The 144,179-nt window shown below is 35.4% G+C and overlaps 1 protein-coding gene across 3 annotated transcripts; it reads left to right on the plus strand.

Annotated features, from left to right (window-relative positions):
* Positions 1-27,917: 27,917 nt before the first annotated feature.
* On the plus strand, positions 27,918-74,578 carry CRISPLD1 (cysteine rich secretory protein LCCL domain containing 1). 3 transcript variants are annotated; one of them, XM_010388016.2, is made up of 16 exons: positions 27,918-27,965; positions 28,392-28,583; positions 29,580-29,899; positions 52,659-52,777; positions 53,104-53,236; positions 54,242-54,357; positions 55,074-55,174; positions 56,870-57,010; positions 57,182-57,242; positions 57,352-57,418; positions 57,614-57,744; positions 60,144-60,187; positions 60,281-60,353; positions 65,462-65,537; positions 69,313-69,443; positions 72,225-74,578. In XM_010388016.2, the coding sequence occupies exons 3-16, from the start codon at positions 29,642-29,644 to the stop codon at positions 72,274-72,276; spliced, it is 1,503 nt and encodes a 500-aa protein (XP_010386318.1). In that variant the 5' UTR covers positions 27,918-27,965; positions 28,392-28,583; positions 29,580-29,641; the 3' UTR covers positions 72,277-74,578. The 3 variants fall into 3 exon arrangements, with proteins under 3 accessions (XP_010386318.1, XP_010386332.1, XP_010386325.1); XM_010388030.2 differs by lacking the exons at positions 27,918-27,965; positions 28,392-28,583; positions 29,580-29,899 and adding an exon at positions 42,900-43,151; XM_010388023.2 differs by lacking the exons at positions 27,918-27,965; positions 28,392-28,583; positions 29,580-29,899; positions 54,242-54,357 and adding an exon at positions 42,900-43,151.
* Positions 74,579-144,179: the final 69,601 nt, after the last annotated feature.

Below are 144,179 nucleotides of genomic sequence, written 5' to 3' on the forward strand. Positions count from 1 at the left end.
ATTTAACAGTTATGTTAGTGTTCATATTTTAAAAACATTTTTGTTCTGTTCTCTGGTGCCCATAATACATCACTTGGAATATTACAGCTTTAGAATATATTCTAATGTCTGATACAGCAAACTTATACTCATTTGTCAACTTTTTTCAGTATTTTCACATATTCATGCTTCCACATAAAATTCTAAAACCATATCATAAAATTTAAAATTATGAGAATTTTCTGAATGTTGCATTTAAATTTATAGTTTAATTTAAGGGATATAGTTCTGTTTAGTATATAAAATATTCATGTAGAGAAACATATCTCTTCACTGATTCAAGGTTTCGCTCATGCTTTTGTGTAATTTTGAAGGCTTACTGTTGTAAGCCTTAAATATTTATTTTATTTTAGTTTTTTATTTTAAAGAGACAGAGTTTCACCATGTTGTCCAGACCATTCTTGAACTCCTGGACCCAAGCAATCTGCCTTCCATGGCCTCCCAAAGTGCTGGGATTACAGATGTGAACCACCATATCTGGCCTAAGGATTTCTTTTCATGTGTGTTCCTAAATGTTTGCCATTATACTATTAAATTATTATTGTTATATCAGAAAATGATTGGATTTTCTACAATTATTTTTGGACTAGTAAACTTACTGAACTCCCATAATTTCTAACAGCATTTCAGTTGATTATTTTCTCTTTGTAATATGGAATCATCAGTAAATAGTTACAATTTTTCCTACCTTTTACCAATATTTTTACCACCTGTGACTATATCATATGTTGTATTAGCTGTCATTTCTGGAATGATGATACACAGTCATGAAAGGAGGCAGCCTTTCTCATTAGAGAAGAGACTTCTAGGCACCTCCCAAACCCTAGTTTCTTTACCTTCTCGGTATGCCGCTAGACTACATTTTCCATTCCCTTTTGCACAAATGTGAGACCATAGAAGTGGACGAAATGTGGGCAGAAGTGATGTACATGACTCCCAAGCCTTTTCCCTAGAAACTTCCCAAGTAATCTTCCTTACTTTCTCTGCTCCCATCTGAAGTTAGAGGCCAAAATTTCTGATTCCTTGGTGAATTTTGAGGCCAAAATAAAAAAGAGACTGAATCTTGAATCAACACTTAGAGGAGAACTGCCCAACAGCACTGCCAGAACAAGAACTCTCATGTAGAAAAGTAGTGTGAGCAACTTTTATCGAATAAACCACTAAGATTTGGTGACTATGACAGCATTGACTATATATATCCCAATTATTTCACCATTTTAATCAAAATGACACTAATTTAAACTCTTAAACAAAATCTCGACCGTTTGAAATAGATAGGATTTTCTAAACCACTCTAATTCTTATTCCATCAATAACTTTATAACTCTAAAATTAACCTGAAGATCTATGAAATAACTTTTTGAAATATATCAAGATTATCATACAATTTTTTAACTGTCTTATTTTGTAATAAATTATATCCATAGATTGTCCAATGTCCAATCATACCAGGCTTTTAAAATAAAACTTTCCTGGTCATTCTGAACAATTACTTTAATATATTGCTGAATTCAGTTTTCCAAATATCATTTTTGATTTTGATTTTCAAATTTTCAATGATATTGACCTATTATTCTTAATTTTTCCATGTTTCTTTTCCTTACTTTATATGTTTTTAAGGCATTTCTATGAGGGTTTCTCTGCATTATATATGCTCTGTACACTTTTTCAGAAAAACTTTTTTTCTACTTTCTGCAGATCATTTAAAATAGGATATAAACATGAATTCCTTGAGGTTTTGAAATAATTTTACATTAAAGTCATCTTGATCCAATATTTTATGTGGGCATGGAGTGGTAGGAATTTGGCAACATCCTCAGTTTCTCCTATAGTCACTTTGCTATTAAAATACTCTACCTTTTCAGCCAATTTTAGACATTCATGATTCATCTAAAATTGTCTACTTTGTAATTGATTCATTTACAAATTCTACTGTTTTTCCTTTTCTTCAATTTCTGAATTTATGACCAGAAAGCAAAGCAATTCCATTGCCAGGTCTCTAAGGTGTACAAAAAATTATTAAAAACAGCACATTCTGAACTAAATCATGTTTAGACTTCTTCCTAAATGAGACAATTATAAATAGTATTTATCTGGGCATTATTCATAACAACTTGACTCCCACTCTCCCTTTCTCATTCCTTAAGGTAAGGCAATAATAAACAGAACATGAAAATTTTCCTAATCACTGTGGAAGCAGAAAACAACTCATTACATTTCATATGAATATGCGAGAATTGGTGCCAACATAGCAGTACCAAATCTGAAAGCCAAATACTCATCAGTTGAGGAGATGCTCAGTAAATATTTGCTGAAGAAGTAGATGAATCGGGGCCAAAATCGCTATTCCTGTAGTCTCTTGAATATATTTCTAGAGGCTATTTGAAAATTAGCAAAAAAAAAAAAAAAAAAAGTAGTTTTAGTTTGATAAATTTCAAAATATATTTAAAAGTGACAATGCATGATTACTTATATAACATGCAAGTTCTATAACAGAAGATCAGTTCACGTGGCGAAGTCCACTCTAACTCTATCCCAAACCTAGGATTTATTAAACAAAAATTTATTTGCTTAAAAATTCTGTAAAATCTGAAGCTAGAGATCTCTTTATATAATTTGGGAAAACAATACCTTATTTAAACATAGCTTGGAAAATTAAATGATTAGAGATATCAACATGAAAAATGAAGCACAAGTCTTCAAAGCTCTTCAGGAATGCAAGCTTTTCAATCACACCATCCCATCATTTAATGCCTGTGAGGTAAGCAGATGGTGACGATTTTATGTAAGAAAATGTCACATTTGTAGCACAAAGAAGCTCATTGTTTCCATATTTTCTGCCAAGGGCATGCCTTTGTAATACTTCAAACGTGTACTTACTCTGATTGGGATCACAGCAGTGAAAAGATAGTGGTTCTATGGCTGCCTGTTAATTTACCACGTGGCCCTATTACAATTGCTCTCATTATCATCTCTCAGCCTAAAAGCAAGAGGTGCCTTGTACTGACCAAGGAGAGTGGACTGATACTGACTTTTCTTCCATGGATTGAAGCAAACCAAGGCAACCTTATTGTCTCTATGTAAGGCAGGCAATTCTCAATCTAACAGGTTCCAAGTGTTCTAATTTCTTTCTTCACAGAGAAAACGAGAAGGAGAGAATTTGCCAGATATATATATATATATATACAAGTTAATGGCAAATTTTAATATATGGTGCTGCGATAGCAAGATCACACCTGGTCCCTGTCTTTTTGAAAAAAAGTGTGCAACACATTTTCTGTTGTAAATTTCTTGCTTCCTCTGTTGAAAAGGTAAAGAATTACTCCAGTGCCTACCTAGTAAATGTATAGGTCTAGTTCTTTTTGTCAAAACTCTGAAGTTTTTCCTAAATGCACATGTTGTCAAAACAATTCCCTAAATTTGATGAGTAATTTAGGAAAGAACAACAAATAGGCTTTGGAAATATGTGTACATGAAAAGCAATGATGAGAACAGTTATGCTAGACAGCATATGATTTTGGCTTGAATCTGTGGATGTTTGTGCAGTTGGTAAAAGATACTGCAATCTGTATTTCTATTGGTCATGAGTGAAAAGGATAGTTTCCAGATTCTTTGTTAGTGTTCATTGCTGGGTAAGTGCATCTATGTGCAGGATTCATTAGTTTAATTAAAAATTAAAATAATTCTTATGTGACAATTTTCTTGAGGTAGAGTTCTAAAAATCATTGACTTTTTTTTTTTCCTTCTGAAGAACTGGAGTAAATTCCTGCAGAAGTTTTTATATGAGTAATTCTTAGATAAAGTTACACTTCAAAAAAATCTCATGAGAATTGACCAACTAAATAAATCTGGAGTCTACCATAGTAGCTACATTTTTGACTTGTTCTGAGTAAACATTTGAACTCTTAATTTCATCCATTAATAACAAAACCACATGTGTGTGGACAATTGTTTTGAATATTTCTTTATCTACTTTTCTAAGATCTTGCTGACATTTCAGAAAGCAAGTGTCATTTTGGAAATTTTCTTTTCTGTGAATAGATAGTTTTGAGGCAAAAAGCAAAGCCACTGCACCTCTTTTTATTGATTTCTTCATGTCTGAATTCAAAATGTCAGTAGTTTCATTGATATGTGTGATTATTTTGAAAAGATGGCCATTATGTAACAGTTTAAGATTTACAGACAGGTTTCAAAGATGGTATGTGGAATTCTTATATAACTCTTCACATATCTCATATAGCACTGATTTTCCCCTAATGTAGACATTTTACATATCTGCAGTACATTTCTCAAAACTATGAAAATATCATTGATACAATACTATTGGTTAAATTACAGACTGCATTTGGATTTCATCAGTTTTCCTGTAATGTCCCTTTTCTGTTTCAGGATCTTATCCAGGAGATCACATTGCATTTCACTCAGCATATCTCCTTTTTCTTCTTTGAATTGTAACCTTTCAGCCTTTTCTTTTTTTGTGTGATTTTGGAGTGTTTTGAAGAGTACTAGTCAGGTATTTTGTAGGATGTCTCTGTATTTGAGTTTGTCTGATGTTTTCTTATGATTACATAGTATTATGGTTTAGGGGAAAAACACCACAGGAGTAAAGTGCCCCTCTCTACATCATATTAGTTACCTGGGTACCTAATATCAACACGACTCAGTGCTGGTGGTGTTAACACTGATCACTTAGGTGTTAAGGTGATGTCTGTCAAGTTTCTCCACTGTTAAATTAGTATTTCTCCCTTTCCATATTCTATTATTTGGAAGTAAGTTGTTAATTCCAACTCACACTCAGGAAGAGGGGAATTAAGCTTTATCACCCAGAAATGAAAATTATTGAAACGTATTATTTGAAATTTTTCCCCTCCCCACCCCATTTATTTACTTATTCAATAATTTACTTATAACAATTGTGTAATTGTGCATATTGATTTTAATTTTTAATTATTTGGATCCAATACTATTATTATTCATTGGTTGCTGAAATCATCCTAGCTTTGGCCATTAGAAGCTCTTTCAGGTTGGTTCCTGTGTTCTGACATGTTCCTGTCCATATTTTGTGTGGTGGTGGTTGTTTTGTAACTTCCTGTCAAACAAATGCTTCAAGTTAATCATACATTTAATATTTTCTGGTCTTTGATATGTCATTTCTCCAAGATGCTCTGGTTCGTTTCATTGGATTATGTCATTAAAAAAAAAAAAAAACAAAAAAAACAAAAAACTCTAATTTAAGACATTTTAAAATAAACATTTTACTTCACAACAGTGTTAGATTTATAAGAAGAAAATGTGATGATAGCACAAAGAGTTCCCATATACCCCATACATAGTTTCCTGTATTATTAACAAATTACATTTGTTATAATTAATGAACAAATATTGATACATTAGGATTGACTAAAGTCTGTACTGAATCAGATTTCCTGAGTTATCTAGTGTTCTTTTTCAGTTCCAGGGTCACATCTGAGATAATTACTTTACATTTAGCATCATGTCTTCGTAGTCTTCTATGTAGGCTGCAACAATTTTTCAGACTTTGTTATTTTTCACGACCTTGACAAGTTTTAGGAGTACTGGGTCAGATGTTTTGTGGAATGTCCTTTTTAAAGATTTGTCTGATATTTTTCTCTTGATTATCCTGGGGTGATATGATTTTGAAAAGAAGACCACAGAGGTGGGGTGCCATTTTATCACATCTTATCAAGGGCAAATGGGTTCAGTGTGATTTGTAATTGTTGATGTTGACCTAGATTACATGGCTGAGGCAGTATTTGTCAGGTTTCTCCAGGTTAAAGCTACTCTTCCTATACTTCTTTCCATACTGTTGTCTTTGGAAGATAGTTACTCTCTGCAGTCCACACTTAAGAAGTGGGACGTTGTGCTCTATCTCCCTGAGGGCAGAGTATCTAAATGAATTATCTTTAATTTTTCTGCATGTGATATTTGTAGAATATAATCTAATTTGTCTAATATAATCTAATTTATCTAACACAATAAATGTATCCCTTATTTATTCAAACACTTATATCAGTATGGACGCATGAATATTTATTTTATAAGTTGAGTCTATTCACATCTACATTATTTATTTTCTTGCTCAAATTATTCTGGCTTTGGATAAGAAAAAAATGATTTTTACTATATTTCAGGAATAACTTCATATACATTCTGAGTTTAAATATGCCTCCTGAAACAAATTATCTTCAGTAATAATTTACTGCTTTATAGTGCCTTTTTATAAGTCAGGCACAGTAGTAAATACTTTAGATATATTTTTAATCCCTGAAATCTCAAAGATGTGTAAACAGGGGCCCAGCTTACTTATCTCTAACATTTTATAGACATGTCTAGTTGCACCCAGTTGTCTGAGACATGTTCCCAAACTAGATTTGAAAAGTAAAATAATTTAATTAGGTGTCATAGATTCCTGTGTCTGAAACTAAACTAATAGTTGGGAAATTTCACATCAATTGTCTTGTTAATGTTGTTAATTTTTAAATTTGAAGTAGTAACTAAAATTTTACATAAATTACTGTGTCATGATTGTCTATATCAGATATAGGTATTAAACTTAAATATCAAGAGTATGAAAATCAGCTTCAAAAGTGGAAAAGAAATTTGATATAAAGTCACAAAGGTTCGCCATCCTTCATAGTGAATAATTTTTCCAGATCATGCATATGTTTCAAACCTCTTGTTAAGCTTTCACGCAAGTGAAAACTATGCTCATAATTATGTGAACTAGAATCTTTCTCTTTGATAAAAACAGAATATTTTTATACAGTTTTAATATACACTGAATTTTTCCAGGGATACAACTACTACATAAAATGAGGGAAAGTTTTGATTAAAACTTAAAGCATTGGTTACGTTTTTAATAATGCTTTTGTGTGAATCGATAGTATGTTTCTTTTAGCTGCTGATTAGTATCCCAAACCACTGAATTTTAACTTGAATATCTAATAGTTAATCGATATGGCATCCTCATTATAACAGCAAGAAAAAGGAAAGGAAAGTAATTTATGATAAAACTGCATTTCTGAGCCTGGGCATGGTGGCTCATGCCTGTAATCCCAGCACTTTGGGAGGCCGAGGCGGGCGGATCACGAGGTCAGGAGATGGAGGCCACGGTGAAACCTCATCTCAACTAAAAACACAAAAAATTAGCCGGGCTTGGTGGCAGGAGCCTGTAGTCCTAGCTACTCGGGAAGCTGAGGCAGGAGAATGGCGTAAACCCGGGAGGCGGAGCTTGCAGTGAGCTGAGATCCGGCCACTGCACTCCAGCCCGGGTGACAGAGCGAGACTCCGTCTTAAAAAAAAAAAAAAAAAAAAAAAAAAAATTAATACTCTGAATTGACTTCACTAGGAGAAAAAATGAGGTGTTTCGATGATTGTTGAACATATTTATAATAAGACATTTGGGATGAAGAGAATAACAATAATCAGAAGAAAAGTATAAGTTTCAGAAAAAATATTAACAAAGTAAAGTAATTTGTATGTAATAAGATAAAAATGAAAATAATTGGGGTAAGACTATTGTTCCAAGAAAATTAATAGCTGCTGAAGGGGAGAAAAAAGGAAGTATAATATTCTTGCAAATATGCTGGACTTTATTTTCAAATTTAAGCATCGAATTCTTGACATTATGTTATGAGACAAGCTTTTGATAGCAAGTATTTTTCTGTCTAAAATCACACCATGTGTCAAGGCAATCATTGAGTCTTTAGTTCTTAAAAATATCCTAAACACTGTATATTCAATATTTGATAGGAAACAGACATTAGGGTGGAACAAAGATAAAATGATAAAAGAGTCTATGTTCTAAACCTCTAGGGACCATATTAGGGAAAGATTAAAAAATAATACACAATACAAAAATGTGTCTTAAATATATAGTTGTAACAAAATATATTACTTACCATTGTGCTATAATACATGTCAGGTATTTAGTATGATAATGATACGAAACATTTTAAAACTTTTATTAGCCTCATGAACGAAATTTTATGAGATCCCTGGATTTAATATTTCATTCACATGATGGAAAGAGTCTCCAGTCACCTCTGTTATTCATATTTAGTTGGTTACATCTGTTTTGCCGTAGCTGCAATACATCTGTGAAAAACTTTTCAGGTACTATAAAAATAAAAATGCTATTTTTTTTCCCCAAAAATGTGTATATGAAAGCCTTCACTAGATTCAAATGTTTGATAATTCAACCTTGCTTTCAAGGTTATCTTTTAGCTCAATTAACGCTTTCTGTGAAAGTTGGCTAGTATGTTCCATCTCTATTTCAAATTAATTAATATCCTAACCTCCTATTTAAGTTCATATGGATTTTTAAGTCCAAAGATCATAGTTTTTAATAGCCTCCACATGAGAACACATGATTTACTAACCAGCATTTATAAATTTATCACATCTAATTTTCTAAAAAAAAACTATAAAAATTCTCAGTCAGACAGACATTTTTAAACTAACAACTTTATTGATAAACCAGTGGTAATTTTATTCACTTTAAGAAAATCTACTGCATATCATTACACATTTAAAAAGAAACTATTGATATATTTTAATACATAAAAATCTTTATCAAACAATTTCATATATTCATTCTGTGTTTTAATTAAATCAAAAATCTATAATATCAAATATTGAACAAACTATCATAAAAGAGCCACAGAGATTACATAATTTGTATTTCCCTCCATCCTAAGATGTCCTAATAATGTCTTGGATAATTATAATATTAAATTTTCTCCAGCAATATGGGGCTCACTACAATTTATTTGTGCTGTTCTTTCAGTGTCAACTAGAACTTTCTTCTTTTAAAGAGATTTTTCAAAATACTCCACTCAATGTGTTTACAATTTTCAAAATTTTCATTAAAAATCTTAAAAGTGCAATATTTTTTTTTGCCAACTTTAAAACTGTTTCTTTGTAGAATGTTTAAGCTTGACAGGTTTCTTTGTCAAGATTAAAAAGTAACAGAAAAAAGTAACGATTTTAAAACTTAGCTCACAATGAACTGTGAACCTCCATTTGTGAGCTAAGTTTTAAAGTCTACTCTCAAACATTCAATTAAATATTTTTATCACATTTTTATATTTAACAATTGAAAATAATGGCCAAAGACGTATTTTAGGCATATATACACACATACACACACAGAGAGAATCTGCATTTCTTTCTTCTTGCTTCTTTATCTCTCTTTTTTGTTTGGTTTTGGTTTTTAGAAACAAAGTCACAAATAGTAAGGTTCTTAAATCAGATTTAAAAGATGAATCAACATGCAAATATAGTAAATGTAGCTGTTTGAAGAAAATGTTTTTACATCTGAAAGGAAGAGCATGTTTTGTTTAGGAAAATACCTCAGGAGCTCAGTTGGAATACGGGCGTTCACTGCTTGTCTGGCATCCTTGGCCACTAGCCACACTAGGCCAAGAGCATCTTCCCCACCTCGCAACCAAACCATGAAGGTAAGTAATAGGTTCCCCCCGCCCCCGCCACACACACACCACAAACCCTAACAAATTTCAAAAATGGTCCTCCAGGGGGCGCCAGCTCTCCTGCTATTTTAGATCAAGGCTGGGGGAAAATAAAGGGGTTTTACAAAATGATACATCATTGTTCTTAGAAGTTCTTTATTTCTTTGACTCTGGGGCAATCACTTTGCCCATCTTTCCTCCAGCTTCTGGTCTTCTGCTATAATGCACGGGCCTTCTATTATCACTCTTCCAGTTCCTTACCTATTATGCAACACACTGCACACTTCTAATCTGGCAGTTCAGGTTTCTTTGTGGACTAAATCCTCACAGCTCCTGCAATACCTCCTCCAAAGTAGTCTGTCAAAGCTTTTCCCTAACTGACTATACAAAGCATCAAAGTGATCATTTTTCTTTTCTGGTACATGTTTATTAGACTTTTTAAGAACTAGCAAAGACACGCACCACCACTTACAATCTTAATTCTCTGAAAAACACACACACACAAATTCTAAATCAATGATTTACAAATTTACTTTAGACCATCATTCCTTCATAAATGAATGGCCCTCAGTAATAACTAACAGTCAATACAAGATAGAGGAGAAAAAATAACAAAAAATCAATTTTCATCATTTCTTCCAAAGTGCCTGGTTTCTTTCCTTTGGTTATAACATGTTACGTCAGGTTATCTTCATTCCTAATCTGTCTTGCTGAGCAAGAGGCAAAGTTAAATAAACAAAACTTCAGGGGAAAGTGAGTCGTGGTAATATCTTTCTTTCAACTTCTTTATAAATGAGTAGAAAAGCATATTTTTACTTCAGTAGTTTACTCCCTTTCCCCCCGCTCTCCCCACAGCTCACGTCTACTGCTTCCCAAGTATCTTGAATTTTAATCTGAATCATAATTATGTGCAAGAATAGTAGTCAAGGGAATGCTTCTTGTGTTCTTTGGGTAAAAAATGTTCACTACTTACCAAAGGCAAGAAAACTTACCTTTAGCCCTCAAAGATCCTATTTTGAAGCTATTCTCTAAGCTCCCACTTTGGGGGCTCTGTTAATAACTATAGTCTATTTTAAATAGTTTATAGTGACATTTATATCCTTTTATGATTAAATCTACTGTGAACTAAATGCTTCATTTTTAAATGCTTTTTGTTTTAAAATATGTAGATTTACCAGAAGAGGGAGCAATCTATCTAGTCTCTGTTCACTTGATCTGTTTATCTTTTAAAAAATTGTATAAACATAAAATGTTTGAAAACTACCTACAGTTTTATGTGAATGTGTTTTTGGCATTTCAAAGTTTTACTTTATATTTATATAAATAAAGGTAAGAAATATTAAGATTTCTAAATTGCATTAAGTAAGGGAAATAAATATTTCAGGACCAAATAGCTTTTTAAATTACCTTCCTTTCCTGAAGAAATTAAGTGAACTGTTGATGTAGTTGGGATAAAACCATAGAAGAAAGAGAATGTTAGTTAGAAGGTAGCTTAATGGCCTCAAGTTAGTTATTGTTACTAATTGCTTTTTTTTTTCCATTGCACTGATGCCATTTTGACCATTTAACCATTAAAAAGATTAAGTGTTATTGAGTGATGTTTATGAACGTTTCCCTCTGGCTTTTACAATATCTTAATAAATATAACACGTGTAAATCCACTTATGGCCAATATGCAAATATTTTGGAGTTGTCACCTGAATGGAGGAAAGAGAAAATGTGGCATATACATTTTTCTGATTTTTTTCCAGTTTTATTACCAATTATACACCATGTTATCTTAAATAACACATCCAAAAATGTGTCAGTGATTATTCTTCAATTTAAACCGTGAAGAAAATGTTTGTTTCAGCCTGGTCTGTCTCATGTTTGGACTCGTTTCCATGTTAGATATGATGCTTATTGAGGTTGTTGCATTTCTCTATGTCATTTAAATAATGAATTGCCTGACTACATTAAATATAGAATTATGGAAAATATATGAAATATGGAATCATAAATATACAGGTGTAACTTAGAATGCACCTGTTATATTTAAATATAGAACATTTTTTGTTTTTTTTTTCAGAGACTATATTGGGAGAAGGCAAATTTTGGTGACTCTGTGGTATGGTATCCCATCAATCTGAGGCCAGTTAATTAGTGAATTAGAAAGAACTAGTCTGCTCATCGGAGCTGTTTGCTTGGCTCATCTGCCTGCAAGAACCACGTTGCTGAATGCTGTTCTTCAGCTTCCCTTTTGAGCAAAAAGGCACTCCTCAGCTCGTTCCGTCTTGGGAGACAGCCTTGGGAAGAGTGGATGCAATCCAAGGGTGTTACTGGAATTAGGGCTCCACAGGGCCAGGTTAGTGTGAGGATGGTTGTGGTTTGGTTTTAAGGGCTTTTTTTTTTTTTTTAAGTTGCTTTCTCTGTGAAGCTGTCCCTATGTGAACCTCCAGTTCCCTCTTCTTTGTGGCACAGATGGAAAGGCAAAGGAGAGCTGGATTTCACATTGAGCCCTATTTCTCTCTGTGCCAAATATACTCACTGGTTATAATAACATATATGTTATTTTGCTCTAGGCATGCCGTGATTTTTTAAGCTGCCAGGTTCCGTGTAGCACATGGAAGGATCTGTTCATGGAGACTCAACAGGAAAGCAAATTCACCTGTGTTGCATCCATACCTTCCATTTAGTGCCCAGGGTAGTAGCACACAGCTTTACTAGTGCCAGCAGGACCGCTCTAGCCTCAGAGTGTTGAAGCATCTTCCGAAATACCTAATGCATTGTCACAGAGTCATGAAATTCTCTTCAAAAAATAATAGAAGCCATTTCTGTCAGGCTAATTTACTTTAAACATCAATGAGACGGCATTTGGATTTTAATTTCTTTAACAGTGGAAGAGCATGAGCTTTGGCAGGAAGGGAGTGTTCTCTTCTACAGTTTCCACTGGAGAGGAGAGTTGAAATTCTCGCCAGTTTTCAGGCAGGCTTGTCAACCAAAATTATTACTAGGCCAATAGGAACTCACCTGTGGCACAGGGAGGGATGCTCCTCCTCTCCCTAACCCTTTATTACCAGCTACTTTGCCTCTCCCTTGGAGTATCTCGGCACTTAGGGGACACACAATGGAGAGCGCTGCTCGGAAGAGAGACAGAGGCAGATTAACCCTGAGGCTGATAAAGATGAAGCTTCAGGGCCCATCATCTGCACAAGCCCTTTCCAGGACCCCAGCAAAGGAATTAACAATATGTTCATCTGGTCTTATGTTTTTACAAACTTTGCAAAATACCATATTTTGATAACAGTCTTAGTTAAGAACTCTGACTCTTTGTGTGCTGTTTTCCCATTCCTCATACTTTCCCTCTCATCCAGTGATACTGAAGTAGCCCTAGAGATTACTGGGTAAAGAGGAATGGAGCTGGGCAGCTAACTGTCAAGTTTAGAATTAGAGAAATATGTTTAGTTCACAATCTCTTCTAAACGTAGTTATTGCTAGCTGTCTGCCTTAGGAATGGCTTCTTGATGCTGAAGGACAAACATTATCTTTCATCTTTTTAGAAAATATTACAATGTTGTTGTCATATAAGGAGGCATACTCATCCAAAGACTAAAAGATCAGGTGTCATAGAAGAGTTTCATGCAGTGACAGATTAATGCATTATATTACTTTTCTGTACTAGCCTGGGATCTTTCACTCCTTTGTAGGGTAATGTATTTGTATGGGATTTTGACAGAGCGCTGCCAGATCTGGTTGACTTCTAGTGTTCTGTGTGGACAAGGTCAACATCACCATCAACAAATATTTATTGAATGCTTATTAGGTGCAAGGTACTGTGCTAGGCAATGGGGATTTTAGGATTGCTAATTCCTAATCAGAAGAGATCACTTCATCTTTTCGACTGTTAATTTTAGGTGTCAACTTGATTGGATTGGAGGATGCCTGGATAGCTGATAAAGTATTGTTTCTGGGTGTGTTTGTGAGGGTGTTTTAGTCAGTGGACTGGGAGAGGAAGACTCACCCTCAATGTGCGTGGGCACCATCAAATTGGCTGCCAGTGTGGCTATTACAAAGTAGTTGGAAGAAAGAGGGCTAAGTCTTACTGAGTCTTCTGGCTTTCATCTGTCTCCTGCTGGATGTTTCCTTCTGTTCCTCCTGCCCTTGGACATCAAACTCCAGATTCTTCAGCCTTTGGACTACTGGACTTATACCAGTAGTTTGCCGGGGGCTTTCCGGGCTTCAGTCATAGACAAAAGGCTGCACTGTTGGTTTGCCTGTGTTTGAGACTTTTGGACTGGGGCTGAGCTTGCAGACAGCCTATCGTGGGACTTCGTCTTGTGATCGTATGAGCCAATTCTCTCTAATAAACTCCCATTTTATTTTTTATTTTCTGAGACAGAGTTTCCCTCTGTCACTCAGGCTGGAGTGAAGTGGTGCAATCTCCGCTCACTGCAACCTATGCTTCTTGGGTTCAAGCAATTCTTGTGCCTCAGTCTCCCGAGTAGCTGGGATTACAGACACTCACAAACACACCTGGTTAAGTTTTGTATTTTTGGTAGAGATGGTGTTTCACCATGTTGGGCAGGCTGGTTTCAAACTCCTGACCTCAACCTGTCCCCCCAACTCAGTCCTCCAAAGTGCTGGGATTACAAGCGTGAGCCACTGTGCTGGGCCCCTAATAAACACCCTTTCATGTGTACAAACATCCTAATAGTTCTGTCCCTCTGGAGAACCAGTCTGTAATTCATCTGTAGTCAAGTATTGGTAAAGTACATTATATTTAGCATCACATTTGACCCTTACAACACCACTCTGCAGGTGTTACTGGATCTCTTTTAGAGATGGGTAAACTAAGACTCAGAGAGCTCATGTAACTTTTTGAGTCCATAAGAGTATATATGGCAAAGCTTGGACTGGACTTCTTGTCTGAATGCACACCACTGCCTTCCCTCTGCACCACAGATGCTGCTTGCTAGTCCTTCCCTAGGTTCATCATTAGATGTAGCTGATAGGATGCCTTGACAGAAAATGTTCTTGTGACATATCAAGTCTAGGTTCTAATTCCGACTGCCTCTATTGCTAGCTTTGAGCAAGTCAATTAATGGCTCCCACTTTGTTTCATTGTATGATAAATGGAATAATAATCATTACCCCAATTTGGTTTGAGTATTTATAGATATACTAGGACATGAGTTTTCGGAGGAGACTACTAAAGGGTAGTGGTAAGAAGGCTGAAGAGGATGCGCAATCTAACAGTTATACTCATGGTTTAGATCTCTCTGTCTCTCTGTGTCTGTCTCTCAATTTAAAAGGTATCTGATGCAGACAAAGCTTCTTTGTCACTGTCTCCACTGTTTATATTCCTCTGTCACTCTATTATCCTTCCTAAAGGCAACCTCCAGTTTATGCTGATGTATATTTGTCTCTTCCATGTGTTATAGTTCATTTACTCGTATACAACTGTCTATAAGTAATGGGATGTGCTTTGCAGATTCCCAGCATATGGCAAGTCCCAGTAATGTCAGAATGGGAGTCTATATTTCTATACATCCTGGCCAGAAACTGATATTGCTATTCATTATTTTAATTTTAATTTCTCTCATTACTAACGAAGTAGTACATTTCATAAGTTTGTTGCCATTCAATTTTCTCCTTCTATTCTTTGACCAATTTCACCTGTTGGGTCATTTGTGTTTTGCTTAATGATTTTTGAGGTACCTTGCTGATTGTGAATACAAACCTGTCATTGATATGTTATCTTTTGATCTTTTATTATTTTAATCTGTGGTTTGTCTTTCAATTTTGTTTTTGATTTCTTTTATTATACCAAAGCTATTTATTTTTATCATTGCTAAATGTATCATTTTATTTGGAGTATTGTGGTTTTTTCATCTTGTTTAAGAAATTATTTTGTTTCCTAATAGTAAAAAGATAATTCTTCCTACATTAATCCTACAAGTTTTCAGCACTCTTTAATGGAATTGGTATTATTTTTACTTGTGGTATGAAATAAATCTGCAAATCTGTTTTTCCACAATGAAGGCAATTACTCGTAGCACCGTTTAAGAATGGATTAGTCTACTACTTTAAAAAAAATGCCACATCTATTATATGCCAAGCAGGTAGAGAGAATATTGTTAATAAAATGCAGCCAACCACATGAGACAGTATTGGCTATTTTTTCTTCAGGTCACACTGTAAGCACCTTTAGCTACCATCTTTAATTGTGCAGAAATCATCATGGGATGCTATCTACAGAGTGGCTTCCTGCCAACTTACTGGTGCATTCTTAACTTGTTGAACACTTCAAAGGGCAATAAACTTCTCTAAAAAGACACATGAAAATGATCTGGTTGATCATGGTGCTCAGTTATGGATTTGATTCCTTTAAAAAGCTGATCTTGGAGAAATAGAGTCTTAGAAAACCTGCTGGAAGTGTCCCTTAATAAAAGAAATTCCACCAAACTTTGTCAACCATGGTACAATCTGTGGTATAGGCACTCTTTTCCTAATAACTTATCATTCTGTGTCTTGACCAAAGGAGAAGACCTCATTCAAGTGACCTACTTTTGTTAATGACTTTGTTTTCTACTTTTTCCAAAATCAAAAATTCAAAAATCTTCTGAATGTGCAACTAGAATCCTTTCATTTCTTCAAAGTTTGTCCAGGTCAATCATAGAAAGGATGAGAGTTGGTGTCTTTCTAGAAGGACTTTGTCCTGTTTTGGCCTCAGAGGTTGTAAAGAATATGACTTTGATATATGGAAAGAATTGAAATCAGATCATACATTATAAAAATTTTACCTCCATAAACTAGAATCAATAAAAAACAATTAAAATATATGTGGCAATCTTCCACCTAGATAGAGCAATGGGGTGGAAGCCATTGGGTCCAGTTTTATAATCAGACAGTTGAATCATTCATCTCATCAAAAGCTGCATTTCCCTGGTGATTTTTTCCTTCTTTCCCTTTGTTCTATTAGCATCTGTGGCAGGGGAAGCAGTTGGTCTTGATAGTGGTCAAAAGACCATCACTCTGTCAAGACTCCTGAGAACCCCATCTCAGGCAGCTTCAGGAACTAATCCACAAATTTCATCCAAAGTAGTGTAACAATTCCATTGGAAGCCCAATCAAGTGGAAGGTTCTTTCATTAGAGTTCTAAATACTCAACTTTTAGATGCAATAAATACAAAGTTAATTGGCTGAATTTTATTTTAAACTTATTTTTCTATTTAGAAAAGGAATAATTTAGCTCTAAAAACATAGAAAAGAACATAGACAATATCCATGAGTTTTGAGTCCTCCATTCTTTTGAATTCATTAAGTTATATTGGTTAAACTATGATTCTATCAGACTTGAGTCCAGAAACAAAGGTTATTTCTTGTACTGGAAATCTTGAAATAGCAATGAAATAGAAAGAAAATAGTGTTGGTGAAGCTGGCAAAATAGGTGGAAATAATTCCTCAGAATATGGAACCAATGTTGTTAGTTGTCCTTAGCAGGCATGATGGACTTCAGGTTTGTCGTAATTAAATGCATGTAATAATGAAATTGATATCTTAAGCGCATTTTATTTTTTCAGATATTATCTCCTGTGGTTAAACTTCAAGACTAGACCAACCTTTGGCTTTCACTATTCTCTCATAGTTATGAAAGACATGATCTTTACATTTGAGAACAGAGCGAGTCAAAGCAAATTTGACACTTTCTTGGCAGAAACCTCTTAAAATTGGGGCAGTTTTAATTTTAAAAATTGACAATATTGTGCCAATAATTTGGCTTAGTGAATTTTATACATGAATGTAGTCGTGAATTTTTTTACTTGTGCTTGCTTACTTTTCCACAAACATGAGTAAAGAAAATTTTCTTTTAATATACCTTTTATCTATAATTGTACTAATAATAATTCAAAGTTGCTCCTTTTTATAATCATCCAAGTCTTTTGCCGTGTTTTTGTAAAATGGATGAGTAAGTGAAAACTAAATTGATGAATAAAATACATTTCTAGAGGTTTGTTGAAACTCTCTGCAGGTATTTTCATGGTGCTGATTACCAATGAAAAGCAACCAAAGTCATGTAGACTTATGAATCAGTAAGACATAATTACTGAGTATTCATGAAATACCAAGACAGAGCTGCCTCTGTCTAAGGATATTACATTCTCCCTTAGACGGCCACAGTAGTACAGTGACGCCAGGGTTATGCCACAAACTGAAGATCAGTAGCAAGGTATATTTTACCAAATTAAGTAGCTAAAAACCTTTTTTCAGCAAAAGATTTTTAGTTCAACAGATTTTTAAGATATAAACTTGTTAGTATTAAAAGTAAAGTGGACCATCACAAACAAAAATTTGTCTTTTAAGATAGCAAGAGAGAGGGATTGTGGATAGAATAGTAAAAGGGGTAACAGTAAAAGAAAGAGTATATTATATGACTTTATATTCTTTTCCTTCATGTTTGCATTTCTTTAATTCTATTCCTATCCCTTGGTTTAACAAAGTGAGCCAAGGGCAGACTTTAAACAAATGGTGAGAAACCAGAAGTGGAACAGGAAAACTGGTTTGATAAAGGCAATTTTTTCAATATGTGGGACCAGCACTTCATCTTATTAATAGATGGTCTGTGAGTTGAATTGTTACTAACAGATAAGCTATTAATTTAAAATAGAAATCGAATCTATCTTATGGGATTTGCAGAAGTAATGGTTTTTCTTACATGCTCCTTTCCAGATGTTCTTTTTATAACTACAGGCAATCTTAATTTTCAAATGTTCCAAATGTATAATTAAAGTTACCATTTCACCTCAATTTAAAGTATTAAATATTGAATAAACTTGGACAGGCTGCTGCTTTGGCAAACCAAGAAATGTGTCTTGAATTCTTCCGATTCTTTCTTCACCCATTCTGTCTGCCATCTGGCTATAAGCCACTCTTCACTTCTCAAAACACACACACCTACTTCTTCCTTCCTGGCACAAGCATGACCCTATGTTTTAGAACATGAATTCCTTTATATAATATTGTTCAGGGCAGAAAGGCTTTGTACTTCATTTTTCCTTTTCTATTATCAAGAAATATGTCTTACCTTGGATTTGAGACTATGTGCTTTGTGTTGTTCGTCTTCAGTCAAGTGAATGTGCCTTTTTGTACCACCAGATCCTTCCAAACTCAAGAATCCCACTTAGTTTGAACCACTATTTCAAGGCCGTTTTTCAAAAAATCATGTGGCTTATTTCTTAAAATGTGATGTTAGCTTATGATTTTATGACAATAAAAGTTGTCCAAAGTTAAGTCACTCATGAGGGTATTAGCCATTAGTAAGATTTAGAAACTTCAAAACAGACTACTCGGCCTGCATCTTCTCTATTAGTTTGCTTTAGTTTGCTATTTCTTATTTACTGTTCCCTGCTTCCAAGATCATTTTTATATTTTCAAAATATACTTGTTCCTGAAAAACAAAGGATCGAAGGTGAGACAGGCTTGGTAGCAAGAAGAGGGAGGGTATGGCAAGCACAGGAGCTTTGAGGAAAAGGTTTATCATCAAACTGTGTTCAGACTATTCACAATAGCAAAGACATGGAATCAACCTAAATGCCCATCAATGGTAGACTGGATAAAGAAAATGTGCTACATATACACTATGGAATACTATGCAGCCATAAAAAAGAGCAAGGTCATGTCCTTTGCAGGAACATGGTTGGAGCTGGAGGCCATTATCCTTAGCAAACTAACACAGGAACAGAAAACCAAATACTGCATGTTCTCATTTATAAGTGGGAGCTAATTGATGAGAAAACATGGACACATAGAGGAAAACAACAGACACTGGATCCAGTAGGAGCATGGAGGATGGGAGGAGGGAAAGGATCAGGAAAAATAACTAATGGGTACTAGCCTTAATTCCTGGGTAATGAAATAATCCGTACAATAAACTCTCATGACACAAGTTTACCTATATAATAAACCTGCACATATATCCTCAAACTTAAAAATTAAATGAGCAAACAAAAATAAATTCTGTTCAGGTCACAATCTCTGTGAACCTCAATAATATTTATTTCACACAGTTTTTATAAGATTGGTACATTAAATATGAAAGTATCAGTCTTTTGATGTGATAGTTTTGTTCAACAGACATTAAAATATTAATGTTTCGGCCTGGCGTGGTGGCTCACAGCTGTAATCCCAGCACTTGGGGAGGCTAAGGCAGGTGGATCACCTGAGGTTGGGAGTTCAAGACCAGTCTGGCCAACAAGGTGAAACCCCATCTCTACTAAAAATTTAAAAACTAGCCAGGTGTGGTGGTGAGCTCCTGTAAGCCCAGCTACTCGGGAAGCTGAGGCAGCAGAATCACTGGAATCTGGGAGGCAGAGGTTGCAGTGAGCTGAGATCACATCACTGCACTCCAGCCTGGATGACAGAGTGAGACTCCAGAAGGACTTACAGAAACATCTGTTGGGCATTCATGTCTGTTTGTGCAACTGACAGCTCTAGATACTCTGGGTATTACACATTATATGAATTTATCAAACAAAATATCTCATGTATCCCATAAATATGTACAATTATTGTGTGTGTATCAATAAAAAAGGAGTAATTTACCTTTTAGACAGAAGCAAATCTTAAATAACAATTATCACTTTATCACTGCAGTTTACTTACTGTTTATCTGATCTAGTCAGTGAGAGGAGAGTAAAAATACAGGGATCAATAATGAAAGAAACCCAGTAATACATTAACAAAAAATTTTGGGGGCTTATAGAAACATTTACTTGGTATTTGTATATCTGGCAGATTGGCTGCAGTCTTGGCTGGCCTCAGCAGGACTACGTTTAGACTCTAGGGTTTAGGTCAATTCAGACATACTCAAACCAAAGAGCAACAGCTACCTGGGTATGCTGTTCTGATGGCAGGGGGTAGAAGTTCAAAGAGGGCTGGCAGAAATCTCCATGCCCCCAAATCTTAGCTTGATATAGGCACTCTGTCACTCCTACCCACATTCTATTTAGCAAGGCAAGTCACATGGCCCAGCCCAAAGTCAGTGGCAGGAGAAAGAAGATTTGTAGGCAAATAATTTGATTTATCACTACATGGAATATACTTAGTTATCAATAAATGGTGCTTTTAAAAAAACGAAAACAAAAACAAAGCCACTTCCTTGACTAATTGCATTTTTTGCACCTAAATTCTAGCAAGTACATATTAAATTTAACGTTGTTTATTATGACTTTAGATAGCTAAAAAATATTTTAAACAAAATAGTATATATTTTACTGATCCTAATATCTGGATCACAGGTGTCATTAAAACTTCCACTTAGAGGAGTTTTTTAAGTCTAAAAGACATGTTCTTCCTGTTGAACTTTGCTTTCTTTGAGTATTTGAGGATATGTGTAGATTTTATGTTGTGGGTAGAATACTTCTATATGAGGATGATTAGGAGTTATTGGAAGATTTAGGATTTGGGATGAAACTTGAAAGGAAGGAGAAGAGAGAGACAGGCAGCAATTGAGAGAAGTTATAATTTGGGGAATAATTTGGTCAAATGACACAAGGACAAAAATATTTAGAGGCAGGGAGGTGCCAAGCATGGGTACCCGAGTTAAGAGCACAGCATGAAGCAAGGTGGAAGCAAAAGCAAAAGGCACCTTCTGTGAACAATGCAATCACACATAATAGAGGTTATGAATGTTTTAGATTTGTATGTGAAAACTGGTTATTTAAGCATATATTCTATCTTTGTGCTCAGTTTATTGTTTATCAAGTCATTATTTAACAAAACTTTTGTTTTTTATTTTATCGTATTCCATTTTTTTTTTAAACGGAAAGCATTTCTAAATCTGTGTTAATTCTTGGGCTTATTCTCAGGAGACTAGTTAGACGTGACATTACAAATAAAAAGTTGCATATTTTCTTCTGTATTTCCCGTGTTTTCCCTACAACTTATCTAATTAATTTTTTAAATCTCCCCTTCACTGTCTAGTGAAATAATGAATTTCACATTGAAATGCTACATACATAGGCACACACATACTATTTTTAATGTATTTATTTGTATGTATTTGCTGAACCCAGGGATTTTAATTGTTTCAACTCTGTAAAATATGACTCTTTAAATTACCATTAAAAATGGGCTGCAAAGTTTTTGCCAACTAGTTCCTCATGGGCTAACTAACAACAATTGAGAAAGCTTTCATCCTCCTCATATTAGGATGAAAAGCCTGTCTCTGACGTTAATTCTGTAGATAAAAGGGTGAATACTTTTCCTTTTACAATGCTTGACTTTCAACTGCCCCTCCTGGTAAACCTGAAAGACAACCTCGAAGCCAGGCACATTGAGCAGCACTTCTACAGGTCTAGAGAAATAAGAAATCAGGCAAAAGATGAAGCTGCAGCTAGATTTCTCATGCCACCCTGAAATACTTCTTTAATTTTAAAGCTTTTTAGTATTATCCACTATTCTGGATATTGTGTGATATAAAGAAATTAAAATACAGTGCTTCAATCTAGACAAACAGTTTTATATTAGTGAAGTGCTCTTTTTAGTTTTACATCTATGTCTCCTGCTCTGACTTACGACATTCTTACGATACTCAGATGCTAACACTCTGAATACGCCGGATTTTCATATAAGGGATAAAGAGATTTCTGGAAATATAAACCAGGAATTGATAAAGCATACATAGTAGAACATCAGTTAAACAGCATCATTCTGAAATAAAATTCTTAATGAATATTTGAGTCCTCTCTCTAGAAAACATTTTCCTGTGGATGTTAGGAAGAGTATATTGAAAGGGGTGAATGGTCTAGAAATGGATTGCATTTCTCTCTCTCCTTCTTTAAAAGAAATATTTACATATATACACTTGAATCTTAGTGAATGTCTGGGGCAGTACTTCTTAACTGCTTACTGAAAAGCCGTTCGTGGTAGTGGCTCTGCAGATATTGTAGGGAGCAATTATGCTATGTCTGGTACATCCGGGGACATGTGTGTACTTTTCTAAGAAATAATAAATATTCCAAAATTCCAAATTTATTTGTTCATTAAACACACATGGCAAGAAATACAAAGATCATATCATCATAATCTCTTTTTGCAAGGAGATTTTAGCATTGTGGGAGAAAAACAAGTATATGAATAGCTACAATTTACAGAATAGAAAGTGATTAGATTTAGAGAAATGAGAAGTACCAGAAAAATAAAATGGCTGACTAGAACAATTAACATCTTTGCAATGGGGATGGTAAGGCTGTGCATACTCAGAAAAAATACACGGAAGAGATTTCAAGCTGTGAAAACAGTATCAAGAAAAGCACAGAAACACATAGAGAAATTATTGACATTTCTTTCAGATGTACAGAGGACAGTAAAACTGCAGAAGAAAATTAAAAATGAATTATTACTTTTAGTGATTGAAGATGAGTCAAACTTCAAAGAACAGAGGACAAAGTGGGTGTGCAAATGTAAAAATAAGCTTAAAATTACTACTTTCCACAATCAAGAAATAAGGAGTTTTCGGATTATGGCATTAATATAGGCCTCAGCAGTAATACACTTTTTTCTTTTTAAAACTTTTATAGATTTAGGGGACACGAGTGTAGTTTTGTTACATGGATATATTGTGTAGTGGCGAAGTCATCCGGATAGTGAACATTGTACCCAATAGGTAATTTTCCATCCCAGACCCTCCTCCCACCCTCCCACCTTTCTGAGTCTCCAGTGTCTATTATTCCACTCTGTATGTCCATGTGTCCCCACTGCTTATCTCCGTCTTATAAGTGAGGACATGTAGTATTTGACTTTCCGTTTCTGAGCTATTTCACTTAGGATAATGGCCTCCAGTTTCATCTATGTTTCAGCAGTTATATTTTTAAATAATCCAATTGAAACATCATAATAATTCTAGATTTAAAGAATGATGGCATTTTTTTCTGTCTCTTATTTCTGGAACTTGAATGTTCTCCAGAACAAATTCATGAATTTTTTAATAGTGATGACAAGAAATGTAAGCTTTACATATAATCATTGTAATCTTAAATTATTCCTTCTTCACATTATGACACAAAAACCTATTTCAGACAGATCAAAGATCTAACTGTAAAATGTAAAATAATAATGCTAGAAGATAACACAGGAGACTTTTCTTCATGATTCCAGGATAAACAAATATTTCTGTAAAGGTCCTACAGAGCACTAGTCATAAAGGAAAAGACTGATAAACTGGACTTCATTAAAATTAGGACATTCTGTTCATCAGTAGATAGGATTAATAAACTGAAAAGGCAAAGCAAGGAGAGAAATAATAAATGTATGATATACTTTATGTCTAAAAAGGACATATACCAAAAACAAAACAAAAAAACTTAAAAATTAATAATAAGAAGGTACACAACCTAGTTTATCTACTTGAGTTGTACAGAAGCATACCTTAGATCCCAGTAGTTCTACTCTAAACTACATAGCCAATTTTTCAAAAAGTGTAAATATGTGCACAAAAAGACATGTATGAGATTGTTCTTAGCAGTACTATTTTTAATAGTCCTAAACTGAAAGCAATCCTAATATTCAATAACAGAATGGACGAATAAATTGTAGTATGTTCAACAAAGAAAAAGCACAGAAGTACATATAGAAATTACTGACTTTTTTTCCAGCTGCATAGACCGAAGCAAGGGTAGTGAAAAAAAAAAAAAAAACATAAAAATGAAATTTTAAAGTTGTTTTTATTTATTTATTTTTTATTTTATTTTATTTTATTTTATTTGAGACGGAGTCTTCCTCTGTCACCCAGGTTGGAGTGCAATGGCACAATCTCAGCTCACTGCAACCTGTACCTCTGAGGTTCAAGTGATTCTCCTGCCTCAGCCTCCCAAGTAGCTGGGATTACAGGGGCTCGCCAACACGCCTGGTTCTTTTTTTAATTTTTAATTTTTAGTTTTTAGTTTTAGTAGAGATGGAGTTTCACCATGTTGGCCAGGTGGGTCACGAACTCCTGACCTCAAATTATCTACCCGCCTCAACCTCCTAAAGTGCTGAGATTACAGTCATGAACCACTGCACCTTGCCAAAGTTTTTTTTTTTTTTTTTTTAATTGGCCATATAGTTATTGTATATACAGCTACATACAACAACAGGAATAGATTTCACAAACATATTGAAATAAAAGAAAACAGACAAAAAAGAAGCCAGACAATGGGATTATTACAGACCACAAACTCTTTGGCTTCCAATGTGATTAAAGTTAATACGGGCCAAACAGATTTCCCAGATAAGACTTTTATTTGGGGCTTGTGCTTGAGTGTAAGGGAGACAGCAGAAGCAAAAGAATCCTCCAGCTGACTCCCTGAAAAAGCTGGTATGGATTTTTTAATCAGACAGATCAAGAGAACTGACATCATGTGTAAGAAGTTATGCAGGCTAGGTTGGGCAAACCTTGTGAGGGGTACCAGATGCAGGTCAGCATCTGTGGTTGTGATGGTTATCTTGAATAATGGGGCCATCTGGAGGTCTGGCCAGAGGCAACAAGGATGCAAATCAATTTTTCAGCATTCCTTCCTGAGATGGGACACTCCACAACCTTGATTCCGTATTTGGGTCTTCTAAGGCCAGTTTCTGGACTTAAATAACATTTACCCTATTCAATTACTTTCTACTTACTGTTATGTTTTAAGTGCTTTCGTGCATTAACTCACCTTAATACAAAAGTAACAGATGAGATAGCTACTATTATTTCCCTTTAAAGAGAAAGGATCCAGGGCTGTACAAAGTCCAATGACTAATGGCACTTCATGAATGTAATTTAGGCAGCTTAATTTAAATTCCATGTTTTAAAACATTGCCCTACACTGATTCTATCTCCTAACGCAACAGGAATTCTATTCTTACACCTCCCCAATAGAGGATGTACTTAACGAAAAAAGTGGTAATAGAACAGACATGGAGTCATGAAATTATACAGTGAACAAAATGTCTCTATATACCCACTTTTGCAAGTTCAGGGATAGGAAAACACATAAGAATAGATTTAAAGATAACTATGCACATAAGCAGAAAATAATAGCCACATGGAGAAAATACGATATTGACAGAAAAATGTATCTCTTTGTAGAAATGTATCTGTTAGAACGCTTTGTGGTGCACACAACCGAATACCCAAGTCACTGTGATTTAAACATTCATTATTTATTTTAGCAAGAAAAATGGAAGATAGGTGTTGTGGTGATTGGTCAATGGCAGGGGAGTCAGGTACAGTTGTCTTTCTGTTTGGCCAGGGTAATGGGTTTCTGCCCTCAGGCTTGTGTCTGTCTTCATTGCAAAGTAAGAGCTGCATCTTTCAGTTTCACAGACTTACACATTGGTACCTAAAGAGACATTTTCTCTTTTTGCATCTTTTTTTTTTTTTTTTTTTTTATCACAGAAGAAAACCTTTGCCAACCCTCCTCCTTACCCCCAAGTCTTTCTTTCAACAGCTAGGGTTGCATGACATGCCCATGCTAAATCAGTCACTGGTGGCAGGGATAGATTGTGATGACTGGCTTTGACTAATCAACATTCGCCTCCTGAAGATGCCAGTTTGACAGCATGTGAGAGGGTGGATACCCCCAGTAAATTGGAGGCTATGGGCTTGGAAGGAAGAAAGGGGTGGAAGGCTAGTTGTTGGTTAGGCAACCACCAGTGTTTGCCACAAGAAAGTAGTAATGCTAAAAACAACCAGGGCTTTACAAGTAACAGCCTTAGCCACAAACCAAAGTGCCACTTTTACATGAATTCTGTGTGAAGAAGACATTTTCTTATGTCTACACACAGATTTCTCAACAAATAAAAAATGTGAACAGTATCATCTTTGAGTATTCAAGAATATTGTGTTTGATTTTACTGTTCCAAATGGCATTTCCGACATATATACTCAATCAGGAATGACCAGATGTATTATTGAAATGCTAAAGTTAACATGATGAATGTTTAAATCACCTGCAGTACCCAAACTGGAAACCAAAAGAAATGCTGAGTCAAAGGATAATTTTTTCTCCTTGTTTAGAGAAAGATTTGGAATTAAAGTCTTAAAACAATTTTTATTTTCTTTAATGGAAGCCTTTAGGGTGTTAGATTCATACATCGTGTAAGAATGTTTATAACTGATATATTCAAGAGTCACAAATTCATTTAACTTCACTTCCCTATCAATTTAATTCCCTTCTTCCTAATTTGAATTCTCATTGCAAATGTTTCAAGTAATACTATTACTTTCAATGGCTCTTTATTCAACATTCAGTATACTTTTCAATGCCACATGAAGATTGTAGTATAAAAAGAGTTTTCATCTGCTGTAACAAATGAGTTATTTTAGTCTAAACTTGGGAGGTTTTCTATCAGTTTCTAGGAGGGAAAGCCAATTTTCTCAACCCTGTACATGGAAATTATGAATAGCTATTAGGAAAATACAAAGTTAAGAACTTTGTTGTACTTAAAACTGCTATAAAATTGCAAAATTACACTTCCATAAAAGTCTTATGTGCATCAAAACTTTTCACCTTCTGCATCTTTCTAATGAGTGATGCTTCCCTTGTCTTTGTGACAGGAAGCAAGGTCTCACCTTCAGCTGAGGCTTACATTTGAGTTTTTAGGTTTGATAGATACGGTGTAGTTGAATGGTGGAAAGAGACAGGCAACAGCTTGGGATGATTTCAGTTATGACCACAATGTTGTACTTCATTTGATCATATGCTAGATACTCTAGCATTTAGAAAGAAGGAAAATTGAGATTATGATTCACCACATTAGGGAAGCAAACATAGATGGATTAAATAATTAAAAATAAAAATAAAAAACAGCCCCACACTCGGTAGAGTAAGCTGTTGTGAATTTAAAATTAGCAATTTTCTTACTCCAGATTACAACATGAACAAAGGAACGGCCTTTCTTTTCACTATCTATTCTGGTGTTTCAATTCCTGTCAACAATCCCTGATAAATTAACTAATGGCATCCTTTATATCAACTCCTTAAATGTATACATTATCAGAAAAAAAGTGCTATGGCCACCTTGAGAAGACAATGCCTCATATTTTATGAATAAAGAGGGTGTCTCAACTGTCAGGCCATTCTGAGTCACATATTGACCCCAAATTCTATTGAACATCTTCCCTACCTGGTCCTCATCAAGGATGCGGACCCCTGGGAAAAATAAAAGGAAAAGACTTTCTTTCTCCATTTCGTCCCCTATTTCCCCCCTTTGTGCCTCCAGGATTGAAGGTGTTAACCCCATCCTCCACCCACTCCATGCTCTCTGGGGCAGCCCCCTCCTCTGTAAGGACCCTGAAAGGCATTTCAGCGTATCAGCAGAAAGGAACTGAGTGGGAGGAGGATCACTGAACGCAGGGGAGCTGGCAGGGTTGACGGGGGTTGGGGCCCTCCTTGCACACATCTCCCACTGGGGGACCAGACCTTCCGGGCTCGGGTAAGGGGAGCCCAAAGCACGCCTACAAAGGCTGAGCGCCCTGGCTTCGCTGCGTCCCAGAGAAGCAGGGCGGGCTGCTTCTCGCGGCTCTGGCGGGCCTCTGGCCAAGGCTGGCTGGAGGTGGGGGTGGGCGAGGAGGGGCGCTGAAGTCACGTGCCCGCGCTGGGGCCGCAATAAATGCTCTGGAGCGCGAGGGAGCGACGAAAGCGCTCGGCGCCTGGTTCTGCGCGCACCGGCTGCACCCAGCAAGAGCAAGAGGTCGCCTCCAGCCTCCGCCGCCGAGCCTTGCTCGTGTCCCCGCCGGTCGCTCCTGCAGATAATGCTCAGAGACTCTGGGGCGCCCACCCTGGCAAACTAACGAAGCAGCTCCCTTGTCACCCCAACTGCAGGTCTAATTTTGGACGCTTTGCCTGCCACTTCTTCCAGGTTGAGGGAGCCGAAGAGGCGGAGGCTCGCGTATTCCTGCAGTCAGAGCCCACGTCGCCCCCCGGACGCGCGGTGCTCGGCCCCTTCCCGAGGGGGCTCTCGGTCTGCGGTTCGGTGTGAAGGCTCTGGGTGGCTGCAGAGGCCGGCCGTCCGGTTTGGCTCAGCTCTGCCAGGAAACTTCACACTGGAGAGGTAAGGGCGATTCTAAAACGCATCGCTGGGTCGTCAAGCTGCCACCCTTTCCTATCTCCCTTTTCCTTCTGAAACTGCACTTAAAAAAAAAAAAAAAAAGCCTACTGGTACAGAGTGGTTAGGCTCGAGGGGTGGGTGGGCTACTCGGAAAGCAGCGACGATAGAGAATAGCGGGAGCTCCAGTTCTTGTAAGTGACTTTGTTGGTTTCACCTCCTTTCTCTGTCGCGCGCTTTCCATTTGAATTCAGAGAACAGTGTGTGCCTTCACACTTGAGACGAAAAGCTCTCAAGTTGCCGGGGAGCTGCTGACTTCTTCGGGTGCGGGCCACAGATTAGTCACAAACTTTCCAGGAAATACTGAGTTCTTGACCTGAGCCTGAATAAGAAGAAAGTTACCCGAGGGACCCAAACCGTTCATTTGCAGTAGTTCACGGGGCCCCCTAGATGTACTCTTGGATGCATATATGAATAGCCTTTTGTATTTCTTTGAAACATTCACTCTCAATTTTAGAATGCTGTGGACGTTTTGAGTGTCTGTGCAACAGAGATGGGCCACTGGAATAATTCCAAATAAAATATTAACACCTTAAAACTCTTCACAGAGAAACATGAACCTCTAGATTGAAATCAAACATTCTAGGTAGATATAACATCTTTTGCAGAATATGTGTAATGTATAGCCACTTACAGTCTTGCAATTCACATAGTATTTTCAAACTTTGACTCTTCTAGGCTACTTTTGCCTTTTACTTTTGGCCTCAGGGGTATTATCTTGGATAATACAGTTTTCTATTTTGTGGAAACTGCATTGTGAAAAGTCCTCTGGAAGAAAAAAAATGGGTTGGAGATAAGTTATTTCAAAATGTGGGTGTCCATTTTCTGTTGTTAGATAGATCAAACTGACACACTTCCTTTGTAACTATTGTTTTGCTCGTGTTATTAGAAAATTCATATCTGCCGGTATTTTCATCTTAATCACATGACATGTCGTTATAGCCAAAAGGAGTGGAAGAGCCTGTCTTGGAGATTTTCCTGGGGAAATCCTGAGGTCATTCATTATGAAGTGTACCGCGCGGGAGTGGCTCAGAGTAACCACAGTGCTATTCATGGCTAGAGCAATTCCAGCCATGGTGGTTCCTAATGCCACTTTATTGGAGAAACTTTTGGAAAAGTACATGGATGAGGATGGTGAGTGGTGGACAGCCAAACAACGAGGGAAAAGGGCCATCACAGACAATGACATGCAGAGTATTTTGGACCTTCATAATAAATTACGAAGTCAGGTGTATCCAACAGCTTCTAATATGGAGTATATGGTAAGGACATTTTTCAAGTGGTATGTACGAAAGAAATGTTGATTCATGCTTTCAGTCAGCAGTCCTCATGCTGTTCTTTACTCTTTAATCATTTGTTTTATATGAAGATTTTATATGTTTTAAGAAAAGATTTTCTTTGAGGGTATTTTCCTCTACGTATTCATTTATTAATAATGTTCCTCTTGTTTCTAAGAGCTCTTGACATTTCAGAGTAGGACTAAATGCCTTTAGATGCAATGTTCCTACTAAGTGCTGTAAATTCTACTCTTACCAGGAAGGTTAATATAGTGAAAATGGAAAACAGCTGGTATATTTGCTGTTAATTGACTTAACTGAAAATTTACTTTCTAATTCCTGATAGAACCTTTTTATGAATGGTGGATCTGAAAATGGACTAATAATTGGAAGAAACTTTCTGGATTGCTGGTATATATAGTTTCTAATGGGTCTTTGTTTCTTATAAACATGTAAATGACATTGTAAAAGATACATTTTTATGGTTGCTTTATGTTAAACAGTGCTTTGGCAATGGCTTTTTTCTCCCCTTGGATTTATTATTTGTGAACTTGAAGCATGAAAATAAGCCTGGGCAAAGGATTAATTTAAAATATACAACTTATCCTTAACAACCTTATGTTTACTCTGAGTAAATTTGTAACTTTAAGGGACAGAATTACTTCTTTAAGACTACTAGCATGTAACTTATGAGTATACTGCCATTTCATACCTTAAACATTTAGAAAACTTCAAAAATCAGTTATTATATTCCTTCCATGAATGAGGAATGCACTAGCAAAGCCTGATAACAAATAGTTGTTGGTGATGGCAAAACTTACTTAACAAACGTTGGAAATGGCATTTTCATTGCAGTTAATTTTCATACATTAGTTTTTTTCTGCATTTACCTTAGTTTTGGTGGATATTCTTTATTTGGATAATTTTCATGAAGCATGGAAGTTCTGAGTTCCTATTGCCCATTATAAAGTATGGCATTACACTATTTTAACTTTTGCCAGAAAAAAATTATTTTACCCTAAAGAAAGTAGGTGGCACTCAAGAGAACTAATCAGGGATTAAAAATTGAGACTCAGGAATGAGGCTGTCTGGATTAAACTTCTGGCACTGACACCCTCTAGCTATGTGACATTGGGCATTTGCTAATTTCTCTCTACTTCAATTTCCTGGTGTCTAGCATTATATATTCACCTCAAAGGATTATTGTGAAGATAAAAGGAGAAAACCTGGACACAGTTTAGCTCATTATCAAACATACTTCAAGATCTCAGTAAATGTTACCAAGACATGTATAACTAACTTTATGTTTCCTTATATGGTTTAAATATAATATCTAAGGAAATTGCCAGCTCTTCTCACAATACTGTGCAGGACATGACATCTGTCATGTCTCATATTTCTGCTTCTTGTATAGTGTTTGTCTCAAGTGAAAAATTCTATGACTTCTTCATCCGTGAGACTTCAAACAGAGTGGCCAGTTCTGGAGCCTTTCCAACTAGGCTAGTGAATGCTTATTCCATGTGAATAGGTATTCAGCTGCTTTTTACTTAAGGAAGAACTTGGGAGTTCAAACCCACAAAATGCAATCTGAGAATATTTGTGTGTGTTTTAAGTGATATGGAAATCATGGAAGAACAGTTCTGTGTTGTTCTCATGTCTGGCTTCCAAAAATAATAATAATAATAATAACTGCCTATTGTATGATATCTGGTCTTGGATGTTTATATGAGTTTCTTTTTAGTTTCACTGGTTTCAGTCTGTCCTTGAAATGTAGATTCAGAAACCAGCCAGGGTTTATTTTGTGTTGCCCTTAGATACTATTAGCACTGGAACTGTGTCTTGGCCATTAACTGATCTGCAGAGAAGTGCATTGCCCAACTGTAATACACATTTTCTAGAGTACACATTTAAGGTGAAGTCTAAAATACTATTTTATTTGAAATACTGTTGATTTAGGCATTTTATAACAATGTAAATGAGATGTAGATCATTCTTATGAAAATCCAATTTATTCAAATCATTATTTAAAATGTATTTATTCTGAGAAAACAAACCTTTAAACTGGCTAAAGGGCTATTTCCTGTAAAATCTGCAATGTCCTATGATAAGTACTACTGGTTTTGGCCCCTTATACCCTATGTGTCTGTCATTTCATGTTAAATGTTTGAATAACCAGTTACCTTATTTATACTTGGTGCATATTTTAGTTAACTCTTTGTCCTTAAACCTATGGGAGCCAGGCCGTGTCCAGACATTATTAATGTTACATTTCTACCCCTACTCTTTTACTCATTTAACTTTTAGGTTTAAAAATTGAGTCTGGGCTGGATGCAGTGGTTCACGCCTGTAATTCCAACACTTGAGGAGAGAGGTGGGAGGATCACCTGAGGTCAGGAGTTCTAGACCAGCCTGGCCAACATTGTGAAACCCCATCTCTACTAAAAATACAAAAAATTAGCCAAGCATGGTGGCATGCACCTGTAATTCCAGCTACTTGAGAGGTTGAGGCGCCGGAAACGCTTGAACCCGGGAGGGGAACATTGTAGTGAGCTGAGATCACGCCACCGCACTCCAGCCTGGGTGACAGAGTGAGACAGTGCCTTAAAACAAACAAGCAAGCAAACAAACAAACAAAAAACTTGAGTCTGGAAAGTTTATTTTCTTTTAAAGAGCTTTAGGTGTTGATTGAGAATAAAGAAATAGACTCATTTGGAAATTTGCTTGTAAGCAAGGACAAAGAATTCTTTGTTCATGTCTGTGAGTAATGCCAGAGGAGCACAGAACAAATGGAACATTTCTAATTTTGAGTGCTAATCAGTGAATGAGATGAGGTATATATTGTTTCTGAAGGTGGTCAGAAACGTGAATCGTAGGAAAGAGTTGAGGGTATATGTCAATTAGAGGAAGAGGAAGAGAAAAATGCAGGGTGGCAGGAATTGGCAGGCTGGTTGTAGGGAACTGGAAGCAGATTAAGTTCATGGAAGCAGATTAGTTGATGAAAGCACAGACCTTGTGGCAGAGTCAGGATGGGGAGAAATAAGTTATTGGTGATAGAAACCAGTAATCCTAAGGAAGGAGATTACCTACATTTAATTTGGGGTAAATGGAGAAACTGGAACTTTTAGGTCATTCAGTGATACTGTTGCTGAAGTGGCAGTGGGTTTTGGAGGAAAAAGTATTGGCTTTGGACCTAGATTTCAGCAGGTTCACATTTTGCTTCTGCTGCTTATTGGCACGTGAACCCTGATAGTCAGCAAGCATTCTAGGCGTTGTTCTTCTCATTGGCAAAATAAATGAAAGAATATAAACCTTATATGTTTATTGGCCATTTTTATGTTTTGCTTTTTTTTTTTTGGAAAAATGTCTGTTCATGTCCTTTGCACACTTTTTAGTGGGGTTGTTTTTTTCTCATTGAGTTGAGTTCCTTATAGATTCCAGATACCAGTCCTTTGTCAGATGCATAGTTTACAAATATTCTCTTCCATTCTATAGGTTGTCTGTTTACTCTGTGGTTATTTCTTGCTGCGCAGAAGCTTTTTACTTTAAGCACCATTGGTCTATTTTTGTTAGTTGCATTTGCTTTTGAGGTGTTTGTCATAAATTATTTGCCTAGGCCAATGTCTAGAAGAGTTTTCCCTGGGTTTTCTTGTATAGTTTTTATAGTTTCAGGTCTTACATGTAAATACTAATTCATAAATCATACAATATCACTCAGCCATAAAAAAGAATGAAATCATGTCTTTTGCAGCAATGTGAATGGGACTGGAGATCATTATCTTAAGTGAAATAACTCAGAAACAGAAAGTCAAATCCCGTATGTTCTCACTTACATGTGGGAGTTTAAATACTATGTGCACATGGATATAGGAAGTGAATTAATAAACGCTGGAGACTTGGAAAGGTAGCAAGGGTGGCAAGAGATGAGAAATTATGTAATGTGTATGTTACATTATGTAATATATGTAATCATGTAATGTGTATATTGTACACTATTTGGGTGGTAGTTACACTAAAAGTGCAGACTTCATCACTACACAATATATCAATGTAACAAAACTGCACTTACACTCCTTAAGTCTATTAAAAAAAAAAAGAATACAAACCTGACAGGTTGTAATGAGATAAGACACTTGCTACTGTGGAACAGCTTTGCTTTCTTCAAGCATTTGCATTATGTGTTTTAAGACTGCATTGCTTGGTTCTTCCATGTCCCCATGCATGCTCTTGTTTCCTACACATCTCTGAAAAGTTTGTTTCCCAAGTTTTCACTTCTGTCCTTTTCCCTTTCTACAGGGACTTCTGTACTCCTTTGACTTTAAATATACTGTATTTGTGGCTCCATATTCTGTATCTCCAGCTGACAGCGCTCTCTTTGAGCTTCATTTGAGCTTCATTTTTGTATTTCCTACTGCCTATTGGACCATCTCCATGTAATATTATTACACAGACATAATACTGCACACTGCAAGTGTCAAAAAACAAACAAACAAACAAAAAACAAAAAAAAACCTGCCTTATCCTTTTCCTCCACCCTCACCTGCCAGCCTCTTTGTTGATGATGAATATCACTAACATCTTCTCAGTACTTTCTAAGAAACATACAAAAAAAAAAAAAATACCCAGAAAATTGGTCACATTCTTAACTTTTTACCACACATTTCCATATATCATGCACACACAAACATCAATACACCATTACTTGCCAAATTGTGTAGATTCTGTCTCAAATGTCTTTTGAATCCCTCTCTTCTATTTCATTCTAATCTTTGCACTTTTCATACCTACACTGGTACCACAGCTTCCCACCCAGCAGACTATACCAGTCTGTTCTGTTCCTCCTTTCTTTTTTTTTTTTTTTTTGAGACTAAATCTCGCTCTGTCTGCCAGACTGAAGGGCAGTGGCACAATCTCAGCTCAGTGCAACCTCCGCCTCCAAAATGTAAGCGATTCTCCTGCTTCAGCCTCCCAGGTAGCTAAGATTACAGGTGCACATCACCATTCCCACCTAATTTTTATATTTTTAATAGAGATGGAGTTTCACCACATTGGGCAGGCTGGTCTCAAACTCCTAGTCAGAAGTGATCTGCCCACCTTGGCCTCCAACAGTGCTGGCATTACAGGCATGAGCCACCATGCCAGTCTTTGTACCTACTTTATTTCTAATTTAGCTCACTGTCCTCACCATTGGTAAAGGTGAGTTTTCCCTCAAACCAGTCTGTGCTGGTTGCTTAGTTGCACAACAGTTCTGTTGACTTCTGGCTGCTCACAATTTAAAGCCCACCATGATTAGCTTATAAACGGAAGCATGTTATCCAATCTGCCCCAGAGCGGTCAACTCCCTTCTGTTTATTTGAACCTGTGTTCCCATTTAATTACTCAGTGTTCTTGAAGATGGGCATACCTCCTCATGCCCTCGTGCTGGGCTGGAGTGCAGTGGCACTGTCTTGGCTTATTGCATGTCTGCCTCCCAGGCTCAAGAGATTCTTCTGCCTCAGCCTCCCGAGTAGCTGGGATTGCGGGCGTGTGTCACTTCGCCTGGCTAATTTTTGTATTTTTAGTAAAGATGGGGCTTCACTATGTTGGCTAGGCTGGTCTCGAACTCGTGACCTCAGGTGATCCACCCGCCTCAACTTCCCAAAATGCTGGACAGGTGTGAACCACCGGGCGCGACCATAAACTCTTACTTTTCCCTCAAAACAGCTTAAACTTTGTCTTTCCTATAAAGCTCCCTCTGGTCTCGCCATTCCACTGCTGCATTCCTATTTATTTAAGCCTATTTATAGTATTAAAGCCTATTTTTTTTTTTGCAGTGAAATATCATACTTGTTTTCCCTTCTAAGACTGAATTACTAGAAGGATAAGTATCATACATTATTTATCCTTGTAACTAAGCTTGGTGGATAGAAGGGCTACTCGGTAAACATTTGTTGATAGAATATTGTTGCTCAATAAATACTTGTTGAATGAGGGGATGGATGGATGAATAGGTAAGATTATATGAAACAAATATGGAGGACAGGTAAGACAGAGAAATTAAAATAATAAAAGTTCTGGAAGGTAGAATATCACCAAAACCAGAGATATCGATGTGGGAAATTGGAAACACTTGAGAAAAAGGTATAAATGCTTCAAATAATTCAGGATTTTTTCTCTAGTTTTTCAAATTTTCATGAGCTGCTAAAAATTGTTGTATAACACAGAGCTACTAAACTGTTAGTAAATGTGTTGAAATGTTGTGGAATTTAAATAATAAAACAGGTTAATGAGTCTTTACCCCTTATTGCATATTTTTAACATAGTCTGTAAAATATTATAGATGAAGTTCGAAATAGTTTGTTACTATACAAAGTGTACCTAAATGTAGAATGTACTTTAGCAACCAGGGAGGGCAGGTGACCTAAAAAGGACACATGGGTCAACTATGTAAACTGTTTCTTGCTGTTATTGCTGTTATCCTGTTTTTTTGAGAAGTGTTGGCAGACACTCTGCTGGGGAGTTGATTGCTATGCATGCCTCCTCTCCCCTCATGTATTGGAGAGGCTATGGGCAGAACCTTCACATGAATGACACTTTTCTAACTGTAAAATGAAACACATCTGAATACCTCTCCTTTCGCTAGTGAACCAGAACCCAAGGGCCAAATAACTGGTGGTACTTTCAGTCCTGGGTGTATGTTGATGCAAACAATGTCTTGGTTTCAATTGGTTACTTATGTTCTTTCTAAGGCCATGCTTAAAATTAGAAATTATGTTTTGGTTTTTTCCTTCTGTGCTTCAGTACAGAAGATAACTCCAGAAACTGGACATGAGACAACCTAGTTTGTTGAACAGGGTAATGCTAATCTGGAATATGCAAAAGTGATCTTTAGCTTGTGAATTGCTTCATTTACTCTCATAAATTCACATTTTCTAACATATTTGCTATCAGCGATATATGTCCAGAACAAATGTAGATTAAGAAATGATGGCTTTATGACTTACTTACTCATAGCTTGTGTCCTAATCTTGGTACAAGTGCCAGGAATTCATTGCAATAAATATTTTATTGCAATTAAGATTTAATGGCAATTAAGGTTACTGCAATTCTTGAATCCTAAAATAATAGTTTTCTCTCTGTATAGTGTTGCTTGACTGGTCATTTTCAAAAATGAAATATTTTTATATCTTTGACATATGGTATCTACATACACCTAAAGGTATATGAAATTTCTGTTTATTTAAAGAATATCATTATTACTTAAAATTACTAAAGTTCCCTTATTCTGAATTTAAAATAGCTTATTTAATTTTCCTAAAGTGTTTTTGCTTTAATAGTAGTATTGAGATACAATAAAGTTGTTTTAAGTATCATTTTCTACAGAATTTTAAAGTTTACAAAACCTTATTTTGAATATTTTTAAGACTTCGAACTTTAAAGTGAGTGTATTTTTCTTTTTGAAGATTGCACCATAGATGACAATACCTATAGAAAGAAAAGTGACATTACAACCCAGTTCTATTCTCCCTTAAATATTAGCAACATATCTATGGGTTTAGAAAGACAAGAGAAGAAAAGTAGTTCCAATAGGAGAATGGAACATCCAGAGCCTGAGATATACCACAACATTTTGGAATTGTACTTTTATTCATTCCTTTATTCAGCAAGTATTGGGAGTTTACTAAATCCCAGGCACTATCTAGGGTCCTAGTATAAACAGAACAAATGTTCTTCCTTGCATGGAATAGATGCGAGTCTCCAGACAGCCAGGGTGCCCATGTGGCAGACAGAGGGAGTATGAGGAGTGTGGTAGGAGATGAGGTTACAGATTTAACTGGGGAAGAGATGCAGATCATCGTAAAAACTCTTTCTTTTAGCTGAATGATAAGAAGCCATTTGAGGCATTTCGACATATGAATAGCATGACCTTCCTTACATTTAATCAGAATCATTCTGGCTTTGTTGAGAACATACTTTAGGCAGTGCGAAGAGGAGCACAGCTGTGAACAGGAAGACAAGGCAATTGCAGTAATCGTACAATAGTTGATGGTGGCTAGGAGTGGGGTGACAGCCATGAAGGTAGTAAGAAATGGAAAGAGTATGAATATAAATCCCTATGTGATCATAAAATTAATCTTGGAAAATTCAAGGAGGCCTTGTTGCAAGATGAATGAAATTGACTTGGCTGGCCAGCCAGCCAGTAGGCTGGGATTTCCTGCATTTGATGCAAGATCTAAATCCATCCAAGCCTTGGCTGCCGTGTTTTGAAAACTGATGGCAGTTTCCCCTCTGGTTTGAATATCAGTGGAGAAGATTCTGGATCCTTCAACTTGCAAGGACTTCTGGAATGGTTGCAGAGATTCCAGAAATCACTGGTTACCCATTTTACCCACACAATTTCAAGAGATTAGAGGAGGCAGAACCCAACCTCTGCCTCCTCCCTTCCTGGAATAGATACACCTGCTGTTTCCTCACCTAGTCTGCCTTCCCTCTCAAAACTCAGTCTCCTTCCTCCCTCCATAAAAACAGAAGATGAGAACTTTTGCATGAGAAGTAGAACAGGAAATTGTCTAGTTTCTGCCCAGCAATCACTATTAATTGCACTATCATGGGAATGTCTTTGGGATTTTATTTCATTTTGGCAGACTGATTTGGCATATGGGGTATAGCTATACAGTTTGTGCCATTAGATCTTGGAAGCATTGTAGTTGTTATTTTTTCTAAGATGGGGAAGAATATGGATAGACCAGTTTTAGGTAGAGAAAGTTGGGGCTCAGTTTGAGACATATTCAAATTGAGATTTAGCTTAGATATCCAAATGAATGTGTCAAGTATGCCATTAGATACAAAACAGTTAATATATGGAGGCCAATCTTGAACATGAAATTAGGACTCACCATCATTTAGATGGTATTTAAACTCATGAGGAGAAATGAGATCGTCAAGGGAATGAGTATAGATACAGATGTTCAAGACATGAGTTCTTGACACACTTTAAAGTGTAGAGGTAGGGAAGATGAGAAGGAAAAACACAAAGAAAATTGAGAATTAGGAAGAAAACCAGAAGAACATGATGACCTGGAATTAAAATGAAGAAACACAGAAAGGGTGATCAGCTCTGTCAAATGCTGCTTATAAAGCTCAAGTAAAATGCAGATATGACAATTTTACAACATATTTGACAATATAGAGGCTAGTGAAATCTGATAATACAGTTTGGATGAAGTCATAGTGGTTCAAGACTGGTTCAAGAATGGGATCAGAAATATTATTCATTACTTATTTATCAAACATGCAATATCTCCTATGGGTCAGGTGGTACCCACAGTCTTTTGTTTTGAGTCAGGGTCTCTGTCCCCTAGGCTGGAGTGCAGTGGCACAATCACAGCACACTGCAGCCTTGACCTCCAGGGCTCAAGCCATCCTTCCACTTCAGCCTCCTGAGTAGCTGAGACTACAGCAATGTATCACCAGGCCCAGCTAATACACAATCTTAACTCTCTTCCAGCCTAAAGTTTTCAACTTAGTTTTAGAATAGATAATTCAATCTGGGAACGTATCTCAAATTTTATGACAATAAATAGGAAAATGTAATTTATTTGCATAATTTTTGCACTTTACTGAATGCCTTTATTTAACTACAGAAATATAATAATCATATAGTCACACTTAAGAGTTACATTTAGTTCAGGAAAATTCTCTCTTTGCTATTGTTCAGGCTATGTTCTGTCTCACATATTCCTTACAGGAATTAATACACCAAATCATTGCACATGGCTTTAAAATTTAAATTCTCATATTTTTAATGATTTTTACTAACTCAAAGCCAAGTCTTTATAAAAATGGCTATGGGTCATTGCTTTATTTATATATGCATAAATATACATATGTTATATTTATACATGCACATACATCATGGAGGATGTTTATACATGTATGCATATATAATACATGTATAGGTATGATATTTAGTTTACAGGAAGAAAAATGTGAAAATTCAAGTGGTAATGAATTATCTGGTGAAGATATTACAGTATTTATGTCTAACCATGTTCTTATTTTCCTAAATATTTGTTGCCTTCATAATTTTAAAAAGCTACTTGTAAGGCTTTTATAATTGATTAAAGTGATTTATTATTATTGATAAATTTACGTTTAAAAAGGCATTTAAATCAACAAATATTGATTGAGCACTTATGTGACAGACACTGTTCTTTTTTTTTTTTTTTTTTTTTTTTTGAGACGGAGTCTCGCTCTATCGCCCAGGCTGGAGTGCAGTGGCAGGATCTCAGCTCACTGCAAGCTCCGCCTCCCAGGTTTACGCCATTCTCCTGCCTCAGCCTCCCGAGTAGCTGGGACTACAGGCGTCCGCCACCTCGCCCGGCTAGTTTTTTGTATTTTTTAGTAGAGACGGGGTTTCACCGTGTTCGCCAGGATGGTCCCGATCTCCTGACCTCGTGATCCGCCCGTCTCGGCCTCCCAAAGTGCTGGGATTACAGGCTTGAGCCACCGCGCCTGGCCTGACAGACGCTGTTCTTAATGCTGAGGAATGCATTAGTTTATAAAGCGTTTGACAAGTTAATGAAAATAAGCAGAGTGAGGTGATAGAGAATGAGGGAGGTGGAGCTAATCCTATTGGGTAGTTGGAGAAGGCGTTTCTGAATTGGTGAATTACAAGGAGTCAGCTAAGGAAAGATACAGAGACCCATCATTCTAGCCAGGAGAAATACTAGGCACAAAGTCTTCAAGTCAGGAATAAGGTTGGAATTTAACAAAGAAGGACTATGGGACTGAATTTTATTCCATAACAGGGTAAGTATTAGAAAATAAGGTAGACATAAAAGCATGGGTCAGAATCTTTTTTTTTTTTTTTTTTCTTTTGAGACAGAGACTTGCTCTGTCACCCAGGCTGTAGTGCAGTGGCACAGTCATGACTCACTGCAGCATCAAACTCCTGGGCCCAAGCAGTCCTCCACCTCAGCCTCCTCAGTAGCTGAGACTACGGGCACATACCACCACACCCAGCTAATTTTTAAATTTTTTGTAGAGATTGGTCTTGCTGTGTTTCCCAGGCTGGTCTTGAACTCCTGAGCTCAAGTCATCTTCCTGCCTTGGCCTCCTGAACTGCAGGGATTATAGCGAGAGCCACTGTGCCTGGCCCCAGAATCCTTTTTGGCCTTTTAGGTGAACAAAAATTTCTGTTTTATTTTGAATTTTTTTTTTGTTGTTGTTGTTGTTGTTTTGAGATGGAGCCAGCACAGTGGTTCATGCCTGTAATCCCAGCACTTTGGTTGCTGAGGTGGGTGGATCATCTGAGGTCAGGAGTTCAAGACCAGTCAGACCAACATGGTGAAATGCCATCTCTATTAAAAATAGAAAAATTAGCCAGCTGTGATGATGCATGCCTGTAGTCTCAGCTACTTGGAAGGCTGAGGCAGGAGAATCGCTTGAACCTGGGAGATGGAGATTTTAGTGAGCCGAGATCGTTCCACTGCACTCCAGCCTGGGTGACAGAGAGACTTCATCTCAAAAAAAAAAAAAAAAAAAAAAAAAAGTAAAGTTCAGAGATTTAATAGCAGCGAAGAAGTTTACTATATTATTTCAAGGTATTGACAAGAATCAGAGATTTAAAGTAATAATTTCTTCTCTGATTTGCCATTGGTCACACCACTCTATCCAGCCACTTTACGTGGTGTCACCTGCTTGCCCTTTGGAGACATTTGACTAGGCAACATCTGGAGATTAGAAAGAGATAATCAAAGACATGTTAGTAATGGGTTAATTTTTTAAGTACTCAGATATTAGATAATATGGATCTAGTACAGAAACATACCAGATAGCTTGTTTGGGGTTCATATTGCAATTGAATGCTAAATACATATGATTGTACAGGAATCTAAATTATGAAAATTATGGAACTGTTGACCCAAATACGTTACTTGGATTACCGGGTTATTAAACTGGCTAAAAATAAGAAGCTGAAACTGATCTGGCGAAGCTTACTTTTTTCTTCTTTTGACTTGTTAACAGAATCAGTAAGGTGTGATTAAGTCTACTACTTACACATACATGCTTATCGGGAAAAAGACAGCAGATTTTCTATAATGGCAGCTCATAAAACTCAAAGACAAACATTTGAAAAAGGACACAGTCTATTTAGTAAGACATGCGTGCTTTATATTTTAAGTTTTAAGCCAAAACATGTTTTGAAAATAGCAGAATATTAAAGATAGAAAGCATATTTTTGTCATGGCAAAGCAAGTAGGTATGATTTCTGGGGGTAGAAATAAGGGGTGCTTTTGTCTAATAGTACTCAAACTTTAATATGCATATGAATCCCCTGAGAATCTTGTTAAAATATATATTTCGATTCAATAGGTCTGGGAACCCCAATATTCTGCATTTCTAACAAACCGCCGGGTGATGTGGTGGCTGCTGTTCTAGCAACCTCATTTTAAGTAGAAGGCTTTTCCTTCCTGGAGGAAGTGAGGTTTAAATTGGGACATGAATAATTGTAAAATACAGGTTCTTTATTTTCTCCCTCCTCAACTATCACATCCTCCTCCCTTTTTTTTATGTAAGGTAGTGACTGTAACTGTTAAGGCAGGAAAATGGAATTTCTTTTTCTTTTTTTTTTTTTTACAAAGTACTTATAATGCATAATGTTGGAGAAGTTTGAACAATAAGATTCTCTCCTCTAAGGCCTAATGTTGAAGTCAGTCTAATTGGAGGAGAAATGGGAAATGAATCTCAAAGTTAGTTAATGGCACAATTCTGCTGGATAGTGAAAAGTGAAATACAGCCACTGATAGAATAAACCTTAAAGGCCATATGAGTAAGAAGGGAGGAAGTAGAATTTCAGTTGGGTAAGTATGAGGGGTTGGAGGGCAGCAACTAGATAAAAGGATAATGAGCTATTAGGCAAGACCAGGAGTGAACATGGGACTTAGTGTTTCTAGAATGTCCCCTGTATGTTGTTGCAAGTCAAACAATACAAAGTAACCACCAAAATGCTGGACGATCTGGTAAAGGGGCTGCTGGTAATAAAACATAAAACTATATCTTATACTTGCTCAAGACTTGTTAAATCCATATCTGAAATAATGAATGAGATCAGATGTTGTCCAGAGAAGGAAAATCAAAATGAAAAAAAGTGTTGAGGGAGGGGCAGCTCTTGAATGAAGATGGAATAAGAACATGGGAACTCCTGTGTGGAAAGAAAAGGCCAAGAGGTCTGCTAAATCAAGGGTACTGTGAATAAGTGAGTACAACCTGAACAAATACAAAGCAGTGCTATTTCACATGAACATCTACCATGTTATTCCATATGCCTTGAGATTTTTGATGCTGAACAGATCTTGCCAAGCCTGCTCCCCTTTGCAGATGGTCAGAATGCCTATCGCCCTCCTTGTTTTCTTTGTAATGAATTTCTACTTCCTTTAAGATTCACTTAGAGCCTAACCTGCTTTTGTCTAAACCCTCCATACAGAATTAGGTGCCTCCCAGACCCAGTTTCCTGGCTTCCATAGCCTCCTTTACATGCCTCTGCTTGCAGTGTTTACATCCTTGTCTCTTTCTCTAGCCTCACATTCCTTTGTAGGAAGGGACTGTGCCATGGTAATCTTTGCATTCCCCAGTTGTGTGGCTGACACATGCCTTAAGCTCAGTTTGTGTTAGCCGGAAGGAAAACAAAATGGGATGAATGAAAAAAATGAAAAGATGACGAGATTTTCAACAACAATTTAAAGTGGACAGAATGAAAAGGATTTAATTCTCTCTTGACAAAATAGTTTTATTAGAAAATTGCAAAAGCATTCTTTTTAGTGAAAGCTTTTCACTAAAATGTTTTACATAATTATATATCATTGCAAGCTTGACGTGATATGTAAATACTGTTTTACATATCCTGATGCACTCTATTGAAAAATATAAAATTATGTAAAACATAATAAAAAATAGTTATGTAAAACAATTTTATATATTTTAAAAATGAATTTAGGCAAAAAATAATTTTATATAAAACAATTTTATATAAAACAAAATTTTATGTTTTTAAGTAGAATAGTTTTTGGCTTAGGGCAAACTCATTCATTTTGGGTTAATGCAAACTCATTTAGTAAACATGACAGGTGGCTAAATTATCACTGGATTTCAGTGACTTTCTGAGTTGCACTGGGTTTCTGACGTCTCTGTCTCACGATTTGGGGGTGGTCAGAAGCCCTCTGAAGTTCAGAATAGGATCTTCCAGGAGATACAGTGATCAGAATGCCAAAACTCTTGATGAACTGTTTTCAAAATGTAAGTCACAGTATGGTAAGAAGTACAAATTAATATATTTTACACTGCATATAAATCATGAAAAATTTCAGAATAAAGCAGTGACGAGTAAAGCTTCTTAGAAGAGGTATGTTTTGAAATAGTATTTGGTAGAGGTTACCATCATTGTGTGGAAGGGAATATGGTGAGACCCTCATCAGTAAGGGATTGTTGTGAAAATATGCATCCAGCTGATTCAATGGGGAGGAAATGGCTGTCACAATCTGTGTGAATTGATCTAAGCCTCAATTATGGAGATATTTAGGCTTGGTCAGATTTTCCCAAATGTGGAAACAACCTTGTTCTGTCAAGTGTGAATCATGGCAGACTTGAGCAGCATAGCACTGTTCCATTGTCTTATCTGCTTCTTATGATGAAGCATTTTATTTGAGGTAATATGACAGTATTAGTCTGACCTTTTAAAGTGAAACATTTATTACAAATTATTTCCAGACTTTGAGTTTCTTGACCTTTCTTGACCTAAAAAATGTTTTTTATATATAATGTATGTATGTTAGTGTCACCTGAACCTCAGGGGTACTTGGAGACTTCAGTTGGAAATGAATCTCAGAAAGATTTCTTTTTAACTAACGTATTAAATTAGCTAATTCTTAAGAATTTGCAGCAAAGCTAGGAGTAACTTACTCCAACCTTTGTTTTGTAATTCATGTTGTCTTAAACATGAATTATAAGATTGTTTACTCTCTCGTTGGAGCTTTAGATAGCAGTGATTATCTTATTTTTAATCATTCAAAATTTTGAATTTTAATTTCTCTCTTACTCATACAAATACCAGTAATGTTCCAAATGTGAAGAGACGGGCTATGTTAATTACAGCAAATCAAACAGATTCTCATAGGAACAGGGGAAGAAGAGAGCATTCATTAAGATCTAGTATGTGTCAGGTAACAAGTTGTTAGGCAGTTTGCTAATCAAAATTCTGTGAAAGATTTTTATTTTCAAATATTTGTTTCTCAACAGGAAACAAATGCCACAATAACTAGGGTTCAACAGTAAAAAATAATAATAATAATAATGAAGGGCCTATATGCAGAGTTGTGGGCAGGATTAAGGTGGGCCATGGGGTGTGGCAGGGTGCCCAGGCTTTTGTGGTCCTGACACAGGCTGGTGAAGACAGGTGCCTGGAAACAGGGTCGTGTGAGAGGACCCTGTCACCATTGCAGTGAGGCCTAGAGGACTCAGAGGGGCAACACATTCTGAAATTCACCTTCCACCCTCGGAATTCCTGTTTGTGTGTTTTGTTGGTCAAATCTAACCAGAAGCCAGGGGGCAGGAGAGCCTGAGGTAACTCAGTATGTGGAGCTATCTTGTGAAGACGTAGAAATTGGCAGTAAGGGGCTGAGCTGACTCTGTGGGGTAAATGAATATTTAGCACCATCTTCTTTCTCAGAGTTTTACATAAGGACTTTTGAAAACCATTCTTTAAAAAATCATCCTTTTAGTCATTGTTTTAATATTGAGGAAAATAATGCTATAGTCATATTCCTGAGGAATGCCTAAAAATCTGATTAAGGATGCTATGGTTCCTAAACCAGCTTTGAGCTTCATGGCATTCATGGAAAACAGGAAACTGTATGTTGTTTGTAGCTCTCACTGCCTGTTTGCAGGCACAGCAATTTATCATTCTTGAGGCAAGAATTATTAGTGAAAACTTATCACAGAATTCTTAATATAGCAATATAGAGACACTGAGCAATGTAACATAGCCGTTTCATTAAAAGTATGTAAATATACATTTGAATGTTTCTTATATTAGTCATCTTTGGTTTAAATTGAAGTTTGGATGTCAAATTGTAGATTTCAGTTTCTATGTCTCCATAAACTTTCTTCTTTCGTCCAAGAAGTTTTTCACTTGTTAGATCTTTTTTTTATTTCATTTTGAAAATTTGGTGTCCCTACATAAATACACAAAAGCAATTATTTTTTATTTACTTTCAAAACCTAAGTTATGGTTATTTTGATATTTGAGTATGAAACATGAACTAATTAATTCATAAGTAGATACTGCAGAGGGATTTTTTAATGAGTTTTCCTATCATGCATTTTTATAGACTTGACTTTTAGATCAATCCTGCATCTATATAAAATTTACTGGGTTATGAGTAAACTGAACACAGATGTTTATTCTTATAAAATGGCCTAATGTCTATAGATGCAGACTTAAAGATCAAGAAGTAAAAAATATGTATAGATCAAGACTTAAAGTACCATCAATTATATGAGACATTTGCAATTACTAAAGGATTTTCTTGATAAGCGAGGTAGGTAAGGTATGGTCAAACTTGGGGAGGGGGACCTTGACACTGAGATGAGATGAGCTTAATCAGTAGAAATTCTATAGAAAATGTAAGGATTGTAATTCTGTAGAAAATTAATGGCTTTGCTGTCCCACAAAGACAGTAAGCCCTATGTCATGCATCTGATGTAATGTTCAATATGATATCTGTATATATTGATACAGTGGGTTTAATTGAAATAATCTTGTGAGTATATCTGCATATTACATTTCCATTACAAAAGATATTTTAATTTTAATAAAATATAGAGGAGTTTTCTAAATTGTTAGGGTGGGTGCTATTTTTTTAAGGTTTTAAGCCTTTGTTTTAGATTTTAAGTGAAACACTGCCACACATGCCTCACATCTCTCAATTTGCAGGAGACCCTAATTTGTGCATTGCCTTAAGGTAATGCTTCTTTCTCAGTAGTTGGCAAAGTCACTGTGCCCTGTAACATAAGTGTTTCCTTTGAAATCTGAGCCTCGTGCATTTTCCCTATAACTACAAAGTCTATTCAGAATGGGTGAAGCACACTTAAAATACCTGAAGTAATTGAATTGTAAGGAATGCAATACAGCTGCTTGCCATAGTGCATTTAATACCAGATGATTTAGTCACAAAAGCATCTCCCACTCTTTCCACACAGATTTATTTACTTATTTATTTCATTGATGTCTGTTTGGGAGAAAATTATGTAGCTTTACAGATGTTATAATGAGTCATTATATTTGGAATTTGAATCTGATGTATTCTGAACTGTCCAATGTGTTATTTTCATAGAATAACAAACTATTGGGATATCTTGGAAGTCAGGTTATTGCTGTAGTTAGGATCACATTGACAACTTACTCTATCAGATTCTTGGATTGTAGTTTCTGATTTAAAAAGGAAAACAAAAGATTCGGGGAGGGATTGAATTAAGATGGATGATTTACAAACCTGTTTTATTTCAGAAGTGGTAGCATAGCAAGAATTATATTTTAAAGCAGTATTTTTAAAAAGATAATTCTGTATGCCTTTGATTTTCTCAAATCACTTCTGCATTCATGAGCTGCTTGAAAAATTCTGGTATTCCTGATAGCTGTGCAAAAAATTATATTTAGAAGTCTGTTTTATTTCAAATATTTTACCATCATATTTTCAGTACTAAACTGAAGAAAGGCCTGGTTTTAAATTTTCATTAAGATTATCTTCTTATTCAACTAAATGGAAAGTTTTATTGAAGGTTCTCTGTTGCATTTATCTGTTATGAACAATATTAAAACAAATACTTCGAAACAATTGAGCTCTGCTGTCATGGGCTCGTAATTAGAAAATCTGAAATCTCCTTGGTTATCACAAAACTGCTTCTCAAACGGCTGTTTGAAAACAGCCTTTGCTTCTTAGGTAATAGAGATGCTCTTCATTGTCATCTTAATTGTCATCAGATGCCTTTGTCACCAGAAATAGTATTTTACAGCTAATTCTTATGGGATGCTACAAGCAATACAGGGTGTCATCTAAGAGACCATGAAGTACAGACAATGGAATTGGAAAGCTAAGTCTTTTCCATTTAAGTATGAAAGAATTTGGAAAGACTTATTTCAGCTCCGTAATGTTAGAGATAAGGAAATAGAAACCAAACTTGATGTAATCAAAGATATAAGTTTGGAAATAAACAATTTAAATGGGAAAGAGAGCTCTTCCAGGGTGTTCCATGTATTTTATGGTTTGAGTCATTTGAACAATGCAAACTTTTGTCTCTGTCTGTATAATAAAAGAAGAAAAAAATTGATCACGAATGCCCTTGACTTATATAGGTCCAGAACACACAGCACTAAAGAAGGGGTATTTTCAGCACCATTGGAAACTAAAGCATAATTGTGTCATTACTTCTGTCAGCCCTTGACTGCGCAGAACTGGGATAGGTAGGATTAGAGATATTGGAGTGCTTTTCTGAGTTAAGCATGTACACTTACGTGTCTCAAAAGAAGGATATTTGGGGAATTTATTGTTCAAAACTTATTGCAAATTCTAAGAGACAGTTTTAAAAATAATTCTATCATTATTTTCAGCTTTCAATAGTGGAAAAGTAAGACTTTAGAGCCTCCAGCCTAGATCTGGACTTCCAGCATAACTGCCTTTGCAATGCTCTAAGAAGGAACAACTTTCAGATGTAGTTGGGAAATAGAGTTGTTTTCATTTTTGCACACCTCACGTGTATAGAAATGGGTACCCAACTACTCATTTAATAGAGAAATGGTAATTGTAGTGTGGTTTGACTTTAAATTAGTGCTGGGTAAATAGTTCAGAGGAAGAATAAAAGAAGCTCTTTAGGCTATCTTGATTTAATTTGCAAACCTGATTTTAAATAGAAATGTATAGAGACTAACCTACATTTAATGGAGTGGGTATAACTTATTGGCAGTTTTAAAACATGAAATATGTTGTAGCTTTAAAAAATATGTACCATGCTTATTGTTAAGTCATAGTAGAATTTCTTTCAATAAGTTTTTAAGACTTGATTTGTATTATTGAACTTGACCTAAACAGCTATGCTTTATTCGATTCTATGAATAGATAATTACTTTTAGTCACTAATTAATATTAATATTGATAAAGAACTAAATTTTGGTTGCATGCCCCTCTGCTTCAGCACTTATATTAAAAATGTATGCCCTTATTTTAGCAATATTATAGTTTATTCAGTATGCTTTTCCCACTATTTTTAATGGATTAAATAAAATCATAAATCATACCTTAAATACAGCTTATGCATTGTATATATTCAACATTGAATTTTAGTCCTCAAAGTGACCTTCTATTTCAGCTAACAAATTTACAAATAAGAACAATTAGCTCAAAGTATTTGAATGATATGTTTTATGTTTTATTCTGATTTCTATACAACAGAAATATAAGCAAACTTGAAACACTTAGATACGCTGTAGTGTATTAAACTAGTGTGGAACTAGTTGTATATCTTTTCTAAAAATGATCCATTTTCAATTTCATAGGGAAAACTGACACCTAAGATTGTAGAATCATATGTGAGAACGAGAGTAAATTGAACTTGAGGAGAGGCCATAAGGATTCTTTTAAGAGCTCAGCTGAATGGTCCTCACTTGAGGTGTCTCACGATTGCCCTGACGCGTTGCCATCATCTGAGGGCTCGTAAACTCACAGGTCACATGCCTTGGCTGGGAAAACTCACATCTCTGGAGTATCATCTGCATCATTCTCTGTGGTCTCTCCATATTTTCTTTCCAGCTATCTACTCATGGTAACTGGACTCCTAATTCATTGGCTTAGGTCTATCATGATGTGTCTTAACAGGAACAACAAACAAACAAACTAAAAACAGAAGCCTTCTTTCCTAACCTAGCTACCCAAAGTCTCCCAGCCTCTTTGTGTTTATTAGAAGTGAGTCACTATTTAGCTCAAATTCAAGGGGAGAGTGGGGAATTCAACTCCACCTTTGGTGGAAAGGGCATTTTAAAACCATCACAATTGTTTCAAAGCCAATTATTTTTAGCCTTCTAGGAACTATTTCTGTTTTTCCTATTTTCTGGCTACTCTTTGAATATGAGATTGATATATTAAAACAAAAAACAAAAAAACCCTACAGGTAAGTATAGTTATATCGTGTGTATAACTAGAGAATTCTGCAAGAATCTAATTTCCTGGATTGCAGATAATAATTTGTCCCTTAAAGACAACCTATGTCTTTAGGGAACTCCACCTGGAAACCTGCTTGCTTTTGAGAGACAATTACTTCTCCAACTTTCTAGATACAAAAGGAAATCAACATTTTGCCCATTTTCTGGGACTTCAGCCAAATTCATTGTTTCTTACCTAATTCTTCTTTGGACAAATAGTGACCACAACTTGAATTATACTTTATATAATAAACATTATGTATAATTATAAAATTAGGTCAAAGTTAAATGGTAAAGTTATAAAATGCCCATAATTGGCAAATAAAGTGCTTACCTGATAATATTTGTTTACAGCATTTGTGTCTAATGTCCATATCTTAAAACCAGTCATCTCGAATATTTGACACTAATTGAAAGTAAAATTAAAACTTTTATGAAAAGCAACAACTCTTGCTGCTCTTATATTTTTAGTTGCATATAAATACACTATTTTTGTATTTTGCTAGAAAATTAAGATACACTAATGATAAACTTATTCTAATTTTGTATAAATTTTCCTTTGTGATTTGATCCGTATTTCAGTACCACAATGGAATGGGGAGGGATGTTCACCTATGAAAAATTATATGAATGAATTAGGAATCTTCTTCTCCTCAAACATACATTTCTTTTTCCATGCCTCTTTGTCCCTAAGGTGTTTTCCTGTTGGCGTATTGATGTGATTAGATTTCCTGTTTCCTTTAAAAATCAAAGCAAGTGAACAAGTTCTCCCTAGACTCTGGCATCTCATCTATAGCTTCTGCCACATCTCTCTTCCTATCTAAAGTATTGAGAAAATAACTCACATTTGTTTTCCGTACTTTCTCTTCACTTATTAATGCTCTGTGTTCTGATTTCTTCACCCATCATTAATCTGAAGTTGCTTTTAGTCAGGAATTAGTGCTTAGGAAATCTTGGTTTTCTGTGTCATTCAAACTTGTTACCCATTCTCTACTCCCAAAATATCTTTTCTCTCTCATTACTTCTATAATTTTGTATTAATTAGTTTTTCTTTAACCTCTTTTATTCTGTCTTGCCTGACTTCTTTTGTTATCTTGTTGGAGTTTTTTCCCTTTAGATTTTGATAACCTCCGAATTTTCTTTTTATTCCTCTTCTCATTCTATATCATATTCCCAAATAAATTTATCTCTGGTTGAATAACTTCATGATTCATATCTTCAGAGCACATTTTTTCCTCTGGCTCCCCAGTCATATAGTTCTACTCTCTACTTGGCATATGTGCCCTCATACATCACCCTTGAAATATGCATGGAAATACCTAGACACACATTTCTATTACAACCATCTATTTCTTTCTCCCTATTTCCTTTCTTCCAATTTGGTAGTATCGTCAGTGTTCACCTTTTCTTTCCCTTACCACCTACTCCAGCGATTTATCAAGTTCTAGGAATTTAAATTCCTAAACATCTTTTCACTGTCTACTCTTTTCCAGCTTCATCACTGTCACTTAAGTTGTGTCCTCAGTTTCCATTCCCAGATTTGTTTTCCCGTCTTCATAACATGCCCAGAGTCCTGTAATTGTAGTGCTAAGATTGAACCCAGGTCTACCTAACTCAGTGTTTTTACCACCACACATAATATACTGCATATTTTTCAAATTAATAAGTTGAATACTAAACCTAGAACTTGCAAAATTATTTCAGTAATCATTTCACTAAAATAACTTAGTGATTTGAATTATTTCTTTTAAAATTATTTTAAAAAATGAATTAGTTATTTAATTTTAATTTTATGTATATATTTTTATGAGAATTAGATTTGTTATTCATGTATTTAAGAAGCGTTTATTAGTTACCTTGTCCAGATGATAGACACTAGAAAATAGACCAAGGATACCAGCAGCACTGCCCCGTTCAATTTACAGTCTCATGAAAGAGATAGATATGTAAGCAAATACTAATATTACAATGTAATAAGTGCTAAACAAAGAAATGTAGCAAAGCCTTAAGAGTCCCAAAGGGGTAGCTTACATCTAAGAAAATTGATATGATGTCACAGAAAAAGTATTTTATAAAGCTGGATTGTGAAGGAAGAGTAGGGACCTGTCTGACAAATAACTGGGAGAAGGATGCTTAGGCAGAGGAAACAATGTCAGCAAGAGCAAGGACTTGTATGCTTTATGATAGGTAAGAATGGGACCCCGGACCTTGGACTGTATGTGTATGGGGATTTGTTTTATGTGTTTAGACAGAGGAATCACTTCAGCATATTCATGTTCACTTAAGTAATTCTAAACACATGTGGGGCAATTTGGAGGGTTAAGAGAGAGAGACATGGAGATTGATTTGGAGGCCAGCGCAAAAATTTAGATGACTTTTGAGTCTGGTGAGAATCCAAACTATGATGTTGACTTTGTAAAGAAAGAAAGGAGAAAATGTAAGAACTGCTCAACGCTATATTCTGAAGAAGTGTCCAAATGCTACATGTGCACATTTTGCTTTTGTTTTAAACTGTAGACTTGGGATGTAGAGCTGGAAAGATCTGCAGAATCCTGGGCTGAAACTTGCTTGTGGGAACATGGACCTGCAAGCTTGCTTCCATCAATTGGACAGAATTTGGGAGCACACTGGGGAAGGTATCTTAAAGCACAACATTTTGTTTCTGAAAACATTAGTGTTTAAAATGAAATCCTTATTAATTCATCAGTGCAGTTTTTCAAAGACTTGAAAGAAAAATCATCATGAAACAAGTAACAAAAAATAAATATCATACCAGAACAATCAGCAATTTTTTAGACTTTAAATCATCAATTTATTAGTAATGTAATGGGCATAAATATTTAAGTTTAATCATTTACACCAAAGTATCTTTCTAGCAAATTATATCTATGTATTTTGGAATATTTAGTTTTGTATTTTCTCCAACTTTGCTTGCCCTCTGTGACTGTTTTCTTTCTAATAGATATAGGCCCCCGACGTTTCATGTACAAGCATGGTATGATGAAGTGAAAGACTTTAGCTACCCATATGAACATGAATGCAACCCATATTGTCCATTCAGGTGTTCTGGTCCTGTATGTACACATTATACACAGGTATGTTTAGGGGGTATTATACTTAATTCCCCAAATTGAGTTAATGTAACTATTAATTTCATAGTTAATGTAACTATGAAAGAAATTAGGCTAGTGAACTTGTCTTTCTTATATCATTTAATATGGTTATTAAAAAAATTATATGAATATTGATTATGTTGAATTGGCTTACAAATTTCTATAAACAATGAAAATAATTATCACACAAAAAAGTCCAAACATCTACTTAAAAAGACATTATTTCAGTGATTTTGCATATCAAACATTTTTAATATGGCCCCAGTAATATGGGGAGAAATTGACCATCTTCAATGTCAAAGTTTTATCTCAAGGAATAAAAATATAGTTTTATTTACCAAAGACATTCAATATTTACATATGCAACATCTGTATATATATATATATATTTATATTTCATGTTCACAATTGGTATGTTCTAAATTTCCAAATCAAACAACTAAAGGCAGATTGAACTAAATAAAGCTCACTGCTGATCAGACTTATTATCAGTGAATATAAAGCAGATTAATTGTTCTGAATGCTTTTGCATGTGACAAGACTGACCAGCATCAAACTACCTGATAACCTGTGGCATGATGAAAAGATCATGTTGTATAAGAAATCTGAACATGTAAATTTTTGCTCCAGTGTTTGCTGTGTAGGTTGTGATTTTCTGTTCCTTTGTCAGAAAAGTTTCTTCATAGAAATGTTAATATGACATTAGGTTCGTGAGGATGTAACTTTTGAATTATTTACTAAGTTTGCTTTTGAAAATGCCTGCATTTTGTAACCAGACACAGTTATTTTTCTGTAGCTCTCTTTTTAAAATTAAACTAGGTATTACTCAAAGACTCGGGGAAAAAACCCTTTTTGATTTGATCTGAGTTCATTTTGAATGATAAACGTTGGTTTCTCACATTCAAATTTTATGCATTTTTCTCTCAGAAGTGTTGTCCTATTTGATTTCAGCCTGCTTTTTCTGAGCCTTTCATTTTTCTAATATAGGTGGTGTGGGCAACTAGTAGCAGAATTGGTTGTGCCATTAATTTGTGTAATAACATGAACATCTGGGGGCAGATATGGCCCAAAGCTGTCTACCTGGTGTGCAATTACTCCCCAAAGTGAGTAGACAAAACACTATTTCAAATGTACATTTTTCTTAACAAAAGGAAAATACCTTTATGTTCCTGATTGTTCCCCATTTTCCGTGTGTATCACTGAATGAAGCGTATTATTTTAATTCTGTTTATTTAATATGGCAACAATTATAGTTGCCTCATGCATAAAATAAATGCATAAAGGGGGATATGAAATATGAAAGTATAATCTTTGGGGATATAGGAAGCATATTTTTATGTATTCAGTTTTACTCACTAAACTATGCTATCCATAAATAATGAATAATTGTTATTTATTAGATATTAAAACTATACATTAATTGAGAAATGTATTTTCATCTGTGTAAAGACCATTTAAGGGATTATGTTAACAATGTGACACAATCATATTTAGGGTCAAATTCAAGTTTAATAATGGGTTTTTATTAAAGCAAATGAAATATAGTGAATATTCCATGGCAGAGTTTGGCTTTCTGCAAAAGTTTGATTTCATAATTTTTAACAATATGTGTTTTAATTTACTTGGGAAATTTTCAAAATGAGGCAGTAATTTATATTTAAACCTAGTAACCAAAAGGGCTCTGTAATAAATTATATAAATGTATTAAATCTATACACCAAAATAATTACTTAGAATGTTCATATATAGTGATGTTTCACAATATTTTATAAATTATGCCGTTAGACTACTTTTTAATAGAGCATATCATCTCTTAAAGGGGAAACTGGTGGGGCCACGCCCCTTACAAACATGGGCGGCCCTGTTCTGCTTGCCCACCCAGCTTTGGAGGGGGCTGTAGAGAAAATCTGTGCTACAAAGGTAAGTGCTATTGTGTTATAGTATTCATGTTGATTTATACTTTAATCCAGCTTCTGCATTACTTATGTTTTAAAAAGCCAGAAGTACACTTAATGATTACATGAAAAGTCTCTAGAACTCTATTTCAAATATTTTGAAGAAATCTTTTACAAATATGTATATTAATAAGAAGTTTGTTATACTAACATGAAATTTTAAAGTTCCATGATTCTTTCAGGTAACTTTCTGATTCTACTTTGAAATAACCCCAGAATGACAAGCATATTTATATTCTTAAAAGTCATCTTGATGTATGGTTGACTAGAGTTATTTCCATAACTGTCATCTTTTTTTAAAGGATTTAGCAATTTAACACAATTTATTTTTAGTGCTTTAAACATTTTTAACAAAATACCCCTTTGTGTATCTTATTGAACCGTGCTCAATGAATTATATTGATTTTTCACTTCTCACTGCACACTATTCAATTTGTCATGCTAAAATAAGAAAAGTATAATAGTTATATAAAACTGTAAAACTAGTTTTATATTACTTGAGTAGTACATTGAGTAGTACTCTCAAGTGCATTTGATGTCTTAAATAGTAAATATGGTGTCCTGTTTATAGCACATAAAGATAAACTGTTATGACAAAGCTTTGTGAAAAGTCATGCACTTGTGCATTCAAGTGAACATTTTTTACTGCCTTGTACTTTTTTTCTTAATGATGACTGAAGGAGGAATGATGTAGACTGAGTATAATATGAAATATTTGAACAATTACAGCCCTTTTTCAGTGCTCATAATGACACGTGTCTCTTTTTTTCCCCTTAATGATGCATTAACTAAAATGTGTAGAGAAGTGCCCATATATATCCCTGTGTTGTATAAGCCATTTAAAAATTCCTGGAAGTATTTGCAGCATTTTTTCCTTGTGTGGGTGTTTTTCATATTCTCTATGTCCAAACCTCCAACCTGCCTGCCTCTTCCCCAGTGACCATTATCTTTTACTTAAAGCTGACTTTCCTGTGACTTCATACTTTTTTTTTAGGTTCTGAGTTCTTGGGCATGCATCAAAATAATATGCCTCTCCAAAATATGCCATTGTCAAGCCTTTAATAAAGGCCAATCTGGAAAAAAAAAAAAAAAAACCATTAAATTCAAAGTTTGAAATTATTCTCCATTGTCAAGTTTAAATTTCTGCACATTGAATTTTCTTCTAAAGAAAAAAAACTTGCTGTGGAGATGGATATTGTCATAAATAATAAGGGCGTGTCAGTCCTTCTTTAGGCCACATTTCCATTTGGGAGAAGTTTAAATGTGATCCTCCTGAAAATATTAAGAATATGATTTTAATTGAAATCACATTTGATTTTGCTAAGCCATGACCTTATTAGATCACTGTGTAGATTTCATGGTGTCATTATGAAAGTCAATCAATGATATGTTGAAATATAAGCAAAGTTTAGAAGCGGCTTCATTGAATATTAGCCAAACATTAACATAAATGAATCAAGGACTTAAAAGGCTTATGTGTGTATTTCATTTACTCCAGTGCAGTACCTAGATAACCGCCTGAAGCCAAATCCTGTGCAAAAAAAAGTACTGATTTTTCTAGTTCTCAATGTTAACAGGAGTATCAAAGTATATTATTATTTGATAATTTGTGCACATGTAAAATAGGGTTAATAGTTCCTAAATCTGCTTTCTCTAACAGAAGGGTCAGACAGGTATTATACCCCTCGAGAAGAGGAAACAAATGAAGTAGAACGCCAACAGTCACAAGTCCATGACACCCATGTCCGGACAAGATCAGATGATAGTAGCAGAAATGAAGTCATAAGCACACAGCAAATGTGTAAGACCTCTACATTACTTATAAAATTTCTTAGGTACCTAAATGGTATGTCCATCAAGATTTTATTAATTTGAACATTTATAGAATGGAAAAATTTTGTCATCAGGCTATATAATGAATTACAACTGCTTTTATATTATATGAGTTATTTTGGTATTTTTTTCTTTATAGCCCAAATTGTTTCTTGTGAAGTAAGATTAAGAGATCAGTGCAAAGGAACAACCTGCAATAGGTAATATTTGTTATTATTTTGAAAATTAATTGACTGAATATAATAAATATTTGTAATTTGTACTGACATTCAGAGAAACTAAATTTTGTGCTCAATTACTTTTATTTAGGTATGAATGTCCTGCTGGCTGTGTGGATAGTAAAGCTAAAGTTATTGGCAGTGTACATTATGAAATGGTAAGTATTATAAATGTAATTATTTGAGGATAGGGTCCTTCCATATAATGTTTGATTTTTATTGTGCAAAATAACTTACATAAGTATATTTTGCTCAGAAAAGTTTAATTTAAAATCATATAAATGGTAAATAGTTTGGACTTATGCAGAACTCTTATATTTTTAACATCCTTTTATCTCCTACTTTTTTCCAAGCAATCCAGCATCTGTAGAGCTGCAATTCATTATGGTATAATAGACAATGATGGTGGTTGGGTAGATATCACTAGACAAGGAAGAAAACATTATTTCATCAAGTCTAATAGAAATGGTATTCAGACAATTGGGTAAGTACACAAATAATCTTTTGGACCAGATAATTTTAAATTGTAACAATGAGCTAACACATTTTTTTAAGAGCAAAGCATAGAATAATTTAAGAAGAAATGATTTGGTAATTTTCAAGGCTCATTTAGCTTGTAGTTTTATTAGACAGAAAGAAGATAAAGCATCTAAGGACAAAGTTGAACTCTTTTGCTTGTAATGGGCATGCTAAAACTTCAAATTTTTGAGTTGCATTAAAAATGTGTAAATTTACAGTTACTTCTCAATGTAAAGCAATAATTTTTTAGCTTGACAGAAAATACCCTGAGAAGGGTAATTAATTTGCATGTTCTTCTTGTCCTATTTAGGGAAAATGGCTTATTTCACGTACCATTAACTTTGTTGATAAGATAAATTACATTACAGAAAAGAGCATTTTGAAAAGTTCTCTAAATATGTGTTATGCTATGTCATCTTTCTTTTGTCCATTTAAAAGTATCTCAATATAAAAGCATTTAATTTTATTAATGTTTCTCCTATAAGGTATACCAAATACCTTATTCCAAAACACTGTGCATTTTTATATGTACTGTATAGAAAGTAGAAAAATGGGGGCTTTTGAAATACCTTTTTAGTGTCTTTTTCCTCTAAGTAAAACAGTAAACATTACTGAACTTCATACAGAATGCCTTTTCTTAGGAAATTTGACATTGTCTCTTTTGTTACAATACAGTTGCATGAAATCTTCACAGTGGGGTTAAGTTAGAATTAATAACTATAAAAAACTATTAGGAACTCTTAAAAATTTGTGGAATGATCTCCTATGTAATCTTTTTTTATTGTTGTTTTTCATTTGTTTGTTTTGTTTTTTTTGCTTTTTGAGACAGGGTCACACTCTGTCACCCAGACTGTAGTGCAGTGGCGTGATCTCAGGTCACTGCAACCTCCACCTCCCGGGCTCAAGTGATTCTCCTGCCTCAGCCTCCCAAGTAGCTGGGATTATAGGCACGCACCACCACACCCGGCTAATTTTTGTATTTTTAGTAGCCATGTTGGCCAGGCTGGTCTTGAACTCCTGACTGCAGTTAATCCACCCACCTCGGCCTCCCAAAGTGCTGGGATTACAGACATGAGCCCACGCACCCAGCATATACAGCCTTATTCAAAGGCTTGATGGGTGGTTTTTAGCTGTTAGTGATAACTCTTTTTAGCAATTTTTGTTGTTGTTAAGACAGAGTCTCACAAGTTCAACTTTTCCTGCCTCAGCCTCCCAAGTAGATGGGACCACAGGCACTTGCAACCATGTCCAACTAATTGTTATTTTTAGTAGAGATGGGGTTTCACCAGGTTGGCCAGGCTGGTCTCAAACTCCTGACTTCAAGTGATCCATCAGCCTCAACCTCCCGTAGTGCCAGGATTACAGGCGTGAGCCACCACACTTGGCCAAAAGTTCTATAGAAATATTCATTAATTAACCTATTCACTTGGCAAACATTTATTAATTACTTTCAATAAGTAATAAATAGTAGTTATTAGCTTTAGGAAGCCAAGCGGTGGGTGTTCCATTAAAGGACATTTATCCTGTTATTTACTTTTTTTCCTCTTAATTTTTAATTATCTCTATTATAGAAATTCTCTTGAAACTTGAAGGCTATATTTAATAGGTTGTATATTTTGTGCCTCAGAGAATGTTATTTCTTTTGGATACATTATAGATGAGGAATATTAAATACTGAATTTGAAGCTGACAGAAATAAAGAGTTGTTAAAATTTTACACCTTCAGTTCTGAGCTAATGTATTCAGAGAGTGTACCACGTTAAAGTAGCCTTACCTTTTGCAATAGATGTTTTTCTAAAAATATGGATATACATCAACCAATTAAAATTTTGATGTGTAATTGTGTGTGTGATCTTATATTTCAGCATTTTAATAATGCATGTAAAGAGGAGAAGTTAATTCATTTTACTGTAGACATTTTGCTAGATACTAGGGGGAACAAAAAAGTAATAATGTACACTCCCTTTGGTACTTATTTTTTGTAGTCTTTTAACAGCATTGTCTTGTATTTCCTGTTGTGAAAGAATAAATAGTTTGGTTTTGTGGAGGCAGGAAATTAGTATTTGAGGGTTTTAATTTTGATAGGAATCAAAATAGATATAGCTTTATGCTATTATCTATAAGTTTTTGAGATTAATAATGAAAAGAGATCACCTTAAGAATGGTATTGATTTGGTTAATAACTGATGATAACATGGATTTAGCATAAAACTGATGATGCATTCTTATATTGCTACTTGTCTAGTGTAATAAGTGTTTAAAAGGAAAATTAAGTGTTCATAGACTTGAAAGATTCCGGAAATGATGCTGCTGCTTATGATGACTATATGAAAATAATGAACATTTCTGTATTTCTACCTTCAGCAAATATCAGTCTGCCAATTCCTTCACAGTCTCTAAAGTAACAGGTTAGCACATTCGTCATCTTATTTTCTTAGTACTATGTAATATGTTATTGCTTTCAAAGGATTCACTCATTGTTTTGTGTTTTAATTCTTCAGTTCAGGCTGTGACTTGTGAAACAACTGTGGAACAGCTCTGTCCATTTCATAAGCCTGCTTCACATTGCCCAAGGTAAACCAGTGTACACATAGGGAACTTTGGCCCTACGATAACTGTTTTCGCCTGAAATTCTGGTGTCTCTGGGATTCAAAAGATGTATAATCTTGAACTGCTAAGCTGGAGGGAGCAATGGAACATCATAAACTACATGCACTCCAGGCAGGCCGAGTGTACTTTCTCCCAATGCAAAAGTATTCTCTGCTATTTCATAATATCAGGGTTTATGCATGTAATCTGTATATTCATCTGTGCTACAAAGAGTCCTTTATTAGTCTGCTCTGGCTGCTGTAACAAAATAGCATTGACTGGGTGGTATAAACAATAGAAATTTGTTTCTCACAGTTCTGGAGGTTGAGAAGTTCAAGATCAAAGTGCTGACTGATTCGGATCCTGATGAGGGCTCTCTTCCTGGTCTACAGATAGCCACCTTCTCTGTGTCCTCACATGGTGGAGGGAGAAAGAGAGCTCTCTCTCTTACATCTCTTCTTATAAGGACACTAATCCTATTGGATAAGGACCCCCCCTTATGACCTCATTCAACATTAATTACCTTCATAAAGGCCCTGTGTCTCCAAGTTCAGTCAAATTGGGGATTGAGACTTCAACATACGAACTTTGAAGGGACAAAATCATTCAGTTCCTAACAGTTTCTTACAACAGAAACTAAAGTGGCATAATTCATATTTTTAACATTATTGTACAGTTTTTTAAATTAGATCAATCTGATTGCATTTGGTAAGTTAAAAAGCCCATCTTTGCCTTTCTTTTATTTTTTGTATATTCTCTTTTACAGAATTATAATAGAATTTATGTACTATAAAATCATGAAAAAAGCTTTATTTATCTTGGCCAAGCTAAGATGAAAACTGTTAGAAGTATTATGGTTTAATCCATAATCAGTAGATAGGAAAAATGAATCATGTCTCCATATATCCAGTCTTAGTTCTATCTGCACTATTTCCATTAATGCAAATATCCACACTACTTCTAAAAACTAGTAATGAGATTTCAAGATATAATTGTAATTTGACAACATACCTAAAAATTTAAGGAGCTTAATTTTTGTGGAAAAGTTTACCTACTTTGGAAAAACGTCATTACTTACCCTTTTACAATGAAAGCAACATTTCACTTAAAGAATGGAATTGGCTGTTCACAAGGTACATAACGGAATCTTTGTAACAGAAGACTGTGATCTTCAGATAACAGAGTACTTCATTTTCTATCAGTTTCTAAGTTACAGATGTGATATAAACAATAGACTTCCTCACATACACATAGCCTTGTTCTTTTCAAATCATTTGTCTCTACTAATGCAGGACTGCTGTTATAATATTTTTGGTCAGCTAACTTGGTGCACTCTAATTGAGAATTTTAGAAGTCCTCAGCTTGTGTTTGCTGAAATCCGCAGATTACCAAGTATGCAGGATAATTTGAGGACCTCTTACTGGGTGAAGTGCATCATATACTTTTTGCCATTTGTTCACCAATGAATTATATGCTGAATATTTTTGTGATAAAAATACAATCTCCCGTACTAGAGCTTGACCAATTATGCTCTTATAAGGCCCACATATTTGATTAAATCATTGTTTGCTCTGTAGTCTTAGACAGTTTTGCAGAAATGTTTTTTTTCAGATTTCTCAAGACCCCTACACTTACAAATTGCAGTTTTATAGAAGAACGTAAAGATGTATTGCTAGGTGAAGCTGGTAAATTTTAGCATCGTAATATGTGAAAAAAACAGGAACTTTAGAATTTAAATTTATAAATATTTATTAAATACCTACTAAGTACCAATAGTATGCCTAGCCTTATGTCAGCCATGTGACTAGGTTTATGAGGACCAAACAATAAGGATAGTCTCTGTCCAGCATTCTAACATAAGGTTCTCAATAGTAGATGCTCAATAAATGGTAATTTTGTAACTACAAAACAAGCTATATCAATATTGTTGCAAAAGGGATAAATCAAGTAAAGCATTAATAAACAACCTCCCTATTTCTTGGCTTGTTTCAGAAGGCAAAACATCGAAATAGGGAAAATGATATAAATTTTTTAAATTTAATTTTAGCCTTTACTGTTACCAATATAATAAATCCGTAGAAATGACAATTTATACATAATATTGACCTTAAGTAGTCTGAAAAGCTTCTCCCGGTTTTTTTATTTCAGTGAAACAAAATTGTCTTTTGTTTTTCCCATATAAAATTTGTAATAGTTTCATAAACTAGGTTATAATGATATTATATATATGACAGGTTATAACTTTTAGGGAACCATGTAGTTGGTACATTTCTTTTAGAATTTCATATCACTTAAGTAGGGTGAGGCATAGTCTATTCTGGAGAAAAAATGACAATAAATAAATTAAATTACATTACATTAGCTCAAGAACACCTTGAAGAAATAAGATTTACCTACAAGTCATGTCCTTGAAAGTTTCCATGTCGGGTAGAACAATTCAAAATAAACTCTATCTAACTTACTTAGTAACCATTTGGTTACTCTGTAGTAATTATTACTTAATGTCTTATAAAAATTATAAGAAATGTTATCCAGTTTTACGTATATCTGTAAACAATTAGATCTTTAAAATTTATTAAACGCTCAAGATGTAAAAGTATGTCAGCATTTTCATTCAAAGTTTACCAGCAAATTGTAGGTAAAAACAAAAAACAACAACAAAAACAAACAAACAAAAAAAGTTTGCTGGACCAGTACCTACCTTCTCAGTAGTATGTAACAAGCTGTTAAAAACAGATTGGAATACAAACAAGCAAAAACTTCCCCCAATCTTTGTTTTACCTGAACTCATCTAAGTGGAAACTAACTCAACTCGGATTACTGACTTTGGCATTCCGCAAACCAATAGCTGAATATGGGCAAGATAGAGTGCAGAGCATGCAGAGCAAGTGATTTTATAACCGTAAGGATAGCAGTGAACGCCTAGCAGTTCTCAAATACAATGGGACCAGTTTCCAGTCAAAGGGGACACCCTTCCTCCTGCAGAAACCCCAGACAGCATCTTTTACAACAATCAATCCTTTAATTCAAAGTTATAGAAACTCAGATGTATTTATTACTTATATTTAAATGGTTCTGGTTTCCATGTTATGTGAAGTATGTGCACGCTAGAGTATACAGTGTTATACAAATTTTAGAAATAAGAACTATAACTATTTATTAAAAGCTATCTTAAGGAAGATCTGCTTCAATTGGCAAGGGTAGTTTCAACTGAAGTATATTTAGAATACTGTTAGGAAAATTGTTGATGCTATCATCCACCAATGATTATCACATAATTATGTTGAGAGTCTCATTTACTACTTAAAATTGTGTTTTTTCCAGTTTTAGTTTGTGTTTCCTTTTAGTGATGGGTGTGTGTGTGTGTGTGTGTGTGAGAATGCAGACGAGCCACTTGATTAAAAGTGAAGTGCCATTTGACAGTTTCTTGAACTTTGGGAGTAGATTTTTAAAAATATCATGTGATTGATTAAATATTGATAATTGGATCGTATGTTTAAATAAAAGCTTTTGGTCATATTGTATTAGAGCCTGAACAACAAAAAAAGTGTTGGGAAATGTCTTTTAAGTGAGCTAAGCCAACCAGATATCAGTAAGGCAGTGGGATTTCTAGAGAAAGAGCATTCCATGCAGAGAGGAAGATAAATGCAAAGGCTCTAAGGCAGAAGGCTATTGTGTGTGTTTGAGGAATAACCATTAGGCCAGTGTGACTGGAGTAGCGTGAGAAAGTGGGAAAGGAGTTAGATATAAAGTTGGAAAGGCAGTGAGGATAGAAGATGCAGGACTTATTGACCTTCCTGAGGCTCTTGTCATTTACTCTGAATGTGATGGAAGCCACTGAAATATTTGGAGCAGAGGAATGATGTGTTTGAAATTGAACATTTTTTGTTGTTGTTTCATTTTGTTTTGTTTTGAGACAGAGTCTTGCTGCGTTGCCCAGGCTGGAGTGCAGTGGCATGATCTCAGATCACTGCAACCTCCGCCTCTCAGGTTCCAGCAATTCTCCTGCCTCAGCCTCCCGAGAAGTGGGATTACAGGTACCCAGCACCATGCCCAGCTAATTTTTGTATTTTTAATAGAGACGGGGTTTCACCATGTTGGCCAGGCTGGTCACGAACTTCTGACCTCAGGTGATCCACCCACGCTGGGAATACAGGCGTGAGCCACGGCACCTGGCTGGACTTTTATGTTTTGATACAAGTATGGAAAACAGATTGGAGAGGGCCAAATTGGAAGCAGGGAGACCATAGAAGAAGCCTAGAAGAGCCTATTGCAGTCAGTTAGACAGTAGATGATAGAGCCCAGAGTTACCATGATTGAAGTGCTTGGGGATGCTCTGATCTTGGATATGTTTTCATGTACAGCCAATATAAATTGCTGATGGGTTGAATGTAAGGTGTGAGATTAAGAGAGGGATTGAGGATAGAAAGGTTTCTGGCCTGAGCACTTGGAATCATGGAGGTGCCATTTATTGCAATGGGAAGCCTACGGAAAGAACAGATTTGGGAACTAGAGAAGGAGATTAGGAATTTGGTTTCATATGTGGTAAGCTTGAGATGTTTATTATAGCTAAGTGGAGATGTTGAACAAGCAGTAGGATATTCAAGTTTGGAATTGAGAGGTCCCAATTGGAAATGTAAATTTGGAAATCAGCCATTTGAAGATGATAATTAAAACCATGAAACTGAATGAGATTCCAAAGATGTAAATATAAAGAAGAGAAACTATGAGATGTATGAGGCAGACAGTGATTCAGATTTTCCAAGTTATTGGTTTACTAAATTCTACAGATATATTGGGTACCAACTTCTCAGATACATAGAGTTGCTTTCTGGTGTTTCTTTTGGCTTGAAATCCCCACATTAGAGAGCTTCCTAATTTTTTTAAATCACATTTATGCCAAAAGATAGAAACAGATAAACAGAAGCAATTGTGTCTACTGCCTGGGTTTATACAATTGACCTATTTCAGGAGAAAAAAATGAGTAGGGTTTAGAATGTTGAGCTTACTTTGTGTATGCATTTCTGTGGTTTTACTAAGAAAGACTTAAGTAACCAGCTTACTTAATATATATATATATATTATTTTTTCAGAGTATACTGTCCTCGTAACTGTATGCAAGCAAATCCACATTATGCTCGTGTAATTGGAACTCGAATTTATTCTGATGTAAGTATCCTAATTTATACAGCTTTCAACATTCATGTATATATATAAATGTATAGACACATTTAAATGTATATATGTATATTTATATACAGAGCAAAGAAACAGACTTTGTTAATAGGCATTCTCAGAAGAGTTAAACATCCATATCACTGAAAAATTAATATCCATATGTAAAATATGACAAAATTTTTCTTCACATTCTCCCCATATGTTTTATATAAGACACATATGAAATAGTCTATAGTCATTGTTGGGAAGGAAAATGTGTTTCGTTTTTCTTTTGATTCTTTAGTATTTGAAGTCTAAACTGAATAATTAAGAATTCGTCAAAAGTCTAAATAATATCTGCACTGCCAAACAGCCATTTAAAATGTAGCATAGAGTCATAGAGATGCTACATTAAAATATATGCAAAAGAGAACTAATTGAGGGGATGTTTTAAGAGATGACTTTAGTGGAGTTGGACAAGGAATATGAGCTGTGATGGCTCAGGCTGGAGTGCAGTGGCATAGTCATTATCTCAGTTTAACCTCAAACTTGGGCTCAAGTGATCCTCCTGCCTCAGCCTCCCAAGTAGCTAGAAGAACAAATACATGACACCATGCCTGGCTCTTTTTCTGTTGTTGTAGAGAGGGGGTCTCACTGTGTTGCCCAGGCTGGTGTGGCCTCAAGCAGTCCTCCTGCCTTGGCCTTCCAAGGTGCCAGGCCTGTTAAGTGCTTGTTGAGCCAGGGTTTTAGTGTCCATTGGTAAAGAGAATCAGGGAACATGTTCTAGTGGGATAAGTGACATTTACAAAGTAATGGAGTTAAGAGTAAATGAGCTGCACATCAGTCTAGCAAATAGCTTTGTCTCTGATCTGCTGAAAATCGGAACGAAAAGGGGCTTCAACCAAATTAGTCTGAGAGAGAGAGTAATCCAGTTCACATCAGTGTGCGGACAAAGTCTGAAAGCGCATGCTGATGAGTTTACGTTTCATGAGGCAAACGCTTAGAAAGCGTTACAGATTTCTAAACCAGAGAGTTACAAATGCAAATTTAGGAAATGTCTTATGCACATACTCAATAGAATATTAAGGGAATTTGATCATGTAAAGAGGACTGAATATGTATATTACCACCTATTTCTCTTGGTGAGCTTACTTAGGTCTAGATTTTTTTCAGTTCAGCTTTACTTTTGCAGTTATTCTCCGATTCTGAGTCTCTCTCAAGCTCCAGATTTGAACTAGTCTTATGTGCTACTGAAATGTCGTGCTGGTATCTTGAACGTGCTAGTCTTCACATTTGTGCTTATATTCTTGCCTCTGTTGAAATGCAGTATTTTTGAAAATTTTGTGTCAAAATTGTGATCATTCTTCAAAACCTAAATTATTGCCACTTTCTCTGTGAGGATGTGTTGCTGGACCTTCCAACCCAAGTATGAAGTTGCTCCTATTTCAACCCCTATCACTTCATTTTCTCCTTTTGGCACTTAGCCTGTTGTATTTGATATTATGATTATTACCCTATCTCTTTTATTAGTTTGTAAGTTTCTCAAGGGCAGCAGCTGGGTTATTCATTCATCGTTTTTTGATCACGAATTTGATGTCTGCCAAGCCGTGAACAAGACAGGCACGTCCTGCCTGAACAGAGCTTAGAGCACATAGTTACATCAGATATTAACCAAGTACCTTGCACATAAATATTTGTTGAAACAAGTAGATTAACAAATATATAGGAATGTGCATATCTGAACTCAACAGAGATTTCCAAAGAAATAATACTTTTCAGATTTTCCCTTTAAGCAGGAGAACTTTTAATTTTAGTCACGTACAGTGAAAATCTTTCAAAATATCCTGTATACTTCTATACCTTTAAAGCCATCTATTTGCTAGAGTTAAGGTTTTGTTAGAACTCATATCCTGAGATCATTTTATCTTTCTACCCTCAGTGAAATGGGTGTGTAATGTGTGTATTATATAGGTCATTTGAAGAGTAAGTTGGAAATACAAAGATTATTGTCAAATGGCAAGTACGAAATCAGAGATCCAATCATTAGTTGCCAGTCTTCCCTGGCCTGACAAAATACATTATCTCTCCAAATAAAGTATGAAAATGTGAGAACCAAGCAGCCAGAATCCCTCCCTCCTTCCCTTCTTCCCTCCCTCCTTCCTTTCTCTTTCTTTCCTTCCATTTTTAGTTAGACCTTGTACATTGTGTTTATTTGAACTTTTATTTATAGTTTATTATATATTTCTGCATTCATTAAAAATTCTATTTTTACAGACAAATAATTTCATCATATATTAGTGTTTATGAAGTCTGAGTATGAAAAGAAAATGTCTTCTGACCTTTGAACTCAAATAGAGATGCCTGCTGAATGCACAATTGCAGGCAATACAATAGCCTCAAAACATATTAAGTACTTGGACTTAGTAAACGTTATATCTAAGCACTTTTGTTGCCTTGGGGAAAATGTTGATTAATACTCTTTTAACACAACAAATACTGAAATGTGCACAGAATTATTTTTAATTCTATCTGTTAGGAACCATATTGGATGCAAATGTAATTCAGTGGGACTTTAAATGTTGAAGAAAATGCCTTTGAATAAGGATAGAAGTTTTAGATACATGGTATTTTGCGATACAGCAAAAGCATGGAAAGGATTAAACAGCTTGGCATTCAGACTCTGATCTAATAAATACTGACTGATGCTCTAGAGTTCACAGCACAGTAATAAAGCAAGGTCATGTAAGATATACATGCTTATGTGAACTTAAAAAAGCATATTAAATCACTCACATGTGCATAGAGATAAAAGAACACACCAATGGAATCAGAAAAGACCCATGGGCATTTGACATGGATTGTTTTATACTGAAACAGTTAAAATATTTTTTTTGGTCGGATTTCCTTGGATTGTACTTAGTTGTTGACAAAGTTTGGTAAAACATTTGGACTAAAGCAAATGTTAAACTTGAAGATTTTAATGGGCCAAAAGAAATGATCTGACTTTTAGAATTCATTAGTTTTAAAAATTTGAAAGTATTGGAACTGAAACAATAATTTTCTTCTCCACAGAAATCCCATTCAATTCAGATTATACGACTAGTACAATGTAATCACAGGACTTTCCTAGTATTTCATGTCAGACCATTCAAACTAAATTGACAGGCATTACAAATCTAGGTAGAAGCTATGATGATTCTTCATTTTTTTTTTCTTTTTAGGGTTATTAGGCAAAGCTTCTCTGTGTAGATTATATTATTTACTAAGAAAAAAACTACCCCATTTCTTGTATTTTGGAACAGGGGCCATAGTCATATGTAGAACTATGGTGGAGTTTGTATTAGGCAAAAGTGAACATACCTGAGGGATGAATAATCTAACCTGTGAGCATTTAGTCAGAGTGAGCCCAGTATAGAACAAAGGCTAAAACTGAAGAATGACAAACAGGAGCTAGAAGAGATAAAAGAAGCTAATTTGCTTTTTATTGCTTTGATACTCTAAAGCCTACTGTTTGGAAAGAACAGGTGCTTGCTAGATTAGATTGGGGAGGGGTCTTACCATTGCATCACCTTTAAGGTTGGCTTTCAGGCTTGCTCCGAATTGGCTTTGACTTTGTGACATTTCAAACACTCCTTTATGCATAAAACCTCATCCTGTAGCTGCTCACTGGCTATCCATGACATCAGGATGTCAGCGACTTCAGTCTATTAATAATGGAAGAATAGGCTGGACAAGTCCAACAGGAATTTCCAATAATGGCAGTTGGTTTGTTTCCTTGCCTTCGCAGCTGTCCAGTATCTGCAGAGCAGCAGTACATGCTGGAGTGGTTCGAAATCACGGTGGTTATGTTGATGTAATGCCTGTGGACAAAAGAAAGACCTACATTGCTTCTTTTCAGAATGGAATCTTCTCAGAAAGGTAAAAACAAAACATATGTATGTATAATTTTAAATACCATCCATCACTCTATTCATGATTGCTGCACAGTTGACCCACTTTAATAGTTTTAATTGTTTTCAAAGTTAAGTGGCAGAGTCAGTGTGTTTCTTTGCACACTTGTGTACCAGTCAGCCTTCCAGGGATGGGAGAAGCTGTAGTACCAGAGGTGCCTGTCTCCTGCAGGCTTATAAAAATCAACATGAAAATCGGATTACAAGTCAGAACTACTCTTTTGTTAATTGATCTTATAATTAGGAACTTTCTTTCATCCTCTTTCGGATTTTCTAGATTAGTTTTTATATTTAATTCTTTCTAGGTGAGCAAGGCACAGAATATTTCTGTAATCCAGTTATCTGACAAAGTATTTGACAAAAACAATGTCTGATTTTCCCTAGAACCAAACTCTAATTGATTTGAATTTAGATGCCTAGTGTGATATAAATGAACTCTTTCAGGTCATTTTTCATATTATTTAATCCACCCACTAGTGTCATATATTTTGGTGATGTGAGAAAATTCTTGTAACTCACTTTATCAGGTATCACTAAATATTAAAATGAATGAAGCAATGGTGATTTTTTAAATCATTGTTACTTATAAAAGTAATATTAAAAGTCCTATTTATTTGTATATAGAAAAATCCCTAACTTTTAGGTATTTCCTGGGTTCTTCAAAATTGCCAATGGAGAGCACACATATGTACACCAAAGGATGTGTCATACGGGGTATCTAGATTACCTTCCACATAACCATCTGGGTGTCATCCTCTCAAAAATACAAATCTGCATTATCTGTTTTCATATTAGACTATATCAAGAGGTGAGTGTTGAGAAAGTGACATCTCTACAACCTGCTCATGTCCTCTTTAAGCAGAATAATATATAAAATGAATCTTTGAGTTATGAAATTGGATATGCAACTTTATAAGCTAAACTGAGTGATATGGTTTTATTCATGCCTCATAATTCTTAGATTTATTTTAAAACTATAAAATGATAGATGATATCCTAATAAAACGGTATAATAATTATTGAGTACCTACTATGAATATTCCAGATGTTAGATGCTCCTGAGCACTCTAAGTATGTTAGCTCAGCTTCAACAGCCTTGAAATGTCAGGCCTATACCCGGAGATATATGTATATATATAGAGATATAGATATAGATATAGATATGTGTGTGTGCGCGTGTGTGTGTATGTATATGTGTGTGTGTCTGTATATATGTATAAGTGTGTGTATATAGGTGTGTGTATGTATATGTGTGTGACTATATATGTGTGAGGGTGCATATGTATATTTATGTATATATATGTGTTTCTGTGTATGTATGAATGTGTATATATACACATACATTTTATATATACATATATACACATATACATACATATACACATATACATATATATATATGTTAACTGAGACTCCGAGGGATTAAATGATGTGCCCAAATTCATATAACTTGTAAACCTCAAAGCTCAGATTCAGTCCGTAGGCTCAGAGATATGTGTTTTTCCAGTATTTAACTGTGTACAAATGTTTGGATTGGCCATCTACTTGCATGAAAAACCTGGCATGCATGCATGCACATGTGTGTATGTGTTGTGTGTGCACCCTTGTGATACCCTTATTTTTGCTCACTCAAAAATTCTCTCCCTTTTTTCTTGTACGAATCAATATATAAAAGATATTTCACTTTCTCTTTCTTAGCATTTATTTTATTGATCTCCAAAAGTCTTTTGTAATTATTAAGGAAATAAAACTTTATGTAAAACTTCAAAAGCTTACAGTTGATTTCAATAAATAATGATTAATGGTACTACCAATCTGTTTTAACTTTTAGATTTTTAAACAAAACATACCTTGATTTATGTTGCTAAATAAATATAAACAATTTAATAAAGAGTAAAATTTATGAGTCTGCATTACTTTTAACTTCTATTTAAATGTACTTTCAAAATGAGATTGAATGCTCTGTGTGTGTGTGTCTGTGTCTGTGTGTATGTTTGTGTGTGTCTGTATGTGTATGTGTGTGTGTGTGTGTGTCTGTGTGTGTGTGTCTGTGTCTGTGTGTATGTGTGTGTGTGTCTGTATGTGTATGTGTATGTGTGTGTGTGTCTGTGTGTCTGTGTGTGTGTGTGTGTGTGTGTATTTTTTCATTTCAGTGAAGATATTCTTGGGTCCTTTCAGATTTGACCATTAAATATACTTACTAATATTTTTCTTGAAATTATAGATGTTAAGAGTATTAATCGGTATGATAGCAATGTAATTTAAATTTTGTCAGACTTGGACAATGATAATAAGCTAGTACTCTAGAGTATTGCCTAAGTATCAGCTGTATTTTTAGCTTGTAACCATGCATATCAATTGTAAATCTGAGTCTCAGTATTCCCCATTAAAATTGAATAACAGCTGCTAAACTCTGTTATTAGAATGAAAGGAGGTAATATAGGAAAACATAATGTAGAATCTATGAAATTCTGTAGCAACTACTATTATTACCATTACACATCTTAAATGTCGTTAGTACTTGCAGCCCAGCATGGAACCAAGAGTTAAGCTCTTTTGTTCAAGCTTTCCAATAACTAGAAATTATAGTAGTCTAAGAAAGTTGACCATCTGGATTCGTAGGGCTGCTTTCTTGACTGTCATAAGAAAGCATGATTTATAAGAAGGATTATGTATAGAGATATCAATATATTTTGTGTTTTTTTTTTTGTTTTTTGTTTTTTTTTTTTTTTTTTTTTTTTTTTTGCAGTTTACAGAATCCTCCAGGAGGAAAGGCATTCAGAGTATTTGCTGTTGTGTGAAATGGAATACTTGGAAGAGGATCGTAAAGACTATTCCAAATGCAGTATTTCTGAATTTTGTATAAAACTGTAACATTACTGTACAGAGTACATCAACTATTTTCAGCCCAAAAAAGTGCCAAATACATATAAATCTTGAGAAACAAAGTCTATAAAATAAAACATGGGACATTAGCTTTGGGAAAAGTAATTAAAACATAATGGTTTTAGAAATCCTGTGTTAAATATTGCTATATTTTCTTAGCAGTTATTTCTACAGTTAATTACATAGTCATGATTGTTCTACATTTCATATATTATATGGTGCTTTGTATATGCCACTAATAAAATGAATCTAAACATTGAATGTGAATGGCCCTCAGAAAATCACCTAGTACATTTAAAAAAATCGACTATAAAACTGAAAGAAACCTTATCACATTTTCCCCAGTTCAATGCTATGCCATTATCAACTCCAAATAATCTCAAATAATTTTCCACTTAATAACTAAAGTTTTTTTCTTCTGTTAATTTAGGCATATAGAATATTAAGTTCTGATATTGCCCTTATTTTATATAAAATAATCCTTTAATATCCAAATGAATCTGTTAAAATGTTTGATTCCTTGGGAGTGGCCTTAAAAATAAATGTAATAAAGTCAGAGTAGTGGTATGAAAACATTCCTAGTGATCAGGTAGTAAATGTAAGGTTAAGCATGGGCAGCCAGAGCTTTCTATGTACTGTTAAAATTGAGATCACATATTTTCTTTTGTATCCTGGCAAATACTCCTGCAGGCCAGGAAGTATAATTGCAAAAAGTTGAACAAAGATGAACTAATGTATTACATCACCATTGCCACTGATTTTTTTTTAAAATGGTAAATGACCTTGTGTATAAATATTGCCATATCATGGTGCCTATAATGGTGATATATTTGTTTCTATGAAAAATGTATTGTGCTTTGAAACTAAAATCTGTAAAATGTTAGTTTTGGTAATTTTTTTTGCTGCTGGTGGATTTACTATTTCCCATAAACATATTAAAATTAATCATGTTTCAAAGTTTTATTTTCAGTTCCTTTTGCATGCTTATTTTGATTTAGAAATCACTTTAAGATAAATGAACAAAATTATTGTAAGTCTTCTAAATTTGGTTTATTGACGTTAGTATCAATAACATACTTCATACCAGATGTCTACAAAATCGACCTAATTATTTCAGTATTTGCATGTGAAAGAGAAACACATATTTAGAAACATAGCAAGGGAGATTTTGAATAAAGAGAGATGAATTTATAAAGTAGGAAAAAATCTGAAAGATACAAAGTGATTATAAAAGAATTGACAGGACAATAAATACTTTAAATACTTTTAGAAGGTAAATGATTAGGAGCTTAGGAGGAATAAAAGAGATAAATACCATGCAGTGATCAAGGAAAGCAAGAGAGCGGATAATACAAAAGTAAAAGAAGAAGGACTCACATAAATAGCTTCTGGAGTGCAAATTATAAAGACATCAACATTTTTGATCGTTTCATAAGTATTGGCTTATAGCTAAGTGGTTTCAAATACTGGTAACTAAAACAACGATGTATACATTAAAGATTGCAAAACTTAAAAGCAGATTTTTATGGGAACATTTTTTTGAAAGGATACATTACCACCTTCTTCAATAGCGTGACTTTACATAGACTCTTTTTCTGGTCCTTACTGCTCCTCCCACAACAGGGAAGCCCCATCAGTTCTGTCAGTATAAGATTTTCTTCTATTTGCTCTTAGTTTAGATCTCCGTCATCAATTCCCCTTACTATTGTAATGTCTTCAGCTGGAGCCTCTTCTTTGTGTCTTTCTCCATTCCTTTTTAATGCATTCATATTTCCCAGCCCCAGAACCCTCGAAATTAACTCTTCCGTGAGTTTCCATTGCTTAAGAAAAACTGAAAACCCTTGTAAAAACATTTGAGAACTTCCGTAGTCTTGTTCATATTGTTTACCTATCTTCGACACAAGGCGTGGCCTCAGGTAAGTTATTTAGCTTCAATTTACCTTACCTGTAAAATGGAGCAAATAATATCTCCTTGAGATTGCTCTACGAATTAATTGACACATTATGTGTAATGTACTTAAGGGAATAATAAACGTATGTGATCACTGGATGCCATTTTCTATTATTATAATCATAATTTTTGTTATTTAGTTTGGGGAAACTATTCATCTGTCATATACTATTGATCCTTTGGCACTTAAGTAAATGTGAAATCCTCCAGGAATTTTCCTGTGATTCTCCTTGTAAGAATTAAATGCTAATATGATATCCTTTTAATTTGGCCATTTTAGTTATTTAATTTGTGTTTTATTATATTCTTTAAAAGATAAGCTCTTTGTGAATGGTAATACTCTCTACCCAAGAGCACAATTATCTCAATGATTTTTACGTCCGTGGACTCTACAAATGGTATATCAGTATTGTTGAGTGAGCATTCCAAAAATTCGTAATTTTATTTTTGATGAAAATGATTTTTTTCCACATTATAATGTGATGTCAACACAAACATAAAGTACTATAGCTAGTGAAAATAATTTATTGATAGACATGTGGATTTAAAACAGATCAATGCTTATAGAATAGTATTAATATTACTTTAGCATTTAAAGTTTACCAGACCATGTATTACTTTAATGCTCTTCACGTATTAAAAATTATTATGTATTTCAAGCATAGTATTTTGAAAATAAATTACTAATATTAGATAATTTGCAGTATTACAGGGTCCACTTTTCAATACTGTACTCTATATCTTGACTGTTCTCTAGCCATTCTAAAATGTTTTTAAAGAAATGTAAACTCTTCTAAATAGCATGGTGAGCCAAGCAAAGAAACAGAGCTATCGTTTTTGCAGACATACCAAATTTCAGATTTGGACTTTAAGCTAATTCATTGCACAAAGAATTACATTGTTAGAGTTGATTTTAAAAACTTATCTGAGGTGATACTTCTACCCTGGCACCATAATATTCAGGAGCTGAAGAAATAGTTTAGTGAAATAATCTGATCCTCCTTTATTAATTTGTTGTAATTAAGTCAAAATTATATCAGTTTGAGATTTTAAAAAGGCAGGCAAACTCGTTAGAACATTGCTCTTAACAATTAGATATTCTCTACTTCCTCTTATCCCCTAATCCTTATGTCACTTTGCACAGAATTACCAGAGTGTGAAACAATGCTGATAAGCAAACATCCTTGCACTGGACCATTAAGTTATAAAAACTAATTTTCCAATGATTGCTAACAATAGTGAATTGGCAATTATGTTTACCACTATACTGATGAAGATGAAAAGCAAAGGGCCTACACATGACTGTGTCTGATAAGCTCAGTTTTAAAAAGAAACATGTACAGAAGATGAAGTAGAAATTAGAGATACATAATTAAAAGGCACGAACAGATTACAAATATCATTAGAGGCTGGGTGTGGTGGCTCAGGCTTGTGGTCCAGCACTTTGTGGGGCCAAGGTGAGTAGATCACTTAAGCCCAGGAGTTTGAGACCAGTCTGTGCATGATGAAACCCCATCTCTACAAAAATCAGCCAGGCATGGTGTTGCCTGCTTCTAGTCCCAGCTACTTGGGTGGCTGAGGTTGGAGGACCACCTGAGCCCAGGAAGTTGAGGCTACAGTGAGCTGTGATTGCACCACAGCACTCCAGTCTGGGCAACAGAGCAAGACTTAGTCTCAAAAAAAAAAATTAGAAATGCTTTTAAAAAGCCTAACCTGATTGAGTCCTTATGCTAATACAGATAAGAATTTTTTACAAAATGATATGAGAGCAGCATGATTAGGGACAATATAACGAAAACAAATAACCCGTTCTGAAGCTTTCTGCTTTCATTCATCCAAAAACTGAGTTCCTACAATCTGCTATAGGTTTGTGCTGATCCCTGTAGATATGTTTATAAACAAAAATTCCCTCAGGAAATTAGATTCTAGTGAGGTAAACATTATTAATTAGGTAATCACATAAGTAAATACAGGAAACAATGGAGATTATAGAGCTTTGTTACTACAAAGAAAGTCTGTATAGTACCAAGGCAGTATTGAAAAGTGGGACTTGACCTTGGGGGAAGAGTAAAGATGACTTTCCTGAGGAACTGACAAAGTTCAGAAGAACTTAAGGATGAGTAGAAGTAACTTGGAAGGGGAATAATTTCTTACATAAATAAACACTATGCAAAATACTTTATGACAGGAATACTCTAGCAACAAAAAGTCAAAGGCATGCCGTATTGAGTCTGGACATGTAAACGGGGGAGCAGAGAGAGGTTGAAAGAATCTCTAGGGTTAAAAGGCACTGTTGGTGCTCTAACAGATGCCCAACATGAATAACGCTATGATGTGACACATACCAGTAAACTCAAAAGGCACTCAGGAATTCAGATTTTGAGCACAGGAGCAAAGTATGAGATACATTCTGTATTAATAACGAACTTTGAGTTTTATAACTCTTTACAATAAAGTTCTTTAATACTCCTGGGATCTGGAGTTTGATTCTTACATGATTAATATGTCTATAAGCAATGAATTGAAGATGATTGAGAGCAGGAAGAGAGGATGACGTGTATTGAGAACCAACAATATTTTAGAAACACTGCTATACATTTAATGTATTTGCTTCTCACAACAAACTTGTGAGACAATATTATTTTCCCATTCTTATGTCTCAGAATGTAGATTCTAAAAGGTTAATCTACACTGTCTAGGGCCTTGAGTTTGGGAAATGTGATTCATGTTTCCGTCTCTCTAAATCCAAAGCCCATCTCTTGCTACTGCTGGACATTTCCATGGGGACAGGGAATAATTTCACTAGCTCTCCTTACATCAGGTTTAGAAATATTCTTATACAGAATTCTGTAATTTTTGAATATGCCATACATTTGTTAGATGTAGAAAGATCTGTAGAAGAAGAGTAGAGATTTAGCTTTCTTTAAAAGTAGACTACAACAAATTTTAAAAAGAACATTGATTCAGGGAACACCAGGAAAGGATGAGGTTTGTGTTCTGTAGATTTGGAATTAATAAACTACTTTTTCAAGAAAACACACTGAATTACTTCCCTTTCACCAATTCATAAAAAGAGAAATAAAGACAAATAAAAATATTGTGCTCATAAAAGCATGGATATCCTGAAAGTAGATGGCAGTTGAAATCATATTGATTTCAGAACACATGGAGCCTCAGCTCAGCGCCCACCCAAGAGAAGGGTGCAGTTGAGGAGAAGGCTTCTCTTTAGGCACAACCATAAAGCAAAGTGCTTGAAGAATCTGCCTTCTGATTTTCATTCAGGTGGACTCCTGGATTTCACTCTACCCTTCAACCCCACCCTGCCCACATACCCTCAAATGAGTCCAACTAATTAACATGCCATGATACACATAAACAACTTTAAATCAGACCTCTCTTATCCAGGTGACAGGTTAACAATGAGAGATACCTACTTTAATCAATCCAGTTCTTCAAACAGATATAAAAACAGACAAAACGAACTGTCAGACAAAAGCACAGAAAAGCAAGCATCACATCAACTGACACCAGAAGAAGCAGATGTTTCAGAGAAAAGTACCTCTTAAAATCTTACCATCAATATCCTCAGGGAATACGGTACACCCATAAAACAAGAACAGACTAGTGTAGAAAAGAAACCATCAAAGAATAAGAAAACCATATTTTGGAAGACGTTAAAGTAGTTAAAACTTAGCCATTGGACTTCAGGAAGCAAGAATGATGACATGCTTGGTGGTTGTGCTTAGAATGTAGGAATTTGGGGAGAAGCATTGAAGTGAAAAACGTAACAGAAAATTTCTTGTTAAAGACAGAAATGCAAAATGCACATAGATATCCATATACATAACATTAGATATCATTAATAATCATGTAAAATTAGGCATAAACTGTGATATAACAATGCAATTCTAGGGGAAAACGTTGTGTTTCCAAGTCACTTTGCTTCTTTCTAGTTGGCTAATGCCATTCAAGTTTCATTAATCTTTGCTTAAGCATATTTTGCTCATATGTAATATGGGTATTATAATTACTTCCTCACAGGGTTGATAACAATTAAATTAAATGATAGAACATGGCTGAAATTAGCTAGCACTTGCTGAACACTAACTAAATGATAATTCCATATGTATATTACATTTTCTCAGAGGTTGTGTGGATTTTATTTCAGATTTTCATGAACCATGTTCAATCGTTTTAAATCAAATGTATTGAGGAATAATTTAAATACAAAAGATGTATGCTTTTAATTATTCATTCTGATGACTTGTATTAGTTTCCTGGGGCTGCTGCAATGATGTTCCACAGACTAAGTGGCTTAAACAATAGAAATGTATTGTTTCACTGTTCTGGAGGCTAGAAATTCCCGATGAATGTGTTGGCAGGGCCAAGCTCTCTCTGAAGGTACTAGGGAAGGTTCTGTTCCATGCCTCTCTCCTACCGTCAGTTGATTTGCTGACAATTTTATGCATTCCTTGGCTTGTGGCATTAATGTAATTTTCACCCAGCACTCTCCATGTGTGTGGGTCTGTGTCCAAATGTCTCTTTTTTTATAAGGATACTGGTCATGTAGGATTAGGGACCCATCCTACTCCAGCAGGACCTCATATTAGCTAATTACATCAGCAATGACCCTATTTCCCTATGAGGTCACCTTCTGAGGTACTGGGACACTTAAACATATGAATTTAGTGGGGACACAATTCAAACCATAACATGAGTATTGGCAAATATATACATTTGTATATGCCACCACTATAATTAAGATATAAAACATGTTCACAGCCCCCCCATATTATCTGGTTCTTCCTGGTCAATTCCCCAAATGACCTCAGATTCAGGCAACAACTGTTGCACATTTTGTCACTATTAGATTTCTCTTTTCTAGAGTTTTATATTAATATATAGTATTACTGTCTTCTGCCTTGCCTTTCTTGCTCAGCATAATGTTTTTGAGATTTGTTCATACTGTTACATTTAGTAGTAATTTTCTTCTTTTTATGATTGAGTGGTATTTTATTGTATGAATATCCAGCAATTGTCTTATCTTTCACCTATTAACAGACACTAAAATTGCTTCATCCTTTCATTAATACAAGCAAATTGGCCTTTAATAGTCAAAGATTTAAAAGACTGTTTCTTTACTATCCACTTAGCTGAGCAAGACTGAATGGTTTGCATTTACAATTCCTGCAGTAAACAATGTGCAGTCTGCTAAGTGTTTTCACTGGAAAGTGTTGCCACAAGGCATGTTAAACAGTCCAACAATTTGCCAGACTTATGTAGGGCAAGCAATTGAACCTACTCGTAAAAAATTTTCACAGTGCTACGTCATTCATTATATGGATTATATACTTTGTGCTGCCCCCACTCGAGAAATATTACTCCAATGTTATGATCACCTGCAAAATTTGATTTCTCGCACTGGTTTAATTATAGCTCCTGACAAAATTCAGACTACTACTCCTTACTCCTACTTGGGAACCTTAGTAAATGACACTACCATTGTGCCACAGAGAGTAGCCATATGTAGGGATCAAGTGAAAACATTGAATGACTTTCAAAAATTACTAGAGGACATTAATTGGACATGACCTGCTCTAGGCATTCCTACCTATGCCATGAGTAATCTATTTTCTATCCTTAGAGGAGATCCTAGTCTCACTAGCCCTCTTCAATTAACAAAGGAGGCTAAGGTAGAGCTACAGCTAATTAAGAAGCAAGTCCATAAAGCTCAAATAAGTAGAATAAATCCAAAAAAGCCTTTAGATTTTCTAATTTTTCCAACTCAGTATTCACCTACTGGTGTTATTATTCAAGAGCAAGATCTTGCAGAGCGGCTTTTTCTTCTGCATACTAATTCACGGACTTTGACTCCTTATTTGGATCCAATCTCTACTATGATAGGTAATGGGAGAACTCGGATTGTTAAATTACGTGGGTATGATCCTGGAAAAATTATTGTCCTTATCATGAAGGCATAAATATAGCAAGCTTTTATAAATAGTCTTACTCGGCAAACCCATTTAGCTGACTTTGTGGGTATTCTCAATAATCATTTTCTTAAAATGGAACTATTTCAATTTTGAAATTAACTAATTGGATTCTCCCTAAAATCTCTAAATTTAAACCAGTTGAAGATGCTGAGAATGTTTTTACAAATGAGTCTAGTAATGGTAAAGCTTCTTATTCTGGCTTGAAAGGTAAAGTTTTTCAGATGCCCTATATTTCAGCTCAGAAAGTGGAGCTTGTAACTGTAGTTGAGGTATTGACTGCTTTTAATATGCCTGTTAATGTGATTTCTGATTCTTCATATGTGGTTCCTTCTACACAGTTAGTTAAAAATGCTCAGTTGTGATTTCACACACATGAACAACTGATGACTTTATTTACCCAATCGCAAACAGCAGTAAGGAGTAGAATGTACCCTTTTTACATCACTCACATTAGGGCTCATACACCTCTTCAGAACCTTTAACTGAAGGGAATCAAATGGCTGATCGCCTAGTTGCTACTGCAATATCTAATGCTAGACACTTTCACAATTTAACCCATGTTAATGCCTCTGGTCTCAAATGCAGATACAGCATTACCTGGAAAGAAGCTAAAGCTGTTATCCAGTGATGACCAACTTGCCAAATGGTACATTCCTCATCTTTTACAGGAGGAGTTAATCCTCGAGGATTGGAACCTAATTCTCTTTGGCAAATAGATGCCACACATGTTTCCTCATTTGGGAGACCAGCTTATGTACATGTATGTGTGGGCACCTTTTCTCACTTTTTCTGGGCTACATGCCAATCAGGAGAGTCTTCTGCCTGTGTTAAATGTCACCTTTTGCAGTGTTTTGTGATGATGGGCATCCCAGCTTCTATTAAAACTGACAATGCCCCAGGCTATAGTAGCCAAATTCTAGCTACATTTTTCTCTGTATGGAATATTAAACACATTACTGACATCCCATATAATTCTCAAGGACAAGCCATTGTAGAATGAATGAATCTCTCTCTAAAACAACAATTGCAAAAGCAGAAAGGGGGAAACAGGGACTACAGAACACCCCATATGCAATTGAATCTAGCATTATCCACTTTAAATTTTTTGAGCCTGCCTAAAGGTCATATGCTATCAGCAGCTAAACAGCATCTACAGAAACCAGCTGCAAAGACAGAAGCAGAACAACTGGTTTGCTGGAGAGATCCAATAACAAATAGTTGGGAAATAGGTAAAATAATAACTTGGGGTGAGGTTATGCTTGTGTTTCTCCAGGCCAGAATCATCAGCCGATTTGGATACCATCAAGACACCTGAAACCTTGTCATGAGCCTGATGCTGAGGAAGAGACTCCAGGAGGATCCCAAGGACCCCTGGTTGCAGCCATGTCGAGACTGATGCTGAGGAGAACCCCAACTGTCACAAGCAACACCCATTGACCATAGCCACCTACCTGGGGACAGATTAAGAAGCTGTCACAGATGGAAGAAGAAAACCTGAGGAAAGCAGAACAACGAGTCATAATGAGTAATTTAGTGATATCTATGATAGCAGTGATCACCATTGTCATGAGTATTCTTTCAACAAGGGCTGACACAGAGAACAATTATACTTGTTGGGCATATTTATCAATCTTGGCTGGCAATAATGCCTGGTTGTAATCACTCTATGACACAGTTACACATGCTTTCTGATCTCAGTATTTACCATAATAAATCTGCTCCTTTAATTGAGGCATACCATCCTGAAAAATCTATTTGTAAACAGAATTGGACCTGGCCAGAAATAATGAACGCATTTATTTGGGAAGAGTACACTGCAGAACAGGCAGAGGTGCTGTGCAACAATTCCTATGGAATCATTATTGATTGGTCCCCTAAGGGGATGTTTAGCTTGAATTGCAACTCTCAATCGGCATGCCATGGCCACACTATGTTCAGCTGGTCTAAACAAAATGGTCAGATGGTAGAAATAGTAAGAAATATGGCAAGAGTTCTTATTATCTGGAAACATGGCATATAGTGGCACCTCAACCTCAAATGATATGGCCTGCTCTAGGAGCTAAACATAAGAATTTGTGGAAATTATTAATGGCTCTTAAGAAGATCAAAATTTGGGAAAGAATACATCAGCATCTAGAAGGACACTCTACAAACTTGTCTTTGGATGTTGAAAAATTAAGAGAACAAATATTTAAAGCATCCCAGGCACACCTGACCTTAATGCCAGGAACTGGAGTGCTTGAAAGAGCTTCAGATGGATTAGCAGCTAGTAACCCATTAACATAGATAAAAACACTTGGAGGCTCTGTGATTTCAATGATGATTGTGTTATTAATCCACGTTGTTTTTCTCTGTAGAGTCTGCAGATGCAGATCCCGACTCCTGTGAGAAGTAGCTCACTGTGATAAAGCTGCCTTTGCTTTTATTGCCCTGCAAAAACAAGAAGGGGGACATGCTGGAGATAGGTCCCCAAATCTGCCATAGACTGGCCCCAAAACTGGCCATAAACAAAATCTCTGCAGCACTGTGACATGTTCATGATGGCCATGATGCCCACGCTGAAGGTTGTGGATTTACTGGAATGAAGGCGTTCCTAAACCACAAACAGTAGCATGAGCAATATGAACCTTTTAGGACATGTTCCTGCTGCAGATAACTAGCCAGAGCCCGTCCCTTTGCTTTGGCCCATCCCTTTGTTTCCTGTAAAGAATACTTTTAGTTAATCTATAATCTATAGAAACAATGTTTATCACTGGCTTGCTGTCAATAAATATGTGGGTAAATCTCTGTTCAGGGCTATCAGCTCTGAAGGCTGTGAGTCCCCTGATTTCACACTCCACACATTATATTTCCGTGTGTGTGTCTTTATTTCCTCTAGCACTGCTGGGTTAGGGTCTCCCCAACTGAGCTGGTCTCAGCAAATATCTCTGGCATACCTTAAAATGTGTTGCAGTCCAAACAAATTTATAACAACTTCTAGAAGACGTCTAGAAGCACTCTTCCTGGGTTTTATCTTGATTTCATTGGGAAGGACTGATAAGCTGTAACTAAGCAAGATTGCTAGTGGAAAACAAGGACCAAGTTTTTCCTAGGAGATCCTGTCCACTCTCATGACTACTACCTAACCCACAATGACATCCTAATCTGTTTCTGGCCAAAATCTCTGCAATAATATCCAGGCACGTAAGTATAACCAACTACTGTATATCTTCACATAGTTGAGGCATCTTAAAGTCAACAAATCAAATACATTCTTCTCTTCCCTAACAAATCTGTGTTGTTTGTATTCCATATACAGCTGAATGGTAATACTTTCATTCAGTCAAAAACTTGAGCTATTTCTGAATCAGTCTTTTCCTTTATTATGTTTCATCCACCAGAAAATTACACTGACTCTGTTATGCTCCTCTCTGTTATCACTGCTGCTATCTTACTTTAAATCCTCAGGCTTTCTTGCTTGAATTATAGCAACACCAAACTAAATGATCTTCTTGCTAGTCTTGCCACTTTCAAATTTATTCTTTACAATATCATAGGAGTTATTTTTTACAATATATATCTTATATAATTTATATGTCAAAATTCATTAATGGCACCCCAATATCTGTAGGATAAAAATCTAAGTTACTTGGAAAGACAAAGTCTTTGCTTACCTGGACCCAGAATATCTCTCTAAATTCATCCCTCTTCAATCTTGTGCTACATCTGTTCTTAGAATTCTATGTCCAGAAGACACAGCATAGTTGCTATTCACTTTGTGCTTTTATAATAGTAGTTTCTTGCCTGTAATACTATATGCTTTTTACAACTTGCCAACCCCAATTTGTCCTTCAAGACTCAGTGTAGAATTTCCACTTCTGACTATAATAGTGAAACAATGCTTACCAAGAATTAGAATAGTCAGATAACATTTTTCACAACCAATCCGTTTGAAGACAGATTAGAACTGCTAAGACAGCTAAGATACAAAAGACCAGACTTCATGGGAAAAGCAAGATTACTGAAGTAGGACCAACTTTACACATATTCCTCTTTCCCACAGGACAAGTCCTAACTTTCGTGTTGAATACAAAGCTGGACAGCTAGGCAGAGAGTGACTGTTGAGAGACATAAACTAACAATGCGTTTTTTTACTCATTGAAGAGAAAATTTCAGGTTTACGGACGCAAAAGCAGCCAAAATCTAAGGTGTCATTGTCTGGCAAAGAAGAAAGGCGCAAAGTAGTAGTAAGGCCTGAATAACGTTCCCCTTGAGGTCAGGGAAGTTGCTGATTATACTCTGAAAGACAAGATGCTAAAAAACCAAACATGGAATAACTAGAAAAAAAAAACTTTTGGCAATATCACAGTGATAGACAATGGGAGTCAAGACTTGCCAATAATGAGGGCCCTAGGAAAATCTGAGATGCCAAAAATGCTCCATCTTAGGAGTGGAGATAAACCAGAGGGTGGTGTGAGGCTGATGGAGACAGTCCCTGACTGGTTTGAAATGATCTGCCTTTCTGCTCATTGCCAGAGGATATGGTGAATCATTTCTGAAAGGAAGTAACAACATCAACAACTTTTATCATTTTAACACAAAATACCCAGCACTTAACAAAAAAATAAATGCCAAGCTATGAAAAGAAATAGGGCCAGGCACAGTGACTCACACCTGTAATCCCAGCACTTTGGGAGGCTGAGGTAGGCAGATCATGCGGTCAGGAGATCGAGACCATCCTGGCTAACACAGTGAAAGCAAAAAAATATTAGCCAAGTGTGGTGGTGGGCGCCTGTAGTCCCAGCTACTCAGAAGGCTGAGGCAGGAGAATGGTGTGAACCAGGGAGGTGGAGCGTGCAATGAACAGAGATCACATCACTGCACTCCAGCCTGGGTGACAGAGTGAGACTTCATCTCAAAAATAAATAAATTTCTTTAAAAAGGAAAAGAAATAGAATAAAAATAGACAGACACACAACCAGATATATAGATGACTCAGTTAATAGAATAATTAGCCATAGACTTAGATAAACCATGATAAACATGCTAAAAAAAAATATAGATGACAAGATGGACAATTTCACCAGAGAACTAGAATCTGTAAAAGGTAATCAGGTGGCTATTCACTGCAACAATGTAATAACTGAAGTTAAGATTTAGTAAATAGGTTTATAAGCAGATTGACCACATGATGCTACTGGTGTCTGCCTCCAGTTGTAGATATCAGAATGGCTAAGTATTTTAGTAGCAGTAGTCAGCACAGAAGTAGCTGGACCATCCATGGCATTTCCCTTTTCCATGTAAACGTGACTTACTCCACGTAAAGTACATCCACTTACATAAGAAGCTATAGGAAGGTTTGAGATGGAGATATTGATTCAGGCTGTTATCAGTAATTAAAACTGCATATGATATATTGATGCAAGAAAATCCCTAACCATGTTAAACCAGAACAAGATGCTATGTAACTGAAACATAACTTTTGTTCTATGACCATTTCTTTAAAATGTGTTCAGTGGGGTAATTTCCCCTGCCTGTGGATAGACACTTGGGAAGAGTTCATGATTTTTCTGCTCAGTCTTCAGAAATAAATAGTCAATGCTTATTTTAAGTTGCAAACAAGGACTTAATTTTAAAACAATAGAAGGTATTTAGAAATTACCTAAATGTTAGTCAATGTTCATCCAAAGGTAAGACTTTTCCTTTCTCTCTCACGTGCAAACACCAAGAGTTGGTGGCTACCTAACTTTACAACTTTGGTCATCTTCTGGTCTTTCAACTTACTTCTTATCCTACTTTCGAGCAGTTGTTTCCAACCCCATTGGGGTCATTCTTTTTTGTGTGTTCTATAGTTTTTCATTCCTTGGGGTCTCTTTTATAAATGTGTATAAATATGTACATATTTATTCTAGTAAATAGAACAAGATGAGGACTCGTTTTTCATCTCAGAATCAGGAATCTTTCTACAAGTACTCCCCCAGCCCTTGAGATAATTTTATATCTAAGGGGGAAAGAATTTAGATATTTCCTACAAGGCCACACATCCCTCACACTGACACATTCTGGGAATTCGGGACTTTATCTCTTTACTTACCGCCGCAAAGTGGCGGGAACTCCCAGTATGACCACACTCTCTCTAATGGCATCCATTCACTAAATCTTCTGACTCTTCCTTACTCTGACTTGATCTTATATCTTTATCTACATCATAGGTGTCGTGGAAATTGTTCACAGACACATGTTTTGTAAATTCTGCATATAAAGTATCTGATAAACACCCAATTTGGAAGCTCTCATAACATCCCCATTTTAACAGCATATAAAATATATATACATACACATTTAACAGTTTTGGAAATTGAAGAATTGCCTGAAAAGTTATTATGTAGAATTGAATGAACTGTACTGGTGTAAAGGTAGTTTTTCACTAGTTAATGAATATGGAAACTATTGCAAGTGTAAATGCAATAATCAAAGTAAGCAAAATCATGAATTTGCACTTAACTAAGAGGTGTTTATTTATAGCTATTAAATACAAACAAGTTTTGTTTTAAACTTAAAGACACCTACCAGAAGTCTTAAAATAACTGACTTCAATTATTATATATCAGAGGAAGAAAAGAATTAAAGGCTGTTATAGCTGCTTAATAATAGGATTTTTGCTCCTAGTTGGCTTATTGCTCTGGCACTGTGGAAATAATGTTTAATAGAAGGAAAAATTATGATAGTATTATCCATAACAGATGTGCTAGAAATCATCTCATAACTTTGACATGGTTTTAATTGACAATACAAAACTAAAATCTTCAGATATTTTGAGAACTATAGCTGGACAGTCTCTGTATATGTTGTGAGTGAGTTTCAATAAGTGTATAAATGTACATTTTTCACAGATTGAAAGTGTGTGAAAAAAATCTTTTAGTGTTCATCTAATCTATCTTTCATTCCCTTGGTTTGCAGAATCAAAAAAGTTGAAGATGCCCTGTTTTTGCCAAAATTACATGGAGCTGTGACTAATAAAAGTAATGTATTTAGACTTCCAATCATATTTTTATATGTTCTTGAGAAAAAGCCAAGAATAAGACCTAAAATCAAATGTTAGAGCCCTGATACCTCAATGATTTTAATACATCTTCACAAACTTCAAAAAGTATCAAAAATCAGTGATTAGAGTATAAGCAGTCTAAATATAATGGTGTGCACTTCATTAATAAGAAATACTTAATCAGATAGCTTAATGTATCAATTTAGAAACATTTGCTTGGTCCATCAGAAGTTATTTTCTAAAAAGTAAAAATCATCTTAACTAACATATACATTGTCACTAAGATACTAAAAGGCTGCCAGACAACTGTGTCTATGTGAAATACTCTAAAGTGTATCAAATGTGATTATAAGTAATACTAATTAGAGCTGTTTTCATATTGTTCTTAATTGTGCCAGACACTGTCCTAGGCAGTTCATACACAAATTCACACAACCCACACTACAACTCAATGTGAAGAGTATTGTTACTATCATGTTCATTTTATAGATGGTAAGAGGAGTTAAGTAACTTCCTCAAATCCACCCAGAAAATAAATATTGGAGTCAGGATTTGAACTCTTGAAATATCACTTTAGACTCTGTTTTCTTATTTAATTATTTCCTGTCCCACAGACAGCATCTTTTTCATTAGATATATAGACAACCTAATCTAAGGTGCATCAACTCTCTATGGACAATAAGCTTTTTAGAATAAGTATAAAGTATGAGACCAGTACTCATCTGTGGCCTGTTAGAAAAAGGGCTGCACTGCAGGAGGTGAGCAGTGGGCCAGCGAGCACTACCACCTGAGCTCCGCTTTTTATGAGATAAGCAGTGGCATTAGTTCTCATAGGAGCATGAACCCTGTTGTGAACTACTCGTGCGAGGGACCCAGCTGTTCACGCAGCTCCTTGTGAGAATCTAATGCCTGATGATCTGAGGTGGAAATATCACCCCAAAACCATCTTCCCCCCAACAGTCTCCTGTCCATGGAAAAATTGTCTATTTGGACACAAACTATCATTTTCTTTGGCTGCTCTTACAATTTTCTCTATCTTTAGTTTTTGCCAACCTGACTGATAACTAACTGGTACTTAAAATATTAAATTAACTTGTAGATTTCTCTATATTGTTTATCTTATCTCTTGAGTTTTGGTCCCACTTTTTTCCTTTCTTTTTGTATGCCTCATGTGTCTGGATTGGATGAAAAATCACAGAAATTCTAAATGATGTCATCTTCCTCTGGGGGGCTAAATTTTCTTGTGGAAAGCAGACTGACTTTTCAAAGTCAAACCAGTGTATGACTTTGGTGCTATTAAGGCTTTCAGGCTTTGTTTGGGCTAGATATTTTACTTTTGTTCTTATTTCCAGGGTTTAGCCTTATTATTAGAGCATAGCCTTGTGGGCCTGAAAGTCTTAGGTACTTAGCAAAGCCACCCATGTGGCTGGGGCTGAACTCCAGCTTCTCTTCCAACAACCATGTGGCTACTGCCATCTCTGCTTTGTCATTTTAATTTTTTCAGATGCTATTTCTTGCTAAGTAGTTTGTATTTGGTTGTTTGTTTTCTCTTTTTCTTTCTTTCTTTCTTTCTGCTTTTAGTTTGCTTCGAGTTTTTTTGTTTTCTCCTGTTTTCATTTGTTAATTTTACCTTGTTAATGTACAGTTTAGGAGTCTGCCAATAGATTAGAAGAGATTTGTAGACCAATTTTGGACTCTGTCTCTGAGGTTTTCTCCTACCTGGTATTTGCCCTTGAAATCCCAGTAAGTATGGCAGTCCTTTAAGCAAATCTCAGTCTTCTCATCACAATAATATTTGCATTTGTGTTTGGGTTCTATTCCCCTTGTCTGGGATGTGGGAAAAAACTTCACTGAAAAGGCCAGAAAGAATGAGAGGTCAATGTACTCCTCCCTCCTGTCAGGGATTACAGCTCTTCAAGACCTGCCGACATGGCTTGATTTTTCAAAACCTTCAAATATGTGTTTTACAAATTTTTTCCAGATTTTGTAGTTGTTATGTGCTGGAGAATTAGTTCAAATCAAAGTATTCTACTATGACTGGAACCAGAAGGTCAGAAATGTTTATTTTTATAAACTATATTTTATAAAGAAAAGGTAATGTAACCCATGACAACAATTTAAAAAATCAAGAAGATTGAAGGATATGGGATGGAAAGCAAGTCTTATTATTACTCTGAATCCCAGTTTCCCTTTATAATGCCAGCTAAACTTGGTATGCTTTTACAGTCACACATACACATATCTTTGTGTGTGTTTATGAAGGTGTACAAACATGGGTATGAACTCTTAACTATTATGCTACACTATCTAATTAAAAAATAAATACTTGCATATTAATTTCAAACACTTTCCCAAGTCATTTTTCTTCTCGCTTTTAATTTTGCATCTGTACGTTGTTAACAATCAAATCTTTTAAAAGATAATTTCTGCATTTTGTCTTATTTATGACCGTTCTTACTCCAGGCATGCTTTCAAGAAATCTTCAATTTTTAAAAAGTACTTTAAAGTTGGTATTGATTATGTTCAAATGATAAATCAATCTAAAACTTATTTTGGTAGAAGGACTGAGGGAAGGAGAAATTCAACTATATTTTTCCAAGTGACTGTCCATTTTTCCTAATAGTGTTTTTTGAATAATCTATGTTTTCCATATAAATTTGAAAATGTTACCATATTTGAGCTAAATTTTCAGAAATATTTGATATAATTATTGGATGTGTTTTCTGATTCACTGATTTGTTGATCATCCAATACTAAAATTTTTTATTGATTTGCTTTATGATATACTTTAATGCTTTGTGTGGCTTATTACTTGTGTTTCTAAGAAATTTTCTAGCTAGTCACACATGTTTATATTTCCATATAAAGTATAAAGTTAATTTTGTTAGTTAAATAGTCCAGTTTGAGAAACAGGTGTGATATTAGGTGTCCTATACTTTTGCCTATACTCTACCTCCATAATTTTTATATTTTTTATTAAATCAGATCAATGGTATCTTCAGGACCTATCACAATTACAAAAGCCCATGCAAAGTTCAGCAGCCTCAAAGATAGGCCAAGGCAGGAGGATCACTTGAGGTCAGGAGATGAAGATCAGCATGGCCAACAGAGAGAGACCGCATCTCTACAAAAGATAAAAAAAAAAAAAGAAAAGAAAAATTAACCAGGCATTCAGTGCAGTCCAGTAGTCCTAACTATTTGGGAGGCTGAGGCAGGAGGATCGCTTGAGCCCAGGAGTCTGAGGTTATGATTGAACCACTATGCTCCAGCATAGACAATGAAGTGAGACCATGCCTCTAAAATAATTTTTAAAAGAAGACATTATCCACAAATACTTGCGTATTTTGTAATTTATGTCCAAGAATACATACACATATAATTTGAACATATTAAGAACCATTTGCATAGGATCGCTAGGCAAATAATTTCTTATATCTGCAGTATTTACTTTTATATTCACCCACTCTATTCCCTTGCAATACCACCAATGATAAAGTGTTAAAATTACAGCATTTGGCCTGTCATACAATAAATGTGAGGCCTTTGCAAACATTTAAATACTTAAATATAAATTTGAAATTCTTTATGTGATTTTTTACTAACAGGTATAACTAAATAATAAACTTTGTTGGATATGTTGCATTGTTTTTCCTTCTTTATACATGCCATCTTGTTTAAACATTTAAACATTTTTCTTAAGTCAATTGAAGAAATATAGCAATCCTGAAAGGAAAGAAGGCATATTCCTTCACAGTGAAAAAAAAAAAAAAAAAAAAAAAAAAAAAAAAGTAGACCAACCCACAGATAATTTCCGCTAGTTCTAATGGCTCTTCCCCAGGTCTTTTGGTCAATATGAAGTTCTGTTTGACAGTAGTCTTCAGTGTAGCCCTGCCAGAGAAAGCTAGGCTGGGCATGCACCAGCCAAATACTCCTCCACGTCCTCACACGCTGAGTAAATCTTTACTTACTGGCAGCCTTGCTCACTGGTTGGAGCACTCAACTGGAAAGGAGAAACAGATATAGATGTGAAAACCTGGGCTAGGGTAAAAGCAGAGAAATGGAAAAGTTCAGAAAAATAAAAATAAAATAAAAAATAAAAAAAAAAAAAAACACGGGCAAAGGATTTGAGAATTTTTTTCCTTAAAAATAAAAAATAGGAACTTTTAGAATGATGAATGAAAGTGAGAAATGTTCATATGTATTTCACAGCTACTCATCTGTTGCCTCTATGGGTTTTGAAAACAATGCAATATAATAAAAAGAGTGTTTAAATAAAAGCATCCACAATATTGACTTACAATTTCTCTACAATTAAAAGAAACACAATTCTTAATGCAAAGCAAGATAAACATTTATTTCCAGGAAAAATAAATGTTGCCATGAAAGACAAAGAAGGGCTGTTTTTGTTCTCATTAGTTTGGTGCTATATCTTAGCAGATATGTTTAAGTTCTTCTGAGTCTTCCTCAGATGAACACAGATAAATCTATACTGGCCATCATTTCCTTTTATACCTATACGAGAATTAAATTTCTTATTTAACCTTGTTAAAAAGCATCACACTGAGACGTGATAGGTCAAGAAATGTTGAAGAATTTTTTTTTCTGTCTTTGAAACCCTGATAGACGTAGAAGAAATGGAAGAAAACCTATGTATAGTTTTAAAAAACAAGGATTTAAATTAGCTTGCATTGAGAATATTTAATGGTAGGATAATAACCTAAATAAAGCACAATTGAATTTTAAAAAACAATATGACCATAGCATGAATGTTCTAATAATAAAATTTATTGAGTATTATGTTCTACATGCATATAAATTATTCTATTCTTTACATGATAAGATAGACGAAAGCCAAATAAATTTATTTTTTGAAAGAGAGCATTGATGATCAAGAGCAAATAATTAATTCCTTTCAAGAAAAATGTATTTTCAGGAGCACCATTGAAAATAACTACAAGTAAAATATTTAAGATAATATCATCATACTTACTATCCCACAGTCATTTTTAAGCAAGCCCCTTCTATAGATAGAATGTATGTAGGTAACTGAATTTGTGTGAGTATAGAACAATGAACCACGGTCTTGCAGTATTGACAGATGACTAAACATTTACGAATGGAGAACAAATAAAAAACTCACTGATAATAACCTTTCATCCAGATTTTTCTATAAAGATGTTAAATAGGCGAAGATAGATTGTATATTTTCACAAGTATCAATTGTTCAAAAAAAGGTTTAGATATTTAGAATAGCTGAAAGTATCACATGGAAAATTAGCAAGATGATACATAACAAGAAGAAATTAGGATTAATAGAAAAATACAAAAATTAAAAGGATACCCATGATGCAGATGAGTGCAACCCACTTTAAATGTAAATTCACAAATACATTAAGAATAAAAGAATGGAAAATGATATGTTACATAAACACTAATTAAAGATAGCTAAAATGGTTACACTAGCATCAGACAAAGTAAGCCTTTGAACAAGGGATATCAGTATTCATATGGTATAGAAAAGACATTTCATGCTGATAAAAGATAAGTTCATGAAGATAGTATGGAAATCTTAATTATGCATTCACCTAATAACAGAGTTCAAAATACATGAAAAAAACCCCAATCTAATGGTAAAGCAAAATACACAAATTCAAAATTATATTTGGCAAAATAAAATGCAATATTTTTCCTATAGTCAGGAGCAAGGCCGTGATATCTGCTCTCACCACATCCATTAAGCATTACACTGTAGTTTCCAGAATAAAATAAGGAAAGTAAAGGATATAGAAGGGATTATATTTGGAAAGAAAGAAGAAAACCATCTTTCTTCATAGCAGTCAACTTCTATGTAAACAAAAAATATTTTAAGACTCTGCAAAAAGCTAGTACAGAAGATGAGCATACTAACTTCCTGCACACTGAAAGCTATACAAAATATTGCTGAGGGAAATGAATGACATAAGTACATAGAGAGATGCTTCCATCCTCCACATCATCGTGGTATTCATTCTGGGCCCCAGGCTGACAGAGTAGTATATGGAACATAGCTGCTGATTTTGCTTGAGGGAAAAGAAAATGTAGGGACATAACTGACTTTTCATACTTCCCGCTACAAGAGACTCATGTTTCTTCTACTCACATTTCACTAGCCAAGGTGATTGGCCAGGTTTATTTTCAAGGAGGCAGGGAAATATAATCTTTCCCCAGGAAGAGTACCAGGTATTGTTGAACAGTAATGGTCTATCTCATTATTCAAGTTATTGATTAAAATAAAAAGAGGAAATTGCTCTGGGATTTAAGCATTGGACTTTTGGCATTATAAACTGTAAACTATGTTTTTATTTTGGAGGAAATAATCCTTTAGGTTGACTTTCAGTGCAGTATGGCCAAGCAAGGTTTTTTTCCTAATTAAAGTGCAGAGGTCATTTCACGAATGAGGACAAATTCCCAAAGAGTTTCCTTATTTCTTTCTCATAGATCAGAAAACATTCAGTAAACTTTTCACTCCTTACTTATTTCTACCTAGAAGGTAGTATGTGTTCAATAATATTTGCTGAATGAATTAAAAGGTCTGAGTGAATAATGGTAACGTGCTTAAACGATAATCTTACTGTACGGCTGTTGAGATTTTACCATATTTTATTATTTTTTTGTAGACAAATCTCTCTCTCTTTTTTTTTTTTATAAGAAGGTACTAAGAAATTCTACACAATTGTCACAGGTTGAAGGAGACTAATGAGACATGGTAACAGAACGTCATATCCTGGATTAGATCCTAGAACAGAGAATGGACATTGGTGAAAAAATTGGGGAAAGGCAAATGAAGTCTAGAGTTCAGCTAATAGTACTTTGTCAATGTTAATTTCTTAGTTTTTATTATTACACTGCAGTTATGTTAGATGGTAGTATTAGAGGAAGCTAGATACAGAGTACGCAGGAATTTATCTGGCTTATTTTTGCAACTATGTTGTAAATCTAAAGATTATTCTAAAATAAAAATTTAAAGACATTTCATGACCTTTAAAAATGTTGGCACAAGTTGGTTATATTTATGTTTTTAATATATAATTTGCAATGTCATAAGAGTATTGTTAGGCTTTTGAATAACTTCACTTAAAAAAAAAACAAAATATTTTAGGATGAAATATTATGATTTTTAAATTTCCTTTAAATAATCCCACAAAAAGTGTGAGTGTATAGGTGAAAAAAGACTGGCAAAATATTGAAAACTGTCAAAGTTGGTGGATTGATACTGGGCAGGGGGAGTCATTGATTTATTCACTTTACTTTTAATATGAGCTTTTCATGATAAAACTTTAAAAAGTAATTTTAAAATACATATTGTTTATCTTTGTCTTCTGATAGCCTATGTTTCATGGATACTCTGCCAAATGACACCATTAAACCTATCCAGTAGTCCTTATTATCTTATAGAACCTCAATTTTTAGGAGCCAGTATGCTCAAGAAAAACAGGACTACCCCTACTCCCTACGGGATAAAGCATAGATAGCTGACCTAATCATGGCCACCATATTCATTCCACCACAGATTTTATAGGGTTAAGAAGGTAATTCAGTTATGAACAAAGATATTTAAGAAGGCGTCTGCTTGGGGGACAGGCTAGTTCTGGCAAGAATTTTGCTCCATACATGAGAAAAAAAAGGACACAATAATAGATACTCCTTTACCTTAAACAAAGTTGTGCGAGGATACAATGGTTTGGAGCTGTGATATTCATTATGTGACCAACAAGTGGCAATAATTTATTTTATTGAAGCTAATATGCTGAGGATAGCAAAATGAAAAAAATGTAGGAATGCAGGAGTTCAATAATTTTGATGAGTTATAGAATCATAACTCAACTTCCTATCTCCAAAGTTTTAAGTCTTTATTTCATATGTCAACATTATTCAAGTCTTCTATAATATTTCCTGCAATCAAAACCATTTACAAGTGTACAATTACACAAACATTACTGATGATGATTTCATGATCACCTCTGAATTTTCTTTCAGTTCTGTAAAATCTAATGTTTCCGGGCCCACACGCTTGAAATGATTTGAAATGGCTAAGTCCTCTTAGCACCTTTTCCCTGATCTTGGTTTCCAATTTCCTCTTAACCACTTTTTCTATCTACTTAGATGGATAAGTTGAAAGAATATAGTGTTTAAACTTCTTGAACTAGTAGACATTTCCTCTTCTTGTTTCTCTTTTCTCTTTAAATGTGATTTAAAAGCTCTCTTTTGTATAGGCAATTTTAAGAATTAATCTTATTCTGTTTCTGTGCTCAATTTTGTCCACAATATTCTTATTTATTTGTGATTTCTTTTTCAGGTTATCATTGTTTAAAGATTCTTCTTTCTATCTTTTGAATACATGTAACCACATTATTTTTTCATTCTTATTGTCTGCCTTTCTCAATTATCAACCTCCAAAAACATTTTTATAAGAAAATTTAATTTCTATAACAAAATTTCAAAAGCAAAACCAAGTAATTATTCAAACATGAATTTCTAGATTGTGGGCTTCCCCAAACGCTCTCTTTTAAAAAGTGGGGGTTGTGGGGAGAACTTTGGCAAGAAAGCTCCATGCAAAGCAATTCTTTCTTCCTGGAAAACTGTGGGTATTAGCAATTTCTGATGTTTTCACTAGTTGAAAGAAAATACCAAAGTCATCCTTCTGTGGTTTTGTCTTTTTAACTTGAATCCGAATTTCCATTTTTCTAGGCAACAGTTTCTCGCTCCTCAGTACTTTACACTGGCAGGAATGCTCGGCCTCTGAAGAAAATCTTGAATGAAATTGGTCAGGTATTAGATAACTGATCCTGTTACTGAACTGACTCATGGGTCACCTTCTTAACTATGTACCTGATCCCTTCATAGCTATGTTATCCACAATGCCAAATGGTCTTACTGAGTCATAAAGCTGATCTGTCACTTTCTTGCTTAAGTCTATGTCTCTCTATCACCTACGGGATGGATCAAGCTCCCTCTCAACCCACAGAAAGCTTTTTATTTCCGTGAAATTGATTCTCCTCCCCAATCAGCCTCATCACTTGCTACTCTGTTCTTGGAATTTACAGTCCAACAATACTGAAGGACCTACAGATCTCCACAGTTTGCATGATGGTTTTTACCTCTGTATCTCTGCTTGTTGCTTTAAAAATTTTCTTCCACTGGGATAAACAACAAACAAACCTCAAACTCTACTAATCAAAGTAACCCACGTAAAAGTACATGAGATTTGAATAAACTTGGCTCAAGCTCACAGACCTATATTCTGTTTTAGCATGTGTAATGTGGAGGGGAGGGAGCAGTGTTTTAGTGTTTTCACTTAGATTACTGTGCATTCCTTGGGTCTTATTTTTTTTTTTTTATGGTGACACTTGATCCCAGTACCTGGTTATAGTGAATAATAAGTCTTTCTTCCCAAGACTTTTCTCGTATCTTTGTGCCATACCAATACAGACATAGAATAAAACCACTTTACTTGAGTTTTCCAAAACCCAACCATTTGTGTAGCAGCCCTCATCTTAGTCTAGGTTACTTTTTGAAAAATGCATTTAACATGAAACAACAGAAATCATTAAAAAGAGTTCTTAAGTTCCTGTTATTTAATCGTCTTTTAGGAACCCCATCACTTGAACTCCTCAATATGTATCTTTTTCTCCATGGTCTTCAATACTAGCCATTTTGCTTTACACTCTTGCCACATAATTCTTGACCAAAAAATGACTTTTCATGAGTCAAATTAGTTAAACGAAATGAACTTGGAGGTTTTAAAGCTTAGACCAATTTTTATTCTTTCTCTGAAAAATCTCTGCATATGAAAGTCCAGAGGTATGCATTCCATTTGCTCTGAATTAGCCAGCCCTCATAGAATTGTGGAGGGGAAACAGTCGATACAGGATTCAGAAGAATCTCCTCTCTCCACAGCCTTAAACATACCTTCACTCTCTAAATACACACCTTTTGAAATATCTCTGAGCAAGATGATAAACTTCTTGAAGGCAGGGCATTCTGTCTGTTTTGTTCACTATATTCCAACTGTTTGAATATTGTCTGATATGTAGTGGCACTCAATACATTTTTTAAGTTAAATTGAATTTAAACTAGTTGTTGCCTCTTCCTAAAAGTGTTGCTTCTTAAGGCTATCCAAAAACTTGCTGTATAATGTCTGTTTAATTGTATGACTGAATACAAGAACACCTTTTATTCATATGATACTTTAGAGTTCTAAAAGAATTCTGATGTAATCCAGCATATAAACAGAACCAAAGGCAAGAACCACATGATTATCTCAATAGATGCAGAAAAGGCTTTTGACAAAATTCAACAGTCCTTCATGCTAAAGACACTCAATAAATTCGGTATTGATGGAACGTACCTCAAAACAATAAGAGCTATTTATGACAAACCCACAGCTAATATCATACTGAATGGGCAAAAACTGGAAAAATTCCCTTTGAAAACTGGCACAAGACAGGGATGCCCTCTCTCACCACTCCTATTCAACATAGTGTTGGAAGTTCTGGCTAGGGCAATCAGGCAAGAGAAAGAAATGAAGGGTATTCAGTTAGGAAAAGAAGAAGTCAAATTGTCCCTGTTTGCAGATGACATGATTGTATATTTAGAAAACCCCATTGTCTCAGCCCAAAATCTCCTTAAGCTGATAAGCAACTTCAGCAAAGTCTCAGGATACAAAATTAATGTGCAAAAATCAAAAGCATTTTTATACACCAGTAACAGACAAACAGAGAGCCAAATCATGAATGAACTTCCATTCACAATTGCTTCAAAGAGAATAAAATACCTAGGAATCCAACTTACAAGGGATGTAAAGGACCTCTTCAAGGAGAACTACAAACCACTGCTCAGTGAAATCAAAGAGGACACAAACAAATGGAAGAACATACCATGCTCATGGATAGGAAGAATCAATATCGTGAAAATGGCCATACTGCCCAAGGTTATTTATAGATTCAATGCCATCCCCATCAAGCTACCAATGAGTTTCTTCACAGAATTGGAAAAAACTGCTTTAAAGTTCATATGAAACCAAAAAAGAGCCCGCATTGCCAAGACAATCCTCAGTCAAAAGGACAAAGCTGGAGGCGTCACGCTACCTGACTTCAAACTATACTACAAGGCTACAGTAACTAAAACAGAATGGTACTGGTACCAAAGCAGAGATATAGACCAATGGAATAGAACAGAGTCCTCAGAAATAATACCACACATCTACAGCCATCTGATCTTTGACAAACCTGAGAGAAACAAGAAATGGGGAAAGGATTCCCTATTTAATAAATGGTGCTGGGAAAATTGGCTAGCCATAAGTAGAAAGCTGAAACTGGATCCTTTCCTTACCCCTTATACGAAGATTAATTCAAGATGGATTAGAGACTTAAATGTTAGACCTAATACCATAAAAACCCTAGAAGAAAACCTAGGTAATACCATTCAGGACATGGGCATGGGCAAGGACTTCATGTCTAAAACACCAAAAGCAACGGCAGCAAAAGCCAAAATTGACAAATGGGATCTAATTAAACTAAGGAGCTTCTGCACAGCAAAAGAAACTACCATCAGAGTGAACAGGCAACCTACAGAATGGGAGAAAATTTTTGCAATCTACTCATCTGACAAAGGGCTAATATCCAGAATCTACAAAGAACTCAAACAAATATACAAGAAAAAAACAAACAACCCCATCAAAAAGTGGGCAAAGGATATGAACAGACATTTCTCAAAAGAAGACATTCATACAGCCAACAGACACATGAAAAAATGCTCATCATCACTCGCCATCAGAGAAATGCAAATCAAAACCACAATGAGATACCATCTCACACCAGTTAGAATGGCAATCATTAAAAAGTCAGGAAACAACAGGTGTTGGAGAGGATGTGGAGAAATAGGAACACTTTTACACTGTTGGTGGGATTGTAAACTAGTTCAACCATTAAGGAAAACAGTATGGGAATTCCTCAAGGATCTAGAACTAGATGTACCATATGGCCCAGCCATCCCACTACTGGGTATATACCCAAAGGATTATAAATCATGCTGCTATAAAGACACATGCACACGTATGTTTATTGTGGCACTATTCACAATAACAAAGACTTGGAATCAACCCAAATGTCCCTCAGTGACAGACTGGATTAAGAAAATGTGGCACATATACACCATGGAATACTATGCAGCCATAAAAAAGGATGAGTTTGCGTCCTTTGTAGGGACATGGATGCAGCTGGAAACCATCATTCTTAGCAAACAAGAACAGAAAACCAAATACCGCATGTTCTCACTCATAGGTGGGAGCTGAACAATGAGATCACTTGGACTTGGGAAGGGGAACATCACACACCGGGGCCTATCATGGCGGGGAAGGGGGGAGGGATTGCATTGGGAGTTATACCTGATATAAATGATGAATTGATGGATGCTGACGAGTTGATGCGTGCAACACACCAACATGGCACAAGTATACATATGTAACAAACCTTCATGTTATGCACATGTACCCTAGAACTTAAAGTATAATAATAAAAAAAATTAAAAAAAAAAGAATTCTGATGTAAATTAGTTTTAATAAAATCATCATATGTACCCTTTGGGGTAGATAGAACAGGTAGTATTATTCTTGTTTTGCAAGTAAGGACACTGAGATGCAAAGATACTACTACTTTTCTAAGATTAGTAAGTTTGGACACAAAACTTAAATCCACATCTTTGTCCTATATTTTTTCTAATGATAAACCATATAAACAAATACAATTTTTGTTAAACAGAAACATCAGATTTCTGTTTCTAAATTGATCTGCTAGATGAGGAAATTATCAATAGAGCTGTTTTATAAAAGCACACATCAAAGCATAAATACTCTTTTCAATTAATATTTAAAACTGAATTTTCTAAAGTAAGTTTTAAAATTTGTGTTCGAAGACATGTAACATAAAACTAACCATCTTAAAGTGAACAATTTATTGACACTTAGTACATTCACAATGTTGTGCAACCACCACCTCTATCCAGTTCCAAAACATTTTCATTACTCCAAAATAAGATCCTGAAATTGTTAAACCATTTCTCCGTATTAGCCTTGACCCTCAGTTCTCCCCTCAGGCAAACACCAATCCTCTTTTGTCTCTAGGAATTCACTTATTCTAGATGGTTTGTGTAAATTGAATCGTACAACATATAACCTTTTATGTCTGTTTCTTTCACTTAGCACAGGCTTTTCAAGGTTCATCTGCACTGTAGCATGTATCAGCATTTCGTTCCTTTTTGTGGCTAAATAATATTCTACTGTGTGTGTGTGTATACATTTATATATAATTGTTTTATATATATACATTTTATATATATATACACACACATACACATAGACACATAGATGAACACTTAGGCTATTTCCGTCTTTTTGCTATTTTAATAGTCCTGCTATGAACACACGTGTTCAAGTATTTGTTTGAGTACCTGTTTTCAATTCATTAAGGCGTATGCCTAACAGTGAAATTTATGGATTATATGGCAATTCTGTGTCTAATTTTCTGAGGAGCTGACAAAATATTTTCCACAGCAGCCGTGCCATTTTATATTTCTTTCAGCAGTGCCCAAGGGTTCCAATTTATCACATTTTTGCCAATCATGCAATGTTTTTGTTTTTCTGAATGTAGCCATCTTATTAAGTGTGAAGGGGTTTTGATTTACTTTTCCCTAATGACCAATAGTGCTAAGTAACTTTTCCTGTGCTCATTGGCCACTCATATATATTCTTTGGGAAAATGTCTATTCAAGTATTTTGCTCATATTTTAATTGGATTATTTGTCTTTCGGTTGTTGAATTGTAGTAGTTCTTTATGTATTCCGGGTGCTGGACTCTTATCAGATATATGATTTGCCAATACTTTATCCCATTCTGTTCTGTTTTTTTTTTTTTTTCACTGTCTTGACAACACTTTTGATGTACAGAGTTTTTTGTTTCAATTAAGTCTAGTTTGTTGCAAGCTTCAGTTGTGGGAAGGAGAAAGATTTATGAATTATAGTTTGGAAGAACAATTAGTTTACTTCGTTGAATTATACAGAACCTTTGTGAGATGGCAATAAAAGTTTCTTTAAACTTTCTTATTAATTTTTAACTTTTAAGCTACTGCTAAAGAAACGAAAATTATTTTGAAATATCAACATTATTCTGTTTCCACATTACATTAGTAGAAACATTTAGCTTAAAAAACATCCAAGGCTTGTAATCCCAGCACTTTGGAGGCTGAGGCTGGTGGGCCGTTTGAGCCCAGGAGTTCGAGATAAGTCTGGGTAACATGGTGAAACCCCATCTCCTCCAAAACAAAAACAAAAACAAAAAACAAAAATTAGCCAGGCGTGGTGGTGCATGCCTATAGTTCCAGCTACTCTGGAGGCTGAGGTGGGAAGCTGCAATGAGCCAAGATAGTGACGCTCTACTCCAGTCTAGACAGCAGAGTGAAACCCTCTCTCAAAAACCAAACAAGCAACAACAACAAAAAATTCTAAGAATTATTGTCTGTCTTCTGATTAAGATTTACTTTTGGTTAGTGTAAGTCATATATTTAAGGCTGCATTCAAATAAACTGGAAGCTGTTAAGTATATAAAACTATATTAAATCTTGTACCATTTAGCCTTATTTTCTTCTTTGAAAAGAAGAAACAAATTCACAGTTGATTGCCTCTTGCTGCTTCACAGATACCAGGTTATGTCTTTGTATTGATAATTCATTAATTTCATGGAATGCAGAAGTCAATTCAGAGCAAAACTATTTTTAAAAATTTATTATTCTGCATTTGGGAGGCCGAGGCGGGCAGATCACGAGGTCAGGAGATCCAGATCATCCTGGCAAACACGGTGAAACCCCGTCTCTACTTAAAAAAAAAAAAAAAAAAAAAAAAAAAATTAGCCGGGTGTGGTGGCAGGCGCCTGTAGTCCCAGCTTCTCGGGAGACTGAGGCAGGATAATGGCGTGAACCCAGGAGGTGGTGGAGCTTGCAGTGAGGGGAGATCGCGCCACTGCACTCCAGCTTGGGCGACAGAGCGAGACTCCGTCTCAAAAAAAAAAAAAAAAAAAAAAAAAATTTATTTTTCTGACGTCAAGCACTCCAGTTTGCATAGGTGTGTGTCTATGTGTACAGCTCTTCCTTTTTAAGAACGTGTTTATTCTGCAGTTATTATGTGTAGGCATTCTCTTATTCCCTATAAATACATAAATGCTTTTTACTCTTTTTGTGTTCTCATTCTAATGATAGAAGATAAAAAATAAATGAACAAACTATCTAAACTAGATTAGAAGAAAATAAATTTGGAATATGGAATATGTTCTAAAACTGTTGAAAAACTTTCAAAATAAAAATTAAACTGGTCTCATTTGGAGGGACAAGCTGTAGATGCCCAGTTTAAGCCACGATTTAGAAAACTTAACAGTGAAAGACTTTCAATACACAACTTGTTTTTGGCATAAACCTCTTAACATTGAACTGAAACTCAGTGATGTGACATTATTAGACACAAAGGCAACAGCATTATTTTTGGGTTTCATTCCAGTGACTGGTACTCCTGGACAAGAGAGTGATATGTGCCTACTTAGAACTGAATCATCTTTTGTCAAGCTAGGGAGGAAAGCACTGGTGTAGCCAGGAGTTCCTCTGAGCAGACGTCATTTCGGTTCTCTAATTTAATAGGGTGCAAATAGATCCTAAAATTAAAAACCCAGTCCTCTGTTTATTTCTTCTGTTTTGGAAGCAGTCAATAAGCTCCACAAAACATGAGCTCTGTGCTGTGTTTCCAATGTCAGCTGCCCCTGTGGCCAACTTTTGCTTGCTATGAAAGGATTCCATTGACTTTTACCAACCAAAAACACAGGAGACTGACTATCCAGGAACCCCATTTATTTTCAGTTATGGCTCTTCTGTTTCCATATTTAAAAACAAAAAGTCTTTCTTCGCTCTGGTTTTCCAGTTTCACAAGGTCTTCAATTTTACTAACAATAGTGTGTCTATATAGTGTTTCCAGCCAAAGGAAGCCCCAATTCTTTATATGAATATATGTACATACAGCCTCTCCCTCTTCTCCTTGCCTTCCCATCCCCCAAACTTATGCATACAAATCACGTCATTCCTGAAATATGACCTTTTCAGGGTGGAGTACGTTGGATGCTGAAATAGCATATAACATTGGCCAGTATGACTGACTTCATATAGGGCTGCTGAAAGGCCGTCGGGCAAGGGAGAAACACTTTTTTGAAAAAGAAAAACAAATGCCTATTAGAAATACAACAAGCCAGGGAACTAAAGGGAAATATATATTTTCCAGTCCAGAATTCAGAGGGAAAATTATTAGCTAAGATTTGAACAAAACAATGCAAAGAAGAAATCATCTCATTGATTGACATAAATCACATAACAAATGTAACTTTATCATTGTGACAAGCAATATAAAATTTGGAGAAAATATATTTTGTCATGAACTATTTACTGAAAGATTAAGTTGATGGATAGTATGTCCTTGGCTTCTAGAGTAGTTAAATTAGATTCTAATTAGAATTCTAAAAATATGAAGGACAACATTTAGTAAGAGAGATTATAAAAATCAACAAAATTTGTTTAAATGCTAGCGGAAAATCATACTGGATTCCTAATTAAAACATTGATGTTGGATTCTTGTGGTGAAGGCATTAAAATAGATACAGGGCCTGCTGCCAATTTTACAAATAAAAGTTCTTAGTCAGGGCCCAACATAGAGACATAGACACACAAACATACAAGAGTACACACAAACACACACACAAATGGGTATCCACCAAACACTATCATTAAAAAGCGACAAAACCACAATGAGAGATACTCCACTCCTGTATACTTCCATGCTCATCAATAACATAGGGGATGCATCCCCTACAAAAGGACAAAGGTGGAAATGGAATTTAGATATATCTTCCTTACATACAACTCTAGTTACATCCACATGCTTGATTAAAAAACATAAATGACTGCTTAGTATGTATTAAATTGAATTAAAACGTTTTGACCCGCATTTATGGTTCCTTATATTATAAAACAATAAGAAAAAAAATCTTACCCTGTTTGCTAGTAAAACAAATCACAACATTTCTACTCACTATTCTACTAACTTTTTACTCACTTTGTTTATAGTTAGTTGCTCTATTTCATAATTCACTTTTGCCTTTGGTATCTATTTTATTATAGCTTCAGCTAATACTTTTTAGCATTTTACAATTTAACAGAAAGTCACAAGCCCACGGCACCTTAGTTCTTTACATGTATGCCAGACCTTAGAGGACATTAAACTCCACTCCCTTGTATTATAAGTGACTAAGGTCCAAAGAGACTAAACACATTTTTCAAGTACACACAGTAAGTTCTGGCAACAGAATAAGGACGAAACTCAGATTTTCTCTCTCTCTATTCTGGGCTTATTGGCATCCACATTTAATATGGCCCATCATTATTTTCTTTTGTTCAATGTTTGTTACAAACCAAAGCAACATGAGGACCTAACAAATTCGTAGGTAGATATGTTAAGATTTATTGAGCATTACACTGAAAAATGTAGTGTACACATACGTGTTTTCATGTGAATATTTATATTCTCTGAACTGGTATAAAGAATAATTTTATGTACTTGATAAATATAATGAGGCTTTTTTCTTCTTTAGACTCTTCTGTGTTTTTGACATTCTCTGTCTTTTACCAAAAGACAGAACATTAAAAATGATTTATATTTTTCTATAATATGGGAGCAATGGCGAACAGAAACATTAAATCTTAGTTTGCTGATGGAAAAAAATTATTTTTAGACATTCTATTTGGTGTGGATCTTTTCAAAATCTGTGTGCTCTCGGCTTTGGGTCATGCAGGGACCTTAACAGTAAGCCAACCAAAATAGAGGAAATAATCTGTTTTCCTAGTACAAGAGGAGCTTCATATGGTGTAGGATTGACTCCCACTGAAGTGGTAAGAAGTCCGATTCATAATATGCACGGGACTGTAGGAAACTCCCATTTGAACAGGGCTGAGATTGATTGACACTGGTTCCTACTTTTGTTTAAAGTAGTAGGAGTTCTGAGCTGCAGTAATACTTATAATTACACATTTAACACAGTCCTGACTCCAGGCAAGTCTCTCTGAGTGAAAGTGGGATCCAAACCAGTGATTTGTAGGACAGGCAGGCAATAGAATAATACATCCTAGGAGAGGGAGGGGGAGGGTGAGAGTGAAATGATAGAGGATACAGAGATGATGAGCATTGCTCGGTGCAAATCATGGATTTAGGGCAGGCCTCCAACTCCAGAAGGTAGCACAATCTCAAGGTTCAGACAAACATTTCGAGGTGTGGGGGAAGGGTATGGGAAAACAGGTATGGAGGACTGCAAAACTGGAAATTAAAACCAGGCCAAGGAGCCATAGCAACCTCACCAGATAGTAGATCTCAGTGCCAGACTTTACCTGTTAGAGAGCATGCAGGTCATTTTGCACTGATAGGCTGGATTATTTTGGTTCATGTTCTGAGGAGAGCTTTTGCCTGCAGGTTGAAAAATTTCATTTCTTGTAGTCTCACAAAAATGAGGAGGTAGAGATTTACTACGGATGTATATGAGATAGTTTCCTAAATGCAAAGGCAGGCTAACCAGTGACTAAGTAGATATTTTTTTCACTACATATAAATGTAGAACATTTGAGAGGAAAGAACTTTCTTAGTAATCCCAGCACTTTGGGAGGCTGAGGCAGATGGATCACCTGAGGTCAGCAGTTCAAGACCAGCCTGGATAACATGGTAAAACCATGTCTCTGCTAAAAATAAAAAAAATAAATAAAAATAAATTTTTAAAAAGTTAGCTGGGCGTGGTGACATGGGCCTCTGATCCCAGCTACTCAGGAGGCTGAGGAAGGAGAATTGCTTGAACCCAAGAGGCAGAGGTTGTGGTGAGCCAAGATTGCGCCACTGCACTCCAGCCTGGGTGACAGAGCAAGACTCTGTCTCAAAAAAAAAAAAAAAAAAAAAAAAAAAAAAAAGCAGCCTTTATTCCTTTTATTCAATTCTTCAATTCATGTAGTGTACATCTCCTTAGAGTGTGATATACGTGTACGTGGGAAAATATAAATTTACCCCAACAAAGTTGTCTTTAGGCAAAGTTTTTTTCTGTTTGAAGCTCTGAAAGAAACAGTTCCTAAAAGTATTTTTTAACTTAGAAAAAAATTTTCAATCTGAGGTGGGTTTAAGTGAGATCATATTGAATGTGATATCATAAGCAAGGTTAAAATAGTTAACATTTGTAAAAAAAAAAATAGTTAACATTTGCAATTCCTAACTTTTATTATACTCATTTGTGCATACTAACTTATTAAATCTTGGCAAATATACTGCGAGGTAATTATTCCTATCATTGCTTCACAAACAAGGAAAATGATATTTAAAGAGGTTTATCAAGATTATATAGCCAGTTTATCTTGCATTTTGAATTTCATTCACATCCTCCTGCCTCTAAATAACAATTTAACAATAGCAACAAAAATCATTATTTCTGGATATACAACTTGTCTTGCTAACATCTTCTTTTCTATTCCAGATAGAATCATCCATTAAAAACATCAATAGGCAAAGCCATTTTTAAGTAAATACAAGTATATTTCCATCTTTGCTTAGTTTCTAAAACTTAAACATGTTATTGAATGAAGACAGATTTCACCTGAATGTGCTCAAACCTCACAAAATTGTAGGTGCAAATAAGCCTCTATGAGCAAATTTTCCTTGTTTATTATCCCTTCAGTTTACCAAGCATTCTAAGTCACTAATCCCCGTCCCCACATTCTGAGATGTCCCAGAAACATATTCATGAGCAAAGGCTTGCATATTTGGTGAAGCTATGCTTTCCTCTGTGCAGAAGCCATTCTGTACTCTACACAGAAATGAGGACAGTTATTGTTCTCCCATCCTCATTATTCTCTGGCTAGGCTCAACCTAGGTCACCCTGCTATACATTTTTATAACAGCAGGTTTTGTACTTTCGTAAATTTGAGATAGAGTCTTAATTCCACCCTAGCAACAAAGCAAAAGTGTATGGCGAAAAAGAATGTTACACTGGAAATCAGGGCATTCAGGTAAATTTGCCATATTTTCCCTGTGAGATCTTAAGCAGGGTATTTTATCTCCTTGAGCCTCAATTTCTTCATCTTTAAAATTGCAGTATTAATACTGCCAATAGCTAGGGGTGATCCTAGGATTCAAAAGAGAATGGATATGAAACAATGATACACTTTAATGTAGATTTATTGCATTAGAAGGGGCTCTTTGGGATCCAAGGGATAGAATACATGTTCTTCTAACTGAAACAAAATAGAATATGCATTGGAAGCCCGAGCGTGGCACACCTGGGTCTGATGCTTGCATTTGCCTCTCCTGTCGGCTGTGTTCTCTCCCGCTTCACAAATGCTCTCCCCACATGGAGGACAAGGTAGTGGCTTGGAAAATTAAGCTGACAGACTTAGTCTGAGATCTAAAAGGAAGAAAAAGCCTTTCTCACCTCCCATTTATGTGGCACATTTCAAGAAAAGGTTCTGATCAGCTGTAATTGAGCTATGTGTCCAATTCTTTGAATGACTTCTATACATGAATTGAGACACATGGCTATGGTTCAGAGAATGTATCCCAGGATCATATGGGATGAGGGAGGGGCAGTTCTGCTCTGGAAAGAGGGAGTGCTAGGCAGAGTGGAGAGGGTTGTGCATTATAATCTTTTGCATCCTTAAAGACTCAGCTTAAAATTCACATCCACTTCATACTTTTTCCTTATGTCTTCAGCCCTCCTAATTATCTTTCCCCACTGATGTCATCCTAACATTTATGGAGCTTCTACTCACTGGCTAGTGGTGCCACTCACTGGGAAAACAAAGATAAAAATACATGGCCCTCAATAGCTCACTGCCTAGCTGGAGAAACAGTGATGACACAGTGTGACCCTCTGAGGCTAGACATAGGCATAGAGTGCAATAAAATACCAACCAGAGCAGTACGGGGCTAGGGAGATGGAGGTGGGGCAGGATGGAGCATGCTTCCCATAGGAGCTTATGTGTAAAACGAATCTTGGAAGATAAACACAAATCAGCCAAGCAAAGATGACGAGAAAGAACATTATTGTATGGTCTAAAATTACAGATCATCTTGTGTTTCTCGATACATATTTTAGGCTTCTCTCTTCCATTTTGATCATAAGTTTCTTGATAGTGATCACGTCTTAATTCTTCTATACTGTTGGCAATGCTTACACAATACTAACCAGCTTATTGACTCTCGCTGTCTAATATGTTTCATGTTGGCAATTATTTATTTTTATCACTGGCCATCTTTTCCCCTTAGGAAAATGAGCTAATCATCAATAGTCATGGAATGGCTTATGAAACAGGGTGTCAGTTTCCCTGGAGAGCTTTTTAGATTTCACCAGCTTTTCACTTTTTTCACCCAGGGATTCTTAATACTACTCCAGTAGTGCCATTTTAGCCAATTTAAGAATCTACAGCCATTGATACATGACACCTCCAAAGCTATGCTTCTTCTAAAGCACCCGTTAAACTGAAAAATAAATCTGACTTTTGCCAACTTCTTTGGTCAAACTTTTGTTCAGAAAAATATGTTAACTTAGGAAAATAACCTCATGTAGCTATTCCATGCCAGCAAAAATACCACCCTGTCCAGAAAACACACTCGTGGGTGGCTTGATTTGCCTAGAACACCTAATTAAATTTTTTTCTGCCTCCCTAAATGACATTTTTACATTCACTGATTGGTTGCTGGTTATATATGTGCCTCCAAAACCAGTAATGTCCAATTTACCTCACGTGTAAGACTTAGAAGCCAGAAAAACAATACTAAAAACAATACTGACTTTGAGTGAAACCAGGGTCAATTATTTTGCTCTGAGCCTGTTTATCTACCTACATATGAAATGAGTGGTCATCAATATATGCATCCATAGGCTAACCAGAATATTTATTCTTAATCGATTGGATATTAGGAGTATTTTTATATTTAAATATGTCAATCAACTCAACACCACAAGTGGTTGGGAGAATACAGATATGTTCTCCATGAGTGTGAGGTAATCCTCACTTTTTTTTGGATTTTTGGATATGAGAATGGAATGAGCAATAGTGACACGCCATCTCTGGAAACGATCTGGCAATGTTTGAATTTTCCAGGACTGCTTTATTACCAATTCCACTTCTAATCCTGTGAAATTTATTGTATGCATTTAGTTTTCATACAAAGAAATATGGACACATTCATAGCCATTGACTCCAAGAAGTCAGTGGTAGGAAATCTTTCTTTTAAATCCTCATTCAGTTCAGTTGCATTAGAGATCTTTTTGGGAATGTGAAACAGGATTTCTTTTAAACTTACATACTTCTCTTCTTCGAAGCAAGTAGGTGGTCCAGTGGTGTTTACTCGGCTGGGGTGTAGGGATAGAGTGACATTGACCTTTCGAGTATGAGTACAAGCTGAAAATATAAACGGACGTGTCCTTAATAAGAAAATGTGTAGTCTACATGACTCTAGAATCCAAAACAGGACAAGCAAAGAGACAAGTTCTGAAGCAAGAGGGCAACCTCTGATTCAGGACAGAACTGGGTGAAATGTTCTGGACAGACAGGCTTTTTTATTTCTTGGGTGCATCTCTGAATCGGGAGGATGTTATTAAGAACACTTTAGTAGTACAGAACTTGTTTCATGAATTGACTGGGCTCATATTTCCTCAGATTGGTGAATTCTAATACACTTGGCATCATTCTCAAGACAGGAAGCCTGTTACCACAACTGCTGCTCTGGGCCAGGCCCTTCCCAGTGGGATAGGCAATATGCTAGCAACAGAATGAGAGAATGTTTTACAGAGGTTCCCTCAGTTTGACCTTCCAGAAAGATGACTAGCATTCAGAGGAAAGAGTACAGTCTCAGGAGGCTAAGAGCAAGACGAAGAGTTTAAATATCTACTGGATTTTCTTGGATAGAATCTTTGGAAGCAAGAAAACTGGGAGAATGGCCTCCATCACATTGAAAACACTTGGGAGGCCATTCCCCTCTTCTCATTGATTGAATTACACATATAATGCAAAGAAAGTTAGAGGATACCTCCCACCTACATGTCTTCCTATGGGTCTTATGCCAACAAACGTGCTTATTATGTGGCATTTGCCCCTCCCTGCTAATTTTCCAAAAATAATTCTGAGTGACCTACATTTTCCTTGGGTTTTGACTAGCTGCCAAGGTTTTAGGGCTCATGAGGAAGTAGCATAGAGTAGAAGCTATTAATGCTATTAAGCGGGGATTTTTTGATGGAGAAGGCAAGTAAGTCAAGGCTAGAAAAGTGAAAAGGTTTTCCCACTGATAGAAAAGATGTTGTTTTAGCACAGTGATGGAGTTCTGTGTTTCAACATCTTTTCAGGGATGGTGAGCAGTGGAAACTGGACATAGATTTGAAGGATATGAAGTTTTTCCAAATCCAGGAGTCTATCAGGATCTTTGGTTGGGGAACTAATTAATTTAGGAGTGGTTAGTGTCTCAAATAGAGATTGTTTGAGTTTATAGTAGTTATCTCAGAAGGAGTGGCTCAAGAATCTCCACTTAAGTTTGTGACTTGGCTTGAAGCTTGGAAAGAAAATGTGCCTACTTTGGGAACATACAGGCAACGGGCTCTTGGAACCAATTTAATTGCAACCTTCCTTACACAAATATATAACTGTTATTTGCACATAAATATTTCTTGAGTTTTATCAAAATTAAATATAAATCTAGACATTTTAAAATAAACCCTAAGTTTGTTCCAACGCTGAACCTAGTCTCAAAAGATGATTTTAATCACTCTTTTTATTCATCTCTTATATTTACTTGCCTATGATGCTCTTTGCAAATTGCTCTAATTCCCTCTTGTTATCTCACAGCAGAGTGAGAAGTCAGCAAACAATGTTGGGCTTATTTCTTTTAGCATAATGGACCCAAGATAAAGAGAGCCCTTCCTGCTATTTCTAATAGAAAAGTTCTCAGGGGATCAAGAGTTAGGTAGACTTGTAGTTAATGACCATTTCTGAGCCGGGCTACTCTAGTTGGCCAGATTAGGTAAGTAGGCCGTTCTTATGGCTGCTGGGAGATGGAAGGCATGTTATCATGATCGACAACTCCACCTAAACCTCATGGATTGTGGGAGCAGTTCTCTAAAAGAAAGATCTTATTTTTTTCTAATAAAATAGAATGATGGGAAATCTTGGGTGGATACAACAAAAGCTGCCATAGTCCACTTCACAAGGGTTATCTCTTAAAATTGGGAAATTTATATTTAGAACAAAGTAAAGGACATTCAGGTGTTCTCTTAATGCAAAATTCTAATATAAACAATTTTACTGCTGTTTATTTCATCACAGCCATTATACACAATTGTTAATACTTTTCAAGACAATTTAAATTGGACTAGAAAGAAAGTGGATAAGCCCAAAATTGAACAAAAATTACGGGACGATGAATAAAGTTAATGAAAATGAGGGAAAGTAAACTAAGACTTTGCATTCTTACCATATTAAGACTCAAAATCTGGTACATCATACAGTACAGTAGAAGAGATGGAAATGGGAGACGAAGCTTAGCAGACAGCAATATTATGATTGTAGGAGGGAAGAGTCAACAACTCAGAGATCAGAGTCCCCCTAGCTCAAGCCCTGATTGTCTTTCAGCTTGTTAATGGAAATGGCGTTCTAGTCTCCTTGCCTCCAGTTTGTCCTCTCTCCAATCAATTTGTCACTCTTACCATTGTCATCTCTCAAATACAAATTTATGATCATTATAACACCTCAAAAAGATGGAGAATGGAAATATTAACCATAATGAGAAATATCAAAGTGGTTTGATCTACAGACTGAGTTTGAGGGGCAGAGGAGTGATGTAAAATCGCTAAAGATAGAACATGATATTGAGATAATTGGAGTGAGACAAGTCTTTCTAAGGCAAGTGGGTGGCATTGAATGGCCCACAGAGGGCCATAGGCCTCAATAATGAAATAGATAAAGTTACCAATGGGGGATATTGAAATGACTATGTCGAAGAAGTGTGTAAGCAGGTATTGGATATTATAGTTTTATGGCAAAGTAAACATTATGTAATGAATGTCTGAAGCACGGTTCATAATCCATAGAGGTTCGTAGAGAGATCTGGAGAAGCCCATAAAAATGGTTATAGAATTTAATGTGTATGTGGTCTTTTACCAGTAATTTTTTTTTTTTTTTTTTTTTTTTGAGACGGAGTCTCACTCTGTCGCCCAGGCTAGAGTGAAGTGGTTTGATCTCAGCTTACTGCAAGCTCCACCTCCTGGGTTCACGCCATTCTCCCGCCTCAGCCTCCTCAGTAGCTGGGACTACAGGCGCCCGCCACCACATCTGGCTAATTTCTTTTTGTATTTTTAGTAGAGACGGGGTTTCACCGTGTTAGCCAGGATGGACTCGATCTCCTGACCTCGTGATCCGCTCACCTCGGCCTCCCAAAGTGCTGGGATTACAGGCGTGAGCCACTGCACCCAGCCACTTTTACCAGTTTTTTAATGCTGTATATAACACCCCACAGAAATGTTCACACTGAAAACAAATTTCTTATTCTATTTGCTCTTAATGTCTCGAATTTATTTAAGGTAGGAAATATTTTTAAGAAGAGCTATTCAGGCCGGGCGCGGTGGCTCAAGCCTGTAATCCCAGCACTTTGGGAGGCTGAGACGGGCGGATCACGAGGTCAGGAGATCGAGACCATCCTGGCGAACATGGTGAAACCCCGTCTCTACTAAAAAATACAAAAAGCTAGCCAGGCGACGTGGCGGGCACCTGTAGTCCCAGCTACTCGGGAGGCTGAGGCAGGAGAATGGCGTAAACCCGGGAGGCGGAGCTTGCAGTGAGCTGAGATCCGGCCACTGCACTCCAGCCTGGGCGAGAGAGCTAGACTCCGTCTCAAAAAAAAAAAAAAAAAAAAAAAAAAAAGGAAGAGCCATTCAAATCAAATCACAGACATAATACTTGTTCAATGTTTATATATAATTTATACTTTTAGCCTAGATTAAATTTTTGAAATTTCCTATTTCAGTTTGAGTGACAATAACAATTTGATATCATGTTTTTTCTACTTTATATTTTATTTTGTTCTCTAATTTTGGCTTGTTTGAAAAAAGTAAACATTTATACAATGCATAATTAATCATTCTATTTGGAAGTTTTATATTTAAATTTATTCTTTCACGTATCTTAAAAACATTCTGGAAAACATACTTTTTCTTATGATAATAATATAGTGCAGCAAAATCGGCAGTTTTTTAACCTTAAATTTGTTCCCACTGCTAGGCGTCTTTTAAAGGCAGGAATAACAAATTCATCTTTGTGCTCTCACACTCCAGTGGCTAGCACAATGGTTGGTAAGTAGTAGCTGTTTCAGTAAATATTTGTTGGACTGAATTGAAATGAATCAAGTTGTAAATATTAAATAAATATTTTTTATTATTAAAGTCACATGAGTAAAATTAAGTAATACACAATTTTTTCTTGGCTGAGTTTAGGAGCTATTCTGACACTAATAATTAAACATTTGCCTTTGGACCAAATTTTGAAATTTGAGTTGAGATCACTAACCACATATAACCTGTTTCTTTCTGGAACAGATGAAGAAAAATTTTCACTCCTTGTGAATTCATTTTTGGAAAAGAGATATGTGCATATAATAAATATAGAAAAAGCAGTATTTTTTGCGTTTTGAAACATTCAATTGCTAATTAAAATGCTGGATATTAAATATTGTCAGAATTTACTCACCCTAATGCAACAACATGAAGCACTATCTAGAAAACACATGCATTCTTAAAATTAAAATGCTGTACTTGACAGTGGATCAAAGATAATTCTATAGACTTGACCCTAATGAGAGTAAAACACTCCTCCAGAGCATTCAATCTCATTTGTTTGAATTCCATATTCAATAAGTAATCCTATGTTTACTTATTTTGTTTCTTAGGCATTTAGTTGGTGCTTGAAAGGGTTATCTTTATTACAGAAATAAGTGTCCCAATGGTTAGCATGGCATTATAAATTAGAAAATTAAAATTTTTTAATTAGTTTACTACTAGAGTATTATATATATAAATCTAACCATCTGTGTTGTATAATTTTGGAAAAAAGAAATCTATAAAGCTGAAGATCAGATCCTAGATCAGAGTTAATCCCCCAAGACAAAATTACTAGGAGAAACAGAATTTGTAGACATTAATATCCTTTCTAGATATTTCTGAGTTACATTGTTTTTCTTGTAGGATAATTTCTAACTAAATTCAAAAGTTAAAAATGATGAGTCCTTTGTGATGAATCATTCTTCTCTACTTGTCTCTGTACTTACGCTGGTGAATTTGGAATGAGGCTTTCTCTTGTTAGTTGTTGAAAAGTTAATGTCAAAATCTTAGGCTATGTTGTTGTCAAGTAAACATTTTTCTTTCTTCTTAACTCAACCTTGTTAGGTTATATGCATTGAGAAATTTACTCAGTTTGCAAACCAATAATGAGTAAAGAGATCAAAGCCATAATAAAAAGGGTGGGAGGGAGGATGAAGAAAAAATATAAATGTATTTATTACCACTGAACTATACACTTAAAATAGTAAAGATGATAAATTACTTATGTACATTTTACCTCAATAAAAAAATAAAAACATTTTAGATGAAAAATTTAATCATAGCCTTTCAAAAAGAGCACTCATGTCTTTAACTTGTCTTAATTCAGAACATAAATAGTCAAACAATCTAAGCCAAGTGCTTATCCAATTCAATCACTGAACTTAATATACCTCATGCATTTAAAAAAATCCATTTGTTTACATGGGGAAAAGAGTAGAGCAATCTAATTCAAAATTATAGAATGGAAACCTTGTAATAGCCTCAGCTTTATACCCCAGCATCTTGGCATAAGGTCAGCTTTGCTTATTATGATTGGGGCAGACTGTACACTAGCAAGTTGGCCTAGTGAGACTGAAATAAATCTAGCTGTTTACATCATTAAATTTTGAATGATGGCATAATTTTATTTTTTTCTGCCAACTTTACCTCTGACAAATAATTCTCAAGATCAATAATTTCTCAGCTATGACAATCAGGAATGAATCCAGATAAACTAATCCCATATTATTTATTTTACAGCACATTCTCAAGCTCTCCTAGGGGGACTCTGAGTTATTAGTGTGTATTGAAAGCAAAAGCAGAATACAGTATGTTTCCAGTGAGTGCTGAATTCACTCCAAAAGTTTATATAAACGTTCTCATTTTGTTGCAACTCTACCACTCTGTTAGAGAACTGTTTTATTTCATTCCAACACAGCCTTTCCAAGGGTTGGCATATCTATTCCCAGGCTAAGGCCTTAAGGTCAATTTTATACCTTTAAAAACATAATTAAATATATAAAAAGGAAACCCCACATCCTACAAAAATCATTAATTCAAGCAATCAGTTCTGTAGCAACTGTGAATTGGATTGCTATCCCAAGGTGAGTTTACAAGGAGAACTGAAAATGGCCTAATAATCCCAAATCTGACTGGAAAAATTGTTGGCTTTAAAAATCCAATAAATGGAAGTTTGAATCCTAGTCCTGGAACTTCCTGGCTGTGTAATTTTGGACAAATTACTTATTCACTATAAGCCTCAGTTTCCACTTCCCAACGTTGTTGTGACTATAAGAAAAATAGAGTATGAAATTACTTAATAGAGAACATGGCATGGTGTAAGTATTTTATTTTGTTTGCCATCTGTCCTTCACCATGATATTGTGATTTACTTAAGGACAAAAATCCTTGTCTTCCTGGTTAAATGCTGCAACAGAATGCTACAAACATTCTTCCACGGAGAAATTCTTGGTAAGTATTTACTGAACAGATCAAGCCTCAATTTCTTCATTGCTAAAATGAAGGAAGGAAATAATTTGTTCACATATTCTAATTTAAAGCTACATTATCCTTTTCTTTCCCCATTATGAGCCATTTAAGTTGTTTCCAAAATTAGAGCATGTGTATATGTGTGTGCGTGTTCATATTTTGTGGCAAAAAGTTTTAAATTATATTTCACATGTTTACTTAAATGTAAATTATTTTGTGTAGAATTATAACAGCAACATGAATCACTATTTCAAGGCTCCTACTACATGCAACAAAATGTATTTCCAAAAAATATTGTATCAATTTGTGACCTCAAATTATTGCATGAAAATAACTGTTTAGTGACACAATCATTAAAAATGAATATTTTTATTTTTTGAGTTTTTCTACCTTTAAAGATGAATTCACTTTCCCTAGCCATCTTTGATTACATGAAATAACTGTGCAATGTTACTAAGAAGTTTCTGAGCTAACTCATGAGTTGTGACTACTTGGAATTGGAAGGGTTCTGTCCAATCAGTGCTCAGTAAGCAGGTCCTGAATGAGTGGGAGAAGGGAGTGGTATACCCCCAGCATTGAAGTCTTATATAAACAACTTTAAAACACTGGGGTTCTATGCATAACCGTCAAGCAGATCCATCAGAAGATACACACACACACACACACACACACACACACTTCTCATGAAAATGGGGTATGACAAGTCCTGTACTAGGAGGGTGAACAACATACTATAGGGTAAAGGAGAGGCCTAAGAAGATGGGAATGTGATCTTTGATCTGGATCTTGAAATAAGGTCACAGTTGTAAAGATATTCACTAGTAGAGAAACGACTTCCTTGAAAGATGAAACAAAGCCATCAAATTAGGGACAGTTTATGAAAGACTTAATTGTTAGAGTACATGCATAGTTTTTATTTTTTAAACATTGAATAACCATGAAAGTTATTTAATTGCTATGGTTTTCCAAATCTAGTACTGGCAATAGTATAAAAAGATGCAGGGCTAATCATTGTTAAAGAAGAGAGCCTGACTGCGTAAATGAAGCACAGGGAACAGATTTAGGCAGGCTAACTAAAGTGAATGTCTTTTCTCTCTTAAAACAATCCTTCCTTGCCCCATATCCACTTGCACCTCTGCTCTGTCTTCTCCTTTTCCATAGTCAAACTTCTTGGAAGTTTTGCTTACATGCCCTATTTTTATTTCTTCACTTCTTTCTCATTCTTTAATTTATTCCAATTCTCATCAGTCTCCTCTCCCCCCCAAAATATACCAAATTTATATGTTCCAAAGTGAATTTATGTCTTCCTTTCTCTTTTCCCAGCAAATCTAGTCTTGTATCCAGTGGCTCCTTCAGTTCACAAACCACCAGCCATCCAGGGACCTGTAGTTTACTCAGAAGTCCAGAAGTCTCTCTTTGCACCTCCTTCTCCCTTTGCAGTTATGTAAAATCTCTGACTTACCCTTAAGTCTTGCCAGTTTGACCTTCCACATAGTTTCATATTGGGCCATTTCATTTCACTTCCACTTCCTGCTGTAGCTGGGTTATGGTTGTTAGGTTCTGCAGTAGATGTTTCTACGTATTTCTCTCATCCCTTTTCTCACTCAGTGACATGCCAAACACCTTACTTTCAAAAGTATTCAAAGTCCTAAATGCCAGAGTTTGCAAAATGGTTTTTTTTGTCTAAGGGATTAGACAAGGCTGAGCATATTGAAATTAGAGAAAAATGGAAATGGTGATGAAAAGAGGGAGGTTGGTAGAAAGAACATGGGACTTCTCAACATGGAAAAGAGAATCCTTCTACTGAGAACAAACGAATGAGTTGACTGAGCTACAATGTGATGCTACCAATTGCCCATCATCTGTGAGTATTCCATCCTGGCTACTTGAAAGTACACAGAATTGGTGGACTTAGTTTTGGAAAGCCATGGAGGGTTTTTAAGTAGTGGGGACAAGATCAGAGGATTGAAGGAAATGGGGTGAGATGTGTGAATAGATTAAAAACAGACAGGCCCTATAAAGCATATTTGCAGTAGTCTAGGCAAAATAGACACAAGTCTGAATCAATAAGCAGAAATGTAGAGAAGGGAGTGGGACTTACGGAAAACATATTTGTTGTAAATTCGATAGATCTTTTCACTAAATTTTAAGATAATCTCTAAAATGAGTATATAATATTTATAAAACACCTTCTGTTGAGTGATTCAGAAAAGAATTAACTTTGTCTCTTTTATTTCTTTGAAAAATTATCAATTGACAGATTTTAAGTTGTTTCAGAAACTTTTCTAAAATGAACCAAAAATTTTATATTTAGTTTGAATAAAAAAGTAGTCATGATTAATAAGTATAAACTCTGTGGATCTGTTGGCAATTTTATCATTTATGAATGTCATTTGATTATTAAAAATTGCTATTGCTATTGATATACATATATATACATATTTAGAATGCTAAACTGTGCTAGAAATGAAAAAATAATGTAACAGTTGATCCCATACAATGCATTCCAGGAAACATAATGAAAATTAAAGTATTATTCATCCTGCTCATATTATTTTATCATATCACTCACCCCTGTGTTAGTTAAAACACTTTCTTCACTTTTAATCATGCCACATCTTGTAGCCATAGTTTTATTCATGTGACAACATAAAACAGAGGTTACTGGAGTTGACTAACTGCCTTTAATCTGCAAGGTTATAAGAAATATGCAAATGTTTCATCCTTATATTACATTGCTATAAAGTGAGAGGATATTCTGAATTTGTACCTGAAACAGAGTATAGGAAATACATGATTTAAGCTTTCTGTCATAACTATTGTATTTTCTTTTATTATAGCTAAAATTACCTGTTTGTGGGGCAATAATATATTTTCTTTTTTTTCTTCAACTTTTATTTTAAGTTCTGGGTACATGTGCAGGAGGTACAGGTTTGTTACATAGGTAAGTGTGTGCTAAGTTGGTTTGCTGCCCAGATCAACCCGTCACCCTGGTATTAAGCCCAGCATCCATTAGCCAGTCTTCCTGATGCTCACTCTCCCCACGTCCCCCTTGACAGGCTGCAATGTGTGTTGTTCCCTTTCATGTGTCCGTGTGTTCTAATTGTTCAGCTCCCATTTATAAGTAAGAATATACAGTATTTGGTTTTCTGTTTTTGGTTTTTCTGCATTAGTTTGCTTCGGATAATGGCTTCCAGCTCCATCCATATCCCTACAAAGGACATTATTTCACTCCTTCTCATGGCTGCATAGTATTCCATGGTGTATATTTACCACATTTTCTTTATTCAGCCTATCATTGATGGGCATTTGGTGTGTTTCCATGTCTTCACTACTGTGAATAGTGCTGCAATGAACAAAAGAGGGCATGTATCTTATAATAGAATGATTTATATTCCTTTGGGAAAATACCCAGTAGTGGGATTGCTGGGTCAAATGGTATTTCTGCCTCTACATCTTTGAGGAATCACCACACTGTCTTCCACAATGGTTGAACTAATTTACACTACCACAAACTGTAAAAATGTTCCTTTTTCTCCACAACCTGACCAGCATCTGTTGTTTTTTACTTTTTAGCAATTACCATTCTGACTGGTGTGAGATGGTATCTCATTGAAGTTTTGATTTGCATTTCTCTAATGATCTGTGATAATTAGCTTTTTTCATGTTTATTGGCCATATAATATCTTCTTTTGAAACTGTCTATTCATGTCTTTGCCCAGTTTTTAATGGGATTATTTGTTGTTTTCTTGTAAATTTGTTTAAGTTCCTTAGAGACTCTGGATATCAGACCTTTGCCAGATGGATAGATAATAACATTTTTCTCCTATTCTGTAAGGTGTCTGTTTGCTCTGATGATAGTTTATTTGGCTGTGCAGAAGCTCTTCAGTTTAGTTAGATCCCATTTGTCAATTTTTGCTTTTATTGCTATTGCTTTTGGCATTTTCTGTTATGAAATATTTGCCCCTGCCTATGTCCCGAATGGTACTGCCTAGATTTTCTTCTAAGGTTTTTATAGTTTTGCGTTTTACATCTAAGTTTTTAATCTATCTTGAGTTAATTTTTGTATAAGGTGTAAGAAAGGGGTCCAGTTTCAATTTTCTGCGTATGACTAACTAGTTCTCCAAGCACCATTTATTAAATGGGGAACCCTTAGCTGATTGCTTGCTTTTGTCAAGTTTGTCGAAGGTCAGATACTTGTAGGTGTGTAGTCTTGTTTCTGAGTTCTCTCTTCTGTTGCATTGGTTTATGTGTCTTTTTTTTGCATTAGTACCATGTTATCTATTTTGGTTACTGTAGCCCTATAGTATGGTTTGAAGTTGGGTAGTGGATGCCTCCAGCTTTGTTCTTTTTGTTTACAATTGTCTTGGCTATTTGGGCTCTTTTTTGGTTCCATATAAATTTTGAAATAGTTTCTTCTAATTCTGTGAAGAATATCAATGGTAGTTTAATGGGAATAGCACTTAATTTATAAACTATTTTTGGCAGTATGGCCATTTTCACAATATTGATTCTTTCTATCCATGAGCATGGAATGCTTTTCCATTTGTTTGCATCCTCTCTGATCTCCTTGAACAGTGGCTTGTAGTTCTCTCTGAAGAGGTCCTTCACTTTTCTTGGTAACTGTATTCCTAGGTATTTTATTCTCTTTGTAGCAATTGTGAATGGGAGTGGCTCTCTGCTTGCCTGTTTTGGACAACCATTATATTTTCTACCAAATTACAGCTTACCTTGAGAACTCAATTATTTTCTCTTTTTATTTCAACAAAAAACTTTTGAAATCCCATAAATGTGTAATTTATAAAATTGATATAAGCAGTCATATGAAATACTTATTTAGATATTATCATTCATATCATGCAAATAGCTTTTAATATAATTCCTTAAAGTTTTAGATTCAAAACACTTATAATTTCATCCTGCTCTTTCTTTATATATTGTTAAAGTAGATTTTATGTATTTAACTGTCTAGGTAGTTAAATGTATATAATTAATAAGGAGTAAATTTGAACAACTTATCATTTTGGGAGGAAATCTTTTTAAGCAAGTTTAGTGTATACTACCATGCACATAAAAGTAGGCTACATGCTGCTGTGCAAAAACATATTTTCGTAGCTTGTCAGGTGGCCACACAGGTTGGTCTGTCTTAAATGACTAGAAAATAAAGCCTTCTTGTTTTGCGCTGATCTACCTTGGTTTGGGCCAATAAACTAATTAGTAATACTGAAAAATTGAATAAACTTTATAATTTATCACCTAACCTGATTTAGAGTTTTCATTGCTCCTTAGTTTCTCTCTTGGGAGGGTGCCTTTCCTTCTGTTGATATCCAAGTCCCTTACTTTCAAAAATATGTGGATAAAGACATTCTTGTACTGCCTTTCAAATAAGGATTCTCATGAGCCTCATGCCAAATCCTCAGAGGCATCTTTATAGTACAGGATATGCAAGCAAATGGAGAGGCTAAATAAATTTCTCAAGAACATTCAACAAGCTGGAGGCAGGGCCAGGAATAGTAAACAGGTCTTTTCACTCCAAGTCTTTGGCACAATTGCCAGATTTTGTCTCTCTCCGATGGTGAGAGAATGAGTCAGCGTGGCATCATTCATTAATTGTCCTAATTTAGTTAACATTGTTGCTTAAGAAAGTAAGTGTATAACAATGGACTTTAAATAGAAAATACAGCCCAGAGCAGAAGGTCCTACTAAACTTCAGTTTAATTCTTAACCTTCCTTCATAGGAACAATAGGTGAAGAATTAGATCAAGGACAATTTGGAATGGTGCATGAAAGATGTCAATAGAAGTTACTGCATTAGTATCATTATTTAACAGGTATTCCTGAAACATTTATCCTGCTTCAGGAACTGCATGAAAGCAGTAAACATGGTTTAGACATTGTCCCTACCTTTGAGGAGTTGACAGTCTAGCAGAGTAGACAGACATAAACATGTAAGTGTCAACAAAGTTTGTGAAATATTAATGTAGAGCATTATAGAAGCTCAAAAAAGGGACTCAGAATTTGAACTAAGATGAGGATTCACAAAATACTGTCTTAGGAAAAGATTGAGCTTTGAAGGGTTCTAGTTTTAGCCAAAGAAGAAATTAGAAGAAAATTACAAGCAAAAGGAATATTTGTGAATGCAAAGCGACGTGAATTGCAAATATCGTGCAAGCAATTGTAATTCAGCAATTCTATAATTCAATAATCTGAGTATGTAGAGGAGAAGAGTTATGAGAACTAAAACCAGAGAGGGAATAAGAGAGTGCTAAAGACACTGTTAAAGATCTTGTTAAAGTCCTTTTAGGAAGGGGAGCCAAAGAAGGTTTTAAGCTGTTAGCTGCTACATGATATGATTTGCTTGTTAGGTAGATTGTGTTTGTTGTAGGGTGAAGAATGAGCTTAAAGAGGGTGAAATTAAGTGACTAATGTAATAATCCAGAGAGAGTTGATGAGGCAATGGCTAAGAGGATAGACTGTGAAGAGATACAATCATTAGAATGTGGTGACTGGCTGGGTATGGGCTGTGAGGTAAAGATTTCTGTCGTTAATAACTGCATAGACTAAGGTGCTCCCAATAGCACTCAAGCATGTAGGGAAAAAAGTGTTGGGAAAGACGAAAAATTAAACATGCATTTTTAGGGACACACCAGTGAAGATATTCTTATTTGTTTTAATTTTTATTTTAAGTTCGGTGGTACATGTACAGGTTTGGTATAAAGGTAAGCTCGTGTCATAGAGGTTTGTTGTACACATTCTCTTGTCACCCAGGCATTAAGTCTAGTGCTCACTTGTTGTTTTTCCTGATCCCTCTCCCTCCTCCCAACCTCCACCCTCTGGTAGGCAGGCCTTCATGTCTGTTGTTCCCCTCTGTGTGTCCATGTGTTCTCATCATTTAGCTCACATTTATAAGTGAGAACATGCAGTAGTTAGTTTTCTGTTTCTGCATTAGTTTGCTAAGGATAATGGCCTCCAGCTCCATCCATGTTCCTGCAAAGAACATGATTTTGTTCTTTTTTATGGCTACATGGTATTATGTGGTGTACATATAATACATTTTCTTTATTCATTCTACCATTGATGGGTATGTAGGTTGACTTCATGTCTTTACTATTGTAAATAGTGCTGCAATGACATATGTGTGTATGTTTCTTTATGATAGAACGATTTATATTTCTTTGTGTATATACCCAGTAATGAGATTGCTGGGTCAAATGGTAGTTCTACTTTTAAGTCTTAGAGGAATTTCCACACTGTTTTTCACAATTGTTGAACTAATTTACACTCCCATCAACAGTGTATAAGCATTCCTTTTTTCTCTACAACCTCCCCAGCATCTGTTGTTTTTTGACTTTTCAATAGTAGCCATTCTGACTGGTGCAAGATTTGGTTCTGCTTTCACTGTGGTTTTGATTTGAATTTCTCTAATGATCAGGGATGTTGAGCTTTTTTTCATAGGCTTGTTGGCCACATGTAGGTCTTCTTTTGAAAAGCATCTGTTCATGCAGTGACAATATTCTTCAGGCAGCTCAAAATATGACTTTGAGTCTTAGAAAATAAGTCTGAGCTGGAAACAAAGATTTCACATTGCTGAGTATACAGAAGGTGGTTACAATCTTGAGAGTATACTAGGTATGACAAGATATAGGACTGCAGAAAAATAAAAGTGAATCAGGAATGAATCTTGAGATATATATATCTGAGATTAAAATTCAGACAAAAAAGAAATGTGAAAGAGACAAAGAAGGAATGGTGAGAGAATTGTACAAATTAAAGTCACAAGTAACGTAATAATGTTCTATGTTTGTCTAGTAACTAATTTTTTCCTGAAGCATTTTCTTATTAGAAATTTTAAGTACATCTCAAATTGAATATAGGAAAGGTGAAGTGAGTATGACACTTCAGATAGGTCACTCTCACAAATTAAGAAATTGATTCTTTCTTCATAATCTCCTTCCAGTTGTTTTCATTCAGTGCAAACTTACATGATGTGTACACCTTCTTTTCTGTTTTCTACATCATTTCTAAATTGTGTTAATCTATTTTGTTTTCATTTTGTCTAAAAATTGTTGATCTAAATTACAATGATTTGCATATTCAACTATATATTGATCACCTTCATCTGGATTCTATATGCTTTTCCTTCTGGATGTTCGTCTCTGTCAATGTCATCTGTCATTGTTAATCCCGTTATTAAAGTCAGTAACTAAGAAGTCATCCTTGGCTTTCTGCTCTCTCAGTTTCCCTATCTGATAAATCACCAAAGCTATCACTTTTCACTTTTTCCTCCCACCTTTCAAGTCTTTCGATTCTTCCGTTCCCTCCATTTAGGTTAGGACACCGTTTTTTCTTTTATAAACTATTATAACTATTTCCTGATTTACCACTCTGCTTTCAGGTTTCCTCTTATTTCATCTGCTGCCAACACTCCAGACAAAGTGGAGTTTGTTACTCCCTGTTACTTAAAACCTTCTATGCTTCTACCTATTCATTCAGGATAAATTCTAAAGCTCTTTCTATGGCATATGTGATTTTTAAAAATCTGGTCACTCTAACTCCTCTAAATTCTTACCTCATCTCTTATCCTATCCTGTATTCCCACCACATTGAAGTACTTGCAAATCTCTGAACAAATATGTTTCCTCCCTCTCTGCAGGATTTTTCTATTCTATTTGCCTATCTTGCCTTACTCTTTTCTCATTTACAACTTCCAACACACACAGATACACTCGTACTTCTACCAAATTTTCTTTTCTGTAGTACTCACCAATGTACCTTCTCATATAACTATCATAAAGTGTGTTTCCAGGAAGCCCAATCTGAGACACAATGTTTTTCTTTGCATGTCAGTTAGAAATTAGATCTTTAGGAAGCCTCTCATAGCTAACCAAGACTTAGTGATCCTGCCTGAGATGCTTTTAGATGCTATATTTAGTCTGGTATTTATGTATTGTAATTGTTTTGCTTACCCAGTAGTAAACAACTCAAGAATAGATTTTGTCTTTAATTGTAGTATTTGCAATGTCTAGCACATGGTGGCTCACACCTGTAATCCCAGCACTTTGGGAGGCCAAAGCAAGTGGATCACTTGAGGTCAGGAGTTCGAAACCAGCCTGGCAAACATGGTGAAACCACGACTCTACTAAAAATACAAAAATTAGCCGGGCATGGTGGTGCATGCCTGTAGTCCCAGCTGCTCGAGAGGTTGAGGCAGGAGAATTGCTTTAACTCAGGAGGTGGAGGTTGCAGTGAGCCAAAATCGCACCATTGCACTCCAGCCTGGGTAACAAGAATGAAATTCCTTCTCAATAAATAAACAAAGAAATAAATAAATATGCTTATCAGGTGTTGCTGAATTCTTGAACAGTTTCTGAAAAAAAGAATAAAAATACATGTATTAATTAAACATGGAAAAGATTGCACTAGAGATCTCTGTCTTCCAAAAAGCTTAACAATATTATGATATTAATTGATTACAGAGACAAATCAGAGCTAATACAAAGACTATTTTATAATCTTAGAATGTTATAGCTGTAGTCCCATATACAAGAAAATCAGACAATAGATTTATTTTCATAACATATATTTTCTGGCATAGAGGTCATTGCCCAAAATTGAATCTGAGCATGGTCTTAGCATTTCCTTTTACTAATGTCTACAATAAGTAAACATACTTTTTAATTCAAATTCATTTATCTGAGACCAGATAGGGTGAGAATGAAAAGTTAAACTTTGCAATCCTATGTTTTCTGTCTATAGGCCAAAATATTATCCTTATATTTAAGAAGTTTTATTAGTTTTGCTGAATGAAAAATGAAAACAAGAAGATACAAGAAAACTGTATACAAAAATTAAAAAATATTCTAATAGACATGAGGAACGTTTAAGAGGAACATGCTGAAAATAATGTAGTAATACAAATTGGGGAAAGGCTTAAAGTGACTGCAGTTAAAAATAGAACCATTCGTGGCCGGGCGCGGTGGCTCACGCTTGTAATCGCAGCACTTTGAGAGGCCGAGGCAGGTGGATCACCAGGTCGGGAGATGGAGACCATCCTGACTAACATGGTGAAACCCTGTCTCAACCAAAAATATAAAAAATTAGCCGGGCGTGGTAGGGGGCGCCTGTAGTCCCAGCTACTCAGGAGGTTGAGGCAGGAGAATGGCGTGAAGTCAGGAGGCGGAGCTTGCAGTGAGCCGAGATCGCACCACTGCCCTCCAGCCTGGGCAACAGAGCAAGACTTACGTCTCAAAAAATAATAATAATAAAAAATAATAATAATTAGAAAAATCATTCTCAATGAAGGGAACAACAGACACTGGGGACTACTTGAGGGTGCAGGGTGGGAGGAAGGAGAGGAGCAGAAAAAATAATTATTGGGCACTAGGTTTAGTAGCTGGATGCTGAAATAATCTATATAACAAACCCCTATGACACGAGTTTACCTATGTAACAAATCTTCATGTGTACCTCTGAAGTCAAAATAAAAGATTAAAAAGTTATTATTTTCAGTTTTTTGTTTTATATAAAGTTCTCTCCATTCAAAATTTTTCTTTTTGACAATTTGTATGCATATATGATACTGCCTAAAAATCCCAACATTAAGATGATTGTTAAAATATGTCTACATATAAGAATCAGGTTTTTGTTTTACTTTTAAGTATAGTTGCTATTTTTATAGGCTGTTGCTATTTTCAGCTCTATTTATTTCCTCATTCTCTTATTTTAACATGCTGGTTGATTCTTCTAGTGTATCTCAGAAACAGAGGTTCATTACCATGGTTCTATGGTTGAAATCATGCTGAACCTAAGAACCATGTGCATATGTTCGGCATTCTGACACATGAAACTTACATATGCCAATCTCATTCATTGTTTTCCAGCCACAACAAGCCTTTTAAATGATTTTCAGGGTGTTCTAGAGGTAGGTTGAGAAACATCTGATGAAAACACTAACTTTTTCCTGGAAAACTTAATGTAGTTTTTAACAAAAAATGCTGAATGTATCATCTGTGGTCATTTGGTTTATATATGTTTTTAGAACTATGAACCTTAGATTAGTCTGAAGCTTTATTATGTGTCACCATTTGCCTTATTGCCCTGTCTCTAAGGACACGTTCATCTCATTTCCATTATTTTCCAGCTTTCCTTCTATCAGTTTTTTGTAATATTATGACTTTTTTTGGTAACATTATGGTTTCAAGTATATATAAGTGGACTATAACTTATTTTTTAAGTTGTTCTGTTTGTATTTGCCTTGGTGTTTGGGTTAATTTATTTGGATATCTCCAGTAATGGCTTAAATTATACTTGTTGAAATAATATGTGAAATAGTCCATTGGTAGGCAGCATTATGAAAAAAAGGTTGAAATGTTAACATAGTTGGGATATAAGAAACTTTCCAATGCTTGTGATGAATTATAACTAAAATTAAACTTATTGCCCAATCATGGTCCAATAATATGGCTAGGCAGTAGCTCTCAGTTGAGAAGTTGTTTGAGATGCAAATTCTTATGATCCCTCTCACACCTACTGAATCAGAAACTGGATGTATTTAGAAGTGGTAAGGCCTAAATGAAAGTAATGAGCCCAGCAACCTGTGTTTTAATTAGTCCTCCAGGTGATTCAGACACACACAAAAGCTTGAGAATTACTCTCTTACATTATTCATCATTGTAAATCTATGGAGGTCTTGAAAGATCTATATCAGAATGAAAGATAATTAATTCACTTAGACATATTCTAATGCCATACTGTTATGCGCACACTGAAACTAGATACCTTTTTGCATTTATACTTTATACATCTAATTAATAGTGAGCTATTTTTATGAGTGTTAGCTATTTTTCATGATAAATACAGTTTTTTGTCTTGCTAGATTGATACTTTCATGGTTATATAATGTACCTCTTTGTCTCTAATAATTATCTATGCTATGAAGTCTACCTGACATCAGTAAACACTTCTTTTTATTTTAATTAATACTTACTTGGTACATGTTCTTCCACCCACTTACTTTCAGCCTACTTATCTACCTATTGTTATATTTGAAGTGAGTTTCTTGTAGACAGCATATTTTGGATTACTTTTTAAAATGCACTCTAGCCATTTTATTTTTAAACTGGTGTAGATGAATGTAGATGAATTCAATTTAAGAAAATGGTTAAAATTGTTGACTTAAGGCATAAGTCTACCATTTTATTTTGAATGTATCTCCTTGTAAAGTTTACTTACTGGTTGCTCTAGGTATTACAATACACAGTCTACTGGTATCGAGACGTCTTCCCACTTTGAAAAAAGGGTAGAAGTCTTGCTTTCATTTACGCCTTCCCACGTGTAAATATAATTGTCTGAAGTATTTTCCTCTACATTCCTTGAGTACCACATTATGTGGTGTTAGAATGTTTGTTTCAATGATCAAGTATTATTTTAAAAACTCCTAAGAGGTGCGCTAGTCTGTTTTATTTACTCCTATGTTTGTCATATCTTTCTGAAGTTTCAAGCCTTTGTTAGCATTTCCTTTCTGTTCAGAGAACTTCTTTAAGGGTAGATTTGCCAGCAACAAATTACCTTAGGCCTTTTATTGCGGGGGCGGGGGTGGGGATTTTCTTTGAAAACAATTTCATGGCGGAAATTAGAAGTATGGTTTAATGTTGCTTCAACAGCATTCAAAAATATTAAATTGATCTGAGACAAAGGATTTCAAAGCCAGACTTGAAAGGCCTCTGAAGTCAGACTGCCGGGTTTCTAAATCCAGCTCCACCATTTATTAGCTATGTGACCCTGAGCGAGTGATTTAATTTTCTTGTGCCTATTTTCTTATCTCTAATGGATTCTAATTGTACCTACCTTAGAAGGACTGAGTTAATACTTGTATAGTATATAGATAAAGGGCAGGCATGTATGAGAAATAAGTGCCAGCCATTATTTTTGCTAGGGATTATGGAGGTAGATACATGATACCACACTAGAATTATTCATTTCCATCTGTTCTGATTTTAGACTGGCATATAAATTTGCTTTATATCTAGAAGTAACAGATTATGATAATGTATTAAGCATGTGAAAACATGTTTCAATGTAGTAGAACATAGCTATTGCTGAGAATTTTGCTTTAATTCCCAGTTCACTCCTCAATAGAGCTTCGGCAATTTAATTTCTCGAGCATGGTCATCTTCAGTAAATGGATACATTAATTCTAATCTCCTAGGGTTAATGTGAGAATGACATGAGAGAATACACAGAAGCTACTTAGCCCAAAGCCTGGCTCTTGGTGACCACCCAACAAATAGGAAGTCCTGTTTTTATTACTCACACATTTATTTCTCACACATGCCAGCCCTTCATCTAGGATGTCACACATGCTTAAATAACAGTCACAGGTGACATCCTACTTTAAGATTCTTACTGTTCTTAATATGTTTTTAAAATTTTTTCATTAACATTATTTTAACTGGTAAATCATAGTTGTATTACATTTATAGGGTACAATGTCATGTTTTGATACATGCACACTGTACAATGTGAAATGATTAAATCACACTAATTGAAAGATCCATCTCACTTATTCAAAATTTTTATGACAATACATTTGGAATGTACTTTCTTATTTTGAAATATACAATACATTATTATTGATGATAGTCACCATGCTGTATAATAGATATCACAATTTTGAATATTTTGAGTTAAACTCTCAGGTTCAGTCAATTCTGGGAAACCAGAAAGATGAAATTTGTTGATCTACAACGTTAATAACTAGGCCACAGACTATGGAAATTTAGTTGGGTAAAATGTCACCATGCCGGATATTTGCTTGAATCTCACTAATCTTCACATGTGTCGTTATTAGACACTCCATGTCTTACTGAAGATGAAAGATTGGAAACTAGGCTCTGTCAGCAGGATTTCAATTAGATTCCACCAATGAGAGACACTCATGAAAACTGAAGGAGACAGCATTATTCTCCAGTAGCAGCTGTAAGCAGGAATGTGGCAGACGGCAGAAGTGAGATTGTACCAGAAGCTCCCAAAGTTCTGAGAGTCATTCATTTTGTATTACAGTGAGCCATAATTATTGGTGGTGGTTTCAATGTGATTTCTTTACTTTTAAACTTTTTGAAAGTACTTTTCTTGATCTTAATTCCTTAGTTCTTCCAGTATTTTTGCAGATCACAAATTTCCTGTTTTGGTGTTCAGAGTGGCTTCTGCTATATTGACTAAACCTGTTTGAACACAGTCGCCCATGAGTCTTCTTGATCGACAGTCCTATGTGATTTTCTGATTCGACATGCTTCACGTAGGGATCCACCAAACTATAATACAACAACAGTAATTTCAATGTGACAATATTTTCATTAGCAACATGGATATGATACAATGGGGATGCAGAGCATATTATTTTGAAGCTGGGATCTTCACAGCAGCAACCAAACAAATGTATGTAAGTACCCATATCTGCGTTCATCCTAACCTTCTCATTGTAGCAAGAGACAGGCTGCTCTTCCTATCCTTCATCGAATTTTGTTTCAACATCTGCTTTTTTCCTTTTCTTTTCTTTTTTTTTTTTTTTTTTTTTTTTTTTTTTTTTTTTGAGATGGAATCTCACTCTATCACCAAGGCTGGAGTGGAATGTCATGGTCTCAGCTCACTGCAACCTCCGCCTCCTGGATTCAAGAGACTATCCCACCTCAGCCTCCCAAGTAGCTGGGACTACAGGTGCTTGCCACCACACCCGGCTAATTTTTGTATTTTTAGTAGAGACGGGGTTTCACTATGTTGGCCAGGCTGGTCTCGAACTCCTGACCTCAGGTGATCCTCCTGCCTTGGCTTCCCAAAGTGCTGGAATTACAGGTGTGAGCCACCGCACCTGGCTTTCATTTTCTCTTATCAGAAACCTTTAGTTTATAAGGATCTATTCTTACTTTTGTATTCATTAAATGTTCCTCAATCAAATCTTCCCACTACTTTTTAAAAAGGTGTAATTTACATTCAATAAAATTTGTTCACTTTAAGTTCAATATATTTTGACAAATGAAACTTTGAAAACTACTACCACAATTAAGATATTGAATGTTTCCATCACCCCAAAGAGTTCTGCAGTATCCGTTTGCATGTGATTCCCCCCTCAACATCAACCTCTGAAAACTACTGATCTTTCTGTCACCATAGTTTACCCTTTCTAGAAAATATTATTATTTGAATCATATAGTATGTAATCTTTTGTGTCTCACTTTTTTCACTTAACATAATGCTGTCAAGATTCAGTCTTGTTGCTGCATGTATTAATATTTTCTCCTTTTGAATTGTTGAATAGTTTCCATTGTATGAACGTACTGCAATTTGTTTATCTATTCATTCGTCTACAGATATTTGGTTTGTTTCACATTTTGGCTACTACGGAAAAACTCATTATACATATCTGCATGTAATTATTTGTGAGAATACGTATTTTAATATTTCTTGATTAAATACCCAGAAATGGTTTGCATATTAGATGTATATTAAACATTTTAAGAAAATACTAATCTTTTCCAAAATCAACTATACTATTTCTCATTTTCACCAGCAATGTGTAACTTCCAGCTGCTCCATAGCCTTCCTTACCTACACTTGTTAATTTTAGCCATTTTAGTGAGTGTATAGTACTCCATGGTAATGAAAACTAATTTCCCAGTTGATGTTGCATACCTTTTTGTGTCTCTTTTTTTTTATAAGAATTGTCTCAGTCCAGGTATCCTTTTTTCAATTGAGCTGTCTTTTTATTGTCGTGCTCTAACAGCTTTTTATGTATTCTGGAAATAAGACTTTTCATCAGATATATGTTGAGCAAATATTTCCTTCTTTTTTTTTTTTTTTTTTTTTTTTTTTTTGAGATGGAGTTTCACTCTTGTTGCCCAGGTTGGAGTGCAATGGCTCCATCTCGGCAACGACTCCATCACTGCAACCTCCGCCCCCCGGTTCAAGCCATTCTGCTGCCCCAGCCTCCCGAGCAGCTGAGATTACAGGCGCCTGGCACCATGCCTGGCTAATTTTTTGTATTTTTAGTAGAGGTGGGGTTTCACCATGTTGGCCAGGCTAGTTTTGAACTCCAGACCCCAAGTGATCCACCTGCCTTGGCCTCCCCAAGTGCTGGGATTACAGGCGTGAACCACCGCACCCAGCCAATATTTTCTTTCATTTTAAAAAATAATTGTAACTTTTATTTTAGATTCAGGTGACAGGTTTATTTCCTGGGTATATTGTATGGTGCTGAGGTTTGGGGGTACGAATGATCACATCCTCCAGATACTGAAACTAGTACTTCATAATCAGTTTTTCAGCCCTTGCCCCACTCCCTCCCTTCCTCCTCTACTAGTCCCCAGTGTCTATTGCTGCCATCTTTATGTCCATGAACACCCAATGTTTAGCCCCCACTTATAAGTGAGAACATTCAGTATTTGGTTTGCTGATCCTATGTTAATTCACTTAGGATAAACTGTGATTTGTTTTTCATTTTTTCAAGAGTGTTTTTCAAAGAGCAGATTTTAATTTTTATGTCAATCCAGTCCATAGTTGAGCTAGGCCTGAGATTTTTATAGATACATCATCATGAGTGACCCCCATTCTTTACATTCCTCTGGTGGTGGACTGAAACCCCGCTGTGCTCAATGTGGGGGCTGTGGTGCTAAAACACGTCTCTCTGTGCACCTGATTCATTCTCACCTGTTGTAGACTCTGCCACCTGTGCCCTGCAGTGATCTCTGTCACTTTGTCCTTCTGCCAGCAGCAGTCTGTGGTGCTTGTTTTATGTAGGGTTGGTGTTGGGGGCAGTCAGGGTTTCTCAGCTTTCTGAGTCCAGTTTTCTTCTTAAGCAGGTCCTGTGCCTCTAAGCCTGGAAGTGGAGCTTTCTCGGTGTTCCTGATCCTCCACCAGTGGTAAAAACTTTTCTTTTCTCCTCAGTGCAGAGGGCCATGGCAGGTGAACTCTGCCCTGAATTGGTTGGGTGTCTGGGGAGTGAAGGATTTTCCTGCTTCTACCCTAACAGCAGCAGACTTCTACTTCCTATCACTTGAAGATCCTGCACATGTATGTAATTCCTTGTGCCTACAAGTGGCTTTACCCAGTGTCCAGGCAGGCTGGTGGGGTGGGGAAAAGTTTATATCCCTTCCTTCCTTAGGAGATAAACACTTTCTCTCTCTCTCATTTTTTTTTTTTTTTTTTTTTTTTTTTTTTTTTTTTTTTTGTCAGAGTCTCACTCTGTCACCCAGGCTGGAGTGCAATAGCACAATCTCAGCTCACTGCAACCTCAGCTCACTGCAACCTCCCAGGTTCAAATGATTCTCCTGCCTCAGCCTCCCCAGTAGCTGGGATTACAGGCATCTGCCTCTATGCCTGGCTAATTTTTGTATCTTTTAGTAGAGAGGGGGTTTCACCATGTTGACCAGGCTGATCTCGAACTCCTGACCTCAGGTGATCTGCCACCTGGGCCTCCCAAAGTGCTGGGAGCCACCACACCCGGCCTCACTTTCTCTTCTCTTAAACAGTCATTGAAATACAGAACACTTCTGCTCACCAAAGTGTGTGCAGTCTTTTTGTTTGTTTGTTTTGTTTGTGTTTTCATTTTTGTTTTTTGCACATATCAATCAGTTTTCCAGTGGGCACCTACTGCATGTCTACATATTAACTCAATTCTGATACTCTCTACCTGAAATTAGAGTCAGATCCCATAGGTTAAGGTCTCAGTCCCATAAAACTGCTCCCACTTCAGATCCCACTCACAAGTCTCATGTTGTGACTTATGCTTCAAACCTTCTAACCAACTGGCTATAAATCAGGGGTCTCTATTACCCCTTCTCTGGCTCCCATTAATTTGCTAGAGCAGCTCACGGAACTCAGGGTTACACTTCACTTACCTTTATTGTACAAGATACAGATGAATAGCCAGATGAAGGAATGCACAGGACAAGGGAAGGGCCCCACCCTCTGCCCCTGGCAAACACCCTTCTACTCTCTGCTTCTATGAGTTCAACATTTTTAGATTCTGCATCAGTGAGATCATGCAATATTTACCTTTCTATGTCTGGCTTTTTTCACAAAGCATACTGCTCCATAGGCCCATCCATGTTGTCTCAAAGACAGGATTATTTTTCTTTTTTAAGGCTAAATAATATTTTATTGGATATATATATACCCCACATTACCTTTATCCATTCATTCAGCAATGGACATTTACGTTATTTCCATATCTTGGCTATCTGGGAAGGGGCACGAAACATCTGTGCCCTGGGCATGCCACCCTCCTAGCATCTCCATGTGTTCAGCAACAAACGAACTTTCTAAATCCCTTAGCTATGAATTTTTACAGAGTATTCATCACATAAGTATGATCAGTTACTAATTCAATTTCCAGCTTCTCTTACCTCTCTGAAGAACAGGGGCTGGAAGTAAAGTTCCAAGCTTCTAATAATGCTTTGGTCCTTTCTGGTGAGCAGTCCCCATCCATGAGCCCAGGAAGAATTAGCTCATTAGAATATGAGATATTCTGGATAAGATAATATTTAGAAAAGATAGCCAAACTAAGTATTTGAGAAATTATTATCATTAAGAAAACTCTAAGAAATTAGGAGCTCTATGTCAGGAACCGGGGTCAAAGACCAAAAATACTAGAATAAAAAATGCACCTAGAACCCATTATTCTGGAAATTAAAAGCGTTCTAGGAGTTATGCCCCAGGAACTGGAGGCAGAGACCAAGTGTATATTTCTTGTTATATCACAATATGACATCTCCCCAGAGGGAGCTTACTTTTGCCTGGAACAGGGGGTCAGAAGTATTTCCTATCTCTCTCCCAGTGGTAGTGATCATTTCTCTTAAAGCATTATCAAGTCTGACACTTGGGCATGGATGGGCTTCTCCAAGTTTGCCTGCTTCACCCACCAACCAGGCCTTGCCCATCTGCACCACTGACTCTGTCCAGTGTTTTGCCTTGCCCTTCCTCCCACACACCTGGTGGAGGGCTGTGGGAGATGGCTGGCAGTGGGTTCTGGCTCTTCCTGCATCTGGGACATCCAAGGATTCTAAACTATCATGTGTGCCTTTAAGAAACTTAGCCTTTAAGAAACTGTTCAAAATTTTAGATTTTCGCCTTACGTTTATGGTTGCCTCCTCTTTTTTCACATATTCTGTTAAGGTGAAATAATTTATAGGTCCCATTTTCCCTTGGAGAGGCTTGTCACACTTTGAAATTTGAGACACTTGCTTAATTTATGACCTCAGCACTCTCATAGGCTTCATGATTATGATTTTGGTGACCATATGAATCTTTCCATAGGGTTAAAGTGAATTCTCAGATGGCTGTTTAAGTCTTAAGCCACAGAATATTATTTGGCTCTGTGTCCCCACCCAAATCTCATGTTGAATTGTAATCCTCAGTGTTGGGGGAGGGACCTGGTGAGAGGTGATTGAATCAGTGGGGCAGATTTCTCCTTTACTGTTCTCGTGACAGTGAATGAGTTCTCATGAGATGTGATTGTTTAAAGTTTGTAGCACCTCCCCTTTCACTCTCTCTCTCCTGCTGGCAATGTGAAAATATACTTGCTTCCCTTTCACCTTCTTCCATGACTGTAAGTTTCCTGAGGTCTCCCCAGTCATGCTTCCTGTATAGCCTGCAGAACTGTGAGCCAATTAAACCTCTTTTCTTTATAAATTACCCAGTCTCAGGTAGTTCTTTATAGCAATGTGAGAATGGACTAACATACCACATGAGTTTGTAGTCAAATGTCTCCTAAAAAAAAAGCATTTTCTAAGTCCCATATCTTCTAGCTACTGACCTACTTCTTTCATCCCCCTAAGTTAGTCTTTTTTTTTATTGTTTTGTGAAAATTAGGTGAAAAGAAAATTTGTAAAGGTCCAACAAACAGTAAATCATAGCTTTTCATATCACTGTTACAATTGATATAGACTAGATTTAAACAAAGGTAACCTTACTAATAGGGTCTTTTCATTTCAGAATATAGAATAATCATTGTTAAAAGTGAATATTTGGCTGGGCATGGTGACTCACACCTGTAATCCCAGCACTTTGGGAGGCTGAGGTGGGCGGATCACAAGGTGAGGAGTTCGAGACCAGCCTGGCCGATATGGTGAAACCCCGTCTCTACTAAAAATACAAAAATTAGCCTGGCATGATGGTGGGGCGCCTATAGTCCCAGCTACTCAGGATGCTGAGATAGGAAAATTGCTTGAACCTGAGAGGCGAAGGTTGCAGTGAGCTGAGATCGCACCATTGCACTCCAGCCTGGGCAACAGAGCGCGACTCCATCTCAAGAAAACAAACAAGCAAAAAAGCGAATGTTTTATTACTGCTATACTTGTGCAGATCAGTAGATTGAAATGTAGCAGTTCAGGAAAATTTAAGATAAAACAAAAATAAAGTATTACACTTGATCTTTATAATAAGGCATCATCAGGTACTGTTGGGAAAATATTAAAATCATGAAGATATATGGGCTCTAACAATATTCACACTGATAAATGATGTATACCTTTAAAGAAGAAATTTTGTTCAGATATCTCAGGACATAAGGGACATATTTCAAATAGAAACTGGAAAAATGTGCACTACTAAAGAATTGTTTAAGAAAAATATTTTCTTTGGAATTAAAAGATAGCCAAACTACATATATCTATGAACAGTGCTTAATATGCAATAATACATGCAAATTTCACTTTTATATTCCATTCAGGATTTGGAAGTTTGATTTTGAACATATTTAAATATTTAATTAGGAAAGGAAATTTTCAAACATCAGCTTTTTGTTTTTTAATAGTCATTTCTATTTCAATTGGCAACAGAGAACATTTTTTCCTTTCTTTGTAGCAGCTAAATCTGCTTTCCAAACTGCAGTCCAAAGAATTATTTTAGGCATAAATTCCTGTAACTTTTAGTTTTTGTTTAATAAAAAAGTACCAAAACAAAAGTTTAGAAAACTAGCACAAAACATTTGCATTTTTTTGGCATATAAATTCTAATAGATATCTCTAAGCTTCTGAATTATCAACCATAATCCCATAGCTCTCAGTTCAGACATTATTGTCTTATTTTATGGAAATGATTATGTCTCTCAAACTTGAATGAAAATTATGGTTTTCTATAGTTTATTGAAGGATAAAAACAATTCCACATTTTTTGCCTGCAGCATATAAGGAGCATATTTATTTCCATAATGTCAAATTAAAAACTATAGTTTAAACTAAATATCCTTCTTAAATGAATTTAAATAAGAGAAAAATCTATGTCTGTATGACTTTTCATAAACTTGTCTCAACTTAGTACTTCTGATAGTCTAAACATCATCCACAAAGTAAAGTCTAATATACTAAATGAAATGGTTTCTTCCTTCATTTAGAACTTTCATAAATGAAATAAATTATTAAATGGATTATTTTATATTTCTTGTTATGCTTGCTGCTTTCTTTTTTTGCCTATTGAGATATAATTGAAAAGTAAAAATTTTATATACTTAAGTTGTACAATGTGATGGTTTGACATAGGTATACAAGTTAACCAGCACATTCATTACCTCACGTAATTTTACCAATAACATTTTTGTGTGTGTGGTGAGAGTACTTAAGATCTATTATCTTGGAAAATTTCAAGTTTACGACACAGTACTATTAACTATGGCCACTATGCTATACATTAAGACCCCAGAAATTATTCATCTTATAACTGAAATTTTGTGGCCTTTGACCAAGATCTCCCAATTTCCTTCCCCACCCTCTGCCCCTGGCAAACACCCTTCTACTCTCTGCTTCTATGAGTTCAACATTTTTAGATTCTGCATCAGTGAGATCATGCAATATTTACCTTTCTATGTCTGGCTTTTTTCACAAAGCATACTGCTCCATAGGCCCATCCATGTTGTCTCAAAGACAGGATTATTTTTCTTTTTTAAGGCTAAATAATATTTTATTGGATATATATATACCCCACATTACCTTTATCCATTCATTCAGCAATGGACATTTACGTTATTTCCATATCTTGGCTATTGTGAGTAATGCTACTGCAATGAACATGGAAGTGCAGATAACTCTTTAAGATACTAATTTTATTCTCTTCCAATGTATACCCAAAAATGGAATCACTGAATTATTTGCTAATTCTATTTTTATTTTTTGAGATAACGCCACGCAGTTTTCCATGATGGCTGTGCCAGTTTACATATCCATTAACAGTGTTCAAGGGTTCCCTTTTCTCTATACTCTCGACAACATTTCTTATCTTGTCTTTTTTATAATAACCATTCTAATAGGTGTGAGGTGATATCTCACTTTCGTCTTAGTTTGCATTTCTTGAAAATTGGTGATTATCTTTTCATATGATGGTTGGCTATTTATTCATAAGTCTTCTTGGCAAACAAATGTCTAGTCATGTCCTTTGCCTATTTTTTTATCAGGGTTTTTTTTTTTTTTCCTATTGAATTGTATGAATTTCTTATATATTTTGGATATTAGCCCCTTATCAGACATATAGATTGCAAATATTTTCTCTCATTCTGTAGGTTACCTTTTCATTTTGTTGATTGTTTTCTTTGATTTCCAGAAGATTTTAGTTTGATGTAGAATAGTCTCACTCATTTATTTTTACTTTGCTTATATGTGCTTTTGGTGTCATACGCAACAAATCATTGTCAAGACCAATGTTAAGAAGCTTTCCCTCTATGTTTAATTCTAGGAGTTTTATATCATGGTTTCAGATCTTACAGCTAAGTCTTTAATCTATTATACATAGTGCAACATAACCCTTCCATTTCACTTTTTGCATGTATATATATATATATATATATAGGTTTTCCCAATGCCATTTCTTAAAGAGACTATCCTTTCCTCAGTATGTATTCTTGGCATCCCTGTCAAAGATTAGTTGACTATGTATGCATGGGTTTCTATCTGGGCTCACTATTTCATTCCATTGGTCTATATGTATGCTTTTATGTCTGTACCACACTGTTTTGATTACTATAGCTTTTTTATATAGTTTGAAATCAGGAATTGTGGCTCTTCCAGCTTTGTTCTTTCTCAGGGTTGCTTAGGTTATTCAAGGTCTTTTGTGGTTCCATATGAAATTTAAGACTTTTTCCCTATTTCTGAAAAATGCCACTGGACTTTTGAAAAATTGCATTGAATCTATAGATCACTTTGTGTAGTAAGGATATTTTAACAATATTAATTCTTCCAATCCATGAACACAAGAGATCTTTTCATTTACTTGTGTCTTCTTCAATTTCTTTTATCAATGTCTTATAGTTAGGTGTACAAATCTTTTATGCCCTTGGTTAAGTTTATTTCTAAGTATTTTATTTTTCTGATGTTATATGAGTGCAACTGTTTTCTTAATTTCCTTTTTGAACAGTTTTTTCTTACTGTATACCATCTCACACCAGTTAGAATGGCAATCATTAAGAAGTCAGGAAACAACAGGTGTTGGAGAGGATGTGGAGAAATAGGAACACTTTTACACTGTTGGTGGGATTGTAAACTAGTTCAACCATTATGGAAAAGAGTATGGCAATTCCTCAAGGATCTAGAACTAGATGTACCATATGACCCAGCCATCCCACTACTGGGTATATACCCAAAGGATTATAAATTAGTCTACTACAAAGACACATGTACACGTATGTTTATTGCGGCACTATTCACAATAGCAAAGACTTGGAATCAACCCAAATGTCCATCTGTGACAGACTGGATTAAGAAAATGTGGCACATATACACCATGGAATACTATGCAGCCATAAAAAAGGATGAGTTTGCGTCCTTTGTAGGGACATGGATGCAGCTGGAAACCATCATTCTTAGCAAACTATCACAAGAAGAGAAAACCAAACACCGCATGTTCTCACTCATAGGTGGGAACTGAACAATGAGATCACTTGGACTCGGGAAGGGGAACATCACACACTGGGGTCTATCATGGGGAGGGGGGAGGGGGGAGGAGGGAGGGATTGCATTGGGGAGTTATACATGATATAAATGATGAATTGATGGGTGCTGACGAGTTGATGGGTGCAGCACACCAGCATGGCATAAGTATACATATGTAACAAACCTGCACGTTATGCACATGTACCCTAGAACTTAGAGTATAATAAAAAAAAAAAAAAAAAAAAAAAAAAATTCACACTGAAATTAATATTGAAAATTTCTTAAAGTACAAAAATATCTTGAGAGCGCCTAGATCAATTTCATTATTTTTTAAATAATATTTTTTTCATTTTTTAATGTGAGAGGTGATTGCACTGTTTATTCTTTTATTGTTCATATTGTACAAAGGTTAAACTTTAGGCAAAGTCAACTTTACTAATTAATTTTTTCATTGAGACTTTGCTACATTTATCATTAGGTTCTGCCTTATTTACCCAACAACCCTCAATCATTCCCATCATCACCAAATTTTATTGAGGACTTCATAGAGTTCTTCATGAGGGACAGTCCTTTATAAGATCAAGACAATCTTATGAAGTTTTGTAATTGATTTTGTCAGAGTTGCGATTTGGAGACATTCTGGCTATGCCATCTGAAATATGCTTTTGTGTATGCAAGACCTATTTCCTAGACTTTGAGATGACCTCAAGAAAACTGCTCTCTCTTGTGGGGGAAAAAGCACCAGTTTACTACAGTGTTGCCTGAAGTTCCAGTGCCAGCACTTCTGCATTACCCACCCTTCACTATTTTTTAAATCACAGAAATGGAGAATATTGAGGATCATCTAGTTATAATACCTATTTTTGCCTGTGAAAGTAAGTGCCAATGATGATTGACTACCTACTACATGCTGACATATATATGCATTATTGCATTTAAACCCCACAACAATACTACAATATGCATTATTTTCATTTTACAGAGGAAATGAGACTCAGAAATTGAGACCTGGAAAAATCAACTGACTGTATAGAAATGCAATGTATTTTTGTATATTGATGTTTGTGTCCTGCAACTTTACCGAATTTACTTATCAGTTCTAATAGTTTTTTTGTGGAGTTTTTAGGGTTTTCTCTATATACAATCTTGTCATGGGCAAATAGAAAGAAATTAACCTTTCTTTCTTCTTTGGATGTCGTTTATTTCTTTTTCTTGACTAATTATTCAGATATGACTTCCATTACTGTGCTAAACAGAAGTGGCAAATGTGTGCATCCTTCTTTCTCGTCTTAGAGAAGAGAAAACTTCCTGATATTACAGAAGAAATGTACAGCTTTTCACCATTGAGTATAATGTTAGCTGTGGGCTTGTCATATAGATCTTTAGTATGTTGACGTATATTCTTTCCTTACTTAATTTGTTGACAGTTTTATCATAAAATGATGGTGAATTTTGTTAAACGATTTTGTTCTTCTCTATTGAGATAATCATATAATTTTAATCCTTTATTCCATTAATATGATGTATTTACATTTATCGATTTGCTTATGTTGAACTTTCCTTGCATCCCAGATATAATGCCACTTGATCATAGTGTTATACTTTCCATGTGCTATTGAGTATGGCTTGCCAGTACTTTGTTGAGAATTTTTGGATCTATGAAAACCAGGGATATTGGCTTGTAATTTTCTTTTTCTGTAGTGTTCTTTTATGGTTTTGATATAAAGATGATGCTTGCGTTGTTAAATGAGTTGGACAGTGTTCCTTCATTTTCAAGCTTTTGAAAGAGCTTGAGAAGGATTGGCATCAATTTTTTAAAGGCTTGGAAGAATTCACTATTGAATCTATCAGCTCTGTTCCTGAGCTTTTCCTTTGGGGGAGATTTTTAAATTTTTTTTAACTGTATCTATCTCTACCTGTTATTCACCTTTTCAGAGTTTCTACTTTATGATTCAGTCTTGGTAGGTTATAAATTTCTAGGTATTTATTTGTCTCTTCTCAGTTATCCAATTTGTTGGTGTATAATTGTTTATGGTAGTCTCTACTATATTCTGTATCTCTGTGGTAGTGGTAGTAGTATCTTCTTTTTCACTTATAATTTTTTATTTCAGTATTATCTCTTTTTTTCTTGGTTAATATAGCTAAACATCTGTAGTTTTATCTTTTCAAGAAAGCAACCCTTGTTTTCATTGATCTTTCATTTTATTTTTCTACTCTCTGTTTGATTTATTTCTGCTCTAATCTTAGTATTTGCTTCCTTCTCCTAACTTTGGCTTTAATATGTTCTTCTTTTTCTAGTTCTTTTGGGTATAAAGTAAGGTTGCTTATTTGAGATTTTTTTTTTCTTAGTATAGGAATCTATGCTATAAATGTCCTTCTTACAACTACTTTTGCTGCTTCCCATAAGTTTTGGTGGTTATGTTTTCATTTTTATTTGTCTCAAAATGCCTTTTGATTTTTCTTGTGATCTTTTCTTTGACTCGTGGGCTATTCCGGATTATGTTGCTTAATTTCCACATATTTGTGAAATTTCTAATTTTTCTTTAGTTATTACTTTCTAGTTTCAAACTGTTGTGGTCAGAAAAGCTACTTGATATTATTTTAATCTTAAATTTGTTGATTGAAGCTTGTTTTGTCACCCAAGATATAATCTATCCTAGAGAATGTTCCATATGTGCTTGAAAAGACTCTGCATTCTACTGCCATTGGATGACATGTTCTGTGTATGTATGTTAGGTCTATTTGATCTATAGTGTTATTCAAGTCTGCTGTTTCATTATTGGCTTTATGTCTGGATAATCTATCCATTGTTTAAAGTAAGAAGATATAGTAAGATACTGAAGTCTCTTGTTTTTTCTCTGGTATGATGGATCAATTTTAAAGTTATTATTATTGAAAGTGTAGAAACATTTATTTAGGCCTCACAAATCATTTTTAGTTATTTCTTGGGAATTGTTATTATTGTTTTAAACTTCGGGGAAACCTCAATTAAGTTTCTTTCACATATGTCTCACCAAACCTAAACTAAATGTCGTTTCATGTTATCTTACCCTTAGGGGAATTTCAAAAATACTTTTAGCCATTCTGTTTTATCCTGACAGGAGGGGCAATCTGACAGAAAATTTAGACTGGAAGGAGACAGTCTTCTTAATTGTAGCTTAAATATCTTAGTTTTGCAATTTTGCAAAAATATGTGACTATGTTGGCACATTTATTAGGGTCTCTCCCACACCTTTGGAAAGAACCTATGCAACCAAGAGGCTCTGAAACTTAAGCACCGTTTTCTTCACAAGAAACTACCTCTGATAAGCACTGTACTAGATGAATAACAGTTACAGTGATGAACAAGATGAGTCCCCACCCTGCATAAATTTTGCATCCTACTAGAAGAAAGAAAATAAACACATTTTAAAATATAGGTTGTGGTAAATGTAGTGAGGAAAATAAAAGGTGTACACAACAGAATTATTCTACATAGGATGATATGGAGAATTCTCAATGGAGGTAAAGTTTGGCTTGGGTGATACCATAGTTTTTGAAGCAATTCTAACAACTGCATGAGCACTTAGAAAAATGGCAGTTTTATTGAGGTATAATTCCAATATCATACAGTTCACCCTTTGAAAGTATACAGTGAATGATTTTCAGTATATTCACAAAGTTTTGTTAAACAACAACCATTATCCAATTCCAGAATGTTTTCATCACCTTTCTGCAATATCCTCATGGTCATTAGCACTCCCCATCCACCGTTAACCACAGTCCCTGAAAACCATGAGTACCTTTTTTGTTCTTACGATTTTGATTATTCTGAACCTTTTATATAAATTGAATGATATAATATATGTCTGATTGTGTTTGGATTCTTTCACTTGCATAATGTTTTCAAGGTTCACTTATAATTATAACGTGTATAAGAACTTTGTTCTTTTTGTAGCCAAATAATATTCCATTGCATGGACAAAC

Source organism: Rhinopithecus roxellana, chromosome 9 (genome assembly GCF_007565055.1).
Source record: "Rhinopithecus roxellana isolate Shanxi Qingling chromosome 9, ASM756505v1, whole genome shotgun sequence".
NCBI lineage: Eukaryota > Metazoa > Chordata > Mammalia > Primates > Cercopithecidae > Rhinopithecus > Rhinopithecus roxellana.

Excerpts from the sequence above, each read along its gene's own strand:
- CRISPLD1 (XM_010388016.2), top strand. The coding sequence starts at position 29,642 with ATGAAGTGTACCGCGCGGGAGTGGCTCAGAGTAACCACAGTGCTATTC. Across the intron at positions 52,778-53,103 it reads TTGGGAGCACACTGGGGAAG|ATATAGGCCCCCGACGTTTC; the intron begins GTATCTTAAAGC and ends TCTTTCTAATAG. Across the intron at positions 55,175-56,869 it reads AGAAAATCTGTGCTACAAAG|AAGGGTCAGACAGGTATTAT; the intron begins GTAAGTGCTATT and ends TTTCTCTAACAG.